Genomic DNA, 143,139 nt, shown 5'->3' with positions numbered 1-143,139 from the left:
AAGTCATGTGATTTCCCTGTGCCTCAGCTCCCCATCTGCGACAGCGAGATAATAATACTTCCTTTGTCTGTCTTTTGCAGTGTTGTAGCGGTGCTGGGCCCAGGATATGAGAAAGACAAGAGAGGTGAGTAATATCTTTTACTGGACCAACTTCTGTTGGTGTAAAGTACACACTTTTAGACTACACAGAGCTCTTCCGTGGGTCTGGGGAAGGAAATCACAGTGCCTGGACCAACTCGTATTTAGCTCTGATTTCCTCCCCCGGGCCCAAAGAAGAGCTCTGTGTAGTCTGAAAACTTGTACTTTACACCAACAGAAGTAGGTCCAACAAAAGATATCATCTCACCCACCTTATCTGTCTGTCTTGTCTTTTTAAATTATAAGCTCTCCAGGGCAGTGACTGTCTTATTATTGTGTCTATACAACATCTGGCACGAAGGGGCCCCAGGCTCAGTCGAAAATTCTGGACACTACTGTAACATAAATGACAACTTGAGCCTATCCTACTCAAAGGCTCTCTCTCAGTTTGAAAATAATATTTCCATACATTTCCTTACAATGTTACTTATTACACCTCATATCATTACAACTAAAAGAAGTATTCTTAAATCTAATGTACTTTTCACTATGTATGCTATTTGTTTACTTTGGATAAAACTCACTTCTATGCTGAGGGTCAGCACAAGGCCTATGCACTACACGAGTCCTACTTAAGATTAGGGTTTACTCATCTTTTACAAAGAGAAACTTCACCCCTTCGGCATTACATTCAGCTTGGACAGTAAAACAAGCCCAGCCAGTTTCATTTTTGTTTATAATCAATTTCACTGTAAAGCACAATGTGGCAAGATTTTTATTTCTATACTGAAAATGTTTAACCCAACAGTTCCAATCTGAATCACCTGTGCCACCTATTGCCTTAATACAGTCAGCACATAACAAGTAGCTGAACAGCATGGGCCAACTTCTGACCCCCTTTACATCAGTGCAACCCCACTGACTTCAAAAAAGTTGTGCAGGCACAACTACAAGTAGGATGTGTACCCATCTGAAGAACAACAAGCTACAGTTTTGAAAGGAAAACAGCAAAGGCTCACAAATCCTTAAAATACATGGCAGCTTGCAGGGGTCAAATATAATCCCCAGATGCACAGCACAGTCCTTCCAATAGGAGGGTCCTCCTTACACAAATCCTGCTACTTGGCTTTTCCATCCATCCTTAGTAACCAGCTTCCTCTGCTGCCGTTCAGAAAAAGCTGCCCTAAATACAGCACCACCTCACTCTCTGCTGATTAAACAATCCATCCACATTTCCAATTAACTTCATCAAAGGTAAGGGAATGGCAAGTGAATTCCACAGTAAATAGTCACTACAGATCAAATCCTGCCCTCCTTGACACCCATGCAGCCTTACCAGCTCCAAAGGAGATGGGTATAACTGAGATCAGTATCTGGCCCTACACGTCTTCCCAGTGAGAATTCAAAATCTCCCTGCCGTTGCTGCTTCCTCCCTTTTCACTCTGTTCCCATGTCTACTGAGATCTAGTTTGTTTCCAAACCAGGTTGTCACCAGTCCGTCCTTAAAGCTCAAATCAAGCTCATGTATAAACATGGGAATCTCTCAGTCCAATACAGCACTGACATAAGTAGTCACATAAGGGAAGAATACTCCTGCTGCACCACCCCTTCCAAAGGGGATAGAAGAAGGTGAATAGCAGATAAAACAACTAACAGCAGAATGTTCAGTAAAGCAGGCTTCATGGGCCAAATCCATCCTTGATGTAGCTCCATTGACGTCCAAGGAGCTAAACCAACAGCAAATTTGTCCCACAGATTTCAGTGGAGTTGCACCCATTACGTCAGGGATGAATGTGACTGGAGAAAGAGCCTTGATTATATTACACCCTTCGGTTAGTTTCTTTCCTGGTGTACATTTCCTATGCCGCCCCTCCCACCTTCCCCCACTCCTGTTATCTAATGCAGTTTCTCAATGACTGGTCCATAGACAGACATTGGTCCCTGAGATCAACCTGACAGTTTAGGAAGGCAGCAAGCCTGTCTCTGGTCTCAAAAAGACTGAAGAAATACTGAAATTGTAATGGATCTCCACTTCACCACTTCACGTAGTTAAACCCATTTTCTCACCAATTTGCATCACTGTTTACAATGAGTAAGTTACACCAGCTTGCAACAGCCAGCACCATTTATGTCACTGGTAATTATGGCCCTACATTTCTTAAACTGGAAGAGGCTATTTTGATTTATTTTTATAACTAGGTGCTACAGACAGCGACCCGGCACCATCTGAAGGGAGGCCAGGTCCCAAGCACACTGCATTGGCTGCAGACCTATGTCTCTGTGTGCGTGCGCTGTTGTCACTGGGACTAGGCCAACACACAGCAGCTGAAGATCTGGCCCTATCCGTCCTCTGAAGGGTGCACTCAGCTGGCAATGTGGAAAACGTTAATTTTCTACTAAAGCAGCGGCCCAGTTCCCCATCGCCCTGCACCTTGGCCCGTCAGTCACGCCAGCAGACAGCAGGTGTAAAACGCCACCCAATCAGCGCAGAGTTCTGTGCAGCGAGAAACCGTCCCCGAGTCCCCGAGCAGTGGGCCCGGGTGCGGGACAGGCCCGAGCCTCTTCCCTGCAGTCTCAGGGACAGCGCGAGCCCAGGAGGGGGAGGCGGGGGCTGTCACACAGGAACGGAGCCAAGGCGAGGGGGGCTGGAGGAGGCGGGGGGGTGGGGCGGCAGGAGCCTGGCACGGCCTGAGTGGGCTCTGGGGCAGGGAGAGCTGGGTGGGGAGCCTGGCACAGCCTGAGGGGGGGGGCTGGGGGGCTGGAGGACCGGTGGCGTGGGGGCTGCTGGGGGGTTGGAGGGCAGGGGGCCTCCTGGGGGGCTGCTAGGTGACTGGGGGAGCAGGGGAGGCTGGAGGGCCTGGGGCAGCCTCCCCCCAATACTTCCCCAATCCCCACATCTCCCCTAAACTGTCCCTTCCCAGCCCCCATCCAAACCTCTCCCCTCCCTCTCCGGCCCACCCCTACCAGGGCTGCCGCCTCCTGTGCTGGGCCTCCAGGTTGCCATGACACCAGCAGGGGGCGCACAGAGAGAGAGAGAGGCCGATACTAAGAGGTCATTTGGCCTGAGGCCAGGCATCACAGTGGCCCCCTGTGGCCAGATAGAGGAACTTCATCTCTTGTGCACACCCAGCTGGGCGCTGGATGGTCCCGCTGGACTAAAGATATAGGTGAGAAGTGACATAAGAGCACATACCATGCTTGATTCAAACCCAGGCTGGCGATAGAAACCCTACCAAGTCTTTATCCTTAGGGCTTGTCTATACACAAAGGTTGCAGTGCTTTAAATATACCAGAATAGTTATACCCGTGCAACCACGCTAATGTGGACACAGTTATACCACCAGAGCGAAGGTTACATCTACACTACAAGCACAACAGCAGCACAGCTGCAACACTGCAGCTACGTCACGGTAGTATAGACATTTACAACAGTAATGAAAGGGGGCTTTCTGTCACTGCAGTAAATCCATCTCTTCAAGAGGTGGTAGCTAGATTGATGGAAAAAAATGTTATCAGTCCTGAGCAAAGTAACTAGCTTGACCTACATTTTAGGTGTAGGCCAGGCCTTAGTCCCATAAACGAAGAGGAATAATTTATACCCACATAAAATGGATTTTTACCTCTACAACACCAATGCAACTGTGTCCACATGAGGGGTCGTACCTGAATAACTAATAAAAATATCACTCTCCTAATCAAAATAGTTATACTGGTACTTTGTCCTGACCATGCCTTGGAAACTTACACTGCTGTAGCTATAAAATGGATACTTAGCTGCCTAAGACGTGAGGCTAGATCTGATTTGAGTTATACGCAGGGTAATTCCAATGAAGTCACTCCAGATTGGCACTGGTGTAACTGAGATAAGAATCTGGTCAAAAGGCATCACTTTTGTGAAAGCAGACTGCTCCAGGCCAAAGTGGGCTGAGTCCTCAGGGGACCGTGAAATTGAGATCTCTGGAGGTAGGTTACTGACTAGACCAAGGGCTGTGATGCAACTGAATCTGGTGTGGAGCTGCCCAGCTAACTGTATGAGCAGTGCAACGGCTACCCATTACCTCAAGACATTTTCCTGTCTGTTGCTCGGACACAATGCTACCCAGAATGCTCTTGTGCAAGGCAGGGGAACATACCATGGGAACAGAGTGTAGGGATAGATCAAGCTGGAAATGCTCCTGGGTAGATTATGTCAGTTGATCCTCTGACTTTTCTTAAGCCTCCTATTGGGCAATCCTGCCACTTACCAATTGGGGAGTGGCCGTGCAAACTCTGTTGCATCACCCTGCTGGCTCCAGTCCCAAAATCAGTTTCCCAGCTGCTAATGCAGTCGCTCAGCCCTCACCGATCAGAGGGATGATCACCCTGGATCACACCTTTGCCCAGCATTACTGATGCTGTTAAAATGAACTTAAACAACTGGGCATTTTTGTTTATTTTAGGCCCTACACGTGTTTGGGTAATTAATTTAATGCCAGGTTAATTACCACTACCCCAGGGAGGGAGGGATTAAACCCAGTTGTTTGCCCATTTACAGGACAAGGTAATAACTGCCTGCTGTCCATAATGATCTGATGAGAGAGGACTGCATAGCAGGAGTGCTGATGAGCAGCTGTAGGAGCAGCAACATGAGCCTGCACAATCCACGTGCCAGTCTGGAAGCTGGATGAGGACCTGACTGCTCATCTCTGGCCCATCATTTGCTATCTGCAGCAAAGAACATGGTAAGTCTCTTCAGCTGCCACATCCCACCTTGCTCTCTGGATCATACTGAGAGTAGGATATAGCCTTGTGCATTTCCTTGAAGTTGTCTGCCACTCTGTTCGCAAGGATAATGACACAATCCAAATGGGCCAGTACCACTAAGCACAGTGGGAATCCACCTATAGGCAAGGGTTGTTTAAGCAAAGATTTGTGTATCTCTTAACCTCTGTGCTTCTTGATCCTTGCCCTTAGACCTGCTTTAGAATAAAACAATCAGGCTCGGCACTTCTGAAGCAACTTTCACCCAAGGATCTCAGAGTGCTTTACAACTCCTGTAGGGAAGGACAGATAGGGGTTACTTTTGCCACTTGTGAAAGGCAGCCTCATCTGGGGAGGTACATGGCACCTGTTTAACATCTCAACAGCAATGCCATACAACAGTTTAGGACAGGAAGTGGAGAAAAATATTCCTCTCCTATCCAATGAAGCTGCAAGGGGAAATTTGGCTCAGATACTGGGCTTAACAGCCAAGCTCTCATCAAGGGTGCCATGAGATTGCTAATGAGCACAAGCGGTCAAGAGGACTGGTTTTATTAGTTCATCTGCCAGGTAGCACAGGCCTGCCTATAATCAGGGCTATGTAACAATGCAAAGAAAAGAGTGCCACCTACTGGTAATTATCAGCACTGCTTCCTGACACACCTTCAAGGTGCTCCTTTCAAGCAGTGCCTGGACCCAGCCCCACTTACTGATGTCTGATAGGAATCACAGCACAAGGAGTGATAGCTGTACAGTTAACATGGCACTGAACACATTTGGCAATTCTTTGTTGAAAGATCTTCTCTAGGTAGATCAACCTGTTCAGCATGCTCTTTGGAAAAGTGTTTATAATCCCTGCTGAATGGAACGGCTTGGGAAGCTGTACTCATATCAAGTCTGGTATCTCTATTACCCATGGTGTTTTTAACTGGATTTTTATAAATGTCAGGACAGCAGGATGCTTTTGCTCTTACGTGCGGTCCTTCCTTCCTTCTCTCACCTCATCCCTTCATATTGTCTCCACCTCATTCCTTACCACCTTTGCAGCCTTGGGGAGACCTCTCTTAACCCTGCTCCACCCTTCATTCCCATTGTCTTCTCCTCCCACACACCTTCCCCCTGCCCATCACAATCTGATCCTGCTGACTTTGTATTACCCTGTCACATCCGTTCTCCCTCCAGATTCCCTGCTCCATCCCCGAAAGCCTCCCACGGATCCATGACCTCTCTATCTTCTGCTATTCTCCTTCCTCGCACTTGACCCTGGTACTCTCCATCTGACTCAGCATCCGTCACTGCCCTTTCGTTTGGTGGCTCTTCATCATAAACTACCCTGGCCAATGCCACTGGGTCTCTCCTCTCTCTCTCACACACATACACACCCTATTATCTCAACCCTTATCTTCTTCCTCCCCCCTCCTTCATTGGACATCCCACCATGTGGCTCTCCCCCTGCCCCTTAGCATACATTATCTACCTCTCCACCTAATTCTTCTTCCTCTGTTTTTCTGCCATCTTTGCTGCCTGATTGATTCACTTTCTTCATCTCCCCTCAGTCCCCCATCCTCATCTGTGAAACTTCATTTTCCACATTGACAACCTTCCTGATCCGACTGCTTCTCCATTTCTTGTGCTAATGTCCTCATCTCTCTCTACAGTCTTGATCAGACTCCTCAACTCAGTCTCAAGCACTCCCATGACTCTATCCAGCCTCTCTCTGAACTCCCTGTTCAGATCCAGGGTTTGAATTCAGCCCATCTTTGCCAACCACAAACTTGGGATCCAGAGCTGAACCACCACAGGGTTTGAGGGTTATTCATGTCCTGGGGCTTATGGTTCAGGCCTATCTAGACTTAAAATGTCTCTTTCTTCTGATAATAAAACTGTATAACAACAACTGGAGTCCTTTGCTTGTGCTAGATCATTTATATCATGCAGTCGAAAGAAGTAGACGGATAAGTTAATAGGAGCATCAGTTACCTTACTCAGCGCGTTCCCCACTGACCTCCAAAAGTTCTTGAGAAGAAAGCAAGGCAACTCATCATACATTTCATCTGATACACACTGCCTGGGTGATTCTTCAGTATGAGAGGTGGCTATTTGCATAGGAGTATGATAGCTATGATGTAACAATTCATGATGCATAGCATGATGGTGCACACGTAAAGAAATATTTTCAGGGTGGTGAAATAAATCTTATCCTTAATTATCAGTAGAATTTGGGTCTACAAGATCAATGGCCCATGCTCTACCACGTTGGCCATCCTTCTTGCTTGGTGTATTGGCAGTGAGCTGACTATCACTGAAAGCATTTTTTCCACTCATGTACTGAGAGGATTTTTCTATTGGGATACTACGAGGCAACAATTCTCCAGGGTCAGCATCTAGTGTTTTATCTCCTGGGCCCTCAAAAATATTGATCAATATGTATATTGAAATTTGACATCTCAAAAGAGTTGGGTCCACTTTGTTTGGCATTGTACAGTGATTCTCAAAACTCATTCATCATGTAGAACACATCTTCCTAGACAGATCTTTTCACAGGCTACTTCTCATCTCATTTACAATCACATGGACCACCTTCCCTCCCATCTGAGATCCCCTAACATCCTTGTGGCAACTACAGTTATTAATGGAAAAGTATCACTAGAAAAGCATTTAATGAGCTTCTTCTAACGCAATACAGCAGCTGGACTCAAGGCCAGGCCAGTACCATGTGCCCAGCCAGCTGTCCAGACCAGAGTTTGGAAACCAATGCCCTAGGTTGTACACCGATGCACAGCTGGCATTTAAGACAGCGTGGACACAGAGACGCACATACTCATCGTCATCAGGAATCAAATCTGGGACCTTGATCACCAAAGTCACATGCCTGGAACTAAAAAACTCCTTTGGCTGTGAGAAAGCAGTAGACTATTATGGCCCATAAAACCAGCCACTAGAGGGAGACACAGTCACAGGCACTATGACAGTTTATTACACTAGTCTACCATTATTTCTAAAAGCTTTGGGAGATTTGAAGGCACTGGGAGGTTTAAAGCAAAACTTTCAGGGTTCTGGTTTTAGGGGCAAACAGTAAAGGGATACAGGGCATTCTTGACTCATGCCATGTGTTAAAGGAAAAGGATCAACAGTATCTGGTTTTCACTGAGATCATTCTGTTAGGTAAGGGCAGCAGAGGATAAATCTGTCCCCAAAGCCAAGCTCTCAGGGTGGGGATGCTTATTCTACAGAGCCAGGCATGCTCTCTCCGGCTAAAGTGAGACAGTTCGATAGAACTGGGAAGATTCGCCATAATAGAATGCTAGTGATTTCTATGCACTTGAGATAGTAACATGCAAGGAATATTTCACTGATTCCCCAGAAGCTGCAGCAGGAGAGCATCACTGGGGAGCACTCATAGCATCAACAAAGAGCTCCCCAAAAGCAGCAGCACAAAAATATATAAGACAAGAGATAGGCAGCAGATGGAATAGCATGCAGTAAACTAGACATGACAGATTGGATGACTGCCCCCTGCTGTGCAGGGATATTCCTGGAGACCACTCCCCATTGTGCAATGTCTTGCATAGGAAGCATATTACACGTGGACTCCAGACACTGCACTGGCTTCCAGTTTGTATCAAGGTGCTGGTTCTGATTTATAAAGTCCAGACGGGTTTGTTTGTACAAACAGACTTTCTACTCCTCCGTAACCCCTGCAGTTGCAATCAGATAGGAGCCAGGAATCTGAGGGAAGAATTTGCCCTTCTAAAAAGCAGTTTCACATTCTTCCACTCCAAAGCAAGGAGCAAAAAGCCCCCCCTAGAAACCCTAGACACATTTGACTGGAGGCAGGGGGTTGCTGTGAAGGGTCCTTGACTCTGGAACTTACTCCCCTTGGATACGATGGAACCCAACCCAGGCTGCTGACAGGGCATGTTCTAGTCCTGTCTATTTCCTGGGGGTGGAAAGCTGGGTCTTCCAAAGGATGGGTTGCATGGGGATGAGTAGGTTGAAGGGGCAAGGGGTGGATTTGGAAGGATGATGAATGTGCCCATTGGATCAAGTGACACCTGGAATGTGTTTGCATTCATGAGGCCAGCATAGGCTATTAAGGGGCTATTGAAGGTGGTGGCAAACCTCCCATTGGTGCTGGGTGTCACAGCACAAAACCAGGTGGTGTCTGGCTGACAATCCTTAAATCTGTTTTTCTAAGGAGGTGTGGCAGAGACTCGTGGGTGTTGAAAGTCAAAATGACCTTGCCCCATAGCTTGTGCCCTTGCTTGGATATTACACACCCCACACTCTTCCAAATCCCACTGACCCAGCGAGTTAATTTAAGGAGCCAGCTGAGTCAGTAGGTTTTGCTTCCATGTACCTGACCTACTGGAACAAAAATGGGTTGGACCTGAGTTAAGCCCACGACATGTGCAACTCCCACCTTCACATCTTGGAAGGGAAGAGTGTTCAGTGGTCCAAAAACTCCCTCACTTATATCAATCAGACTCTGTTGAAATCAATGGGATTGCACCAGAGGAGGATTTGTCCCAATGGATAGAATTTGTATTTAGTCCCACTGGCAACTCCCACCATCAATGGCAGAACACAATGCTGGCAGCGTACTGCTGAGATTGTAAGCTCTCTGGGGCAGGGACCACCTACCGCAATGGGGCTCAGACCTCTGGCCACTACTGTGGCACAATAAGTTCTCAGTTTGCATGCCTTACCTCTGTGCCATGTTTGCTGTCTATTCCAACATAGGACTGGACCTGACCACCCGAGTTCAGTTTATTACAGCGGCAGAGAAAGAAGGGGATGATGGAGGAGATTGGTATCAGGGCTGAGCACAGGAACAGTTTAGACAAGTTTAGGCAGATCAGAAAGCAAAGCAAAGGTCAGGACAAGCAGCTCTACAATACACTGACTAGTCCCATCACTGAATATAAGGGTCTCATTTTGGTGTGCTCCATTTTTCATGCAGATGAGCCAATTCTGAGTTTGATTTGCCTAATCATGGGCCCTGTCCTTAGTCATAGGCAATAGCTGGTGAACTCGATTCGCCCCAGTAGTGGAGGAAGGTGCCATACGTACTTTCCTGTGTCAGTGGGGGTCTATGCCCCAGAGGGCAGTCTCCCCAGTGTAGGGCAGAGGCACTTGTGCTGCAGGAGGTTCCACCAGGGAAGGGCTGTTTGAAAACGAGGATCATTATACCCATCCGCCTTTGGGAAGTGCTGGGAGGTCTCCAGATTAAGAGAGCTACCTAAGGACTCAGTATTATTGCTACACTCTGTATTGCGACCTAAACTTCATAGGAGCTCAGCAGGTGGAGACTGCTGAGGAGATGCATTGAATCCACTTATCCTTGAATCCTGCCATAAACACGTCCCCTCCCCAATCCAGGCCTTTACTAGCTCCCAGCAGAGGATCTTTCTGTAGAACACAACAGTAATAAAGATTGTGTTGCTCGACCTGTAGCTGGGGTTTCTTTTATGTGAGAGTCTATTTCAGTCCAGGCTTAACAGTCCAGCCCCCTGGAGCCTGGCCCTATAATATTTGACTCCCCTGGCTTGAAATGCCACCGCAGGTTGGAGCCAGTGCAGAGGAGCTTGACAGGAAAACCTGTATTATTGCCACAAGCCTTCTTCATTTTCCTGTTGATGAAGGATTTTTGTCTGTATCTCTCTCTGAAGATCTGATGTGAACAAAAATAAATGAAGCAAGAAACTCTCACCTAAGTGTGGAATTTGCACCAAGTTCCTGATCTCAATTTTTTAGAATCAGACTGTGACCGTGTTGTAGAGGGCAGACAATTTATAAGCTTTATACAAGGTAAAACAGATTTATTTAGGGGTTCAACCCCACTGGGAGTTGGGCATCTGAGTGTTAAAGACAGGAACACTTCTTAAGTTGCTTTCAGCTAAGGCTGCAGCTTTGGGGCATGTAGTTCAGACCCTAGGTCTGTGTTGAAGCAGACTGGTGTGTCTGGCTCAACAAGACAGGGTGCTAGAGTCCCAAGATGGCAGGGAAAGCAGGGGCAGAAGTAGTCTTGGCACATCAGTTGGTAGCCCCAAGGGGGTTTCTGTGATCCAACCTGTCACACAGGCTCTAGGCAACTATGATGTGGCAACCTCCCACGTGGCCAGGAGAAACTTTCGGGGCACTAGCCAACACCCCGGTCTTTCAACAATACAGATTCAAATATAACCAGTGAAGTGTTTGATCTATAATGATCATTAGCATTTCTGGGACAGCTTCTGGTCTCACTCCTGCGAGTGTTAAGCCACTCACTGGCATAGCATTGCTCCAGATTTACAGGTGTCACGGAGATCAGAACATGCCCCCAGTGGGTTTGTGCCGTGCTGCATTTTTTAAGCTCTTCAGGGCAGTGGTTTTGGTCTTCCCTTGCCACCGCCTTCTCTGTTGTAAAGCGCCAGGCATATGTATAGCACTATACAGATACTGGGCCAAATCCTGAGGCTTGACTATTTTTCCTTGGGCAAACTCCCACTGCATTGAAATCAATGGGAGTTGCAACTGCTTGTAGCAGGGCTGGCTGTAGCCTCAGGAATGCTGGGGATGCTGTGATGTAAGTTTTAGTTCACATCCTTCTCTTAGTGGCTTTTCCTGCTAGACTCCTCCCCCTTTACCATGGAAGTGACACTCACGGAATGACAACGCGCTGAAAATTACACTACTCTGCAGTTTACACCCAACGTGGAATTTATATCACTGTTTACATCACATCTGAATTTGTCCCTGGGACACTGGGGCAGATTCTAATCTAGTTTCATTGGTGCAAATTTGGAGCAACTCCACTGACTTCCATGAAATGGACACCAGTGTAACTAGAGCTGGGTGAACTGTTCACAGCAAGCAACCTATTAGAGAGACATCGTCCTTGTTCGGGATGTGAATGTCACCTTGGGACCCTCAAACTATTTGATCAAGGTGATTAGGCTTTTCCTATGTCCTCTGCTCTGGCACTGACTGCACCTTAGAGCAGTGGTTCTCAACCAGGGGTCCAGGGCCCCCTGTGGGGACACGAGCAGGTTTCAGGGAAGCCGCCAAGCAGGGCCAGCATTAGACTTCCTGGTGCCCAGGGTAGAAAGCCAAAGCCCAACCACATGAGGCTGAAGCCCAGGGCCCTGAACCTTGCCACCCAGGGCTGAAGCCGAAGCCTGAGCAGTGTAGCTTTGTGGGGGGCCCCTGGCCCCAGGCAATTGCCCTGCTTGCTACCCCCAATGCCGACTCTGGCTTTTATATGCAGAAAACCAGTTGTTGTGGCACAGATGGGCCATGGAGCTTTTATAGCCTGTTGTGGGGGCCTCAGAAAGAAAAAGATTGAGAACCTCTGCCTTGTAGGACAGATTTCCTCCCACATGCCTTTGACCGTGAACCCTACATATGGTTAGACTCCAGTTTCCCTTTTATTACCAGCCATTGATTTACCTCTTCCAAGACACCTCTACAAGAATATTCCCTAACACCACAAGGATCTTAAATAAACAGAGCCAAATGCTCTGTGTGAATCATCACTGGTCCACTGATCTCCATTCCAGTCACACCAGTGGAACTAACACCAGTTTCCATGAGCTGAGGGTCTGGCCCATGAGGTTTATTAGGAAAAAGCAGCAAGTTTCACCTTAACAGAAAAGTAACACAATAGACCAAACCCAGTGAGGTCTGAGACTCCCTAGCCTTGCCCAGGAAATGTCGACCCCCAACCCTTGAATTTACAGAAAAGAGTCACATGTCTAACGCTCACATTGCTAGAGCTCTGAGTCTGTCCCATCAGCTGTGCAAGTCTTCAGAGTCCCAACCCTCAGTGCCAAAATAGTCTCCTTGCTCAAGGTATGTCTATACTTCAAGCTGGGGGTGTGGTTCCTAGCTCAGGAGACGTGCTGGTGGTAGACCCTAGGCACATACATGGGGTGGCTAGCCTGTCCCACCACTCACACTGCTGTGGCTACACACTATCTTTAGTGCACTGATTTAAGAAGCAGTAGCATGAGTAGGTCTCTAGCTGGGAATCACAAACCTCCTGCTTAAAGCATGGACAAAGTTAGTCCTGCTCATCAGCCATGGCCATTGAACCCTTCCAAGTCAGTAGGTGTGAGAGTGTATTAGCATATTCTCCACTGAGACCTGCTTGCCTCAGCCTAGGGAACATCCTGACACAATAGCTATTGCGTGTTCTTCTATCAACTTGTTTCCATGAATAAACCCAGTGTTATCCACCCCTTGTCCCATCCCAGCTTAATTTCCAAAGTCTCTCTTGAGGTGTTGACTAATAATGGACTTCCTCTCTCTGCTTAGAAGCTCCAAGTAAATGTAATTACCAATTTGTGTGCACTTGTTCTTGGCCCAGCCAAAACTAATAGCCTCTCCCCCTCACCCATCTCCGCCTGTGTTCACTGAAATCCTGTCGGATGTTAATTAGGCTTCAACTGCCTTGGTGGAGAGGTTACCTGGTGTTCAGTGTTCAAGGAGAAGAAGAGAGAAAGCCAAGACGATGCAACATTCAGATTTTATTCCTTCCTCCACATACACTGTACACTCCTAACAAGCACTTCTGGAAGTAGAGGTCTCTACGTTCCCAGATAGTTCCCTATAGATAAGCATACTACCATGCTACAAAGCTTCCCTTTCATCACATCTGAGATAGAAAATTAAACATGACAAAAATTAAACAATATCATAGCCTGCTGCTGTATTTACCATGCTATTACAGTCCCTTAAAATCTCTCATATCACATATAATGCCCCCTGTTGGGAAACTATCTGTTCAAACACTGGAGACAGCTTAGCTCTCTGTGGGTTAAAGAAACTATCCTTGAATCTCTTTTGTCTACTCACAAATAATCAGCTAGTCATTTCAGGTGACAGGATAGAGGCATCTGGGTAGACAATATCTAGGCCACTACAGAAGATAATCCTCAATCATACTTCAGCTTTTAGGAATGTCTTTGTTTATTTAAAAAGAGTTGCCAAACGCTTTGTGCAAACAGGCTTCAGCCCGCGGCTCCAGTCTCCAAGGGGGCTGCTGTGGTTATATGGCACTAGGCCGAGGACTTGGGAGACCTGGGCTACATTTTTCCAGCACGGGCTTCCTGGGTGAACTTGACCAAGTCACGCTTCCTGTTCCTCAGCTCCCCCATCTGTAAAATGGAGTTAATAGCCCAGCCTATCATCACAGGGTGCTGTGAGGACAAATACTATTCTGCTGAGAGGTGCTAGTAACTGCTTGGGTCACAAAACTCTTTGAGATTGGGTGTGAACGCACCCTGCAATTAACATAACTGTCAGGATGAGTTAATCAGAAGTTCCCCCACCACCAGCTAAGACAAATGGGGGTTGTGTGAAGCCACTCAGGAGCCTGGACTGCATTGGGTAGGCTTGTGGTTTTGCAGGGAATTTTGTGTGTGTGTATGAGACCACAGGGAAACTGAGGACAGACAGCACTGAGAGCAAGAGGCAGAGGCAAAAAGCAAGAAAGCCAAGCAGCAGCTTGTGAGCACAGTGCAACCCTGCAAAAAGCAACAGAGAGACCTCATGGGGCTGTTGGCTAAACCTTTCTTCTTTGTTCCTCCTGCATTCAGGGCAGCAGGACTTGTATATTCCTTGTAAATAAACAAGACTGCACCAAAGAAAATACCAGACTCCATCCATTTCAACTCCCAACTAGAACATCTCCAGAGCCCTGAACTTGGGCTAGCCGCTCAGGTCAAAAACGGGCAACAGTGTGTTAAAGATTGTGAGCTGCTCAGGAATGGGGACCCTCAAAGTGCCATGGACTGAATCTGGACTATTAGCTCAGGCGAAACTCTCTCTTTCAGCAAACACTCTTGCAAACACAGACTTGCGTGTTTGAAAGTTCAGAGACAGCAAATAAGAGGGGCGGTGAGGACCAAAGCAAATTGGTGGTTTTCCTTTTGCGGGTAAATATTTGTGCATACCTTTCGTCACTGTTTTCCCAGTTCTAAAAGTCACAGATAAGCCTGGCCCACCCGGTAGCTGCTTTTTTTATTTGTTGCTTCTCTTTATAGCTGCGTCATATGTGTAAGGTTACATTGAAAGAAATGCCCACAGACAAAAGAGAGAGCAGGTGGGTTAGGTCATATCTTTTATTGGACCAACTTCTGTTGGTGGGACAGAGAAGCTTTCGAGCTTACACAGAGCTTGTCTGCAGGTCTCTCTCACTGACACAAGTTGGTACCTCACCCATCTTGTCTCCAATATCCTGGGACCAATAGGGCTACAACATCACCGTGTATAGCCTGCAAAATGGATTCTTTGTACTTTGCATCCTACCTCCTTTTGTCAACAACAGAGGGGCCATTGTTCAGATGAAATGCCCACGGGGTTCCCATAGAGAAGTAGGTGGAAGCAGCCAGCTCTCCCCTTTGTCTCCATACCATGTTCTCATTTTCCCAACACTGGCCCTATTCTTCCATTTGCTCCCTTCATGGCTGGGGTAGTGCAGCCTTCCAGCTCCCTGGACAACAAGCAGCCTGGCCCAAGCTCACAGCAGAGAAAGCAGCTCCTCACTGTCATGCCAGCTGCACAGCAGAAACTCCAGTGATCTGAACCGTGCATATCCCCAATCCCAGGGCCGTGGCGCTGGAGGGGTTTAGATAAGCGAGGCTTGGACACGCAGAGCCTTCTGGCTCAGCTAGACATCAGCAATTTAGCTCTGGGCCTATGCTATGCAGCGAGGCCAGATATGGGAGTGTGGTAGCAGCACCCTAGCCAGGAGCAAACAGGAGAGTGGGGGTGGAAAACCAATGCACTGAGCCATTCCTTTGATTGTATGCCAAAGAGCCCCTCTCTGCACCTGGAATCCAGGCCTCTGTCCCCATATTTGTACATATCATGTGGCCAGTACTTCCCTTTCTGTTGCAGTATGGAAGGCCCTCAGGCTGCCCATGCACTCTGCCATTCCCTACAGCCCCTTCAGAACAGAAAACGGCTGCCTCTCTTCTCTCATCTTCCAGGCTCCCTCCTCCCAAACCTGCCAGCTTCTCTGCTTCCCTTCGCCAACATTTTCCTTCCCTGGGCTTCCCAAGAACTCCCGGTGTCTCTCTTCAGTGACAATAGAGCCCGGCCACCTCGGCTGGGATCCCAAAGGCTCTCGTGCCAAAGGCTCAATTCAGCCGTACACAGTGTCAGGGCCAGTGCAACACATTAGGCGACCTAGCAGTCGCCTAGGGCGCTAGCATTTGGGGGCGGCATTTCGGATTCTTCAGCGGGAACCGCGGCGGCCGGATCTTCAGCCACCCCTGTCGTTGTCCACATTTAGGCGGAGGGAGCTGGGGCAGGGGGGTGCGGGGAGGGCCACCGACAGCAAGTAACGGGGTGGGGCGCGGCATGCAGGGGAACCACTCCCCGCCCCAGCTCACCTCTGCTCCGCCTTCTCCCCCGAGCATGCTGCTCCGCTCTACTTCTCTCCCTCCCCGGCTTGCTGCGCCAAACAGCTGATTGGCATGGCAAGCCCGGGAGGCGGGAGAAGTGGAGTAGGGGAGGAGGCGGAGCAGAGGTGAGCTGGGGCGGGGAGCTGCCACATGACTTCCCTGATGGGGGGAGCTGCCGCAAGGCGGGGCGGAGAGCTGCCACAGGGCTAGGGGGGGCACAAGATGGAAGTTTTGCCTAGGGCATGAAACATCCTTGCACCTGCCCTGCACACTGCACAGCAGCACGTTTTGTGGCCCGTAGAATGTTTTGGAAGTTCCCTTTCTTGTCAAAGGATAAAGGACAATAACCTGCCATTTTTGCATCCACCTCTTGTCTCTCATCACACACCTAGACACTACAAGCTCCGTGGGGCAGGGACTGTCTTTTTATTATATGTGTACAGTAGTTAGCCTGACGGGGCCCTGAGCTGTGACAGGGGTTACTCCAGGTGCTACCACAATCCAAAAAACCAAAACAAAACGCACTTTTTACATGAAAGCTTAGATGAGCACTGGTAATTAAAGGGTTAGCGAACAAGCCGTCAACCAGCCATTTTGCCAGCACAGCCAGGCTCAGGGAACCAGTTAGTCTATAACACCAGAAACCCCTCAGACAATCTGTTGAGGCCAGTTCTGTTCAGAATTCCCCTCTGCCCAGGAAAGAGCAGGAGAGCTTGAAAAGGCCTAACACCAAGCAGCAGCGCTTAATTTGGGCCAGGGCTTGCCAGGACTGAGCCCCGGCACCTCTAGGCAGGGCAGTTCCTCACCCCGGCACTTCTGGGCTTGGCACATCAGTTATGAAAGTAAAAAAAATTATTTGAGCCCCGGCACCTCTTTCATTACAAATTAAGCACTGCCAAGCAGGATGTCACCACTGCCACCTTCCAGCATTTGCGTCTTAAGAGAGCCTCATGGACCCACTGCTCCACCTGACCATTCTAGTCCCACTGCCAACATACATTCTGAAGACCAGAGGAAGGCCTCCATAGGTCCCCACTGGGCCACGGACAACACTGGGACAGCCACTAGTTTTGCAAATATGTTAACCTTTGACAAAGTGCACACACAAAAGCAGCTTAGTTTGTTTGCTTCAAACTCCCTTCTCCCCCCCTCCAAGAATATCCTCCAGCCAGAGTCTCAGGCCTTATCGATACTGAGAATTAGCCCCAAACTCAGGAACTGACTACCCGTCTGGGCCTCAGCCAATGCCCATTGAAATCAGTGGGAGACTTTCCACTGCTTTGGAATAATGGATCAGGACCCAGGGACTGAGATCAGGGTGATCATCATGTGAAGATCCGCTTACTTGAGTTTACATGGGGGGAGAGCAAAGTTAGACAAAGCTAAATAGGGAAGGATGGAAGATATGCTGTAAAAAAAAGAAATAGAAATTAATAATGGAAATCAGGGTGTAACCTAAACTGTGGGAAGAGCATGGTCTGGAAAGTTTATAGCAGGTGAATGAGGTGCCAGTAGAACTGCTGTGATGGGGGCATTAGACAGGTACATGATAAGGCAGATGCACGACCTTAGAGAAGTCACTTAACCTCTCTAAGCCTCAGTTTCCCATCCATAAAACAGGGATTCTAATACTCACCTCCTCCCTGTAGAGAAGCTTAATTAATGTTTACAGAGCCCTGTGAGATGGTTATAGGAGAACTGCTGTGGCCCTGCAGAGGACTATTATTAAAATAATAGAAACCACGGGGCCAGTCTCTGATCTCCTCTAAGGATGGGCAAGAGCCACGTATGGGAGGTGCCAATCTGCCAACCAAGTGGCCAGGACATAACATTTATCACACAAGCAATGGGGAGCCTTGTGCTAGCTCACATGTTGCACGGGCCTAGCACTGGCTATGATGTAATACGGCCATATGTCCAGCTAGCTTTATAGGCCTAGAGAAATGTGGCCACCCAGCTCAGCAGATTCCTGAGGGAGTTTCTTCAGAGCCTGCTCTTGAGCACTCATTGATTTTTTACCATTGGCCAGTTCCTTTCTCTCTCTCAATGTGAAGAATTAACACAATTACTAGTGAGCAAAGCAGTGCTGCAGCCTGCAATAAGGGTGTATGTAGCCCTGGGCTGCACAGATGAGGGCATCCATCCAGTCCCATTTTCATGGCCAGACCAGTTGCTTACAACGTATGCTTGGATGGGTCTCACAATATCCTGGGGACTGATTCTCCATACCTGGCAGTAGCCTCAGACTCTTTAGAGGAGAAAGGAATGAAGCAGCCACAGGACTTCAAGGGATTGCTCACTCTATTCTCTGTGCATGGTGCTGCATTTCATTGCATGTCTGTGTATCACTGCACCTTCCCCTTAGTGCCTGACGTGGCCTTTTATTGGAGGGTGGAATGTTACCCCAGAAGGCCCATTACAGATGATCTATGAACTCTATGCCAAGTGTTGATTGAGATAATTGAGTCCTAATTAAAATACCCTGCCGCTCTGTACGAGCCTGCACAATGAAGATCAGACAAGGATGGGGCGTCTCTTTTTTACAGTGTCGTTGATCAAGCACAAGTGCCCTGTGAAATCATGTTGGAACAGGGAGTGAAATTCTAACCCTGCTGATGTCAATGACAAGATTCCCTTTGACTTCTGTGAGCTCCAAATGTCATCAAGGGTCTTCAGAGCCACAGGAGTGTGACCTACCCAGATCCCTTCAAATAATTCTATGGGAACTCAAGGGCTCCTCCTTGGCCCAGAGGTTCATGTGGCCCCCTAAAATCTGGGCAGGCAATGCTGGGAACAATGAAGGGGAGAAAACCCAATGCATAAAATAAGGATGTTTACTTCCTGCCTTGCCCCAGTAGCATAAAGAACAAATCCCATTCAAATAGCAATGAATTCTTCTTTCCCTTGCTGCCCAGGTCTTAAAGGCCTGATTGCCAGAGGCCCCTTAACTTCAGTGCAAATCAGCAGGATTAGCGGGTGCTCGGCTGTGCAGAAAATCCAGCCCAGCATGCTCTTATAGCACATTTTCCATTGTCATCAACACTCTGGACAGCTGGGGGGGCTCCCAAATCCATTTCTTCTTGCTAAGGTGACATTAGGGGCAAAATTCCAACTGCAGGGAGGGGGGCACCTGTTGGCCTCTGTGAAGAGCACATGCTTCCAACACAGGGGTCAGTGACCAGTGGCCTGGCGTGACTGGGGACTCAACCGGCAGGAGAACAGGACTTGAGGGCAAGGCTGAGAGGACGTCTTGGGGAGAGTTCTGGCTGCAAAATGAAGTTTTGCTTCTTTTCAGACAATTTCTTTGCCACCGGGTGCCTTTCTTTGGGTTAGTCCCCAGACAAGCATTGGTACAGACCTGCTTAATACAAAAGTAAATTCAGCACAGACATGACGAGGCCTTCAGATGGGAGGCTGTCCTGTATTCCCTGTGCCCTCCGCCAATCCTTCTCTTGGTAGCAGGAGAATTGGCAATCCAGGGAGCACTGAGTGGTGGGAACCAGACTAAAATGGACAAGGTACTCCTGCCATGCAGAATTCTTGTCACCCACAGGCCCAGGATACGTAATGTGTTTGGATGGCCGAGTCAAATCCCAACTGTTTATTCATTCTCTCACCTTGGTGAAGGCAGGTGGGTCGATTTTGCTCCTTGACTGCTTTAATTCTGCACGACTGCTTTAACCTACCAGCACCCCGGCTCATGCCGCTGCCATTGGCACAGAGCTCAGGTTGAATCGTTTGCCTTGTGGCATACCTGAGGAGCACGCCAACATGCGAGCGGCCCACGCCCTCTGTCGGGGTTTATCGCTCACACAGGCAATGCCCAGCACAGGAGGATATCACTCAGCTTGTTACCCAAGGAGTCATCCTGCAGTGGCATCAGAGCACTCACCACAAACACTCGGGCCATGCTGCTGCTAATCACCCAGGATGGCTCGACATTGCTCAAGCCAAATTATATAACCCTCTTACATAAGCCAGGCGTTGTGCTGCTGCAGTGGGAGGAGAACCCACAGCTCCTCTGCTCAGGTTTGGTTTCATCCCCTGGGTATTCAGTGGAAATACACTGCACTGGTCTGTCCAGTCTATGTGGCACAACAGCTCTTCCCACTAACCTCGGGAGCAGCAGGAATTCAAAAGCTAAAAGTCCCTCAGGTCCCCTGGGGCTCGGATTAGCAGCCCTCTGCTCAACACAAGCTCTTGGGATCACTGGTTGATCCCTTTGGCAAACCCGGGTCCCCTTGTCTTTTTGGGCCTGGAGGGAGAGAACAGAGGGAGGGTGCAGACAGAACAATCTTCCCCACAGGTAGCACCTTGCCTAGCTAAGGGGCATAAGGGAGCGAGAGCTGGCAGCCTTCATCCCCAGGCTTGAGGACAGATTTGCAGGATGCTGAAGCGGGATCCTACAGGATTGGATGGAGTTTTAGATTTTGACCTTCACACCCAAGCCCCGTCCATCTCTCCCTTTCTTTACCTCCTGATGCATGACCAGCCTGTCCACTCCCCACGCAAGCTGCCATCCTAAACACTGTGACCATGCCGACCAGAGCAGGGCTCCCATCCAGGGACATCACATCTCTCCAGCTCTGGCTGTCCACAGGCTGGTAGTCCAATCTATTTCCCGACAGCGGCATGTGTCTTTATTTTTAATCGCTTCCCCTGGAGCACTGATGGGGAGGTGGCCCGCACAACTGTGGACCCTTAGGGGGGCACTCGGCTGGGACACAGCCTCTTGTCACCTCCGACCAGTTGTTTGTCCTGCTATCACTGAAAAGAATTAAATAAAAAGGCTTTTCTTTTAAACTGAAGTAGGGACAAGCTGGAACCAGAAACCCACATCGAAATCTCCCCCGTTTCTGAGCTTCGTTGCTTAGGCAAAGCTCTTTTGGGGAAAAGCCCCTGGGACCCAGCCCTCTGTTTGTTTTCACTGTTCCGCAAAAAGGCTTCCAAAATGGGGTCCAGCGTACTCCACACTCCTACACCTTCCCAGGGACCAAAACCTCCAGCGTCCCTTCCTGGACCACTTCTGTGACTCAGTTATGTGCCGCCGCTACAGAACTAGGTGGCACATTGAAAACAGAAAGGCTGCAAACAGCGTGAACTAACTTGTCTGTCAAACTCAACAGCACAAGGGGCACAGTGCTGTGGGTATCAGTCACTCCCATATTTAGGTCAGCAATAGACTCAGTAAGTAACCTAAGTCAGTAGTTTAATACATAAAAATTCAGCTGCCATAGAATTTCCCATCTGAAGCAGAAGCCAGGGGGCCTGGCTGCAGCATTAGGCCCATCGTAAATTCCAGTTGGGTGCCACCCTACCAGGGACAGTGGCGTCCTGGGAGAGGCAGGGCGGCAGCAGCATGGGGAGAGCCCCAGGATCAGTCAAGCAGAAGGCAGAAGCCACTTCCTGGGTGGAGAGAGCTGGAACCTGGGCTGAGATTATCCTTAGGGTCCACATCTCCTCATTTCCCATTAGAAGCCAGCCCTGCTTTCCTCTGTTGATCCTTTCCGTGCCATTTGGATTGCTCACTCGCTGCCAGAATAAGGACAGAGCAAAGGATCTTGCTGAGATAAAAACCTCCCCCTCAACCCACCCCCGCTTACATTGTACATGGCAAATCAAACACCATGGTATCAAGCCAGACACCTTCTGAGTCTTATCCACTGCCCCCTCATGCAACCATGGGAATCTACATCCTATTATGCTGCTAATTGTGGCCACATGACATAAGGAATGAGTAGTATCAGGAAGAGGTATGTGCAGCAAGACAAAATTACATCAGAGGCCAGATTCCGTCTGGGCCAGTCATCATCCATCTCTCTGTCCTTCTTCCCATCCTTATCTCCAGTTCTCCACTGGCATTGATTGGAGGGAAAGTCCCTAGAGGAACAATATCCCTTGGGCTTGCCTAATTTTCTCTTCCTCCTTCCTCCATTCCCTTGCAATCCCTCACTGGCACCCTTCCGCCATCCTGCACTTCTAGCAAATCCTTCCACACCCCCAGCTTTGCTCTCCCACTCATTCCCCCCCCCCATCACTGCCCCACCTGGCAGTCCCCCTAGCTCTCACTTGCCCCATGCCCCTGATTGGGGTGACACATGTAGGTGGAGGAGACAACATGCTCCCCATGCCCCTGGAAGGCCAGGAGTTCTTTCTTTCTTCCCCCAGCTTTGTGGCTCCATTCGGCTGCCTGCAACAAAGCAGGAGGTGATGGAAGTTGGTGGAAGAAGAAAAAGAACCCAGATGAGAGAGGTTTTAGGCTGCTCCTAGTGGCCGGAGGTGGAGAGGGAGCACTGGGACCAGCCAAGACAAACCTCCATCTGCTTCTAAAAACCCACAACACGTCTTCCAGATCTCAGTGCACAAAGTGCACCTCTGGGGCTTAGGGCAGCCAGGTCTTTGGGCTCTAGCTTCCCTACAAGCAGAGGCAGCATGATGGAAGGAATTCACTGCAGTACATGGGGAAAGAAGAAGGCCAATGCCAAGCGCATCATGACTGGAGAGCACTTTCCCCCTTTATGATTATGGCACATACATGCAAAACATGTTAGCAGAGGGGACGCCTTTCTGCTCATCCACCCTGCAGGCAAAACAAGTTGGTTTTGTCAATGTGTTGCTAGTCGGTGGCTAACTGCCAGGTGATGCAAACCAGACAGAAACCTCTGATTTCATGAACAAGATCCTGAGATTGACATAGGATCACTGAATCCCTGCAGTCCAGGCCCCCAAATCTGTTACGCTGAGCATGCAAGCTCCTTAGCAGGTGTACACACAGTGAACAAACATGAATGAACACTGGGCAAAATTCTAGTCTCAGCAGCCTCAGAGCAGTCGTGTTTTTATAGCACTTTCAAAGCGCCAAATTCTTCCCTCAGTTACACCATGCAAGTCCACCAGGGCTGCCTGACCATACACGAGAGCAGAAGCCAATTCCCAGCACTTTGGAGAATGCTGTAAAACACATTAGAAAATTACACAATATCCCGTAATGTAAGACTTGCTCTCCAGTTTGCAGATAGGGAAATCAAGGTACAGGGAGGTCAGGGGACTTGCCCAAGGTCACAGAATGAGTCAGTGGCAGAGCCAGGGATTCACGCTTCAGCAACAGGCATTATTCACACACTAGGAGGCGGAGCAATGCTTCAGAGGGAGGCAGGGACCTTAGTAAAGAGCAAGGGTGATATACCAGCATCTGTCAAAGCTAGTTCTCTTCTGGGTCCCTTTACTCTACCTGCCTGGTGCCTCGCTGCTACTCCTCAAGCAGGTTTCTGGATCTTCTGGTTGGTTGGGATTGAAGATCTGACACCCGTTCCTCCTCTTATTCCCAGGCTGTGTCCGAACCACTGGCCACAGCAGGTTCCTCACAATCATAGCAACTGAGCCACAACACACTTGGGAAGCCAGTGATGGAGCAAGGTCAGTGAAACAGGAGGTTTCTCCTCCTTTTTACCTTTATCGTTGCTGTTGGAGTTGTCCTTCCTTAATTCAGGCTGGGAGGCTGCAGACTCACTGACAGGTGCATTCTCTAGCTCTGTTATGGAACAAGACATGCTTAAACCTCAGTGCTGGGGTAACTGCATGGACTGCAGTGGCATTCCTCCTGACTTACACCTGAATGAGGTGAGAATCAGGATCTCAGGGCCTGATTCTCCATTGCCCTGCACCACATGTAGCTATTTCCATGTGCAAAGTGAGTTTAAAACCCTGCCTGGGATGGGTGTGAGAGGGTTCTGATTTGCTAGTGTTTCCCAGCCATTTTGCTCGGGTGTAAATGACCCCAAGGGGTCGCTGATTCTGCGATAGAGCTTTCCAGGAGTTTGCAAGGATTGTCCGTTTCATTCAGAGACTCCCCACACGGGGGTGCTCTGCTCAAGAACATCATCGCCACCTGGCCTGCCGTTATCTATTTGACGCGGGTATGGAGAAACAGCCAATAGCCAGGAGAGGTAAAGCATTAACTAGCCACATTTCATTGAGATAAATGAAAGCTCACGGGGCCAGCATCTGATCTCAGTCATGCAAGTGGAAATCCAGGGTAACGCACTCAAGGCAAAGGGGGGATTGATCCTGTTTCTATGGGCTGCCAATCCTGCTCCTCCGGTGAAGGCAGAGTCACTCTGGATTTACCCTAGTGACTGAAATCACCATTTGGCTCAGTGCCAGGCTTTTGGTTCATTTATGTCAGTGTAGAGGGAGCTCCAGACTGTCAGGCTGAGGGTTTTACCAAGGACGTTTTTCCCCAGTACCTGGAGCAGATTGCTATCCCCTCTAGGTTCTTCCACCACCTCTCTAAGCACCTGTATCTTGATCTCTTACTTCACTCCCCTCTCTCTTGTAAAAGCAGTGACTAAGGAGAGACACAGCCACCTGCCAGTCCTTAAAGGGTGTAAACATCAGAGACAGAGAGGAATTACTGAGGGTGATACCAGGGAACATCACTGAGTGGAAGGATATTAATAAAGGGGGAATTTAGGCTGAATATCAGGAAGTGAGATGGATCAGGCTGGGCAATATTCTCCCAGGAGAAGAGGTGGAAGCTCCATGGCTCCAGGCATTAAAACTTAGATCGGACCCAGCACTAGAAAAGTGTTGTACTTAAAAGCAACAAGAAGCCATGTCTGCAGAGTTTTTGTCACATGCAGATCACAGCTTTGCTAAATGCCACTCGATAAAGTCAGGCTCCGCTACTTAAACGCAGTAAGGTCAATGGAATGGAACCAAAGCAATGTTGTACATGCCCGAATTAGCAGTGCGCGGCTCTCTCTGAAGGCTTGGTGGCTGTGTGCTCTGGTTGGATGAGCACTCTTGTTATTCGAGTGCCAGCAACGCGCTCTGGGGACAGATCTTCACCTGGTGTAACATTGGCATTGATCTATTGCAGCCAGTGGAGCTGTGACAGTTTGCATCAGCTGAGGATCTGCCCAAAGGAGCCTACAGTCTAAGGCCTCCATCCTGCAACATGCTTCTTGCACCCCTCATGCTTTAATGGGGTCTGCCAAATTTGGGGCTCGGCTACCTGGAACTCAGGATCAGGGCTTAAGGAACAAACCTAGAGAAGACAGGATACGCTGGGAAGCCCAGCGTATCCTGTCCCCGTTATTAGGTGCTATTGAGCACCCTGCAAAACCCTCCTTTCTGCATCCTCAGCGCTTCCACTCCCCCGTCCCCTCCAGCACATTCTGGCTCCCCCTATCTGGTGGAAGGTGTGCTTTGCATTAGGCTGCTAGACCTTCTCCTCCACACAAGGATCTTCTTTAGTGGGCAAATCCCCAGATCCCTCCAGGGACTTCTGGCTGGCAGGGCTGTTCGTCTCTTATCCCCCTGCCAAAGGTGAGCTGCTTCCACTCACAGCCAGAAACGCAGGGAGAGGCTGGCCTGGCTCGCAGCATTTCTGGTTTCAGGCTTGGAATGGAGAACAATATTACTGGGACATGTAGGAACCTCAGGGAAGGTTCCGTCAGGCATCTGGGCAAAGATCTGGATGCTGGTCCAAGGATGGCCCCCAGCCTCAGTTGACATAGGAAGGTTCCGAATGAACTGGGGGGGGGGGTTGTTCTTTCCTAATTCCAGTCAATCTGTTTTGTCAAAGCGGCTCCCACATTGCAGCCAACGTGAAGCAAATCCTTTTGGATGCCATGGCATGTAATTAACCTGTGGCACTCACTGCTGCGGGGCAATTAGCCAGGGTTTCGTAGGAAGGAGGAAGCAGGGAAATGAATAAGAATAGCCTGTGCAACGGTATTAAATGACAAGGGCTATTAACCCCTCATGCTGCAGGGCAGGAGCCAGTTTTTCGTGATGCCCCCATGCGATAATTTGATATCTGTCCCCGGGGCAATTTTGCATGCTTAGCTATTTGCTTTTCCCTCCTTCCTTCTCCGTGCTGTATCCTGCACACCCAGGGTCATTGTCTTCACATATGTCACCATTCCAAACACAAACAATAACAGCTTGAAGACAATGCAGGCCAGGGTGATTAGGTCAGGCATCAAGGCTCACCCTGGGAAGGGTAATAGTAGAGGCCTGTTCTCACCATACATGCCTCTGTTTGTGATAAAGGCTGGAGTGAGACTCAAGTCCTTCCTGAGCAGGGGCAGACTGGGGCTCATGCAGGGTCCCCTAGGACTTGTCCTCTCTGCAAGATGCCTGTGAGGGCAGCATCCCGTGTGATGCGGCCACTCATCCACAATGAACTTATTCCACGCAGGCTTCCAGAACTGTCCAGGTACTTATGTGAGCCCACCACTGTAGTATCCAAACACATCACGTGCATCAGGGGATTTCTCCCCACAACACCCCTGGCATGCAGGGAAGTATTATGAGATGGGAAACTGAGGCACTGTGCGATTAAATGACTTGTGCAAGGTCACACTGGGAGTCTGTGGCAGAGTTAAGAACTGATCCCAGTTCTTCTGCATCCCACTCTGGTGCTTTCACTACATGACTATCTAACAGCTGTTAGAGTCAGACTGTACCAATTACAGTTCCACGGGGGGACAGAGAAGCAGACAGTATTTGTGCATGTGGATTCCAATGCCTCAGCATTATCAGCCGCTGCAACCTGCGCCACCTTTCCTGACTCGTACATGGTCCTCACGTTCCATGTGCCTATGGTAATCCTCCTGGTTGCAAGAAGGGTAATCGGCTTAGTGGCTTCCTCATGGCTTTCACCACCCAGCGTCATGCATCTGGGCCCTGTTATTGCTGCCACAATGGGTGTTTGCTAATTTGCCCGATTTAGTGAAAGATAGGATGTGTTTCTTACAGACCCACCGTAGCAAGATGCGCTCCCAGCACCATAAATTACCCCCAGTTCTTTGTGCCTCTCAATGGATTTATTAGCCACTGTAAAACACATCCAGCATTAATCACCCACATCATCTAACCCAACAGCTCCTCCTCACTCCCTCCACCACACTGTCCCGCTCCCGGCTTCGCCCACTCTGTTTTGGGGTCCTTGCTCAAAGCCAGCCACGCCTGCTAACTAGATTGATGACTCAAGCTAATGCCCAGGCTGTTGCATTGCTAGGAAGCTCTGCACACACCTGCTGAAGTTGCGCCACAGCAGAAGATCCACACACTGGCATCTCTTTATTTTTATTCCATTTTCAGTTGATATCAGCAATAATGATCTTGGAGATGAACGTTGCCTGGGGATTAGCAGCCTCAGCACCTTGGGCGATCAGCGCCACCCACCAGGTCTTGAACCCTCAAAATTAGTGCTTAGCTAGTGTATTAGAGGCACATACTGCACCTGACTGCCTAGGTGCATAAGCCTCACAAAGCAGCATCGTTCTGGTTCTGCTATAGCAACAGGGAGTGGAGGGACATGTCAGAGAGATGGAGTGCAAGGGAGTCCCAGCCCCTGATCCGCACGGCAGCTCATTCCTCAGCAGCATGTGGAGCAGCGGTATTGAGGACCGGTCAGGGAGGCAGAAGAGGCATGGCCAGTAGATCAGCATCTATGTGAATTCAGTGACCAAATTCTCATGAGCAGGGTGGGCTCAGCAGGCCTAGGGTGTCTACACCAATGCTCCACCCTTTGTCACAGAGCTGGGGATCAGGGCCCTGCTCCAGCAAAGCACTGAACTTGAAGTCCACATGCCTCATTGAAGTCAATGGGACTATTCACATGTCTACATGCTTTGCAGAACTGGAACACAGGTGCACGGGACCAGGATTTGGCTCAAATGTCATTAAGTCAAATATCTGATCTAGTGTCAACAATTTGTTCTAATAAACTGGGGTGGGGGGAGGAGGAAGTTTTCAATCAGTGGGAACCTGCACTGGCTGGCTCCTGAGCATTTTGAAATCAGAATACTGATTTCAATGAACTAGCTGAGCAAACCGCATCATATAATCAAACCCAACTCTCTGCCTACCCACTGGCCAGCTCCATGCTGCAGCAGGGCTCCCTAGCCTAGCATATTGAAAGCATGTTATTTTAACACAGTTATCACTTTAACGTGCAAGGCATTTTCTGTTCCTGTTTGTCAGTTAGGGTGCATCAGAGCCAGCCTAGAGTAAGGTGCAGGGAGTTATACTTCTCTGTTATAGGGAGCAGCCTGCTTTGTCTCTCTCTGTTTTTTGGATTCTTTGGTGTTATTCTGAGTTCTAAGAAATAGAGTCCTGTTATGTTCCAACTTCTAGTAAGAGTATTTTATGCTTTTATCTAACTTCTCTGTGAATATGCCAGGAAAACAACACATGGGACTATGATGCCACAGCATGGTGCATGCTGGGATGTTATAGACCCAGAAGAGCCTGTAATGTGAATCATTGGGCGGGGTGGAGGTGTAACCTGAACTATTAAAAAGAGAAAAGTGTAAAAGTCATTGTACCATGATGGGGTGATGTCTCCAGCACCTGGCCCTGATGGTGAGGGGAGTAAAATCCCTGGTGTATGGGACCAGGCAGAGTCCCTGACACAACACAACCCACCTCCAGTATTTGGGAGGTTTGCGCACACTGCTGCAGGGGCAAAGGTCTGTGCTCAGGGTACCTGAAGCCTTCTTACAGATCCACCATAGCAAGATGTGCTCCCAGCACCATAAGTTACCCTCAGTTCTTTGAGCCTCTCAATGGATTTATTAGCCACTACCCCTGCTCAGCCAGCTCTAGTATGTTTACATGATACAGCTGCCTCTTCCCAAAGGAACATATTTCATAATCCACCCTCCCTACTCAACTTCAAAGCCCTCTGCCACCTGACAAAGCCTCTTGGGAACAACAGCAGGGCCCAGTCTCCCAGACAATACGCCCCGAGCCTCGTGTTTCATTCCAGCACTGCCGTTGGGAACATTGTGATGCCTGCAAGTTTTCATGGGCCAAAGCCCTGACCGACTCCTCAGCTGGCAAGTCACAGGTCTGGGAGTTATTTATCCCTAATGCATGCTTCAGCAGGCTGGAATGTGCCCAGCATCCCCTGTGCCTGCCATTAAAATGCTTGACTAAACTCTATGTTTGGGAATGCCAGAAGCATTGTTACAGGCTCTTCTTTGTAGGGGAGACCATCCCCCATCCAGCAGTCAATACATAGAGCAAGTCCCTTTATCTGCTAACGTCACTGCAGGAAAGCCCCTGCAGGAGTTTTAAGAAACTCATTGACCATGGGCTGTGGTGATATAGAGCCCAAGGGCAAAAGAACAAGCCCCTAGCACTTCACTAAAGGAGAATCTCCGTTATTAGCAGTCTATGCCCTATGCCACAGCACTGATCTGATTCTCTCCAGCAGAGGGCAGTGATAGGCATCCACCTTAGCTAATTTGTTACAAGAGATTTTCAGGCAGGATCTAAAATGTATTTACTCACCCTGGAGGCCTCAGCCAGGTCAGATCCCTCTTGTACCGGGCACTGTATAGACACAGAGCAAAGGACAGCCCCTTCCCTAAACAGCTTCTGATCTCAAAGAGGCAATGATGCACATTCACATAGTAACTGTTTTAAAGCAGGCAGTGATTCAGTGCAGAGACTATTACACAGAAGCCTCTGGAGCACCTGGTTCTCCCAGAGGTAGACAAAGCTGCTTTGTTAATTGCAGGCAACAACTTGAACAGAGAAAATGAAACACATCCTGCCCTCCACTGGCCTAAACTAGCACACAACAGATCCCCAGGAGACTTCTCTTGTCACTTACAAATCAGTGGCTCTCTGGCTACAGACAGCAGGGCATGTGCTTCCATTCTAGCTCCTCTCCACGCTGGGGGTGGTTGCTAAGCCCTTCTGTTTATGGCCAATTGGCCACAGCTGCTTCCACTTTGCAGCTTTCTGGCTGTAAGTGGGTGTTGGGAACACCTGGAAGCAAGCAGGAAAAACACACTTACAGAGGCGCATTTGGAACTTCTTTTGTTTAACTGTGATCTCGACTCATCCCAGGGTAACATCATTGATTTCACAGGCATTGGTCCAGATCTACATCAATGCGAGATCAGACTCAAGCCCTGAGCATGCAAAGCTCATTGTTAACTGGGTCAATCTCAGCCTGGAGTGAGTGGGTGAAACTCCTGCCACCTCAGGTTTAAGCCAGGGCTGGATTTGGCCCCTGGAGGTCAGTCACCCATGTATCTCTGTGGAATTTCTTTCACGGTAACAGAGAAGATAAAGTTGGCTGGTGAATTGTGCTTTTTCCCCCCTCGGTGCCTGCTCTCCTAAAGCAGGGACTTGAAACATTGTATGTAAACCATAGATTATTTGAGTTGGAAGGGACCTCAGAAGATCATCTAGTCCAACCCCCTGCTCAAAGCAGGACCAATCCCCAACTAAATCCCCAGATGGCCCCCTCAAGGATTGAACTCACAACCTGGGTTTAGGAGGCTAATGCTCAAACCACTGAGCTATTCTCATCATTGTCCATCATGTACTCATGATCTTCCAGAAAGAGATCTGCACTCTGAGCAAAGCTAGGGACCCAACAAATGGGGGAAGTCTTCAAAAATCCTCATAATGCTATGTGTTCATAGAGCGCTTCCTCCCAAAGCATTTAATCCACTACAGACACTTCCCCCACTGCTGAAATGCAGCCACCTCTGGGGGTGGAATGCATCAGCCCTTGGCAACACACCAGCACTCAGCAACACACAACAGTTTAAGGCAGGATGTGAAGCCCCAACTGGACCTGCAGCGGATAGTTAAGTAGACAGCCTGGACCTACCTAAACTGGGATTTGGCCAGGACATCTGCAATGAGCACATGTTGTCAGGACTTCAGTTTTACATCTCATTTCAAAGATAGCACTTCCAGCAGTAGAGCAGCTACTGGCTCAGAGCTGCAGTATCAGAGGGTAGCCGTGTTAGTCTGTATCCACAAAAACAACAAGGAGTCTGGTGGCACCTTAAAGATTAACAGAGGTGCAGTGTTCTCCTGAGGTACATGCCTGGAGAGATCAGCCGCAGGAGATCCTGAGATTCTCTATCATTCTCCAAGGTGGACAAATCACCTCACCCCAGAGACAAAAGCACACCACCCTCCATGAGCCCAACAGGCTTTCTGCAGTAAGTTTCCCCTTTCAGCAACGGGATACTGTGATCTGGCCCCTGATTTCCCTTGGGAAGGCTCCCTTGTCCCTTCCAAGTACTGGCCAGCCCCTATCCTGTTTAACTTGTGCAGCTGATGAGCTGACAACTCAAGGCTGCACAAATGTAGAGTTTCCAAACTGGCTCAGTGGCAGGTATTCCAACAAAGTCCGCACTGGGGTTTTCCAACATGACTTTGTAACTGGGTAGCTTGGTGAAGAGAGAACCAAGGAGCCAACTTTCCCACAGGCTGTCATGTCAGGCCCAATTCAGCGCCGCTCATGATGCCTCTGGCACATTGCATGCTGGGATGGCTCTGCACAAGTGGGAAGTCAGTAACCGAGCAGTAGGAAGTAAAGGAAACTGTAGATAAAACCCTGATCATTTGTTGTAAGAATGGGTCAAAATAACGCCTAGGGATGGGTGGGGCAGGAGAGGGGGTGTTTGGAGTGTGGAGAAGCAGATCAGGGAGTGCAGCACTGAGGGCAAAGCTTGGTTCATTTTTTAACCCTGAAGTTTCCATTTCATCTTTCACATTTCCCATGTAGTAACAGCTCTGCGTGTTGGCCCTTGCAATACAGGCCCCGGGAGGGGACTTCTTGCAAGGAAATTTCAGTGAAGAGGGCGTCACAGCATTTTACTTCTGTCTTCCTGGAGCCCCTTTGCACTCCCGATGGCTCTGGCCCCTGGCAGAGCTCTCCCAGAAGTTTGAGTCCAACGCAGCCGTCCAGTTAGGGACCCGCACAGGCTAGGGCACAGCCTGGGCATTGGTGAGGAAGTTAAACATGGTTTATAAAGCTGGCTGTATGGAGCGCGGTTCTCCTTCACTTCCACTGGATTGTGCCCATTGACTTCAGTGGAATTTTACTCGATTTGCAAGCGTGAGCTCAGTATAAGAACTCAGGTTCCCAATCCCTGGCACAGGGAAAGCATTTGAGCCCTGCACTGACCTTTGATTCCCACAGCAGGGCACCACTGGAAGAAGGTGCAGGTGTTTTTTAGTACTGGGCTCAAGGACACAGCCTGAATCAGTTTCTGTGTGGCAGGGCATTGTATTTACAGAGGGGTGTGCCCAGACTGGCCTACACTCTGCTTTCACAAGCCGCCTCTCCAAAAGGAGTTTGTTGTTCCCAATAGCCTCTGACATGCAATTAGCACATGTGAACTCTCCAGCTGACTCATGAGTCATGCATACAAACCAGAGAAGGCAGTGTGTCCTAATGGGTAGAGTACTGCGCAGGGACCTAGGTTCTGTCCCCAGCTCTGCTACTGATTGTTGGCAAGTCATTTCACTGCCCTCTGCCTCAGTTTTCCCACCTGTAAAATGGGGATAAAGTTGCTTTCCAAATGAAAAGCACTAGGTAGGAGCTAGGAATTGTTAGGAGTCACTGGTGCTTCCTCGCAGTCAGGGAGTCTGTCTAACTTGTATAACTAGTTAGCAATTAGAAACGCTGAGTTCCTCCTGTGAGCTAAGCCAGGGAACTGCTTTAAATTGCATTGGGAGCAGAATTTTTTTTATTAGGGGGAAGAGGGGCAATGCGCCAAAAGCAAACCATACTAAGAAGGGGAGGAGACAGACAGCTGTTCAGTTTATGGCGACTTCAGAGACAAAATTCCACTGGTCTTACTGAGTATGTCTATACTACACACTAAGCCCAGGCTCTGACTCAGGTTTGAGCCCATGCCCCCCTTCTGTCCACACACAAATCAGTCTGAGTTGATCCACAAGCACTCAGGGTCCAGATCCTAGGACCGTGCTGGGGGTGGGTAAGAACCTGAGGCCTTGGCTACACTGGCGCTTTACAGCGCTGCAACTTTCTCGCTCAGGGGTCTGAAAAAAACACCCCCCTGAGCACTGCAAGATACAGCGCTGTAAAGCCCCAGTGTAAACAGCGCTGCAAGCTAATCCCCATGAGGAGGTGGAGTATGTGCAGCACTGGGAAAGCTCTCTCTCAGCGCTGGCGCTGCGACCACGCTCACACTTCAAAGCGCTCCCGCGGCAGCGCTTTGAAGTTTCGAGTGTAGCCAAGCCCTGAATCCTGCTGTGACTTGGGTCCAAGCCCTGTCATTCTGCAGTCTGGATGCAGCTCAAGCCCCAGACCCGAGTCAGAAGGGCTGTTCAGTGTCGTATATGGATGCATTAGCACGGCTGTGATACCCAGGTCCAGCACTTGAAAGGCCAGGTTTACAATGCAGTGTGGACACTCAAGTGCAGGCTTGGAAACACAGTGTCCACAAGCCCGAATCCCATAGACCTGGGGATTACAATGCAGTGTAGACTCTGCTGGCTCTTTCCTGAGCTTCTACATAAGCAGATAAGGGGAGCAGGATCTGTCTGTAGCCACTCCAGTTTGCTGCTCAGCATGTGCAGCATGAGGCTCGATGGGTGGCCACTGTAAAAGTCCAGATTCTAGAGTAAAGCAAAGGCTGATGGTGCTTGTGGCAGTCTGGAGTGACACTGACACCACTCAGAGGCCTGTACTGCCCTGAGGTGCTTGAAGGGGTAGATTGGCACCGTTTTAATGCCTGGCCAGGGCCACCCAGCCACACTGACCCAGTTGTCAGACCTCGCTGCCTGTGTTCCACAGCCAGGCTGTTTGTTACCCGAGTGCTGAGACTCCAGGGAAGATGCCAACACTACCTGGTTTGGAATTAGAGCGTGCCAGGCCCATAACAGTGCGTGGGAACACGTGGGTCTTACATAGCCTGGCAGGAGTTGTGCCATGTATCTGCTGCCCTCTGACCCATGACCCAAGGACGGTAGGTATTTGCTGGGATCCTGCAACAGGATCACACTTAGCTCCTGATGAGCATTCAGAATTCTGTGCTACTGTCAGACAGGCACAACCTCCTCCCAGCCACACCATGTCATTGCTCTACATATTGCAGCCTGTCTGGGGAGCTCAGAAATGCCTTCCCACGGGAGGGCACTCCCACTGGGTGGAAACCCTGAGACCATGGAGTTCCTATTCTGCTGTAAGACCCAGAGATGGGGCAGGGGGCTCCTTAGCTGCTGTGGTTTGGGTTTGTTGATGGGCTCAGCCTAAAGGCTTCCTCACCTGAAGGTTTTCACACACACCTGGCTCTTCTGCCAGGCCTGGGAAAGTAGTTGCTGAACCAGCTGTTTTGGTGAAAGAGAGGAAAGCGAGTGTCTGTCTAACACTCTAAAGTACCGGCTTTTCAATCTGGGGTCTGCAGACCCCTGGGAGTCCGCTGAGTATGTCTAAGATTTGCAAAGGGGTCCGCATCTCCAGTCGAAAAAGGTTAGCGGTCTGCAAATGAAAAAAGGTTGAAATGCATCGCTGTAAAGGATCAGACATCCCTTTTTTATGTATTGGGAAGTAGGAGCTGCGAAGCTCTTGAACAGGATTCTGGAATCACAAAGCTCCGTGATCCCAGAGGTCCCGAAAAAGAGGCTGATCACTGATACTGACTAGCTGTCTGAAGAGCAGAATAGCCTAGAAATCTCCACCTTGGTGCGGGAACGGAGTTTCTTGGCCTGAGCGAAGCGTATTTGGCCTAGTGGAGGCTGCCCCTCTTGTTTCCTTTTGTCCTGTCCCAGGAATCTGGTGCCTTGTTTCTTGAAAGATCCCAGTGTTCATTGGCACCGTTGTGTTCCTGGCAGGCCACTGGCCTTTCTGGCAGCTCCCAGTCAGGGCTTTCTACCTCCCTGTCCCACGCTGTCCTTCCCAGGACCCTGCCTCTGCCCTGCCCTCTGGTGCAGCTGAGAGATCCCATTAGCTCTGTAAAGCCTCCCAACTGACACCCTCTGGCGCTGTGCCCTCTAAGCTGTACTAGCTAAAACAGAACAGTGGATGATTTTGCAACCACAAAAAAATGCTTTTCTCTCGTGCCCTCCGTAAAATCCACAGGGTCCTTCACAACAACTCTCCGTTTATATGATCAGCAGCTAAGAATTTAAATCAACAGCTCTTGGGTATTTCCTTTGTTTACTTATAAACCCCAGAGCAGACAAAAGGTCCGGTGCAAAGTCATCTTTTTACCCAGATGTTTGGAAGTGGGAGGAGTGATTGGCTGGCGGAATGGTCATTATTTAGATTATCACAGCTCACAGGAGCTCTGGGTGATGGTCCTTACTGGAAGAGGGCGGGGGAGGGGTGGCATTTGAGTTTTTGAGTTACCTGGGTCATTGGGGATGGCCTATCTTGACTATTGCTAAGTACCGCTGTCCTTAGGGTATTCTTTGTGGCGTACTTTTGATGTTATTGAGGGCACCGAGAGTGTAGGGATAGTGGCTGCATTTAATATTTGTGCAAATCTAAATTAAAAGACACAGGCCCAAAGCAAACTCCAGGTATGAACAACCCTGAATTTCAGAGCATTCCAAACCCCTCCCTTCAGTTCCAAACAGGTCCTATCTTATAAGGAGCTGAACCCAACCCCCTCGAACTTCAGAGCATTCCAAATCCAGATCCGGACTGGAATTTGACATCCTGAGCCAAGCTCCATTCCAGCTTTCGAGTGTGACTCAATGGGAGTACTCACAGCGCGCTAAGCGCTCCACCCCACGGAGCTCACAGACCAAGAGACAAACAGGCGGAGGTTAGGGGGGAGGGTTAGAATCCATCAGCAGTTGTCAAGGGGCGTCTTGTCCACATCCTGGCAAAATAAAGTTAAATTCAGCTAAATTAAGGAGGCTCTTAGCTTTGGCTAGGCTGTAGGTCAGTACTCCAGAGGGACCCTGCTGCAGAACAGGTAAGGTCCTTGTAGATGCACCTAGCAAGAGCATTCCCTGCACAAGGGCAATGTGGAAGAAGCCACAGGGACATGGGGAGGTGAGCTCTACCATTGAGGGGCATGAATACAGCATAGTCCGGCTCCCACTGTCAAGATTACAACTGGGATTTACCAGTTCATCAGCCATTTTCCATCTCAATGGGCTGGAACTGGCATGGTGACAAAAGGAGCAAATACATTGTTTTAATTACTCCTATCCTTTGCCCATGGACAACTCATGGACAAGCAGGCTGGGTTACCCAACCAGGGAGAGGAACCTTGGTCATCCATAGGTCTGTGTTCACGTCTTCCAGTCACACACAAACCCTAGGCCCTATGGCTTTAATTCTGCAGAGGTTAAGATGGTTTTAAATTCCACTGTGGCTGCCAATTTATTCCAGCAGCGGGAGCTGTTGCCTTATTTGTAAATCTAGCATGCTCTTTGCCGTAGAAAGAAGCTGACACAATCTTGTAGTTGCATGAAAAGACCAGTTGGTGGGACTCAGTATTCATTGTCTGTCAGCTGGGAACTTGAAAACTCAGTGCATCTAATTTCAGTGCATTTGTCCTGGACTTTAGTCCAGAGGTTCTACAAAGGGCCAGGTTTAACTGCTGTGTATATTCAGAGAACTAATAATGCTTTCAGTAATAAAGGAATAAATCCTTAGAGTTCCCTTCACCCTCAAGCACATTACAACTATTCAGTGATTAAAGGATTTCAACACCCTGTGGCCACAGGGGATTTTTAGTATCATCCCCATTTTACGGCTGGACAACAAAGGCTGAGAGTACGTTTACACTGCCAAAACAACGAGTTAAAACTTGTCTTAGCAGCTCACGTTCAACTGCAGGCTCTAGTATATGCTTGTACTTGAGCTGCTAACCCAAGTCTCTCGATCTTTGCTGCTGTTTTAACCCGAGCTAGATAACCCGAGGTAGGAACGCGGCATTTTTTGCATTGTAGACAAACCCTAAAAGAGATTCAGTGACTTGTCCAAGGTGACAAAGTGAGTCATTGGCACAACAAGGACCTAACCCCTGCAGTCCTGATTCCATTGCCTCTCCCCTAAGCACTCAATCAAGCTCCCTCTTTATAGGCTCCTAATTTGGAGCTCTCTGGGAGTCACAGCTGTGTTTGTAGCTGATAGGCAGGCTCAGGCTGTTGCTCTGGGGTAAAATGAACAAGCTGATCTCATCAGGGCCATAGACATGTGTAGACAGAAATATGCACAGGCATCTGTGGAGACACTCAGCAACCAGGAATGAGAGAGAGACACTAGACCCAAGACCAGGAGCAGGAAGTGTTCCCAGAGCCATGGAGAGGGGACAAGGGGTATCAAAGAGCCCCAAAAGGTTCTATAATGGGATCTGCTGGAGCTCAAAGCTGGGACAGAGAAGCAACGTTACAGCTGGGTTTTTTACTAGTCTCTGGAATAAAATTCAAGCCCTGGCACTGATGGTGTTAGCTTGAGATTCTGCCCTCTTGTGTGAACCTTTTCAGCCTCACTTCTTGGGAAGCAAAAGAAGCCCAAATTCCCATACAAGCGTGACCTATTGATACAGCCAAGCATTCGAATCAGTGTCAAGGACATCACTGTACAGAGGGTGTGTTCCTTAAAAAATGTGTAATTATCAGGCAGTTTAAGGGGAAGGAAGTTCATGGTCTCAAATAAACAGTAAACAACGTGGTCCTTGAACAGGTAGGAATCCCATACAATGAAGAGAGAATGGATACCTGCAGAGGTCGGAGGTTTTACATATATACATTTAATAAACAGAAAGGTACCTGGTGCAGGAATGTCCTGGTGCGAGGGAATGTGTAGAATGGAAGTGATGTGGCGGGGGGGCATTTTTCACATCTTCACATACTGGGCCCACCTCACTCTAGGTTGGAGATGGACTCCAGCCTCACCATTCGCAGCTCAAGCAGCTCAGAGTTTGGATCCAGGGCTTTTCCTCTAGTCCTTTATAAAGGGAGGGGCTGGTTGAACCTATCCCATCTGTGGAGTCATTTATAACAGGCCCACTGCTCCCTGGTTTGAATGAATTCTGGAGCAGGGTTTCAAACACTGCCCTGAGCTTGTGGGCTGTTTGCATCTGGGGCTCGGATTGGGGCCCAGGCTATTTTAGTTCATATACTTTCAAGTTTTGCCCAGGATGGACCTGAATCATCTACCCAGCCACCTTCAAACAGGGGTCAGGGCCTGGGTTGAGACTATTCTTCCGACTCAGCCTTGTTTGTCTTCTCTGGATCCTCTCACTTCGGGGCAGGGGCCATAGTCAAGGTGGATTGCTCGGGGTGGCCGTTACCAAGGGCCTGTTGTGCTCTCCCTCTTGCCATGCTCCAAAGCCCACCCGAGTCAATGCAAGTCTTTCCACTGATTTCAACGGGCCTTATCTCAGGGCCCATGTGAGCCGGGCTGGTCAGGGTGAGTAGCACACGTACTACTGCTTCCTCACTAGAGCCCCAGCTCAGCAGGGGCCATGCCCATTCAGCAAAGCTCTTATGCACAGGCTTAACTTTACGCGCACGCGTTTAAATCCTGTTGAAATCATCCAGACTTCAATACATCCCTGAAGTTAAGCTTGTGCTTCAGTGCTTTGCTGAACAAGGCTGGATGGCCAAATGGCAGCCTACCAGGTACATTCTGCTACAGGTTGTTCTCCACCAGCTCCCCGTGGCTTCAGTGGAAAGTGTGGATGCAGGGCCCAACCCCATTGTCACATCTTTCCCCACGTACATGGAGGACTTGAGTCCAACCCCCGCCCCCCAAAAAACCCTCCCTCTAGTACAACGCTCTGTGATTGACATGCTATGTCCCAGGAGACAAAACATTAACCAACACAGTCAGGGCTGGCTCCAGCTTTTTTGCTGCCCCAAGCAGGGAAGAAAGAAGAAAAAAAAGATAAAGCCGTGATCGGCGGCACTTCGGCAGCAGCTCTACCACGCCACTTCATTCTTCGGCAGCTGGTCCTTCGCTCCGATAGGGACTGAGGGACCCACCACCGAACTGCCACCGAAGACCCGGACGTGCCGCCCCTTTCCACTGGCCGCCCCAAGCACTTGCTTCCTGTGCTGGGGGCTGGAGTCGGCCCTGAACACAACACTCACTGGACACTATACTTTGCAGATAGCATGGCTGGGTTTCTACCCTCATCTTTGTCCCAGAGTGACACACGCAGCACCAGGAGCGGGCAGTGACAGCAGGTGCAGCTGGGAGGTTAGGAACAGCTATGGGAGAGCAGGAGTGACCCAATCCCAGCTGCTCCAAACAGCTCCCTCCAGGCAGTCACCTAATGTCACATGTCAAACAGGTAATCCAGGTTGCTCCAGGAAAACCATGAATCAGGAGCACTACCAAATGGCAGGGATTGCATTTCTTATGTGAACTATACAGGGGTTACACGTGCTTTCCAGCAGGAGCCAGAGGGCCATGGGCTTTCAAGCAACTAAAAAGGACCTGGCTGATAGAGTGGGGCATGGAGTGAGTTTACTGCCCCAGGAATGTTTTTGAGATATTGAAAATATTTCCTGTCCCTAATCGGGATGAAAAGGAAAAATCTGGAAAATTTTCATGAACCAAAGAAAAGCTGGTTCAGGTCAATCAATATGTTTCATTTCAATTCTGACTGTTTAAAAAAAATATTTTTTATTTAGATTAGTTTGTTTCTAAACGAGACAGTTTTTCAATTAAAAAAAACAGAATTGCTCATTTTGAAAAGGTCAAAATGTTTGGAAACTATTTTTTTCCAAAAATTTTCTCTAGTTGAAAAACAAAACTTGAAATGGACCCTTTCCCACCAGCGGTTTCGGGTTTGGATGAATCAGCATTTTCAGATAAAACCATTTCATTGGAAAATGCCTGACTAGCTCCACTTGCTAACACTTGCATGAGGGGTATTACTGCAAACACTGGCTGTATGGATCAGAACCAAAACCTCACAGCAGAGCATCCCTGAACTTGGGGGAAATGTGGATCTGAACCTGGAGGCTTAGGTCCATGACAAAATGGATATTAAAATGTTTTAGTTACTAAGCCCAACCCATGAGGGAGTCATCTGATAGCTACTGCCTCAAACTCTTCTTCAGTTGATCATGGTGTTCCCACACACCAGCCATTCTTGGGTCATTTCCCATCATCCTCTTGTATGAGAATGGACTCCACAAACCCAACCCAAACCTGGGTTATGGGAAACTAGAAAGCAAACCCTCTCTGAATGGTCTTGATCTGTGCAGGTTTATGTTTCGCCTCACTTAAGCATCCAGCATTTCTTTGCAAATGCTCCAGGAAGAGCTAAATGGAGCTTCATCCCTCTCTCCTACTGCCAGAATGGTTCTTGGCTGTTATGCCTTAGTGAGTCACAATATCCAAAAGACTCAAGGTGCCAGAGCACACTGCTGAGTCTCAGATCAGCCTGAGGGGAGTTAGGGGAGAATCTGAGTTCTGTTTGCAGGTGATGGGCTTACTGTGCAGCTAGTCACTAAAGCCCTGTATAATTCATAGAAGATGAGGGAGGTCATGGTACGAATATGGCTAATAAATTGCCACTGGAAGACCCCTTTTTACTGGTGGTCCCACCCCTGCATATACCTCCTTTTCTGGAAGTTCCCAAGGATGGAGCTCCCTGAATCCATTAAGAATACCAGAGCCACAAACCCAAAGAAACAGGCAGATCACACAGGCCTTGCAGCACAAGCATGACAAAAGAATTGGGAGGGGTTTTCCCTTTGGAATATGTGGGACATTTTGGCCACTCATTTCAATCCTGCTGTAATCAATTCCTGGAAATATCACATGCACGGAAGTGACACTTGCAGGCACATCCACAGACAGCAGAGCAACAGGTAAGTCAGAATAGGGTAGTATCCCTTTAAATAATTTGTGAGCCTTCACCGCATTCTGTGTTTTAGAGCCCACTAGAAACTAACCAGAGCTGCGGTGTCTCTAGGCGACATTTCTGTAGGAAATCCACCATAAGGCACAAGGCACTTGCTTAAATGTCTGGATAAATCTTTCCACTGATCTGTTAGTGGCAGGATGGTAAGGAGCTGTGGTGACATGTTTGACACCAGTTCTTTGGTATCAATTGACATTCTATGGTGCTCACAAATTATTTAAAGGGATACTACCCTATTCCTACACACCCATGTTTCATCACCCTCTGGGTTATTAAGGGTGAAGAATTCTCGTGTCTCCCTCAGGAGCATAGTGTTTGGAAGCAAGTTCATTTGTCCAAAAGAAACTGGATGCACCAGCTGTAGCACAGTTCAGGAGTATTCAGGTGATGGGATTTGGTTAAGCCCAATACAAAGACAGTGATGGGAATTCAGAGCTGGACTGGGATTTTGAGCTCCCAAATTTCAGGGGTGCCCGGAATCAGGTTTGTGGTTTGGATCCATCTCTATTAAAAATAATAATTTGCTTTGCACTTCTGGATTGTTTTCCATACAAGGATCTCAGTGCACTTTACAGACATTAATTACTTAAGCATCACAGCACCCCTCCAAGTTAGGACAGGATTATTGTCTCCAGAGAGCATTCTCTCCATTTTACAGAATGGGAAACTGAGACACAGAGCGGTAAAGACCAATGTGTTCAAAAGTGCCATTGATTTGGGGTGCCTTCGTTTCTGGATGTCCCATTTGAGACATCTAGGGCCTGATTTTCACAGGAGCTGAACCTCCCAAGTTTATGTGAAATCAGAGCTGTGGGGTTGTGAGACTCAGACCCATGAGGTCTCAAGTTGGGAACCCAAAACCTGAGGCACCAAAAACCAGCAATCGCTTTTGAAATGGTGGCTCAAATGACTTCTCCAAAGCCACACACTGAGTGAATCCAGCAGAGCCAGGAACAGAAGCAAAGTGTCCTGATTATTTATTTGTTGGTCCATTCCAAGGTATCACATGGTTCTCTTTGCCCATGGCTTCCTGTGCTTTGTCAAACTGTGATCACATGGAGTTTCAGCTATCAGCTTCATAGCGTAGGACGATCTTGTCACCCCTCTAGCAAGCAGGCTAAAGGAGCTCCATTCAGCAAAGATGGAATGTCAGGCAGGTCATAGCTCAACGATTCCTCTCAGCAGCAGGTTCCTGTTGGGCAGAGTCCCTCAGGCTGAAAGCAGAATGGGGAAGGAGGCAGTCAGTCAGGAAGGACTGGACTACACTGTGGCTTTCAGTTGTCTTAATGGAGGAGTCACTTGTTTGGGTTTTCTGGCAACTTAGAACTGGTTTTGTTTGTTGTTCATAAAAACTGCTATCTGTGGAGGAAAAGAGAAAACCTGTTAGCAAGCTCACTCTGGGGCCAAACACTGAGCAGATGGCCCAAACCAACACTGAATAATGGTGAAAAGAAGAGGGAATGCATGAGAGAAGCTAGAGTCCAGCATGTGGTCCCACAATGAAGCACGAGGTATCGGATTTTCAATGGATATGACGCTTGGTGATGAAGATTTTCAAAGCACTCGGAGATTTAGACTCATGCCCTCCATTAATCTTAATGAAAGACATATTTAAATCCCCCAGACAGCTCTGAAAATCTCAACCAGCATTAGCCAAACAGCTAAAAGTGGCAGTCTTAACTGGATCGTGGACACAGTTTAACAGACATGTTACAGAAGCAAAAGATTAAAAAGTGGCCCCCAATTCTGAATTTGTAATTATTGAGGCCACAGATGCTACCACTTAGACACCTATTGATTGCAACCCATGTCATTAGGTGGGAGCATCTCTGCTGGGAATTAACTGCAGGCACAAAACTGTACCCACCGTTACGAAGGTCAAACTGATGATACCTTTTTAGAAAACAGGGTCTAGGGTCCCAACACGTGAACTTAGCTTCCATTTAGGTATCTTCCAGTACGGATGTGCAAATAGACTTGACCCAAACTTTCAGTCAGAACTGGAACCAAACCTTTCTTAATGTATAGAGGCAAACCCAGAGACTCTCCCCTCATCACGTGCACACAATTTCCTTTGTCCTTCCCAGTCCCAGGCAGCACTACAGGTGGAAATGCCAAAATGCCACCAAAAAGGGCTGGTTTTGTAAGACTCTCAACCCAAGTTTGCAAACCCAAGAGCTCTGGATAAAAGCCCAGGCATCTGGGGTGGGACTTGCAGACTGGCTTAATGCTGTGCTCATTGAGATCAATGGTAAATCTCCTGTTGATTTCAATAGAAGCAGAGCTAGGTCAAGGTTGGGGGCTTCTGAAGCTCCCACCCAGGGGTACTCGCTAGGAATTTGACCTCAGAACGGTCTGAGTTTGTTCAGGTTACGGAGCAGCAAGAACTTCAACTCCCACCCACCCAGCATAAGAAACACCGAGAAATTACCTAACTCAAGCAACTCTGTAACCACCCAAGATCTCCGTGGACTGGCAAGTTCCTGTCTTGCGTATAAATGAAGAAATACTGATCTTAGCTGGGCTCCTATTCTTCAGATGGACAATACGTTGAGCACATATTTAAGCGTTTAGTTCCCCCTGTCTCCCCATGCTGAGGGATATATGGCTCTAGGGCTAGACAGCAAGGGACATCTACTTACAGCTCGGTGTCTGCAATAACATCAGGCCTCTCCAAGGTCTGCTTCCTCCTCTGGATGGCATCCAATATCTTTTTCCTAGGCCCCAGTGGGATATTGATGCTCTTCAGGTCATTGTCCGAACACAGCATGAGGGCCTCCAGGTCGATCTTCTCTTTCTTCAGGATGGAGATGAACTCAAACATGTGCAGGGAAGCCAGAAAGGCCTCCAGGGGACTGGTGTCAGGTTCGTTGTCGTCGTCCAGACCCAGCTCCACCTCCTCCCATGGCAGCTCCTCCGCGTTCCTCTCCTGCAGGCTGTTGGCACTGCCAATGCTGTCGTCGAGATTTGGCGAGCGCTGCAGGTGGCTCCGCAGTTTGACACCTATCCCATCCAGGTTGCCCTCACCCAGCACGCTGGCATCCTCCTGGCCGATCCCAAAGAGCCCATTGCTGATGTAGTTCCTCCGGAACACCATGGTGCCGAGCCCAGGCCGGTTAAACAATGAGTCGTGGCCAGAATCCGTGCTGACCTCCGAGTGGGCTGAGTCTATGTGCAAACCTGGGTCACTTATGGCACGGGAGACGGTATCTTCGTCAGTTAGAAACATGTCTCTGATGTTGCGCCGGGTCCACTCCTTTGGGCTGGTGTAGGTGCCCTGCTTCACAAACATGACATCATTCCCCAGCTGCAGGCCTGACAAGGACCTCACGCTTTTCCGCCCATCCTCGTAGATCTTAAACGTTCCATCCACCTGCTTCTTCTTCTCCAACTTCTTCTGCATTTTGGTCTTGCCCTTGGCTGTGCCGTGAAGGGTGGCTTGGGAATATGGCAGGGACGTCACCATGGACATGTGCTGAAACTTCCTGCTCAGAGTGCTGCTGGAGTAGCTGGAGAAATTCATGGTGTCAGAGTTGTCAGACATCTCCTTCTTGTACCTCTTCTCCATCCGCTCATGGTGCTTTTTCTGCATCTTCACGCAGTCCTTGATCCTCCTCTCTGCGTCTCTGAAAGCCTTGTCCTTCAGCTTGCTCACCAGCTTGGGGTTGAGGCTGCTCTGCTTGGCAGCAATGGAGTCTAGGTACCGCACACACTCCATGTGTCCCTTCACGGCAGCCATGTCCAGTGGTGTATGGTAGTCATTGTCCAGACACCAGATGTTGGCCCCAAATGACACCAGGAAGGAGAGGCAGTTCAGATGGCCATTGGCTGCTGCTAGGTGAAGAGGTGTGTTCCCCCATATGTCACATTTGTCTGGATCACCCCTAAAACAATGTTTGGAACAACTAATTAATGCGCGGTTCCATGGGGCTGACCTTACTGTGCAGATATGAAGTGGGGTTTAAAGAGATATTTACTAGACAATACGCTCATCCATTGTGTACCACAACCCCCATTACCATACAAGCTCTTTCTTCCCGCAGCTCCCCCGCAATATAAGCAATACGTCCCTTAGCACAGCCACTTCACCCCACCCCATGAGTCCTCTGAAGAAGTGTTGTGAGTGTCAGGCAATCATATGGTTTACAGACAACCTTTCTGTTACTCATATTTAGCCCCACAGGTTACATTCATGCACCTGTGTCCAATTCACTGTCTTCTCTCCATGCTTGAGTGGGACCTGAGCTGTGAAACTGGGATCCAGATTCCAAACATCCTAGAGTTGGTGGGACTAGTTCTGGGATATTGTTTGGTCCGTTATGCAGGTAGAGGCCATTTGCAAAATTTAGATGCAGGTTCAAATCTCTACCATCTCCAAAATCTGTTGGTGTTCCCAAAAATAAGCCCTGTACTCCATGTGCACTTCTACAGATCCTCCCTAGGGTCCCCCCTGCTGGAGAGGCCAGGATAAATGTCCATCCAAAGCACTGGACCTAAATCACATCAGCTGTTTCACGTTTTCACCTTCATGTGCACGACATGAACTGCATCCCTGTCTCACAGTTGTGCCTGGGGCACCATTCAAGAAGACCAAGTGGGTTTTTTTGCCTTACCAAGTTTGGTTTTCGATTTGCACAGCTGAGAGCAAGTTGGTATCAGTACATCCTGAGAATCCGGTTTCAAAGGAAGTGGAGATTAGGTTTCCATCCTTCTCAAGAGCCACAGACTCAACTAATGTGATTAGCAAACTCTGTAGTGATGTCAGCACCTATCCCCGCCGGCCACTGCTGGTCACCAGGGAGTTGCCCAGTTTTGCAGCCTCCCCTAATGAGAAAAATCCAATAGTGTCTGTGAAACAGGATTTGGCCATAGAGAAAGTGCTCTTGAGAATACTTGGGGAGATGTCTGAGCTCCTAACAGTCCCCTCTAGCTACGATCTGCTGAAATGAGACACAGCTACTCCCCTTCCAGCGTTAACTACGCACTTGTGTCTACGAGTCAATTAAATGCCCCCATCTGTCAACAAGCCTGCCTCACTCACGCCCAGTCAAAATCACAGAACTACCAAACTACATTGCTACGCCGTTCCCTAGAGCGACTCCCCTTGGGAGAGCATGGGACTGCACAGCTCTGAGTTCTACTGTCACCAGCATTCCTACACCTTCCCTTACAATCCTGCCTAATGAACTACAGCTGCCTTTAGAGGAACTGGGTGCTCCCTCACGGCCACTGATGCACCATTCCAAAACTTGGCCTTGCTGGGAGGGACTGAACTGGGAGCTGAGCCACCACACAGCCAGTGCTCTGCCAGCTCCTGTGGATGGATATAATATCCTCCAGACCTATAAAGAAAGAGAACAGGTTGGTGGGAAGAGAAAGGAGAGACTGGCACTGGAGAGGCTGAGAGCTTTCTTCCATCCTGCACCAGTGACCTCCTTCCTACAGTCACAGGGCCTCTCACTCAGAGGAGCTGATATGGAGGCACCAGACATTCCCTCACCAGCCATGGGGTAAGGGCTTGGCTCCAGCCAGTCGTGCTGCAAGAGGCGAAGATGACACCTGCAAGAAGAGGGTCACTTGGCAATAGGTGTGAGCTTCCCCACTGGCTGTGCCATTTTACCGCAGGGGCTGGGACTGGAGGGAGGGGAGCTTTCCCACAGACAGCCTGGCCTGCACCATTCCCAACAGTGTCTTCTTTAGCCCCAGTGTCGCAAATTTCCCTTTCCCGTTCCCACCCTTCCCTCCAAACGTTGGGAGCAGAGCCTAGACCAGAGCTGCTCCTGCGTTCAATTTTGCCAAACTAAATCCCAAGCAATGCGGCACCTGGATCCATCTAACCCCAAATGGAAAAAAGACATCAAGCCCAGTCCTGCATCCAGATCTGTCATTGGCTTCAGAGGGAGCGTTGTGCTTGAAAGGCTTCGAGGATCAGGCCCAGAAAGATCGTAGCGAGAAAAGAACGGCAAAGGATCAATGAACATTAGGGATCCATTCACCCAGCAACAGGACAGGGCAGGTTTATCTTGGCTGCAGGTATCCTACCTACTCTAGAGGATCTGAGCTCTGGTGACAGGTGTAGTTACTTCCTAGTTCCTCTGCTAGCTTCGCCTGGCTCCCTCCACCCTAGTAATGACATGTCAAGGCTGGGAAATTCATGGGGAGGATAAATATTTGATGAATTGCAAGAGAGGAGTAAATTATTTATCCAGCTGGATTAAAGAGACAGCAAAACTGTAACAGCCGGTGCCGGCAGTGGGCTTATAAGGGTGTGAACTGTTGTTTGTTTATGTTTGTTCTGAGTGGCCACCCATGTATCAGGGTTGGGCATGTTCCTCTGTGCATGGGTAGGAGTGTATGGGAGAGAGAGGGGCATGATGGATCAGCATGTTCACATGTTATGTGTGGACCCGGAGCAAAACTCTGGTTCCAAACCTAATGACCGAACTTTGATCCAAGTAGCACGACTAAGGCCCATTTCTCATGTGCTTTGGACTGCAGAGAGGTATTTCTTGTGCATGCTACTGGCCTCTTTTGTAAAGTGCTCTTTGATCTACTGATGAAAAGTGCCATATAAAGAACTAGGGATTATTATAATTATTATGCTTTCCATATGCTTTTTGTTGCCACAGGGAGCCATTAGCTGGGGAGAAATAACACGCGGTCCAGCTGCGTCAGACTATGTCCCACATCCAAGAACCAAAACATTACAACTAGGGTGACCAGATGTCCCGTTTTTATAGGGACAGTCCCGTTTTTTGGGGCCTTTTTCTTATATAGGTGCCTATTACTCCCCACCCAGTCCTGTTTTTTCACAGTTGCTGTCTGGTCACCCTAATTATAACAAGACTAGATTTCTGCTTACTGTGGCCCCATACCTGGCTCCTTGAGGCACTAGAAATGTCCATGATAAACAACTCCTTGTAAAGTGGGCACGTCCGATCTGGAGTCAGGGATAGATGATGAACAGGAGTTTACCGTCACTTACTGTTTTTAGAATCACTTCTCAGAGCAGAACCACATTTCCAGGGCATTGCACATTGTTAATTGCAAAGGCCAGGAAGTGGGAACGTATTCTAATCACAGGTAATACATCGTGTGTATTCGGCGTGACACTTTTCAGCGTCAAAGCATTTTCAAGTGCTGAGTCAACAATCACAGCAATTATCATTACTTTTTTTTTAACTACTTTGAACTGGCCCCCGAGGTGTACATAAGCCTACACTGAGTCACCATGCTATCTTATCACTGCACTGCTCACCCTTCCTCATTCCAGCCCATTCCTTGGGTTTGTGTCGCTCCACTGGTGCCATTGCAGCTAAAATTAGGCCCCAATCTTGAAAACATTTATTCATGTCCTAAGCTTAAAGCATGTGTGTACTCCCTTTGAAATCAATGGGACTGTTTGCACATGGAAAGTCAATTGCATGTCGATGTCTTTGCAGGATTTGTTGGGGGAGCCTGGCTGGGATTGTAAACAGTTTGGGGCAGAGAAAGTATCTTTCTATCTGTCCTGTCAGCATAATAATTCTTATTCTTTGCCTGAAAAAGCAAAACTGTCGCCAAGATATGGTAGATCCCCCTTATTAGCAACCCTTTGGTTATCTGCAAAAGGTTGTCATTAGGCACCCATTGCCAATAAGCAGACGGCAAGTTCGTGAGGGTGCAGCCAGAGAAGGAAGCACTAGGATGGACTGAGCCCAGCCACAGGCACGTCTGTGGGGCTGCAGGCAGGGAAAGCATGTCCCAGCACTTCCTTCACCGGCTGCAGCCTCACAAACCTGCCTACAGCTGGGGATTTTCTTCCAAAAAATGTTCTTAATAAGCGGCATGCCATTGCCAATATCCAATCGACTGTTGTTGGAATCGCCCTCAGGGGATTTCGCTCCCTCAGAAAAGACTAGATCAAATTGGTATCCAGAGCAGGCAGGTGAACACTCCCAAACTGAATCCAGGGTTTTGGTTCTGTCCATGAGGAACGTAGGTTTGGATCTGGATCAAGCTGTGGATGTTGATCACTTGGGAGTTCTGGCGCATTTGAAATCCAGAACTGGATTCTGCAGCTTGAGCCCGTGTCAAGGCTTTGCAGAGGGAATGGATCTTTCTTGTACTGGTTTGTGCTGTATTTAACAGGCGGCTGGGATGTTGTCATTGATTATTATGTATGCTTTGTATTGCGGTAACGGCTAGGAGCCCTAGTCATGGACAAGGAGCCCCGTGTAATAGGTGCTGTACGGACACAGAACAAAAACACAGTCTGTGCCCATGTCTATTCCTATATAGCAACAGTGTTGTCGAGTTGTCTGGAGAGCTGGGAGCTAGTAATTCCTGAGATCAAATCCTGACTCTGCCACTGGTGCCAACTGCTGGTGCCATCTGTAAACTGGGCTGGACATAAATTCCATGAATTAAAACTTTACAGGGAGCAAATATCTAAGGGGATGATACAGACTCTTTCACCTCTATGTTACCAGTTCAACTCTGGCCCCGGGTGGTGGTAACAAAAGGTTATTCCAAGAGCTGCATAGGAATTTTTTTTCTCATCAGAAATGTTGATTAAAAACTTTTTTTTTTTAATTTCATTGGAAATCTTTGTGGTTTCTTTGTTTTTTTAAACTCATTTTTTGAAAATTCCACTGAAAAGCCCTTTTCTAGCCAAAATTTTCAAAAGCACCAAAGTGGCTTAGGAACCTTGGTCCTCTTTTCTGAAGTGACTTAGGCACTTTGGAGACCACATTTCATTGAACATCAATGGCACTTACTCTCCTGAGTACCTAAGGGTGCATCTCTGCTGCAATAAGAAAACCCAGCAGTCTCAGAGCCAAGGTCAATTGACTTGGGCTGACGGGCCAGGGGCTGTGGGGCTAAACACTGCAGTGTAGACATTCTGGCTCAGACTGAAGCCCGGGCTCTGAGACCCTCCTGCCCTCACGGGTCTCAGAACCTGAGCTCCAGCCCAAGTCTGAACGTCTACACTCCTGTTTTATAGCCCCATAACCCATGTCCCAGTCACCTGAGCCAGGCCAGCCACATGCCTTTAATTGCAGTGTAGACGTACCCTCAGTCGCTTCTGAAAATGGGACGTAGCAACTTTGAAAATATGACCTCAGCTCTAGTTATTATTAACTCCAATGGCTGGTTATGGCTTAGGTGAAATGAGTCAACAGAGCTCATTCCCCTTGCTAATGGTCAGCTGCAACAGCAAGTAATGGGCTCCCTTCTTGGGAGGCCTAACCAAGGCTAGGGATTGAATGGGCCATAGAGTGCAAATTACCCAGTCAGCACAGGGCCCCCTCAGCAAAAGGCCAATGGCCGTCAATGCAGGTTTCCCATTGATAACAATATTTTGTCCTTACTTTGTACCTGATTCTGCAACCTCCCGTAGGCTGGGCAGCTCTTACTCACACAAGCAGTCCCACTGAAGTCAGTGGCACCTGTCCCCAGCCAGCCCCAGCGTCCTCTGGGGTCAAATTCAGCTTTGGGCTATGAGGGTGCGACTTGCTTGATCTGCCTGCACCAGAGCTGAATGTGTCCCTTTGCCCAGACATCTCACAACGCCTTACGCAAATGTATTATCATCTCCATGTTACAGCTAGGGAAACTAAGGCACAGACCGCTGACATGATGGCCAAACACAGCAACAGAGCTGGGAATAGATTCCAGGTCTCCAGGTGCCCTGTGCTCAGTCCACTAGACCACAGCTGACTGGCGTCCCTGATGCATAAGATATATTCCCCTCAGCTTACAACAGAATGAGGGACAATTGGGAAGGACAGAAAACAGAACAGAATGCCTGCTGTCCAGACCATTCTCCCCTGGTCCATAGGACAGAAGGACAAATCCTCTCCAGCCCATCCCATTTCCAGAGAATCCCCACGCCCCTCATTGTCGAGCATGTCTCCTCCCGGCATATCAGAAGCTGGTCTGACTCCCATCCCAGTCATACCCACACTGAAGGGTTATTGTCTCCTCGAAGCTGTGACACTAAATGCCACTTTGCCTCCCCTTTCCCAGCCACCCAGTTAATTCGGTTCCTTTCTCTCGCTGGAGCCCAGCCAGGGACATGAAAGAGGCTTTTTGTGTAACTAATGAGTCGGACGAGCCACCTCCGAACCCTTCTCTTCCCCCCTCGCCTCATCCCACTGCTACGCTGAGGGGCAGAGATAAGGCAGTGTTTGTTAAGAAATCTCCCCCTCCAACCAGCACCCATCTCACCATCAACCTGCTTTGTTAGCTCCTCTCGATGGGCTGAGACTGTGAACTTTACCCAGGGCAGCCAGCAAGAGTGATTACTAGCATGGCCTCATTCAGCAATAGGCTATTCTTGGCTCCAAACTCACGTCCCCCTGGCCTATCACCTATTCCATACTTTGGTGTGTTCCTCCCCCCAGTTCCCATCCCTGTGGTCAGGGCCAGCTCCAGTGATTTTGCTGCCCCAAGTGGTGAAAAAAAAATAAAAAAGCCACAATTGGTGGCACTTCGGCAGCAGCTCTGCCGTCACCGCTTCATTCTTCAGCGGCAATTTGGTGGCAGGTCCTTCCATCTGAATTGCAGCCAAAGAGCCAGACGTGCCACCCCTTTCCGTTGGCCGCCCCAAGCACCTGCTTGCTGCGCTGATGCCTGGGAGCCGGTCCTGCCTGTGGTGTCCAAACCCCTCATGGACATTAATGAATGTAGCATAACTGCCCTGCAAGGTGGGTAAGGATTATTATTCCCATGTTTCAGAAGAGGAAACTGAGACACAGAGGTTAAATTAATAAGCTGAGGTCTCACACCCAGGTCTGTGGCAGAGCCAGGAATGTAACCCAGATCTCCTGAGTCGCTATGCAATGCCTGAACACCCTGCGGAGCTTCTGTAGGATACTGCGGGGGATACTGGGCCCCTATGAGCTGCAGAGATCCAGTAACTGGAGGCAGATAAGATAAGGACATGAACATGGCCAGGGGTTTCTACGCCATCAAAGCTACTGTGTTGTGGCAGCAGACAGTTAGGTCTTGCCTGCAGAGACTGTTTTATAACCCTGTAAGAAAACCAGACCACAAACCTGAGATGATCCAGCCTCAAGGACATTTCCCAGAAGGTCCTTATAACATGGCCTGTTCCCACCCACCCAGGCAAAGAGCAAACCATGTTACAACACTATCAGGACACACACGAACATAACTGGGTGTCCCAGCACAGGAGCTATTGTAATATAGACAGGGGCTGGAGGATTCATTCTGGGGCATTGGCAGAGCTTAGCTAGCACTGACAGATCTATCAGCCAGGTCAGAAACTTGTTTTAAAAGAAGCCACAGCACTGCATTCCCAATAACCTTTCTCTCTTTTCCGTCTCCCACACACACTTGCAGTTCCCCAAGGGTAACTGTTGGCCTCCCTCCTTATCTATGCTCACTGACTAGAACGTTGCATAATGGCCTGTCCCCAGCATCCACTTCACTGGGCACAGACAGAGAGAGGGCAATTTACTGGGTTTGTCTGTCTGCCAGTACCATAGCTCTGGGTTGCTTATCCAGCACTGACAAAGCGTAGCTAGTGGATCGTTTGTGATCCCAGATACCCCCTGAGACCACAGTCTCTGGCTAGTCCCCTAGATCACCCCATCTCTCATCACCCCACAAAGTACTGCAGGTGAGCACCCTATGGGCCGGAAGTTCAGACTTCTTCTTGTTCAAGCAGAGTCTGCTAGGCACCAGAAAGAGACTAGTTTAAAAGTAAAGCCCTTGAAACATTTGGATATAACTCAGTTTTTATCACTCTTTCTAATAATTGTGACTAAGTTACAAATTTTAAAAGTGATTTAGGAGCCTACTGACTTACATGGGTTTGGAAATTTCACCCTAGAGCAGGGTCGAAAACTGAAATAAAAAAATTCACACACAAAAATTTTGACATTTCAAAGTTGTTTCCGTGTCATGGGTTCCAAATGGACCCATTTTTCATTTTTTTTTTCCAAATTTTTTTGGCAAACATTTTTGTCGACATTTTTCCCTAAAGCTGTTATTGAAACCTTCTGTTCTCTGAAAACTGGGTTGATTAAAAAAAAATCTATACAAAACATCACCAAAACATCTGCCAAAAATCATGATTTTTTAAAAAAAGTCAATTTTTTGGTTTCCATAAAACGCTATTTTTTAACAGAAAAAACGTTGAGTTAAAAAAATTCCGACCAGCTCTGGCTGTGATATTTCAACACACCCTCGAGATGAACTTCAGTGATCAAGAACTGAAGCTTCCATCCATGCCCGCATAAGAACTACTCTAGCCACAGCTTACTGCGTTCCAGGATGGCTTCCCTGACCAGTGCAGACAGGGAAATATTTTGTCCTGAGAATTGTGCCAGCCAAGCTGCGCTGCAGACCCTATCTGTGCTATGAAAACAACCCAGTCTAGCCATGACTGGCATTGTGGTTCAGCAGAGTAGGAGTGGAAGAAGCTGAAACTTGTTATGACAGGACTGAATAGACACACACCTTCGTTTACAGCTCCCATCTACACTACCATTAAAACTAAGTCAGGGAACCTGATGACAATACAGCTCCCGTTTGAAGACAGGCTCATACTTGTATTCAAGGTGTTAGCCTGGTTCAGGGACATGCCAAAAGGCTGGAGATGGGATGGGAAGTGACCGCACACTGCAGCCCCTCTAAGAAACCTAGGCTATATGGGATAGGTTGCCAACAACGTCAGAGATGAGACTGTGTCTTGAACTAAAGAGTAAATTCATGGGTGAAATCCACTTGGACTGATTGCATTCTGTGAGCCCTTAGTCTGAATATCAGGGTCCATTCTCTTTGCTGCGACAGGGGTGAGGGAGAGAATTAATGGGAATTACTCAAGAGGGCTGTTTTAAATAGACCAAGCCCAGCTGAACTACTACAAAGACCTACCACCAGAGACTGATGTTGATTGAGGAGATATTACAATAGAAGTTAGAAAAGCCATCAGAAAACTTAAAAATAGGAAAGCGGATGGAAAGGGTAACATTATCGGAGAGATGCTAAAAGCAAGTGAGGAAACAGCCCTTGGACTTCCCTTGAGAATATGGAGTGAAGGAAAGAACCCAACCCAGCAGAAGAGAGGCCTTATATTAAAATTGCCAGAGAAAGGTGACCCCTGAAATAAGTAGAGAGGAATCACATTATCTCAGTGCCTAGGGAAATAATGTGCAACATCATCCTGGAACATATCAAGAAACAATTAAATCTCCAACTTAGAGAGGAACAAGCAGGTTTTAGACCACTAAGTTCATGTACAGACCATATTGTTATTCTCAAACATATTACAGAACTAAGTGTGGCATGGCAAGAACCTCTTGTGATATATTTTATAGATTTTTCCAGAAGGCTTTTGACAGCATACACAGAAAAGTCTTTGGAAAATTACAGCACACCATAGAATACCAGCAAAAATTATTTGAATCATTAAGGATCTATATCAGAATTTCACATGTGCAGTTAAAGATGGCACCAGCATCAGCCAATGGTTTGCAGTGACAAATGGAGGAAGGCACGGGAGTATTATGTCCCCACTTTGCACTGGTCACTGACTATGTCAGGAGGAAAGTAACCATGGAGAGCAATCGAAGAATTTTATGGACAAACGATAAAAGCACAATAGGATGATCTTGCTTTTGCTGATGACATTGTCTTGCTTAGTTCAAAACATTGCTTAATGAAAGAAAAGATCCAGCTTTTGGCAGATACAGCAGAACAAGCTGGTTTGGGAAAACAAAATACATGGCTATCAGTATCCCAGAAGCAACCATCAGAGTAGACAGAGAAACACTAACAGAAGTTAGTCATTTTACCTGGCTAGCAAGTGAGAGGTGCAGTGATTATGGCATCACGCTAGATGTCAAGCAATAATTATCGAAAGCAGCTAATGACTTTCACAAGCTTGAAAAAAAATTGCAAAAACAGCAGGATTGGCGCTGACACAAAAATACACATTTTTAAATGCTGGCATCATGTGGAGCAGAGTCATGACAATCTATAACAGAAATTGACAAGAGGATCAACTCATTCCAAAGTAAATGCCTGCGGAAGATCTTCTGAGTTCATTGCAAAGAGTTTCTTGCAACATCAGAAACTTTAAGCAGAGCACACCAATCTAAGGCGTCAGACTTGGGAAGACGACAACAATGGACATATGTAGGACATGCTCTAAAGATGCCACCAATACATTTTCCACATCAGGTGATAATATGGACACTACCTGGGAAAAGAAAAAAAAAGGAGCAATCTAGAGACAATAGAGAAAGAAGCCAAATCCATCAACCTGATGCCCAAATGCCTGAACAGACCAGCACAAGACTGAAAAACATGGATGCTCTCTGCACCTGAGGGTGAGGGAGGGTACAGAAGCAAAGAAGACTCAATAGAATATTCCCCAATTCTCATATAAAAAAGGGCATAGCCCAGATCCTGCTGTCAGCTCCACGTGAGGAATCCCATTGGAGACAATGGCCTTCCACTGACGTAACTGACAGCTGCATTTGGCCCCCATGTTTGGAATTCTCCTCTTTCCAACAGCCAAGTTGCTAATGAGTGAATCCCTCTCTCTGGCAACTACTGTCTCTCTGGGTGTGGCTACACTGCCCTCACCCTGGCAGAATCTCAGAGCCTGAGCCCGAACGTCCACACTGCAGGTTTATAGCCCCACATGTCCAAGTCAGCTGACCCTGGCCAGTCGTGGCCATGCTGTGGGGCTTTCATTGCAGTGTAGATGTACCCTCTGTCCAGGGACGGCAGATATAATAGGTCGGGGAGGCTAAGCCTCCCTTAAGTCAAGCCCTGGCCCTGCCCCCACTCCACCAAGCTGATGGGAGGCGAGAGCTCAGCTCCAGCCAGAGGCCAGCAGGCAACCCAGCGCTGAGGCCGCCACTGAGGGTGGCCTGTGGCCTGGCATGGGGCCCAGCGCTGGCGTTGGCTGATGGCCTGGTTCTGGGGCTCGTCTGGCTGTGGGGGAAGGGAGTCGGGGCTCGGGGCTCTGGTGGATGAGGGGGCGGTAGGGGCAGGGCCGCATGGCTAGCCTCCCCGGAGTGGGGGCTTACGCACTACCCATGCCTCTGTCTCTCCCTAGCTCTGCACTTGATTGGCTATTCTGCATGTCCTCCACTCTCTCCCATCCCAGCCTCTGAGCAGCAGCCCGCACTGCTACCATAGGAGCAGCAGCAGGCCACAGACCTCAGGAGAAAGAGCAGCATTTGGGAGCAGGGAGAGAAGAAAGGGCTTTATTAATCTCGCCCCTCAGATTATATCCGGGAGGCAATGAGGCCACCTCTGTAGCTTCTGTGAACTCTGCACTGGTTTAGTTAAGCATCTGGGTATATTTCATCCCTCCCTGACAAAGTGTGACCCATGCAGTGATGAAAACGCATTCTAAGCACCACTGACAAAGGCGCTGCATGTACCATTAATCACCAAAAGGGCATTGGCCCTTCCCCGTGCGATTTTCCCTGTCAACAGCCAATGTATTTTATGCTGTTAATTAAACACCAGCCAAGCTACACAAAAGGGTTTCAGTTCGGACCTTCGATTCCAATTAGAATTTATAAAAGGGCCCTTCTCCGCCAGAAACCTGCCTTCAGTCTCCTGGGCAAGGCAGGCTCCAGGTCAGACTGGAGTGGCTTGGCAGAACTTTGTGGGGATCTGAAGCTGACATGGCAAAAGGAGCTGAAAATGAGCTTTCGGGTGAGCTGTGAGCTGCACTGTCAGACGGGGGGTGGGGGAGCGCCACAACTGAACAGCAGGGGATGCTGCAGGGAACAAGCCCAATAATGAAGCAATAATGGATGCAGCTTGGAAATGAAATAAAATGAAATACATGCTTTGCCCTTCTCTCCGCACTGCGTTCATTTTAATGACAATCTCAGTCCTTCGGTAAAGGCCCTCTTTAATCACTCAGTGTTAAACAAGTTAAAGCCAAAGCTCAAAGCCCCCCCAGTAGCCCATTCCTGAAATTTCTGCCCTGGCCCCTAGCCGGATGCCTCTCTGACTTGTGACACACACAGAAGCTTTGCTGAGATTTTTAAGCCTGGGTAAGACTATGGCACAGGCGGCACTGGTCACACAACCTTATTGGAGCCTAAATCTCTCCCAAGTCTGGTACCATTTTTACCAGCCAGTCCTTCAGCTTCTGCAAGCCAGTTTACCAGGGTCCCAATCAGATGGCTATTGAAGATAATATGCAGTGGAGTTGTAGCTGTGTCAGTCCCAGGATATCAGGGAATTGAGGTGGGCGAGGTCATATTTTCTATTGGATTAACTTTTGTGGGCGAGAGAGACAAGCTTCGGAGCCACAGAGAGCTCTGCCTTCCCCAGACCTGAAGGAGAGCTCCGTGTAACTCAGAAGCTTGTCTCTCTCACCAACAGAAGTCGGTCCAATAAAAGCTATTACCTCACCCACGTTGTCTCTCTATTGAAGACAATGACATTTATCCAATTGACTTTAATGGAGCACAATGTTGAACAGGGTAAATGATCAGTGATTTTAAGTGTCTCCATTTCTGGGTGCCCAAGAGGCATCTTAAAGGTGCTGTGCCCTCTGAAAATCAGTCTCTTTAAGGTGTCTCTTGTTGAACACCCAAGGTACCCAAAAATCACTAGTCACTTTTGAAAATCCAGGCTGGGATCACTACTAACCGTTGCCCGTATCACAGAGTGGCTGGAATCCACCGAAAGGTTACAATGGCTAAGAACTCATATTCCTCAGAGATGGAAACACCAACCCTCACTGACCCTGAAAACCCCATGAAAAGCCCCAAGGAACAGGAAAACCATTATAACATCCCCCCCCTCCCCCCAGCTTCAACATCAAACCAGTACTATGAAGGCCACGGTAAAACATGGTTCAGCCTTTGAGCTCTGGAGAGCTGAGGCCCCGCCCGGATCATATCACAGGAGAAATGCAGCTATAATTACTTTTCACTAACACACGGCACCTTTCATCTGAGGAACTCAGTGCACTTCACAGAGATGGGTTGGCAACACTGCTCAGGTCGGACATAGTACTAGACTAGCGAGGGTGTTTGCAAAGCAGGTTCAAGATGCATTGGGAGAGATGGGAAAGTAGCAGAACAGAAGTGGGGTTCTAGGTTTGGAAGCATGTTAGCAGAGCTGTATGGGGGCTGGTCACTGGGCTAACGGGAATGTTCCAAGCCTGGAACGACAGGCACCAACAGAGCTGAATGAGTGATGGTTGCTCAATCCCTGCTCACACTACTTTTGAGGTTAGCCAGGGGTATCAATCTCTCACTTCCCAGCTGCCTGGATACTACGGTGATGGGCATATTAGACGCACCATGGATTGACTCAGCCAGACTCACATTCTCGCAGGAAAGAAAATAGCTCAGGGGAGCAGGAGGAAAGAAGTAGCAGCCTCTGTGCAGGGGAAAGGATGGAGGCCGTGTTGATCTCCTGATCTGTGAGGGGGAGGAAGATGGGTTTTCACTGAGCTGCTCCATCAAGGTTAGGAAGGGATCAGGGCAAAAATCAGCACTTACCCTCTGCTAACTATCAGCCTCAGTGCTTCCAAGTTGCCATGATAAGCAGCCCAGAGGGTCGGGGTCATGCCATCCTCGTCGGGCGAGTTTAGGTCCTTCCTGGTGGCTTCCTTTAGCAGGTCCAGGTAGCCGTCCCGGGCTGCTCGGTGATACTGGTCGTTCATGATGCTAAGCAGTCCCCTGGCCAGCTCATCAGGGGAGGGAGGCAGGCAGGGATATCTCAAGGGATGGGCATTGGTGCGGGTAGGAGTTCCAGGCAAGCAGCTGCCTGAGAGCCGAGGAGGGAGCTGAAAGCAGTGGTTACCAGGACACCTGAGAAGTCCTGATCAATGAAAGGAGGAACTCCTTGAAATGAATGCAGGAGATGCCTCTTCCAAAGCTCCCCCTGGGTCCTAAGAATCCTCCTTTCCCACCAGTGCAGGTCTCATGGCAAGGAGGAGAAGGTGCAGTTCAGTCCTGACTCCAGCTTTAAGCACCTTTTAACTTTACCGTCTCTATCCTGGGGCCACCCACGTCTCCCCAGAGCCCTCCTAAGGGGAATTCATGCTGGAGGCACAGAACAGGTCAGGGGCAGTTCAGCAGAGCAGCTCCCTTCACACTCTTTCAGCCCCAGGGATCTTTCTAAAAGAGGAGGAAGCCAAATGAAACACCAGGCAGCAGCATCGGCCCTATCCTGCAAGCACAGCCAGTCCCCCAGTGCCCCTGCACTAGGGTTTATTTTTCAAAAAAGTATGGCTCAGTTTTTCACGGTAAAAGATGTGAGACAGCTTGGGCATGTGTGTGGGCACACTAGCTACACAGCAGGAGCAGCAGCAGCATCAGTCCTCCACCTGCCTACTCCCCAACTTTCCAGGGCAGCATACAGGGCACCTACAGAACTGGAACCAACAGCAAGCTCAGGGTGTGGGTTCCCCGAAAGGGCTCCAAGCCCCCCCTTCAGCAGAGAACCCCACTGGTTTATCTGAGGCCCTCCCTCAGGAGGGGGCAGGACTTGGCCTGTAGGTAAAATGGCAGCACCTCCCTTAGATCTATGGACCGAATTCTCTGGCTGGACTGGCTGGTGCTGACCCCACTCCATCCCCTTCAGGATGCTGGGAAACTTCAGCCGGGACATGGTGCTCCACCCTCCTTCTTCCAGACCTGGCAGGATGCATGATCCTGTGGCGCCCTCTGCTGCCCAGTGAAGCCAAACCACAACCAGCCGCATGGTTCTCCCAGCATGTGGCCCTGACCTTTGACTTTCCTTCTTTGGGTTCACTGGGGTGCCTTGCAGTGTAATGTGCAGGGAATTTCCTGTTGCTCCCTTGAATTGAATGGAAGCCAGGTCACTAACATCCCTGGGCACCTGGCCTACAGCTCATCCCTGTGGCATGGGAAAGGCTGAGCCTGCAGGCAGAAGTGACCACAGCGCTAGGGAAGGCGCTAGGGCTGAGCCTAGGAGAGGGGAAAGAAGACAGAGAGGACTGGGAGGGGAGAAGGGTGAAGGAGGGAAATAGAAAGAGAACAGAAAAGGGGCTGAGAGCGAGAGAGAGAAAGCATCACTGACTGGAGGGAATGGGAGGGATAGTGAAAGGAAGAAAGGGGCAAAAAGGAGCCGGGCAACAGAAAGGGGGAAGAGAAAGACAGTGACTTGTGGAGCTCCAGGCTGCATTGGTGAGTGGGCTAATGCGATAATCAAATGGCACTTAGCCCAAAGCATTCTGCAAACACTAACTGATCAACCGTCTCAACCCCCTAAGGATACAGGTAAGTATCTTACAGCCAGGGCCAAATTCAGTTGTGGGGGTCCATTGTCGGCAGTGGATTTGCAGCCCTTCATATTACATCATGACTGAACTCATCCCAGAGAGGTTAAGTGGTAGCTAAAGAGATAGGTGCCAGTTTTAAGGCCCTTTGTATCCTTCCGGAGGAAAGACAATATAGTAACGCAAACTATTTGTTACTTAGATATTAGTTATTCTCATCTTATTATTAATGGGCCTGTTCTTGTAACTCCTGGGGTTCTCAGAGAACTGCTCCGTGAAGGAAATACTCTCTCCTTGGCTCTGTCTAGTAAGGAGAAAGAGTAACATGTGGGTTGAGGCAAACAAATGAGGTAGAACAAGTAACAGGAGAGCGACGGGAGCAGAAAAGGGTGTCACAAAACCCATGCCAGCCAGCAGAGGGCAGGGTAAGGAAAAGATATGAAGATGGTCAGGGACAATGTTGCAGAAGGAAGAGACATTATCACCCAATCTATCCCAACCCCAGGAGAGGGAATTACTGGAAAGAAAAACAGAAAATAGACCCATTGCTGCCATAGACAGACAAGTCCGATAGAGGGGAAACATATGGAAGAGGTGAAGCTAGAGTGAAGGCCGTAAAATGGCCCATTCTGAAAGCTTTCTGTCTTAAGTCACTATTGTCAAAACACGGAGTACAACTTGACCCTACCCTACTGAGACCATCTCCGTTAAGCAACCGGCTTTGGCCTACTGCTGAGCAGCCATGGGAGAACAGTGCATATGCTATTTGTATACGCTCCGTCAGTGACAAATCAGCTTGTCATTTGAAGGAAGAGAACTCAGGTTAATTAACCAGCAACAAAGGGGATGGGCAGCCCCAGCAGAGAAAGTCGGGGGCTGCCTTTAGATGGAGCAGCGCATGTAATCCAATGACTGAGGACAACAAGTCCTACTCGGTCCCAGTAACACACCTCCCCATCCCCAGTCACTGACCAAGCAGAGAAAGGCTGAGGAGCACCCAGGACTGAATGGATATGGGAGTGGATTCCTTTCTGTCCCTCAAGCATGTGTCCAGATAGGGCCTGAAGTATGTTGGTAGAGCAATTTGGAGTGGTCTAACGTGCCTGGAGTACTTTATAGTGGGACTGAGTAGCCCATAAACGTTAACTAAGATCAAATGGAGAGTCAGTGTAGCATGTAATACATCATCTGTCAGGGCAATCTAGCTTGCCCTGGCAGGGGCCTGGACTTGATCTAATGGATCTTTGATCACAGATCTTTATCTATGATTCTGTGACCTAGAGGGGAAGCTCATGCCATGCTCGGTAGCGTTCATACCTCATGCCCTTCAAAGGCAAATAACTCTTATCTCCCCATCTCTCTCTTCCCTAAAACCAGCCCATTGCACACAATGGATCATGGGAGTTTCACTGAGAAGTTTATGAAATGGCACTGTCAGCTCCAGAGATGGTGTAAATCAAGACGATGTCCAAACAGGTATAAATTCCTCGGCTGTCCAGATTTGAGAGAAGAGGAACCGCCTGTAGCAGCCCAGGTAAGATCAGAGAATCAGCTGGCGGGCGTACAAACAGGTTGGTGGAATGGCTTTCGGCTTTAATAATAGCTTTGCTCTCAGAGATACTTCACCCCAGGTTTCCCTAGTAATAAATTCAAAGTTTTATAAAATATTAATAAAGCATGGAGCTTATCCTATTTCTAACAGGCTTTGGAGAAGTTGGAAAGCTAGACAAGCTCGCTAAGGAACCTGTTTTAGTGACTAAGCTTGCTGTAAACTACACTGTGTTCTTCTAATGGATTCCTATTCTGTTAGGTTTATCATTGTAATAAGTCTGTTTCTTTGCAGAGAGCATGACATTTTGTCTACATGTTTTGTGGCCAGCATTTAAATCCAGCCGTGTTGGCCATTTGCTCTGAGACCTTTGGTCTTGCCTGTATTCTCATGCCTTCCAATAGCTCGTGTCAATAAACATTTAAATGGGAGTTAATATTTGTGTTAAACTGACATTGAATTCACTCTCACAAGCATTGATTTGGGATTTCAAAAGTGACAAAACAGTGAGTGCAGCCCATAGGGTCTCAGGGACCAAATGCTACTGAGGAAATGTCTTGCTACCCTTTTAAACAGGCTTCTTCAGATCTAATGATTCCCCTTAGCAGGGACAGATACTGAATCTCATTCCACTAACAGCGGAAGCAAGGCATGCACACACTGCACAAAAGGTGCTACCCTGTGAGAAAATAGTAGCAATCAGACGTCTAACAGTGAAAATGAGGTAGGATCAGAGGCTAAAATAATGAAAGAACAAGTTAGGAATTACTTAGACAAGTTAGATGTCTTCAAGTTACCAGGGCTTGATGAAATACATCCTAGAATATTCAAGGAGCTGACCGAGGAGATATCTGAGCCATTAGTGATTACATTCAAAAAGTCATGGAAGATGGGAGAGATTCCAGAGGCTTGGAAAAGGGCAAATATAGTGCCCATCTATAAAAAGGGAAATAAAGACAATCCACGGAATTACAGACCAGTCAGCTTAACTTCTATACCCAGAAAGATAATGGAGCAAATAATAAAGCAATCAATTTGCAAACGCCTAGAAGATAATAAGGTGATAAGTAACAGTCAGCATGGATTTGTCAAGAACAAATCATGTCAAACCAACCTAATAGCTTTCTTTGACAGAGTAGCAAGCCTTGTGGATGGGGGGGCAGGAAGCAGTAGATGTGGTACATCTTGACTTTAGTATGACATTTGATACCATCTCCCATGAGCTTCTCATAAACAAAACTAGTGAAATACAACCTAGATGGAGCTACTATAAGGTGGGTGCAGAACTGGTTGGAAAACCATTCCCAGAGCATGTTTGTCAGTGGTTCACTGTCAAGCTGGAAGGGCATAGCAAGTGGGGTCCCACAAGGATCAGTTCTGCGTCATGATCTGTTCACAGTCTTCATCAATGGATTTAGATAATGGCATAGAGAGTACACTTATAAAGTTTGCAGATGATACCAAGCTGGGAGGGTTTGCAAATGCTTTGGAGGCTAGGATTAAAATTCAAAATGATCTGGACAAACTAGAGAATTCAATAAGGACAAATGCAAAGTACTCCCCATAGGAACATTCAGTTGCACACATGCAAAATGGGGAAAGACTGCTTAGGAAGCAGTACTACAGAAAAGGATCTGGGGGTCATAGTGGACCACACGCAAAATGAGAGTCAATTGTGTAATGCTGTTGCAAAAAAAGCAAACATTCTGGGATGTACAACTAGCAGGAGTGTTGTAAGAAAGACACAAGACGTAATTATTCCGCTCTATTCTGTGCTCATTAGGCCTCAACTGGAGTATTGTGTCTAATTCTGGGTGCCACATTTCAGGAAAGATGTGGACAAATTGAAGAAAGTCCAGAGAAGAGCAACAAAAATGATTTAAGGGCTAGAAAACATGATCTATGAGGGAAGACTGAAAAAATTGGAGTTGTTTAGTCTGGAGAAGAGAAGACCGAGAGGGGACATGATAACAGCTTTCAAGTATATAAAAGGTTGTTACAAGGAGAAGGGAAGTAAATTGTTCTTCTTAACCTCTGAGGATAGGACAAGAAGGAATGCGCTTAAACTGCAACAAGGGTGGTTGAGGTTGGGCATTAGGAAAAACTTCCTAACTATCAAGATGGTTAAGCATTGGAATAAATTGCCTAGGGAGGTGATGGAATCTCCGTCATTGGAGATTTTTAGAGCAGGTTAGACAAACCCCTGTCAGGGATGGTCTAGATAATACTTAGTCCTGCCATGAGTGCAGGGGACTGCACTAGATGACCTCTCAAGGTCCCTTCCAGTCCTACGATTCTATGATTCTTGATTCAGATGGAGTGATCCTTTTATTTCTGGGGTTCTGTTCCTGACAGCAGTAACACTTGGCTTCGGCATTAGTGGAACCATGACAGAGGAGCCTGTGCGGACAGACAGTGAGATCTGTCTCGAAGACTCCATCATGGGTTCCGGTCAGAGAGAAGACAAGGACAGCACTGCCTCCAGCCCAACAGGCTCCTTGCACCACCATCCACACTCGCCCCCCTTGACACACAACCCCAAGGAGATCTGGAAGAAAGGAGGCCGCATGTTCTCGGTCCTGCTGGCCATCAATTTGGTGCTACTGGCCTGCACCCTGGTGAGCAGTGCGGCCTTCAACAAGGTAGCTGTGCATGACTACGACGTGTTTTTCATGCTGACTATCATAATGCTGATCTGCATTGCCTGGATCCTCTTCTACCTCATCGTCACCGCCAAGCGCCGGGACGCCATCCTCTACAAGGACTCCCATGCAGGACCTGTCTGGCTGAGAGGTAGGAAGCCACCATGGGTGATGCCTTGGGGTGGAGGGGGATAGGGGGTGAAGATGGGATCCCACACAAGGTAAGCACTCTGTGAGGAAAGCATTGCCCAGATGACCTCCTAGAGGCCTCTTCTCAAAACATCACTCACAGAGAACTTCAGAAGTTTCCTCTCCTTAGTGCTCTGGGTCTGAGGGTTGGACTCCAATAATCAGTCTCATTAACCTGTGTCATGCTGGATCCGGTCCTTGCATGGGAGGGTTCTCCAAAGTACTTGGTTATTTTTTCAGCCTCATCAGTCACCATTCCAAGGGCTGTTGGTGCAAAGGATTTGTAGGCTTTAGGGTAAAAAGAAAACTGGGATCACTATAAAAGGAGAAGCCCGAAATGCCATCTGCCTCTACATGGCGACGCCATTTCTCTCCCTCCGCTGTCCATCTAGACAGTGTGGGCTCACCTACATCTACCTGTCCACCCCCAACATGCGCACGTCATCTCTAATTGCCTTTGCTTCCTCAACAGGAGGCCTGGTTTTGTTTGCCATTTTCACCCTTGTGATGGACGTGTTTAAAACTGGGTATTACTCCAGCTTCCTCAACTGCCTCTCCGCCATCAAAATCATCTACCCTCTCGTGCAGGCTGTGTTTGTGATTATCCAGGTGAGTGTGGGCTCTTTCAGTGCCCAGGGGACAGGTGGGTGAGCTCAGGGATGATGCTTGACCTTCCCAGGGTGCTGATCGCTCTTGGACCACTCTCTGCCCAGTGAGCTTAGCTCACTCTGTGATCCGTTCTAACCTAGCAGAGCAAACTCACCTGACTAAACTCCTCTCCTCTAGGGAAAACACTTCCCCATCTGCCGTACCATATTTGATCTGTGGTGACTTGCTGTAGGTCAGGGTTCATAACTCTTTTCCATACTATGACCTGCTATCATTTGCATAGCAGGACTGCTCACATGAACCCCTAGCCAGGTTCTAGGCAGGACTTCTCTCCCATTTAGCAACATGGAAAGGGCAGGATGGCCGTAACCCCTGATATCTGTTCATGATTGCCTGTGGGGTCTCAACCCCCAGGTTGGGAACCCCTGATGGATGTCAATACTGTGGAGCAGAGAGGGCTGGTTGGGAGCAAGGGATAAGCAGGAGTAGCATGTTGTGCAGCAATGGTGGGCAGAAGAAGGAGCTGTGGAGGCAGAGTGGAGAGCATGGGAGGGCTACAGCACAAGGCAAAGTAAATGGGGCAGGAATGGATGGCAGAGGTGCAGCATGGATGGGATAACGGGCCTGGTGCAGCAGAGAATAGGGCAGGGCCTGACTTTCATCTGCAGAGCATGGAAGTGGACAGGTCTGTTTCTAGTCTGACACTGCCGCTTTGAGGTTCAGTCTTAATCAACACTTATATTTCTTCCAGACGTACTTTCTGTGGATTTCTGCCAAAGACTGTGTTCACGTGCACCTGGACGTTACCAGGCGAGTATTTCTCCCAGCTGGTCGTGTTCCCTTCTGCACTCATTCCCATTCCTCTGCCAAGCCCTCCCTGCAATTAGCTGCAGCTACTGGGGGAACATTCCTACATTCTTTCCTTTTAGTGGGTCTGTTACAGGATTATCCTACCAGGCACACACAAGAGATGGCCCTATAGTGAAAAGCGGAGAGCTGCCACTTGGTTCCCAGCTACCCTGATGTGCTAAAAGGGGAGGGTCCTTTCATAGATTAGGTTCAGAAAACAGTAGAAATGGGGGCCAGCTGCAGAATTGAGAGGCTTAGCCAGGGTTTTGGTTTGAGCGCCTCTCCAGTGTGTGGCACTCTGTCCCCCTCCAGTGGCGGATGAGCCACAGAGAGATGTTAATGAGCCAGCTACAATGGGCGCTCCGGTACTAGCAGCTCACACTTTAAGATCCAGAAGCGGAAAGACTGATCCCCACCCAGGGGCACAGCCTTACACTAGCACATAATATTTGCATTTTAAAAAAAAATCCCTAGTCACTTCCCCGGTGTTGGGAAGGAAGACAAAGGAGCATAAGGAAGATCAAAAGGCTGATGGAATGAGAAACCAGACCTCGGATGATCATATTCACTTTCACAAGACTGGCTTCACCTTTCTGGACAGGCCAACTCTGACCAATTACTCTACATACTTCCATCCACGCCCTGTGAGAGGCTGAGCCAGAAACAGTGAGAGATGAAACTTAGTTGGTGCTTTCCAGGCAGGGTAATGGTATGAAGAGTGAAGGGAATGACAGAAAGAAGCTAGGGCAGCAGACGGGGAATCAGGACACCTGAGTTCTCTTCCTGACCCTGCCACAGGCTCCCTGTGTGACTGGAGGAAAGTGACTTCCCCTCCCCGTGCCTCAGTTTCTCCATATATAAAATGGGGATACTGATACTTGCCTGCCTCACAGAGATGAGACTTAATTCACTAACATTTGAAGAGTGCATTGAGGCCTAGAGCGGAAAGGGTGCCAGAGAAGCAGACTTTGCCTTGATTCTCTCTCTCTTCTCTCGTACAGGTGTGGCTTGATGCTGACGTTGACCACTAACCTAGCTGTGTGGATGTCAGCCGTAACGGATGAGTCCGTGCATAAAGCACACACAAAATTCCAGAACATAACAGAAGGAACACAAAGATGGATCATGAAAGGTAATTTGTCCATTAGTAAAGCCAGCTAATTCTGGAGCAAGGGGACTGCTCAGAGTAAGGTGCTATCTTGCGTGAGTTGGGGTATTCCAATCTGGACCTTAGCATTTGTGTCTTCCTTTGTGTCCAGCAGGAGTCATGGGGATGGAGGGAGAACCTAGAATGAACAGAGGAGAAGGAGGGGAGAGGAGGAAAAGAAAAGGAAAGAGAGAGAACAAAAGAAAGAACAAGGGTGGGAGAGAAGAAAGGGATTCTAGATAGGCCGAGATGAGAGCAGAATATTCACTAAACCAATTGTTTGACAAAGGGGAAAGCAATTCCAAAAGGCAGAAACCAAAGGAAAACTGAGGTTTCAATGGGTGGATTCTCAGTGTCCAGGCAACCCTGGGTCTCGGGGTCACGAGATCTACTTGTATCTTTGGTCCTGCATTTTAGTGACTGTGATTCTCCAGAATGAGGCTCTTCAGGACTGCTAACAAGTGCTTGTTTCCTGCAGTAACAATGTAACACATGTGTTTTTCCTGTTCCAGCTGGAACCGCAAGTGGCTCAATAGAAAGCTGTAGCTGTGACAGCGAAATTTGCCAGATCTTCCAGAGTGGCTATTTTTGGTTGTACCCCTTCAACATTGAGTACAGTCTTTTTGCCTCTGCCATGCTGTACGTGATGTGGAAGAACGTTGGACGCCTCATAGACCACCACACCCACCACATCCACCACCTGAAGTTCAGGCTCTTCAGGAGGACCTTCTTTGTGGGCATCATTTTGGGGCTGTTCATACTAGTGAGCGGCCTGGCTGTCCTTATTATTTATGAGGTGCAGGTGAATAGCAGCAGCCAGCCAGACAAGAAGGACGAAGCACTCATCATGTATTACACCTTCAACATAGTTTGTCTGAGCCTGATGTCTCTTGTCTGCATCGGAGGTTCCATTGTCTACAGGTTTGATAAGAGAGACATGGACCACCACAAGAATCCAACCAGGACTTTAGACATGGCGTTATTGCTGGGGGCTGCCTTGGGGCAATATGCTATCTCCTACTATTCCATTGTGGCTGTGGTGGCCAGCACTCCAAGGGATGCCATAAGTGCCCTCAACTTGACCTACTCGCTGCTGATGATCGCCCAGCACACCTTCCAGAACATCTTCATCATCGAAGGCCTTCATCGGCAGCCCCCGGAAGACGACCACAAAATTCATCCTCACTGGAAGGACCTATATGGACTCACCTTTGTCAACATCAATGCCGTATCCCTCCGCGTCCCCGAAAGCGGCAGTGCCCAGCCATCCCCCTTGCCCCACAGTCAAGGTGCGGTAGCGATCCAGCCTTCAGACGTGGTGCAGTCCATAATAGTCCCCAAGAAGGTGAAATGGAGAAGGAAGTTCCTAAAGGAGATCTCTGTGTTCCTGCTCCTGTGCAACATAATTGTAAGTGACAATCAGAAAGAGATTTTTGGGAGGGTGGTTGGGTGGGTGGAGGGCAGAGGGTCCTGTCCAAGAGGATATGGTCTAAGGAAAATGTTCCTTTTTCTTACCTTAAATCTCTCACTTAAATCAGAAGTAGCTGCATTGAAGTCAGTGGAGTTATTGGAAAACATTCTCTGCTGGTGTAACGAGGCACAACTCCCTTGATTTCAGTGGCGTTTTGCCCATTTACGCCAGCAGAGAACTGAGCCCATAACATTGTACAATTGGTGCGAAGGAGAGGAGAATCAGGCCCAATATTTTTTCATTAGGCTTAATCCTTGGATGCTACATTTTTAGGACAAAGGAAAAAGGAATCTAGAGCCCAATCTAAGCCATTTTCTTATACATTAGACAGCAAAAGACATGATGTCTGGTGATCAATAGTTAAGTAGCATGGGTGAAATCCTGGCTCCATTAAAGTCAATGGCAGAAGTTCCATTGATCTCAGTGGGGGCCAGGACTTTACCCAGGGCCAGCGCTATCATTTAGGCAGCCTAGGCAATCGCCTAGGGCACCAGGATTATTCAGGGGGCGGCATTTTGCTGGGGGGGGGAGGCAGCAGACGGCTCTGGTTGACCTGCTGCAGGCATGCCTGCGGAGGGTCCGTTGGTCCGCGGCTCCGGTGGAGCTGCCACAGTCATGCCTGCAGACGGTCGGCTGCTCGCGCGGCTCCAGTGGACCTCCCACAGGCATGCCTGCAGCAGCTCCACCAGAGCCAAGGACCAACAGACCCTCCGCAGGAATGACTTTGGCAGTTCCACCAGAGCCACGGGATCAGCGCGGGGGGCGGCGAAATGACCATGCGCCTAGGGCGCGAGAAACCCTAGCACCGGTCCTGATTTCACCCCATGAGTCAAATTGTACTCTCAGGATCTCTATTGGCAGGTGTATGTCAGAGAAGTATCTGGCCCCAGATAGCTTCACTTAGAAGCCTGCTTTTTATTAGCAATTACACTTGATTAGCAGCCACGCCTTTCATTACAAGCCCTAAGGGAAGCCAATTAAATGTAGTGTGACTCCCCTGTGTTTTGAAGGCACTTTTGATTTACAGGAAAACTATGGTGGAAATACACATATTTCATGGGAGCTACGGCTTCCGAACAAACCAGGCACAGATGATTTAGATAAAGAGCCTCCAACCCAGTAGGTCTTTTTCTGTCGCTCATATGGTCCTGAATTTAGAAAATTTATCCTCTCCTTTCACTCTGGGTCTTCTGACCTTTGAAGCCCTTAGCAGTAGCTGCAGTTACTCACCACATTCCATCCCTCTCACTGAGACTGTCACGTTTGTTTCCCACCTCCAAACAGCTCTGGATCATGCCAGCGTTCGGCGCCCGGCCTCAGTTCGACAATGACAAGGAACTCAACTTCTACGGCTACTCGATGTGGGCTGCCATTGTGGACATTTGCTTGCCCTTCGGGATCTTCTACCGCATGCATGCAGTGGCCAGCCTGCTGGAGGTCTACATCATGTCTTAACAGGAAGAACACCTGCTCTATCAACCCACCTTTCCCGCCCTGGGACTGAAAGCCTGAGCGGCTGTACTGAAGGGTTTGGGGGTTGCATGCATCCCACGCCCTAGCGATGACAGGGCATTACTGCACCTCTATGGAAATAATCCACTCATAGTCCCAGATGTTGTTTTCTGCTCATATGTGAGTGCGTGTGTTTGATTTCAATTATTGCTTTAAGTTCTAAGGCTTTTAGAAAAGTGGAACGTTTACAAAGTAGGGCAACGAAAACCACGTGAGGTTCATTCAAATTGACACCTCTTCCTACTAAGGGCCTGATCCTGCCAACTGATCCAAACACCATTGACTTCATTCTCCCAGGGGGCGCCCGGTACCTTGTCAGAGCCCATCTATGTGCAGGCTGAATCTCATTCACTTTAAGAGACCCATTGGCTTCAGTGACATAACTCAGGTGTGTAAGGCAAACAGGACACCAAGCTACATCCCACCACCAGGAGCTCCATGTCAGAGGAGAAGAATCAAGTGCACAGACGTGAAAACTGAACTGGTGAATGTTGAAGGCTTTTGGAATCACGTTAGAATTCTCTTCTCCCCGCTACCCGACCACGGTCCTGACGGCTTCACAATACTGTCCTTGGTCACATCCTCTTTCTCCTCCATTGAGATTGCATAGCTGCTGATCAGCCAAGGCCCAGAATGACTGAAAGCATCCTTATTCAGGACAGCACCTACACATGTGCTGAATTCCCACTGAAGTCAACGACCGCTTAGCACATGGTTAAGTGCTATCCTGAATAGGAGTAGACTTAAGCACATGCTTAAGTTCTTTCCTGAATCAGGGCCGCTAGTTAATTCTGTTACGAGAATTAAAAGGATTTTTTTTAAATAGTGTAATGATTTTTTTAAAAAACACATGAACTTATTTTATATAAAAAAAATTATTTATTGATTTTCAGTGTAACAATGAATGGCTAATGGTTCACAGTGCCACACAATGCACATCCAATTCATTCTACAGGCCAGCTTTCCTGGTCTTAGATGAACACACACAGCTGCCAGTGATTTCATTTGTACACCTGTGCATCAGAGAGTAGAACTGATCCATATGGTATCTGCCTAACCTGAAGCAAGCCTCATGAACTCTACACAGGCCATGCTTCATTTTGCTGGTGCATATAAGTATCAGCAAGTGAATCAACAAGGCACAGCTCAATGTCTTTCTCTTACAAAGTTATGTTTACAGAGAAAAGAAATGTCATTGTACTGAAGAGGAAAATTGCAGAGCTGATGAAAATTAACAATCATTTCCCGAGGCTGTTTGTATATTTCTCAAAGAAAAGAATAAATGAAAATCATGCTACTTTATCGAGCAGAGTTTCTTTTTCACCAGCCAGCTGGCGTCACATGGAGGTTCGGCCCATGTCACACCAGAGTGAGAGGGAAGAAAAAAGATTTTGTGGTGCTTCATAGATGATTGCATTTCATGACCTGATCACAGAATCGGAAGAGACCTTAGGAGGTATCTAGTCCAACCCCCTGCTTGAGGCAGGACCAATCCCCAGACAGACTTTTACCCCAGTTCCTTAAGTGGCCCCCTCAAGAACTGAACTCACAACCCTGGGTTTAGCAGGCTAATGCTCAAACCACTGAGCTGAAATATTTTGCTCCCAAGACAGAGTTCACATTTCAAAAATTCATAGATTTTAAGGCCAAAAGAGACTGTTAACACATCTAGTCTGACCTCCTGTATATTGCAGGCCATAGAATCTCACCATTTACCTCTCTGTGGAGTCCATTAACTTGTGTTTGACAAAAGCTTATCTTCCAGAAAGGTGTGCAGTTTTGATCCGAAGACATCAAGAGAGAGATAATTCACCACTCCCCTTGGTACTTTGTGCCAATGGTTAATCACCCTCACTCATTAGAAAAGGGGTTCTCAAAACAGGGGGTCATGAGGTTATTACATGGAGGGGTCAATGAGCTGTCAACCTCCACCTCAAGCCCCACTTTGCCTCCAGCACTTATAATGGTGTTAAATATATAAAAACGTGTTTTTAATTTATAAGGGGGGGAGGTCACACTCAGAAGTTTGCTGTGTGAAAGGGGTCCCCAGTACAAAAGTTTGAGAGCCACTAGGTTAGAAAATGTGCCTTATTTCTAATCTGAATTTGTTTGGCTTTAACTTCCAGCCATTGGTTGCTTTTGTCTTAGTCTTTTTATTAAGGCAAAGTCACACTAAAATGTCAGTCTTCTACATTGTATATTACCTATTCGGGATCAGGTTAATATTCAGAGAACCTGGCTAAAGATTCTGACTTGCTGGCTGGTGAGCCCTCTTCTAAATACCCTTCCTCTTTTTAGTTTTCTTCTTGTGTATGTACTTGGCATGAAAGCTTTTCCATTACAAGAATAGTCCGTATTTTACTATACCACAATTCCATGGGGTGGAAGTGTCACATTTTTCCAATAATTTGCAATACAGAGTCTAGATGCTAACAGTAAAAATAAAATTCATTTGCCGTTCGGTTTAAAATGCAGATCCTTTCCTAGATCATTAAGCAAACAGGTCAGGGAGGGATGTCCCAGCCATTGGTTCTTGTAATGCCATTCTCCACTACGCTCAAAGCCCATTAGAACTTTTTTTAAGACCAGCTCTTCAGAGGTTACAAATTAATATATAGAGAAACAAGTGAATGAACTGGAACTGGCTGGACAAAAGAAAAACTAGCCAGAATCTTAAGTTCTCCCTTTGAAGAATTTACTACTGCTGGTGAATTGTACTTTTCTTATTATTTGCCATCAGAACATGTTACCCTTTGTCAAGGTTACAGGGCTGGCTATAACTCGGATCCCTTTCTGGTCTCTTTAAGTCCAACCGCACAGGCATCAGGACCCCCGCTTTCCGCTCTCTTTGGGCTACAAAACCCTGTGCATCAACCGTACTTCCCCAACAGGTCCGAATGAGTTCAGGTACTTGTATTTCTTCCCTTCAGGAGTTGTCACCAATGGTGAATAGACTTAATTGATTTTAACCACAGGAACACAAAGCATAACATAAGAGAAAAAAAGATTTTAAAACAACAAAAGATCTACACTCATCTCTATCTTAACTAGAATCCTAGGCACTGGCAGACCCTAACTTCTGGGGGCCTGGGTCTCAAATCATCCATTTTTTCAAATCAAAATATTTGCAACATTAAGATATTTATACGTTCCCCATTAGTAACAGAGCACCTCAAAGTCTTTAATGTATTTATCCTCACACCATCCCTGTGAGCTGGAGCAGAGCTATGGACACTATTTTACAGAGGGGAAACTAAGGCACCCGGTGGCTAAGTGACTTGTTAAGATCACGCAGGAAATCTGTGGCAGGGCAGAGACTCGTACCTAGGTCTCCTGACCAGCATCTTAACCTCTGGACCAGCCTTTCTTTCATGGTATCTCGAAGTAAAGCCATTTTGGAAGGAAAAGAAATCAGCTCTCCATTAGGGGCTGCAGCTCCTGGCAGCATAGATGGGAGATAACCAAACGTCTGCATGGGACACAAACAAACAACTATCACATCAAACAAAGAGTCCGGTGCCACCTTAAAGCCTAACATTTATTTGGGCATAAGCTTTCTTGGGTAAAAAAAACCTACTTCTTCAGATGCGTGGAGTGAAAATTACAGATGCAGGCATTATTATACCCTAACCCTAAGCCCAAACTGATGGGGTTAAATTTGCAAATGTTATAGACTAGGACATTCTATAACAGATTTAAAAGTAGCCACACTTGAACAAAAAAACTTCAGAAACAGACGTCAAAGAGAAACTGCAGAACTAACCTTCATTTGCAAATTTAACACCATCAGTTTGGGCTTGAACAGGGACTGGAAGTGGCTGGCTCACTACAAAAGCAACTTTCCCTCTCCTGGAATTAACACCTCCCCATCAACTACTGGTATTGACCTACGTCCACCCTGATTGTATTTCCCCCCACCCGCTTCAACGCTGGTTCTCCACTTGTGAGGTAACTCCCTTCTCTTCATGGGTCAGTATATTTATGCCTGCATCTGTAATTTTCACTCCATGCGTCTGAAGAAGTGGGTTTTTTACCCAGGAAAGCTTATGCCCAAATAAATCTGTTAGCCTTTAAAGGTGCCACCGGACTCCTTGTTGTTTTTGCGGATACAGACTAACACGGCTAACCCCCTGATATTTGACATCAATCAAAGCAACTCGAGAGCTGCAGGCGAACAGGGACAAAGCTGGAGCTTCACCCTTACGATTTGGTTACTAAATGCAGAGTTAGGAACCTAAATAAAAGGAGCCTGGTTTTCAGTGGTACTGGGCACCAACGCACTCCCATTGGTGTCAGTGGGGTTTGCGGGAGCTCAGCACTTCTGAGAAGAAGGCCACTATTTAGCCTGAATTTGGGTTGAGAAGCCCAGGTTCACTCCTGTTTCAGTTTGGATCTGGATTTCACAGCTGGGCCGTTCCCCATTCACCAGCTCCAGTTCCATACACCCCTGAATTCTGAGGAAGGCCCCATCCAGACGTAGAGCTGGGTTTGATGGCTTCAGCCCAGCTCTACCCAAACCTGAAAATCCCACCCAGATCTAATTCAAATCCGGGTGCCAGGAGAGGACACAAGTCTCTTGGGCCTGAACCATCAAATGCACAAAAGCCAGGACCTTTCACCATGTCCATACACAGCGAGGGAACCAATCTAACAAACAGATAAGAAATTGCTTTATGGCAGGTGAACAATAGGGAGAGGAAAAGGATGTGATTAGGGCCCGACCTCAGTCATGGTGTCACGGATACAGAGAATCTGTCCCTCTTCCCTGAGTTCTGAACCATTCCTTGTTCCCAAGGTCAGTTTTTGATTTAGTCAAAAGTAAGACAGTGGGAGGGGGAGATAATCACCTGTTGACCCAACAGTTCAGCAGCCAGGTGGGAGATGTGTCCAGTCCACCGGCCGTGGAAGAGGTCGGCTGCTCAGTGCGTGCAGGGACGGGGGAGTTGTTGTCAGGTTTGAAGGTTGGGAAAGTGGGGTTGGGGCAGGGTGCTTGTTGAGGGCTGAGGGGTTGGATATTTGCTGGGGAGAGGGTGGCAGCTGGGAGGGGAGTTCACCAAGGGGCTGAAGGTGGGAGGATTCAGCTGCTTGTGGTAGGGGAGAGGCCAGGTTGGGTCTTTGCTGAGGGGTGGGGAAATCAGGTTGGTTTCTTGCCTGGGGACAGGTGGGAGCCAGAGGTGAGGCTTGGTTCTTGTTGAGGACTGGCTGGGAGAGAACCGGGGCAACTCCAACACAGGGCACCGCCCAGTTCTTTTTGCCTACTACGTTGGTTGGCTCCCCTGCCTTCCGCTGCAGCGAAGGGAAGGGTGCACGGAGAGTTCTCTGGGGGAAATGGCACAGACTGGGAGAGGCGGGCATCATCAGAGAGCCTCAATCACCTTATCACACCAGAATCTCAACTGCCAATTAGTTCCACGCTAAGACATCATCCTGGGGCATTTATCTGTGGAGGGGAAGTGTGTGGAACTGTTCTGTGGAGTGTCTTAGGCAACAGGCATTCCACAGAACCCTCTTGGACAAACACCAGAGCTTGGCCTACTACTGTCTTGGCTCTGACTTACAGTTTGACTATGCAGATACTCTCAGAGACACCCCGTAGCTTTATTAATGCTGAGTGCACAAAGAAAGCTGTTAACCAGAATGCTGCAGATAATGGAGGGGGAGAGGTTATTTCTGGTATTAATGACTTTGTTTCAGCCCGTGAGCAAAGAAAGCCGTTGGTAAGCTAGAAAACTGCACCTGTTTAATGAAATGGACTTAAAAATTGAACTCTTTAATCCGGTGCAACCCCCAATGTAGACACACTTAAGTTAGTTTGACCCTGGTTTGTATCGATTCAACTTGCATCAATCCATTTCAAAGCTAGGGGAGATACAGTTAAAGAGATGCGCTTTTCAACGTATACAAGGCCAGAATCTCAGGGTTAAGCAAAACTGAACCAGTTGGATTTCAGGGTCTGTAAACTCCCAGCACTTTTCAAGCATTGAGTTTCATGAAGCACTTAAAAAAAAAAAGTTTCACAGGATTCAAAACCTTAAACTATTATTCCTCAAGGGAACTTTATTTACTTCTTTTCCTTCCCTTGGGAATGTTCAAGATTGGGGTGGGGGCTGTTGATCTGGTCTATTTGAGTGGCTGATCACCCAGTTCCAATCCCCATCCAGCCTTCCCCGAAGCTGCAGGGAGGGTGGGATTTGGAGCTCTGGTTTTAAAGGTAGAATCTAAGATTTCAGCAAAGCCAGTTCCCATCTTCCTACCCAGGAGATACCCAGACCCAGCTGCAGAAAACCTAAGCCTGCAGTTTTAAAATCCACAGGAGGGCTCCCAATATTGCACCAAGTGCTCTGGGAAGAAGATTCCAGGTTTATCATCATCCTACCTGGAAATCTGTTTTTTCTGTTAAACATATAGGCTACCAAATGGCATCTCTGGGTAGCCCAGTGACCTGCTAAGCTCCAAAATGGGAATTAGGAAAGGAACTTGATTACCTATCTAAAATGTTGATTTCTCATACATAAGACATGCCATACTAGAGCAGACAGTGGTCCATCTAGCCCTGTATTCTGCTCTGGCAGTGGCCAGTACCATATGCTTCAGAGGTAGGTGCAGGAAACAGTGCAGTGGATAGTGATGAAATAACTTGTTGATAGGGGAAATTTCTTCCTACTCCCATCTCCCCATCAGTTACTGGCTGGCTTAAACCATGAAGCATGGTGGTTTATAACATGCAATAATATCTTAAAATGCCATTCCTAGGACAGAACTTTGGGGCACTTCCACTCTTGACTTTTTGACAAATAAATAATTCCTGTCCTTGTTTTCTGCGCCTTAACCAGTTTCTGATCCAGGGCAGTACTTTGCATCTCACCCCATGGCTCCTTCCTTTCCTTATCAGTCTCTTGCAGGGGACTTTGTGACTCTTAACTCAAAGTATGTTGTAAAAGTGACAACCCCAGAGCTGCAATGCTAGACATTTCTGTTCTTAATAACCTCTCTCCCGGTGTCATTTCACCTGTATCTGCACCCCATTGCACTTGGGCTTTCAGGGAACACAAACTCAGCTAAGAACAGCACAGTATTGTCCCTGGCTTCCAGTCAAAAACAGAGGTCAGTTCACGTTTACCAAAAATATTCCAGTGGCCTAAAGAAACTCACCTTCAGTAGGGCTGGGAGCATACAGCAGACTGAAAACAAGCATTGTACAGCTCAGATCAAAATGAGCCCTAAGCGCACTTGAGGATCTGAACACCCCAAAACTTTGTGCTATTGGAAATTCAGGTCTGGTTAGGAATTCCTCCTTTGGAGCCCATCTCTCATGTCAGGCAGTGATACAGGTAACTAATCTTCACATACTCCTGTGGTTCGGTTTGGGGATGCACCTAAGAGTTTGGGTGTTTATCTGATCATATGTCTAGCCACACTGTGCTACACACCTCTCCTGACCACCATCTCCCAAGATTCACCACCACTCTTGCTTCTGGCAAGTTTGGAAATGCCTTGAGACCAGTTTTTTCCATTCTGAGCCAGAACCTCAGCTGGTACAAACTGATGTAGCTCCATTGACTTGACGCTGAGGATCTGGCTGTGTATCGCAGCCTTTCTGCTTCCAGAACCCAAGAGAACAGCTCAGAGACGTGCAAACAGCATAACCAGATCTCTAAAAACCCTCACACTTTGCAGACTCAGGTAAAACGAGTCATGGATCCAAACTCACCTGGTTTTGGTATCACCTAAGAAAAAAACACCTCCCTTTTGGCCTGTTTCTCCAGAGAGGCTCAGAGAAAATGAGAAATGGTGGGGGATGATGGGTGCAAAGAGATCCAAAAATAATTATTTTTTTTTAAACTTGAAAACCAGTTCAGTTGAGGTTCATGATGAGGCTGGGGAGAAAGTTCTGGTTGTTTTAGTCAGCCCAGTTTGCCCATCATCCCCCACCTGGATCTCCCTCGAGGGCATCAGTGAGGAAGAAGTGGCTTGCAGACACTGCGGAGCTTCATAAGACATTAGTCACTATGGCTTGCGGTTTTCACCAGTCAGCACATCCTGTGCAGAGAACTAACAGGCAGTTGACATGGGCTGGCCAGGCAGGTGTTTAAGAGGGTTGATTCCTATTGGCTGCCCTCAGCTGAACTAATGAGTCTCTCAGCGAGGTCATTAATGTAATGACAATAATATTCCAAAAGTAAACAGGCAAAAATCAATGTGCTGTGAGAGCCCAGGTTACACTTTCCACTTGGCAGACTTGCCTGCCTGCCGCAGCTCTTCAGAGAAGCCTGGAGAGGGCCGGGGCCAAACAGCAGTCATTGAGGGGGGTGATTTTAGTTTGCCTGCCTGGAGAACGTAAAACAGGCCCCACCAGTCACTGCTTCCACCCTGCGGATCTCACCAGCCCGTGTGGAGGTAAGAACGTATCTGAGAGCTCTGGCCAGTATGGACGCCTCTTCTCGGCTTCTCCTTTCTCTGGGTCATTCCTGGGGATCGGCGGAAAGGTTGGACATGGTTCTGTGCTTCCCACCGGGTCCCTTTTCTGCTGGCTTGGGGAATCTTCTCCAGCTAGGAAGTGTCTCCGCCCAGTCGCTCCCTAACCCCTGCTCAGCCCAGTCCCCTTGCTCTATGGATCACCCCCTGAGGGAGTGAGGGTGGGATTAGCACCAGCTGCTGAAATTGGGCTCTGAGACGATCCCCTTTCTAAGAGGGCTTGGGTCTGGGACCACGTCCCCTCAAAGCCAGGGGGGATATCACCACCCTGATAAAGTGGAGAGAGGGAGGTTCTGGGATTTCCATCCCTCTGACAAAGTGAGGAGTTGGGTTTTTCTTCTAACGCTGTGGATCCCTTTTGATAAGAATGAGATTGGCCCAGTGAGCAAGCCCCTGCCTGCCCAGGGATCTACTTTCTCCTGGTGCATTTAAGCTGGGTCCATTGCTTGGAAGACATGTGTATAAATTATCCCACTAACAGAGCAAATCATGCTGGGTCTTTTAGGATCTAGCAGGGTCTTTTCACCTGCTTTGAACAGAACATTTTCTTAGCCCTCAAGAGCTGCATCGTAAGATCTCATTTAAGCACCATTTTAAACATCATTTGATGCATTGTCTCTGCCTCGGAGGCTGTTCTTCTCCCACGGTTCTTGCTGTAAATTATAGCTAGGTCCAAACTGAAAAGTGCCCCGGAAGTTTGGACCTGCTCAGACCTGCCAGGGTTGATTTGCACCCTTCTCTGTTCAAAATCTACCATCTCCTAGAGACAAGCTCCGGGTGTTTATTCTACCATCTTCCACTGCATTTTGGGGGGGAAGGGAGGGAAGAGTCTTCCAGCTCTGTCCCCTTCCTGAGATATGACTTGGGGGTGGGATGGGGGGAAAGGGCAGCCAAGATCTTTGGCTGACAAACTGGTGCAGGCCCAGGCAAGTCTCACACATCTTTGAAAGTCCTAGTTCTGCTTTGTGCTCCTCGGACACATGCAGGTTGGTTGTCTCATGCATTCAATAAGAATAGCATGGGGTAATTGTCGGCAGAGAGGGGCCTCAGTCGAAATCTCATGACCAGATAGCCCTGAACTTTGGAGAAGTTCTGATCCAGATCCAAACTTTGCAGCCAATCTAGATACTTATCATGAACCAAGCTGAAAACCTGGATGCAGAGTTGGACTTGGAAGAAGTCTGGGGAGCAGGGTGTGAATAGTGCTCCCTGTCTTTGGTATCCTGCCCCAATGCCTCAAGATACCTTAACCAACAACAAAAACTTCAGCTGGCCTCACAGTGCTTCCAAGCACGTGATGGTCACATGGGAGTATCCAGACTTGACAAAGGGCCAGGATCACACACACAAAATGTAAAAGATAATGCATGGAACATGCCAAACTGCCTTTAACCCGACATTTATGTTTTCATCTTTCCTTCATTCTGGGGGGATCTTTGCTGGTAAGGGTGAGGCCACTTTTAACATCTGACCCTACAGCTGAAAGGGTCTGGCCACGAGCAGTTTCCTCCTTCTCTGATCCCGCTGCCGGAGAGGAAAGATGAACTCCTCCTGCGAGCTGCAAAGGGGGTGGAGGCCCCAAATGAGGAAGGTCCCCTGGAGCACTTACTTTTCTTGCACTCAAGGCATGCCCTGGGAGGATTTATGTAGATAAATTGTGCCAGGGACTAAGCTGAGACCACCAAACTCATCACATGTGTGACTTTATCTCCATGTGAAGTCAAGTGGCTCAGTTTGTAAACAGCAGCAGCCCCTAACATCCTTTCCATCGATGCTCTTATTAATCCCCATTTGTTTAATCATGCAGGGGATCTCAGCGTGACCAGACAGCAGAAAATCGTGAGACATGGCTGGTAAGGAAGCTACACGGCAGAGGCACCTTACCCAGGATACTGATGGCGAAGAGTCAACGTCAGTGCAGGCTGAAGCCTGGAAGATCCGCTACGAGACGAGCTGGCTGCACCGGCGCTGCTCCTCGCTGCTCCACAAGGACACGCAGGCTCGGAAGGCCGGGCAGCTGTTCTCGGGGCTGCTGGCCATGAACGTGGTGTTCCTGGGCTGCGCCTTCATAAGCAGCGTGATTTTCAACAGGGTGGCAATTACCTTGCGCGACGTCGAGATCTTCCTTTCCATCCTCAAGCTCCTGTCTCTCTGCTGGATCATTTACTACTTGCTGTGTACCAGCAGGAAGCTTCATGCTGTGCTGTACAGGGACTCCCATGCCGGACCAGTCTGGGTGCAGGGTAAGTGCTGCACACAACCCTCTTACTTTTGTTTAGTGCCTCACACTCAGACCACTTCACGCACCATCAGACCACTTCACGCACACTCAGACCACTTCACCCACCTCACAAGAGACCACTTCACCCACCATCAGAATGCTGCCACCTGTGGCACAGCAACCCAGCATTTCCTTCTGGTTAGAGCACAGGGAATGAGGTGATCTGGGCTGTCTGCCACTGTCTCAATCTGTGACCCTGGGCAAGTCACTTCATCTCTCCTCCCCCCCCGCCCAACCCTTCGCCCCCATGTCTCAGTTTCTCCCTCTGAATGACTGGGGTCATACAACTTCACTGCCTCTCAAGGGTGCTGGGAGGCTTCAGGTCCTGGATGTTTGAAAACTGCTTTGAGACCCTCTGATGAAAAGTGCCAGGCTGTTGTTCTAAGACCAGTAGCCCAAGACTCCTGCATGCAGCTGGAGGTCCGGGAGGAATTCAGAACAGCAGAGTGTAACTGTCCACCTTGGAATGTATCCAGGAAACCAACCACATCATCCTTCCTCTTGCAAAGCGAGAGCCTGGGGACTTCGCAGGTGTCTACACTGCAATTCAGCACCTGCGGCTGGCCCGCATCAGCTGACTGGGCTAGCAGTGCTCAGGCTACAGGGCTAAAAGATTGAGGTGTTGATGTTCAGGCTCCGGCTGGAACCCAGTGTCTGGGACTTTCCCCATTCATAGGGTCTATGCTGCAATTGTATAGCCCCACAGCCTGAACTAGAATCAGTTGTCGGGGTTTAATTGCAGTATAGATCTACCTTTAGTGATCACAAATGGGATGGACACCCTTATAGCTAACAGCACTTTCTGCAGCAGAGTACTGTCCGCCCCTTCGGCCATGCTGGCGTACTGGCTCATACTGAGTCAAAAGGGGAGATTTCTGCTTAGCGAATCCCCTTCTTGCAGCACCGGGGTTTTCCTCATGGAACCAGGGCCAGCGCTACCATTTAGGCGACCTAGGCAATGGCTTAGGGCGCCAAAATTTTTGGGGGGCGCTATTTTGCTGGGGGGGCGGCACGCGGCTCCGGGAGACCTGCCGCAGTCATGCCGGCAGACGGTCTGCTGCTGTGGCGGCTCCGGTGGAGCGGCCGCAGTCGTGCCGGCGGACGGTCTGCTGGTCTAAAGGCTCCGGCAGACCTACCGCAATCATGCCTGCAGCAGATTCACCGGAGCCTTTAGACCAGCGGACCATCCGCCGGCACGACTGCGGCAGCTCCACCGGAGCCGCAGGGGGCGGCGAAACAGCCGTCCGCCTAGGGCGTCAGAAACCCTGGCGCTGTTCCTGCGTAGAGCTCCCAGCCAAGGCCTGACCAGGCCCAGCCCACTTTAGTAGATGAAATGACACCTCCAAATTGCTCTGTCCTTGGTTAATAGGGCCTTCTAATTACTGTACTGGCTCAAGAGTAAAATGAAGCACTAAGGGACAGATTTTCAACAGGTATTTAGGCACCTAAAGATGTAGTTAGGTGCCTATGGGGTCCTTAGAAGCCCCTAACTGAGTTAGACACCTACCTCCCCTTGATTTCAATGGGAGTTAAGCATGTTAGGCTGAAATCAGTGGGAGCAAGACACACATTTTTTGGCCAAAAAAATTTAGTTTGTTTGCCAAAAAATGCGGTTTCGGAGTTGGCTGAAGCTATACGTGAAGTTGAATCAAATTTGGCATGTAGCTCTGGAAGGAAAACAAAGTCCAGATGTTTTGTTGCAACATTTTCAGAACTAACCACTTCGATTTTTCTGGTCTCCAAATGATGTTTCATTCAGAAGCTGACCTAGGTTTTTTTAAAAACAAAAGAAAAAGGTTCAAACACTTGAAAGCCAAATGAACACGTGAAAGATAGTTTGTTCCAAGTGAACTTGAAACAAAAAAACATTTAAAAAAATTTTTTTGGTTCAACCACCAAACTGAAAACTCAGTTCTTCACTCAGCTCTCCACGTAAACTGCTGAGAAGCCCAATAGGTGGCTCTCTGCATCCTTAAACACCTAAACAGCTTTGAAAATTTGATCATCAAAGCTTTACTGAGCAATATCCAGTGCAGCTAGATTTCTACCCAGAATCCTCACTCCCAGTGACCTAGTCTCTACTGCAGCACTTTGTGCAAAACCTGGGATGAATTCCACCTCCCACACACATATAATCCAGGTGAATGGCTTGCATTGTTCAAGTAGCTTAATTAGAGCCTGAGCCAGTATTGCCAAACCCAAATGTTCAAAAATCGTGATTCAGGGATCCCCACCCCACCCCCCAAACAATAATGGGATTTTCAAATTTTCCCAAATTTCAGGGCACCTGGATCCAGGACTTGAATTCAGGCCCACTCCCAACGGTCCAAAACTAGAACTCTCCCAGCCCCACCGAGCGCAGGAAGCATGAAAGCAGGAGACGTGGTGATGGTTACTAAACCTGCACCACTTTCAGCTTACTCCATATATGGACCCTCGCTCATGGTTATACTGTTTGGACAGGGTCTCTAGTGCTGTTTGGAGCCTGCACCATCCTCCTGCATGTGTTCAGGATTGGCTATAACATCAGCCGCATACATTGCAAATCCCCACTGGAAATCCTGTTCCCGTGCACAGAAATCATCTTCGTTTGCATTCAGGTATGGAACATCATCTTTTCTGGAATCCAGTCACTCCGCCATACAGCTGGGAGGCAGGGAAGGGAGGGAGAGAGAGATTAGAGGCAGGGGTTTCTTGTTAAAAGAATTTTTAGTGTCAGTTATTGTTTTAAATACCAAACCACATACAGTGCCAATACATGTGGCACAAATAATACTCAAAGACATAAAAGTAAAATGAAATCATTACTGTGATAAAAGACAATAAATCTATCATAGAATTTAGTGGAAGTTCCCCTACTTCCTTCTGCAAAGTCAGTAATGAGACAGAGATAAGTGAAAATCTGGTACATTACCCCTCAACAGCCCAGACAGCTGTCTCTGCACTAATGTGCCCCAGGAAGCTTTTTCATTTGAAATCAGGATTTCTCTGTTTGCAATTGCCAAACCTCAATGGCAAAATCAATTGCCTATTTAAATTATTTAGATGTGCTTTGCAACCAGAAGTTCTGTAAATTGTGACATCTCTGTGACCTAAAACTATATACGCAAATTCTCCAGATTCTATTAGAAGCAAACTCCTGCGCCTAGCAGAGCGAATGGAAATGCATTTTCAAGTCTCTCTTTTTGGATTAGATTCGTACATACATGCGCCCTCACATTCACACACGTGTACAGTTACACGTTAGCCAGACCTATGGTACATCTGTGCTGCATGCTTCCTTTGGTGGCATGTTACATCCCTGCGTAGCCCCGCTTGCATGGGTATAAGCAGCAGAGTAGACCGTGAGGCACGCCTTAGGCAAGTAAAGACACCCCTGAGAGTACAAACCTACACGTTCTCTACTCTGCCTCCCTGTTTACGCTGCTATTTTTAGCAGTGGAGCGTCTGCTGCCTCCCTACTGCTGGAGCCTTTCCCCACTGCAGGGAAAGACTATGGCAGCTCCGGCCAGGGGTTTCCAGGTTGCTTCCTCCCCACCAGGGCCTTTCCTCACCCAGTGAAAGGCTCTGGCAGCAGGGAGCTGCTGAAGCCTTCTGCCACTGCCAGAAGCTTCCTCCGATGCATGGTATTACACACTACTACTGTGTGGACGCATCCCTGCTTTTCACTGTGCGTGTAGCTGCACGTACACCACATGCCTCCAGCACTGGTGTGTAGTGTAGATGTAGCTAGATTTGTCCCCCACACACACACACATTAATAGGTATTATGCACATGGTATTAATACTGTGTATGTTATTCTCAATATTAACGTTGGGCAGTTCTGCTAACTGACTCATATTCGGCTCACTTCTGTCATGCGATCTAGCTATCTATCTCACAATGCTCTGCAAATCTAAACGTTACTTTTGGCATTAGCAAATAGGAAACCTGTCAAGGACAAGATACCCGAACGGTGTGTCCTAGTACAGGCTGTATTGTGACTCCACAGCCCCTCCTGGCCTTTGGAATGTGGGATCCAAAACAAAAGATAAGGCAGGAAGACGTTAATACAGAACAACAAAGTAAAAAGCTGATTGGTGGATTTTAGTCTTGGGTGCTGTATAAAATGCTTTTAGTTTGTAAACCACCCGACTGTAAATATGGCCAATTGAAATGCCTGTTTCGGAGCAGCCCTTCTGTGTAAGGTGAACTGCAGGCTGCCAGAGAGCTGCTTCCTGGAGAGAGCAGAGCCATAGGTATTAAATGGCTACTCTTGGTTATTTGGACTTTTGAACATTATTTTCAATATCAAACCACAAGTGTTAGTAAAGCAGCTGGCTGCACTTTAGACAATATATGTTTCCCCACATGTGGATGCTGCAAAATGGATGCGTATGCACATATAAGTTCAAGCACTCCTGCACCCATTCACACACACGGTCACAAGCATTCCCATTCAGACGCTTGCATTTGCAGAGGCTCCCGCTCACGCACATCTGCACACACACCTGTTGCCAGGTTTACAATAGGTCATTTGATTGTTTCTGTTGCTTTCAGACGTACCTTTTATGGCACCACTCTAAGGACTGCACTCAAGTCCAGCACAACCTCACCAGGTAGGACGAGAGAAGGAGGGGCCTTGTTTAATAGCCCTTCACGTTACTTTGAACACTCCCATACCCGGCCTTTCTGACTCCACTTTCCCCTCCTCAGCAGCCCTCCCAGGGGCACCTTATAATCTGCATTTCACCTTTAAAGATCTTTGTTTCTTAAAATTGAAGGATTTTCTATTTAAATGCAAGGCAGATCAACGTGTCAGTCTTTCAAATGGGCCTTGGATGGGCTTTGCCTTCTGAGCCATCTTCTTGTTTGGTCTGTGTGGCATTGATCGGTTTGATTTCCTAATCCCATCTCCAGTCCACTTGAATTTCCTCAGTGGAGGATAATGACCTAGTCAACATGAATCGGAGGTTGTGGATTACAGTGGAGAGACACAATCCTTGCAGGTAGACGTACAAAACTGCGGCACCCACATGAGAGCTGACAGCCATGCCAGTGCTGGGGGCAGCGGGATTACAGCCAATTCCACCAAGCAGGAAAATTCATCTTTAAAGGATGAGAGAGTTCACAAACCAACCCCCAACCTCAAGAATCTGTCTACTGCATGGGCTTGCTGAGGCATTAGGTTTTGACTTGACCTCACCCATTTTCATTACGTTTACATGGGTTAGTCAGCTTTTTTCTGGCCATCACATGTTCCCATGACAGCTGCAAGCCCCAATGGGCCCGTTGCACAGTTCGCAACTGGCTTAAGAGTTCAGGTGTAAGTCTAGTGGACATGAGAACCTGTGCAAATTACTGCAAGTGGGAATGGCTATGACTGTGCGGGAATGGGCGTGCTTATGTGTGCAAATACATGAATGTGCATGCCCGAGTGTATGAGCAAGCACAGGTGTGGGTGGGTGTGCCCATGTGAGTGCAGGTGGTACCATCCAGGTTGTAGAATGTGTGTGTGCCATAAAGCAAGGAGGAGCTAAAGGCAAAAGACCATAAGAGACGATCTCAGGGGACACGCTGTAAAAGTGCTCTTTCCCTTTTACAGATGTGGACTGATGCTGACCATGGCCACAGACCTCCTTCTCTGGCTGTTAGCGGTGACCAACGACTCTGTTCACAGGGAAATTGAATCTGCACTCAAAGGTCTTGTACAAAATGTTCGAGGCATGGCTCATTCTTCACTGCTTCTTAATAGCAACAGGTAGGCAGGTAGAATGGAGAATCCACAAGGTCAGCACTAGCCCTTGGCCCCAGCCATTCAGTTTTCTGGATCATCTCCACCAGGATGCATGGCTTCACTAAAGCACAAGGAGTTGGTGTCTATTTTTCCAGGGAAACAGGAAGTTTTGCTTAACTGCAGGTTGAGGTCACCTGTAGAGATCTAGATTTTTGAACGATCCATACTACAGTTTGTGGGTTGTTCGGAACATGCTGATTTGCCTGGAAAGCTACTTAGCCACTAAACTTTGGAGATAAAGAGCTCTCCTGGGAGAAGGTCTAGGTAGGGAAGGAAAGAGAATACATATTACACACAGGGCAAGGGCTACACGTAATCATGGTCTGGGACTGGGTGTGGTCTCTCCTTCCAGAGAGAGAGAGAGAGAGAGAGAGAGAGATGCCCATCAGTTCCCTACGTGACTAATTCATCATGACACAGCAGAAACCTCAAACCCTCCGGCCGATGGTGCAGACCTTTATCAGGAGGTCTTAACCTCCCAGATGAATGTGAAGAGAGTTTAGTGGATTGAGCAGGGACAGAGGAATCAGAAAAGCCTTAGCACTGATCCTGGCTTCGCCGTTGGTATGCTGTGTGGCCTTGGACAGGTGACATCACCTGTCTGTGTCTTGTGCAAATGGAGAAACCAATATTCCCCCCCTTCCAGGTTGGACTGGGAGGGCTGATTAGTTAGTGTTTGGACCGGGCTTAGAGCATGGGAGGGGCATCCAGGTCATAAGGCTTTCTGGGGCAGGCAGGTACGTAGGACCTCACTGCAAGTAGCCAGGAAACAGACAAAAAAACTTCCCAGGCTACTCGTGCCTCCCAAATGACCACCTTTCTCTTCCCTCACTCCAGGCAATGAGTCCAGCTCATGCACATGTCCAAACACAACAGCCTGCCTCATCTTCCAGAAGGGCTATGTCTTGCTGTACCCCTTCAACCCGGAATACTGCCTCATCGGCAGCTCCATGCTGTACGTCATGTGGAAGAATGTGGGCAGGCGCATCCCTCCCCACCACGCCATTCATGCCAAGCCCAAGTTCAAACTCCACGGTGTCATTTATGGGCTGGTGCTGGGCATATCTACATTGTTCATCGGGATCTGCATCTTCATGACCTATCAGATCCAGGCTACCAGCTCAGCGCCTAGCCAGGAGACCTTTGTGCTATATTATTCGTACTATATCGCGCTTCTGCCGATGATGACTGTGGGTGCCTTGGCTGGGACGGTCATCCATGGCTTGGAAGAGCGTGAGCTAGATACTCTGAAAAACCCAACCCGAAGCCTGGACGTGATCCTGCTCATGGGAGCAGCCCTAGGCCAGATTGGCATTTCTTACTTCTCCATTGTCGCCATTGTGGCCACCAACCCCAGAGATCTGCTGGACAGACTCAGCCTGACCTATGCAGTCAGCCTCATCATTCAGCACATCACGCAAAACATCTTCATTATCGAGGGGCTTCACCGGCAGCCTTTGGTGGAGGATCCTGATGCCAGTCCGGCTGGGCCCCACACACAGCAATCGGGTCCATCCAGTGAAGAGACGGCCATATCACACACCAGCCAGGAGCCCACGCAGCCCCCTGGCAACAAAGAGACTGAAGCAAAAGAAAGTGAGAAGCATGAAAACTGTGACTCGAGAAGAGTTTACCCACTAGAGATAAGACAGGAGCTCAGGAGGGTTTCGCATACCTACAGACATACCTACGGCCGCCTGAACTGGAAGAGGAAAGCCCTAAAGGAGATCTCAATCTTCTTGGTCTTGTGCAACATCATAGTGAGTATCTCTCTCGAGCTGCCTTCTCTACATCCCGGGCCTGGAATAAGAACAAGTAGACCAGAGAACACCTTGGTTCTACATTCTCCTTTTCTCACACACACACACACACACACACACACACACACCTCTCTACCTGCCCATCTCTACCCAGGAGCGGCTCCAGGCACCAGCGCACCAAGCACGTCCCTGGGGCGGCAAGCCGCAGGGGGCAGCCTGCCGGTCGCCGTGAGGGCAGCAGTCAGGCTGCCTTCTGCAGCATGTCTGTGGAGGTCTGCCGGTCCCGAGCTTTCAGCGGCAATTTGGCAGCAGGTACACTGAAGGCTCCAGACCGGTGGACCTCCCACAGGCAAGCTGCCGAATCCGCATTACTAGCGGACCTCCCGCAGGCAAGCCACCGAATCTGCATTACCAGCAGACCTCCCGCAGGCAAGCTGCCAAATCCGCATTACCAGCGGACCTCCCACAGGCAAGCCACCGAAAGCCGCCTGACTGCTGTGCCGGGGGCGGCACAATACATAGAGCCGCCCCTGCCCCTACCTTCTCTTCCCTTTGAGCCATCCATTTTGTTCATCCACATTCCCCAGGCCTGCTAATAATCTTTTACACACCAGCACTGAGGATCATGCTACAGTGCAGACAAGGTTTCCTATTAACTTCTCACTCCCTTGACCCTAAAATATCTTTTTTAAGTGAATGACTCCAGCGTGGCTGGATTTTCTGTACATGGGCCGGGGGGAGATTTTCACAGAACATAGGCAGCTAAAACCCCCTCAGATGCCCTGATTTTAAGTATATTAGAAGTTATTAGACACATTCGGTGTTGAATAAAAAGTGACTAACTAGAAAAGTGGGAAGCACAGTGGATAGTAGTGGATCCTTGTCATCAAGAGTCTCCAGTATTGGGACCTGGCTGCAATGACATCTGTGCCCACACAGCTAGTTACAACCCATTTCCATTGAACAGAATAGGCAGGACCTTAACCACATCCTTGAACCGTGATAAAAAACTTTGGACAGAGCTATAATATTGGCTTGAGGATGTGATTAAAACTTCGGTGGCTCCCATCCGTCACGGTTTCTGCTATCCCTTCTCCGAGTGTCTCTAACTGCACACCCACGGGTGTCAGGCCTTTATCACTCCCCAGATGGAATTCTGCAATCCACCCACTCGTAGATCAGGGCGTGTGATACACCCTCTGGTTACCAACTGTGGCTGATTCTGCAGATCCCATTGGGGCTGGCCCGTGCAAGAGCGTCTTGTTGGGAGCCGGTGACAGTGTGCATTTGCAGGGAAACAGAAGCAGCTTCCATAAAGCGTGATTTATTCTGCCCCCAAAAGGTACACAGTGCTAACAGAAGTAGATTTAAAGACCTACTTGCATTGTCCTTTACCCAACTTCCACCTCTCCAGCCAAAGCTCTGGCAGGTCCAGCTGATTCCCCATCTTGGAGCTGGGAGAAATAGCTCATTTGCTTCCAGCCTGCTTCCTTGGCCTCTGAGGGTCCTGTCACCTGTTTCAGTGACACATCCTGGCCAGCCTTTCTCAGCTCACCCCCTTGCAAAAATCCCTCCCTTTCGGCAATGGGCACCTTTTTAACAGGCCTTTGGATTCCAGGCTTAGCCTTGGGAAGAGTAAAACGTCCTAGCCTGGATGAAGTCAGCGAGGTAACTTCTGCTTCCAGCTGTTGGCTCAGCCTTTGTCATCTTAATTCCGTTGAAGCTGAGGACCCGAGAGGCTGTCGGTGTTTTACCTGGCCTGCTCAGTTCTATAACTCCCCCTTCACAGCCACCTGTGAGTTGGCACTGTGCAAGCAGTCAGGCCACAATACAACAGGGAAACCGAGTCACGCAAAATAGTAATAAAAATGCTACATTTTCCAAGTTCCTCATGACAGACACAGGAGAAAACCTGAACCAGGCTGTGGGGGCAAGTGTGTTGTTACTGAATCTCCAGACGGGGTTATATTAGAGACACGGTTTTACTTGGCAGAGACTGCAGTAGTGTAAGGGGAGGAAACATCCCTCTGAGATGTCTTCTGTTAGGGCGAGGACTTGCTCTGTTAATCAGAGATAGAGTGACCAGATGTCCCAACTTTATAGGGACATTCTCGATTTTGCGGTCTTTTTCTTACATAGGCTCCTATTACCCTCCACCCCCGCCCCGATTTTTCACATTTGCTGTCTGGTCATCCTAATCAAAGATACCCCAGTGACTGCCTCAGCCAGCCCTGCATCCATTCAGCAACATAGGCTTTCGAGCATAGCCAGTGCCATGGACTATGCTGAATATATATAGAACAATGGTTTTCAACCAGGGGTACACATACCCCTGGGGATACACAGAGATCTTCCAGGGGGTACATCAACTCCTCTAGATATTTGCCTAGTTCTACCACACGCTACGTAAAAAGCACTTGCGAAGTCAGCACAAACTAACATTTCATATAGACAATAAATTGTTTATACTTCTCTGTATACTATACACTGAACTGCAAGTACAACATTTATATTCCAATTGATTTATTTTAGAATTATATGGTAGCCATGAGAAAGTCAGCAATTTGTCATTTGCCGTGTGCTGTGACACTTTTTGTATTTTCACGTCTGATTTTGTAAGCAAACCGTATTTAAGTGAGGTGAGACATGGGGGTACACAAGATAAATTAGACTCCTGAAAGGGGAGCAGTAGCCCGGGAAGGTTGAGAGCCACCGATACAGGACACCCTAACCTCCTCTGACCTCTGCTCTTTGTAACCCCCCTTCTAGCTGTGGATCATGCCCATGTTCGGGATGCACCCTGCCTTCGAGAACGGGCTGGAGAAGTCGTTTTACGGTTACTCCACCTGGTTTGCCATCGTGAACTTCGGCCTGCCCCTGGGTGTGTTCTACAGAATGCACTCCATCGGGGGGCTCCTGGAGGTGTATGTGTCATCTTGAACCAGGTCCAACCCTCCCTCACCCAGGGGTGGAGGGAGAAATGGCACTGAAGTCACTCGGCAGTAGCCAGCTGGGGGAGACCTGGAAACAAAGACAGACATGCTGCCCGCTCACTTTCATTCTGGCTTTCACTCTGGCTCCTCTGAGCCCTATTTCTCGAGGCATTTCAGATGAAAGGGAAGTTGTTTTGTGTTTTGAACATCCTGGTGTCAGCTTTCTCCGTAGAAAAACAAAACAATCTAGACCAATCTGTAAAATACCATACTGCTCAATGGAAACAAACTAGTGCCAGAATAATAGGTATAATATAGTTACTGCACTCAGGACACTGTATGGTAATTAATGGGACTTTAACCAGCTCCACCTTCAACCCTCTGAACATAAGACCCGCATCATGATGCACAGACTGAAATGCACTCCACAGAACCTCTGAAATCAAGGGCAGGAACCCTATCAGCAATCTGAGGAAGAGGCCACAGAAATACCCTCATAGTCAAGCAAAAATGAACAAAAATGCCCACTTTTCACATGGCTGTATGGAAGTATAAGGTTCATATGAGCACTACGGAGCGTGGTGTAGTGGTTAGAGCAGATCTGGGTTCTGCTCCTGATTCTGACATTAACTGTATGTATCCTTAGGCCAGATGCTCAAAGATATTTAGTTCTTTAAGGACTTGTCTACACTCGAAATGCTACAGCAATGCGGCTGCATCTGTGCTGTTTTAGTGCATCAGCATAGATGCTACCTATGCTGGCAGGAAGCGTTTCCCCATCGGCATAGGAAATCCACTTCCCTGAGAGGCGGTAGCGAAGTTGACCGAATTCTTCTGCCAGCCTATCGCTGTCTACACCAAGGGCTAGGGCCACTCGGGGGGGGTGGATTTCTCACACCCTTGAATGATGTAGCTGGGTCGACCTAACTTTTTAGTGTAGACCTGGCCATACTCTCATTGAATTCAATGAGACTTAGGGCTGGTCTACACAGGAAACGTACAGTGGCACAGCTACATCTCTCGGGGATGGGGATTTTTCGTTGCCGACCTAATCCCGGTGTAGACCACGTTAGGCGGATGGAAGAATTCTTCCGTTGACCTAGCGACCGCCTCTCAGGGAGGCAGATTAATTACAGATGTCCCCCTAATGGACATCTCAGGGAGGCAGATTAATTACAGCTACTGGAGAACCCCTCCCTTCACTGTATGAGTGTCTACGCAGAAGTGCTACAGTGGCACAGCTGGAGCACAAAGGCTGTGCTGCACCTGAATACCCTGGGGATCTGGACCTCTGGGATCAATTTTCAGAAGTGCTGAGCACCCATAACTCTAATTGAAGGCAAAGGAGCTATGGGCACTCAGCATCTCTGGACATCAGGCCATGAACAGCTCTGTGCCTCTATGTCCCCATCTGTAGAATGGGAATGAAACCACTTAGCCCATTTAACTGGGCTCGGTGAAGGTTCTGACAGGCATTCGGAGCATCGCCGGTGGAACACGCTAGAGAAGCGTTATAGTTACCACTTAGCTTATACTTGACATTCCTCATTCCTGCTTTTTATCGAGTGCGTTTCTTGTTCTCTCATGAAATGGAATCAGCTCTTCCTTTTGCGCTAGTGAAGGTCACACCATTGCCTGCCATTTTGAAAGCCTGGCTAGGGGCAGTGCCCTGGCCTGTGGTACACAGGAGGTCAGACTAGATGATCACAACGCTCCCTTCTAGCCTTGGAATTTAAGAAAACCCTAAAATAAGCTGCTAATAATTCTACTGTGACCCCTCGCCCCCTTGTGCTTTCCACAGTCTGTACAGGACGTAGCAATGTACATTAACCTGTGTGCAAATCCAGGAGTAAAAATGCACCACACTATGTTTGCAGCAAAGAGTCCTGTGGCACCTTATAGACTAACACACTGTGTTTGATGAGAAACACATCAGGTGTTTGATTTACCAAAGGTGCTTAGGTGGGGAACTGGAATGCAGAGGCTAGGGTTGGGCCTCATGACCGAGGGCCCACTGAGCTCAGTGAATAGAAATAAAGACAATTTGAACAGTCACGTTTTGCTGTTGCAGTCTTTGTTTCACCCTTTGCTCACAGAGCCTGAGCAAAAGCCCACTCAAGTCAATGGAAAGCCCCCCATTTGCTCAACAGGCTTCGGATCCAGTCCTTCCCAAGTACAAAGATTATATAAAGATTTAAGGGCAGGTCCCAATTTTACAATCAATCCATCTTTTCTTGCTATCAAAATCCTTCGTGTCACTTAACCAAGGTGATGGATTAAAGTGCAAATACCACTACCTTTACTGCTCCCATCCAACATAAATCAGTCTAAAGAAGGGTTTGGCTAGGTTCAGAGCTTGGATTCTCAGAATAGCAGCCTTGTATAAAAACAAAAGTCCCTACAAGCCACAGTCAGGGGAAGAGAGAGCTAATGTCACTAAGAAAAGCCTCTCCGAAGAGCCCCTGACACTGGCATCCCAGGGGGTACAGATCACAATTACTGCAACTAGTCTGGAAGTTACAAGTGAGATAGGTCAAGTGAGCATGGACTTTGCCTCAAATACTTTTACTAAGCCTTATGTCAACAAGAAATGTCAGGAGAAATTATAGCTGAATAAATTAGGCACCAATAAAGTTAATTATTACTTCCATTTCAGTTTGCACCAGGAATCTCACCCAAGGAACACACCAAAGGTCCTTTCCTTTCAAATGAAAACAAGTTTTCATCCTTCTCCCTTGTTTGCAAAAGACACTGGAGCAATGAATGATGTATGTGCGTAGGGAAGAGGAAAATTGCTTGAGAAGGTCACGCTTGAGTTGATAGGGCCTAGCTGATCAGGGAGTTCTGGAGGCCTAACACTGAGGTACAAATACTACCACTTTGCAGGCATGTCTACGCAGCAAAAACACACCCGTGGCAGCGAGTCTCAGAGCCCACGTCTACAGACTCAGGCTCGCGGGGCTCACACTATGTTGTGTAGATGTTCCTGCTCAGGTTGGAGCTTGGGCTCTGAGATGCATCCTCCTCAAAGCATAAGTGGGAACTTGTAAGTGGCTGTTTTTAGTGTCGTAGCACAAGCCCTGTAAACTGAGTCTGTAGACCCAGTTCTGAGGATCGCTGCCACAGGGGAGTTAGCAGCGTAGATGCACCCTATATGTACAATGAACATCTACACACAGCATGAGAGGGAGACTGGGATGTGGTCTCTTGTGGCAACATCATGAACTTACCCAGAAGTCTCACTGTCCAGGGATAAAGAGGCCAATAACTGATCAGCTCTGGAACATAGGAACTGCCAGACCAGATTGGACTAATGGTCCAGCTACATTAGTAACCTGCATCTGACAGAGGCCAGCATCAACTGCTTCAGAAGGTACAAGAAACCCCCTAATGGACATTGCTGGAATACCCTGCCCAGAGGGGAGGTTTCTCTCTAACCATAGTTTGTTAAGCCCCGAGGCACAGAATTTATATCCCCCAAATTAGAGAGGACAACAAAAATCAAAACTCTAGCTAGAAAGGATCCGGGGCTTTACAGTGGATCACAAATTGAATACGAGTCAACACTGTGATGCAGCTGTGAAAAAGGCTAATATCATTCTGGGATGTATTAAATGGAGTGTTGTATGTAAGACACAGGAAGTAACGGTCCTGATCTACTCAGCACTGGTGAGGCTTCTGCTGGAGTACTGTGTCCAGTTCTAGGTGCCACAATTTAAGAAATATATGGACAAATTGGAGAGAATTTAGTGGAGAGCTACAATGATAGAAGGTTTAGAAAACCTGACCTACGAAGAACAATTAAAAAAAAAACTGGGCATTTTTAGTCCTGAGAAAAGAAAACTGAAAGGGGACCTGGTAAGTCTTCAGATACGTTAAGGGCTGTTACAGAGAGAACAGTGATCAATTGTTCTCCATGTCCACTGAAAGTAGGTCAAGAAGAATTAATCTGCAGCAAAGGAGATTTAGGTTAAACATTAGGGAAAAAATTCTAACTATAAGAGTAGTTAAGCTCTGGAACAGGCTTCCAAGGGAGGCTGTGGAATCCCCATCATTGGAGGTTTTTAAGAGCAAGTTAGATAAACACTTGTCAGGATTGGTCTAGGTCAGGGGTCGGCAACCTTTCAGAAGTGCTGTGCTGAGTCTTCATTTATTCACTCTGATTTAAGGTTCCGCGTGCCAGTGATACATTTTAACGTTTTCAGAAGGTCTCTTTCTATAAGTCTATAATATATAACTAAACTAGTGTTGTATGTAAAGTAAATAAGGTTTTTAAAAATATTTAAGAAGCTTCATTTAAAATTAAATTGAAATGCAGAGCCCCCCCGGACCGGTGGCCAAGACCTGGGCAGTGTGAGTGCCATTGAAAATCGGCACGTGTGCCAAAGGTTGCCTACCCTGGTCTAGGTTTACTGGATCCTGGCTCAGTACAGGAGACTGGACTTGATGATATCTCAAGGTCCTTTCTAGCCCTATATTTCATTAATTCTATGTACTCATTATTCATATAAGTATCCAATCCTTTGTTGGAATCCTGTGACGCCCTTGGCCTCAGTCATTTTAACAGGCTCTACTCGCAGCATATCAAAAGCCACGAATGCACAGGTCAGGTAAGTTTACCAGAGATAACGAGGTGGTAAGCCACCCATTGCAAAGGAAACCAGGACACCATATCCTCCAGTCACATAAATCATGCAATAGGCCCCCAGAAGTAACTCAAACAAGATGATAAACCCCCTCTGGGACAGACAGAGTCAAAGCAGGTGCCATGTTTAAGATACTTTTTATATCTCTATAGGTGAGCAAATAGTTTACAGTGCAATTTGATTTTCATGGAACAAAGACTGAACTTGAAACATCAAGGAACATGAACTTGAAACATCAAGGAACGTAAAACTGCAGAGGAATTCACAAAGGAATAGAAGATACACAAAGCAAACTGAAAGGACGGAAGATACCACAAAACCAGTGTGCGTGACAGGGGCAGGGGAAAAGCAAGCGTCTGGGACACAAGAAATCCCTTGTCCAGCTGTGAGGTGCAGGTGCAGTACAATCAGATGTCAGCCCATCACTAGGGCTCCATCAGTCACATTCTTCCAATGAGACATATTCCAAGCAAAATATAGACTTCAATCTGTAAATGTCTGTATACAGATGGGGGAGGTGGAGGATGGAAATGATGACAAAATGCATTGGGAGTGGAGAGAAAAAAAGATTCCCTTCATCTATCCCTTGTCCTTCAAGGATATTCCAGACTATACTCCAGTACCAGACTGGGCTGGGGGGTTTAGTCCCGTTCCAGCACCACAGGAGGGGGACTGCTTTGATACTAAATCAGTGAGCTGCCCAAATTAAACCAAACAGAGGGCTACTGCCCAGTGGCTGCCCATACCACAGCATGGACCTCCTCATAAGGGGAAGAACTACAGGGTGGCTGCCCCCATAACACAGCTGCCCCCTGCATAGGGGTAAGGAGAATGGTTTACATGGAGTCATCTACAGCAGTGGTTCTAAAGCTAGGGATCAAGAATGGCTGTCCTTGGCGGTCTGCAGAATGAAACATTAAGGACTAAGCAGTAGGAGTTAGAACTTGGTCGATGAGAGGATCCTCCTTTTCCTGTGGTCCATGTCTGCAACATGAAGACCTTCCAGGGGAACAGGAACACCTCTGGCTCATGTCTTAATCTACAGAACTGCAACCCTACACTGCTGCATCAAGCATGGCACCACAATATCTTGTGACTGAGGCAGATGATCTCCCAATATCCCTGCAAACCATAGGTTCCCACACATACCATGCCTGGGATCCAATACAGTCTAGCTTTTTTAAACCAGAAGCCATTAAGGCCTTCTGAAGGATCCAACTTCAGCCCAGCAGTCACTCCCACCAGTGTCTAGCTGCTTTTCTCCTGCTGCCTTCAATATGCTGCTTAAGACTTCCCTGAGACCTTCCTTCAACCCCCTGCCCTGAAAAAGCAATGTACAACTGATCCCTTCCACCATTCCCCACATGCCGTGAGAACGTGCCCAGCAAGGAAGGTGGGATATCGCTTTTTCCAAGGCTGGACAATGCTGCCTTCAATTAATCTCCTTCAGTCAATGGAAAACGGCTGCTGGAGGGCAACACAAACTGTTCCTTTCTCCTTGCAAGGAAAAGCCTGCTGATGCCTCTGGGTCCAGGCCTTTCCTCCCAGCCTTTGCACTGACCCCCTTAGTCTGAGGAAGGTATTCAAAGTGGCTTTAGACACATACACTCTGGTCATTTAAAGAGCCCATCTCTAAGGGCACAGCATCATTCCAGGACTGCAAACCTCCAGGGCAGTGAGTGACAGAGTGGGGAAGAAGGGGAAACGGCCGAGCTTTGGACTTTGCATTGAAGCATTGGCTTACAGCAACCAAAGGGGAAGGAAAGAGGGACCCAAAACACAGACATGAAGTGGATGAACAAATAGATTCCCTTTAGCATTCCCTTTTCATTCAGCTGGTAAATAAAGATCCTCCAGCCCGGCTATGGACAGTGAGGAGAGGCAGCAGCAAGATGACCTGCAACCTGACGGAGTCTTGGAATAAATTCTTTGGAAAGAACCACAAAAACGATGTATTTCTACAATTAAAAAAAAACAACACACACCACCCGCAGCAGCAGCAGCTTCCCTCATTGACCCAGTTTAACTCTTTACATTCAGAGTCTTTTAATCAAATGCTGACTCTGACCAGGGGGTGAGGGAGCGGAAGTCATAGCCTCCAGCTGGTCAGGTTCAGGTTTGTCTCCAGACTGAAGCCAGGAGTGAGAGAATGACAGAAGAGCTAAGAATGGTCTGGTTTCCAGTGCAACAACCACAATGGACACTTCTTAGGCATCTTTCACTCAGGGTTCCTGGGGAGGGATAGGAAGGGAGGCAGGCTTAGGGGCCAGTATCTCTGCGCAGATCCTGATTAAAGCTTAAAATGACAGGTAGGTAAATGGAAGTGATTGTCCCTTTGGTCTCTCAGCTGGCTGTGAAATGCAGGAATAGCTGTAATGGAGCAATGCACAGCGAGGTCCTTGTTTCCAGTGTTTCTCTCTTATCAGAGGTAAGTGCCTTCTTTCATCTTAGACTCGCTGAATTTCAAATAGCTTCACATCCGTGTCATACCAGATGGGGGGATCCACATTCCTGGAAGAGAAAAAGACGGTCACACCACTTACTATGAAACAAGCTAATGTTAATGGCACTCAAATCTTGCCAGCTGGGATAACAAGAACTGAGACATTTATCGCTTGGCAATGAGGAGAATGCAACAGCTGTGAGCTCCCGCAAAGTCGGGGCTCCTGGCCTAATGCCCTGCAGCATCTCCTCTGAGCGGAGGCAGGGACAGGAGGAGCTGCAAGACCCCAGGCAGGCAGCACTCCTCCATCATTTCCCTGCAATACCTCCTGCTTGGAGATGCAGGCACTGGAGCAGTTGTGCTCTTCCACTGCCAGCGTGTCTACGCTATTCCCTACAGCACACGCTGCTGGAAAAGGGGAAGTCACAGAGTAGCTGCAAGTTCTCCCAACACTGTACATCGGATAAGGGAGGGAGTGTCTAGGGCTGGCTGCTCTACAGACTAGGGATTTGCACCAAAACCTTGCTAGTGCTAGGAAAACATGGGCTAAGAACTCATCTAGCTGGTTTACCTTAAATAAATAACTCCCCACATGTAGGTTCGGAACCACATGGCAGTGCCCGAGTTAGCCTGGTATTTGCGGATCAGGATGGGGTGAGGGACAGGTAACAGTCCCACTAGAGTGCCATGCTGCAAGAACTTGAGGATTTCAGATTCATCTGTGAGGCCCCTGCAGAGAGAGGGAGAATGTGAGTGTCCAGGACATCGTCAATTGCCATTTGTGAAATTTGCTGCAGCAGAAAGTACTGACCCAGGCAAACACATACACGTCATGCATGACCAGATACACACACGCACATACACACCGTGGACTTGACTCCTGAGCTGCTCCCACTGAAAAGAGGAGATCGTGTAAATGACGAGATAAACAGTAAGCTTTGGGAGAGCTCTAGCACCTGGTATCTGCTGGAGTTGAAATCTAGCTGAATGTACCACCAGAGTAAAGAAATACATGAACTTGAATTAGTGGCCTGATTTCCTGGGCTTTAAGCATACACTCAAGTCCATCCCTGGTTAAATCCTAGATTGTCTCCCAGACGACATCATAGCCTTTAGCCTCTCACAATCAACCTCCAGTCAAACCCCTGCAGCCTCCCAATTATTACATAAGACAACACACTTACTTATCAATGCAGATCTTCTCCACCTGGGGAACCAGCACCTGTAAGAGCCGCATGATTGTCTGCAGAGGCAGCTTCGATTTCCAAGACAGCACCTGTGGGTGAAAACCCCCCAACGAGGAGATCAGTGCCCCATGGAGAAGGATCTGAACAGCTCACAGGTTATGTTAGTGCTTAGCATTTCAAGTATCTCTGCTTACAGTATGTTGAGTATTCAGATCTGGAAGTCCCTGAAGAGGGATGTGTAACTAGTGGGATAAACAGCAAGTCAGTGGGAATCTCTGAAGAGGGATCTGTCCACACTTAGAGTCTCTCTCTAAGGCCTATCACATTAGTACAGAAGCCTGGATATGCACCAATAGCCTGACCTAAAGCTCACTCTATGGGAGTCATTCCCCTGGCTTTGGATCAGGCCCCAAATCAGTGGAAATCTCTGCAGAGAGATTCATCTGCAGCAGTATCCTCAGCGCAGCTGGGACATCCTAGCTTTAGAAACAGGAGTTCTATCCCAATCCCAATTCCCTTCCTCGGGCATTTCCCCATCCCAGCTCCTCTCACCCAGTCAGATGTTGGCATCCACTGCCCGCTCAAGGATGCACTGGACAGACGCCTTCGATCCCGTTTGGGCTGCGATGCCTCCTATTAATATATAATCAGAGTCAGTATGAGCACGGAATAGTTAGCAGTATCGGTTTTCTGCTGAACACCATCTCTTCCTCCTGGCCACCCTGGAGAATCACTATGCAAAGCAGTCTGGCCAGGTCCTCTAGGAAAAGGTACCACCACCAGCATTTCATTACCCACTGTTCGGTCTAATGCACTAGCCTTTAACTGTGAAATGGCCTGGGTTCAAAGAGAGATTAGCCAGCGGTGAAATTGAGGAAGTGGCAAGGTTACAACTCTGGACACAAACCTTGATGCTGCTGCTGCTAAGCCCATGAGCACTGAAATAGTTACGGGGACCTATATGAGGGGGAAAGTGAGTTTGGGCCTGTGTTTTGCTTCTTTCTGATATGGAAAGAAGGTCTGAGTCATACAGGGATTAAACAAACAAAAGAGAAGCCAAAGCTTTCCAAAGCAACTAGCGATTTGGGGGTGTTGCCATTTGTTGTTGCCCAACTTGAAACACCTTAACAGGGCCCAATTTTCTGAGACTGAGTTAGCAGCCCTTTGTGAAAAACAAGCCAGGCCTCTTTAGGGTGTCCTCAGAGAGAAACCAAAACACAGGCCCTAAAAATCACTAGTCACTTTTGAGAGCCTTGGCCAAAGCGTTTTAAATAGTCTGATTACAAATCTCTTCCCCTCTCATCTACTCTAGTTTTATACCCTCAAAACTAGTGCTGTCATAATCCTCCGAGTTCTGTGGTCACTCAAGAGTCTGCCATGTTTTCCTAGAAGACTAGACCAGAATATCTCTCATTCAAAAAGCTGGAAAAACACTCCCTTTATAAAATCATTTCAGACCTTCTTTGTACAGGGTAAAAAGGAGCCAAAGCGTCAACACTCCCTATTGAGTTTAATGAAACCAGTTCTCACTTCCTAAGGTCATTGTCTCATCTATAGTTGCAGAGGCAGTAAGCCAGCTCTGCGTGGGTTCCTGCAGGTCATCTTCACAACCAGAATCCCAGAAGTGCTGGTACTTATGAAAGGCTTGCTTCCGCTGCAGAGAGAATGTCACTGATCCTCCACAGAGGTGTGATCATGCATACAGCTTATTCCACAAAACCCTGGCAGATGAAGGCCTAGATTTGTCCTGCTGACTCTGACGGAACTACTTGTGTGCTTAAAGACAGGTACTTACTCAAGTAACCTGGTGACTCGGGGCCAAAACCAGCACCGCACCTTATAGGCTGAGGGCATCAGGAGGGTCAGGAAAACAAGTCGGGGAAATCTCAATTCTCTGGAATTCTATTTATCCTGGTCTATTCAACATCTGAATGATAAGGCAGTTCTGCAATGTTTGCAGTTATAACATCCTTATGGTTCAGCTTCAGTATCCTGTTTCAATCAAGCTTCTAAAAATAAATTCATAAAAATACCTTTTTTAGCAGACCTGCCCAGGGGCCCCCTTCCTCTTTCTCTCTCTCTCATAGTCCTTCCCCACTTCCCGCCACCGCCTAGCAGCTGACTTGCTGCTGACATGTTTAGGGGACGTTGGATGGAATTATGCTGCAATATGTTAAACAAAGATGCTTTCGAGATGGTTCCCACTGATAAGAGGAGATCATTGCAGTAAGCTCAATGGAGTGGTTTAACTCAGTCAGTGTGGGCAGGAGATTGAACTTCACACTACTGGGCTAAGGATCTTGGGAGTGGGGGTGGAAGGAGGAAGAGCGTGGAAATAGCCAGTTTTGAAAAGGGACATGATTTATGCAAGTGTTCCCTGCTCACGTTGTTTAGATGGTCTGAACCAACTAGATCAATGTGGATCCATGGAGACAGGCATGTGCCTAAACTGAAGTACCATGTGACTGTACTGTTATAACCCCGACCCTTCCTCACCCCACCACTCCCTAGGTTTTGCTGCTCATCTCATCGAGTCTACTGTTTGGTCTCAGTCCTGCCAACACTTAGGTATGCACATAGTTACTCGCATGTGTAGGTGTCTGCAAGATTGGGCTCCATGGCCCCAGTCCTGCCTTTTGAGACACTTGATCAGACCCCCTAAGCCGGTATATAACTAAAGCCACAGAGTCATTAGAGGAGAAGGGGTCCCTTGCTCAGTGCATTAGACCGCAATGGTGCCTTTGAGTTGCTAAATCTTGTGATGCAGGAGTTGTTCAGCAGTAGGCAGCCAGCTGGCAAGGGAAAGGGAATTTGCGGCAGCTCAAGTGCAAATAAGCAGCAGCCTAGCCAGAGTTCCCCACGGTGGTCATTGGACTGGGTCCTATGCAACCGTCAAGGTGCCCATGTTGGAAGGTTTCACACATCTCCAAGTCCCGTCTCAAGCAGCCACGGGGATGAGGGGACAAGGGCCATGAATAACCTGTGATCTTTAAGGGAAATCTGTGACAAAGTTTCAGACTGAGAAAGCAGTTTACATTTCTGAAGGGAAAAGGGAAGAAACTGGATTTGTTTTAAAGGAGAGCTGAGATTAGCCTTGACAACTTCACTCCAAGCAGAGATTGCCTGTGTTTGAAAGAGCAGCCTGCACATTGCAATGCTGAGACAATCCAGGGCTACTGATCCATGACTAATTTCACTGCAACACATACATACCAAACCAAACCAGTGCCCGCTGCCCACTTCTGTTCTACACTGGGTGAATTTATATCTGTGCGATTGACCAGCCATTCCAAACAAGGCTCAGGGAACCAAGAGGAGAAGCTGGGGAAAGGTCACATATTGCACAAGGGATAGTGTTGCCCTCCAGTTGCCAGAGGTGCAATGTCCATAGGGATGCAAAACACCATGGTGGATCATGAATAGGAGAACCATGTTTTTCTCAAATGCAAAACAACACAAAATAAAATGAAAAACTATTAAAATGACATAAAACGAAAGTTCCACTGTGGCAGCTCCTGTACGCGGGGCTGGGCCCGGCTCTCTGCTCCAGACACTGCGATGTGGCACTGCCAGGTCACACCACCGAGAGTGGGGAGCCAGCCCCAGCCCTGCAGGACAGGAACTGCCACTACAGCATGAGTGTGGGGCGGTTTGCTCTACACCTCACCCCCCATAGTGCCTCACACCCCCAGGGGGCAGGACGCCAGGATAAAATGAAATGGCAAGAAATTCCTGAAAACTAAAATGAAAGATTATAACAAAACTTAGAAGAATTTCCTGTTCTAGGAACGAGTGCTTACGCAGAGCCATGTCTATAAACATGCATTCCCTATCAGGGAGAGGGCCCATATGACAGCACATGAGGTGTGCCCTGAGAAAGAGCCTCAGGGTTTGCAGTATTGCACGGAAAGGGCTGGCTGAAGAATTAATGGCATGCAATAAAAGGGCAGACTAGCTCTGCTGGAACTGGAATAGTGCAGCTTGGTGGTTCTTGATGGGAAAGTAGCAGGACAACTCTGTGACAAAGGCCTGGGAGTCCAGCACTACGGAGATTCACAGAGTGTGAAGTGTCTCCTTAGCACAAACAGTGGAACTGCTGCTGCGTTAGATGAAAGTCTCAGTCAAGCCCTGTAGGGAGAGAAGGCAAGGCTGACAGCTTCTGTGCCACAATATCCTTGGGCTACGAGTGTTTTTAAATTCTACAGCTTGCAATCTGCTTTAGGACCATAGACTTTATCCCTTGGACGAAGGCCATCCTGTCAAGGCCTCTCCTTTGGGGTTCATAGACTTTCACCCATTCGGTGCTGTTTTACAGACCTTTCCATGCAGAAGAGGAGCACAGGGCCTTACCCCGCTCCAGGACTCTGTGTCACTAATGACCGCAGTTGGGCTACCCTCCGAAGGAGACTGTGAAGACTCTGGCTCTAGGGAGCGCATGGTCCCGTCTTCTGATACCTGCGATTTTTCTGTGAGCTTGTCAATGCCTGAATTCAGAGAGAGAGTTAGAAAGTCTAAGCAAGAGCTCTGAAGTCGCCTAACCTTCAGGTCCTACAAAAACAAATTCCCTGCACTTCTGTTTCCATCTGAAATGCTCTCCTTTTACCTATATGGGGTGAGGGTTATGGCAAAGGAGTGACTGTGTCTACAGGAGCGAGAGTCACTGGTATAACATCAGGCGTGAATCCAAACCGATAAACTGGTGAATGGAGGCTCCACACAGCCTAAGAGTGGCTTATTTCAGTTTAGTTAAACCCATTCCTAAGTGAATTAGACTAAACTGCATCGAGCCACTCTTACCCTGAGAAAAGTGTGCCCACAGCTTTCTGCCCCATTAGAACATAAGAACGGCCATACTGAGTCAGACCAAAGGTCCACCTAGCCCAGTATCCTGTCTACCGACAGTGGCCAATGCCAGGTGCCCCAGAAGAAATGAATAGAACAGGTAATCATCAAGTGATCCATCCCCTGTTGCCCATTCCCAGCTTTTGACAAGCAGAGGCTAGGGACACCATCCCTACCCATCCTGGCTAATAGCCATTGATGGAGCTATCCTCCATGAACTTATCTAGTGCTTTATTAAACCCTGTTATACTCTTGGCCTTCACAACATCCTCTGGCAAGGAGTTCCACTGGTTGTTTGTCCATTGTGTGAAGAAATACTTCCTTTTGTTTGTTTTAAATCTGCTGCCTATTAATTTCAATACCACTTCCTTATTTACTTCCTCCACACCAGTCATGATTATATAGACCTCTATCATATCCCCTTTAGTCCTCTCTTTTCCTAGCTGAAAAGTCCCAGTCTTATTAATCTCTCCTCATATGGAAGCTGTTCCATACCCCTAATCATTTTTGTTTCCCCTTTCTGAACGTTTTCAGATTCCAATATCTCTTGTCTGAGATGGGGAGACCACATTTGATTGCAGTATTTAAGACGGGGGCGTACCATTAATTTATATAAAGGCAACACAATATTTTCTGTCTTATCTGTCCCTTTCATGATGATCCCCAACATTCTCTTAGCTTTTTTGACTGTCGCTGCACATTGAGCAGATGTTAATCATTTTTAAACCAATATAGTTACACTGGTGCAACTTGCTCCCATAGACAAGCCCTTAGACTTTTCCAAAACCCAGGCGAAGGCTGAGTCCTGGCCACATCTTGCAGAGAAGGCCTCTAGACCCTCCTCACCAAACCCCCACTGTAAAAGTGAGCCAAGGCTGACCTGGAGTTGCCACCAGACTAGTCTTCAGTGTCCCTGGCTCAGCAGGAGCAGCAGGGCGGGACCCTTCCATGGAGAGCCCATCTTGGGAGTTGGTGCGAGAAATAGGCTCTGGAGTCTTCTTCTTGCGCTGCAGAGCTTTCTGGATGGACTGAGCATCCGTGGGCAAGTTGGCCAGCTGGTGAAACACATTCCGCTTGCGGATGATGGCGTAGACCAAGTTGGAGTTCCCTGGGAATCACAGCAACAAAATGAGCAGAGAAAAGGTTCCAAGATCTCTAACTTGATCTACCACCAGGAACTTGGGCATCCCAAAGGGAACACAGTAACCTAACGTGCATTAGCAGGGCACCTGACAGTTCAGAAAGCCTCACCTCCACCAATAAAGGCAACCTGCAAAAGAGGAAAACTGCACATAAAGATCTGAGAAATTCAGATCCTGTCTAGGCTGGAAGACACCATGATTAATTATAAGGTTATGTTATGGAAATCATGGATTCGGTGACTTCCAGAGACCTCCATGACATTTTTAGCTTCAGCCCCAGAGTGGTGGGGGCAGAGCTGTCAGCTGGTGATGGGCACCTGGAGCCCCCAGCCACCATGGGCAGAGGCAGGGGCATTCCGAGCTCTGAGCCACCATGGGTGGTAGGGACTCTGGAGCCATCAACTACTAGGGCTGCAGTGGGGACCCTGGAGCTGACAGTTGCTGGGGCTTCAGCAGGGACCTCAGAGCCATCAGCCGCTGTGACAGTGGGTGCTGGACTCACACCACTGCAACAGGGCTCAGGTTCTCTTCCTCCCACAGGGCTCAGGCTTCAGTCATCCCCCCTCAGACTCCCCTCTATTATTTTTAGTAAAAGTCACAGACAGGTCATGGGTTTCAGTGAATTTTTGTTTATTGCCCGCAACCTGTCCGTGACTTTTAATAAAAATAACTGGGACACAATCTTTATCTTCACTGTGACGATTAGAGAACTAGTGAAATGAGGACATCACAAGAGTCAAGAAAGTGACATTTCAATAACTGAGAGCAGAAGGGATTTTTGATCAGACTGTTTAAAACTGTTTTCTGTTAACACAAATTTAATTCAAGTGCCTAGTTAACATTTTCGAGAAAGGATGTCTTTGTTAATGACCCCACATTCTCCCTCTTCGATTAGGAGCTCACAACATGTGACCTACAAAAAAAAACAAAAAACACCAAAAAAATCCAAAAACCACAGGGAGGACCAGAGTCAAGATGCCTGATATTCCCAAGGGGAAAATAAAACAATTAAAAAGAAGAAACACACATACACCCACATCCCCATCATGGACTGTTTTTACCCACCACAAAGCACTATAAAAGGGCACATCTCCATCAGTTAAAACAGTCACTTGTAGAAAAATGGCACTCCCTTTTCTAGTTCTTTTTTATTTTTGAAATCACTGCACTAACTCCGAACAGGAGAGTCCAGGAGCCCCAGGAGGCTGTCAGACCCCATTCCATTTCTGCATAAGTCAGAATGGGGGACCGGGCTGGAACTCGTTCAGTAAATATTCAACCTCCTCCAAGCAATGAGGAGTTTCTCCTCTAACTGAGGAACATTTCAAACACCTGGAGCTGCAGAGCTAGGAGGCACATTTAAAAACTCAACAAAAAAGTGAGAGGCTGTTTTCCTTCCTCCCCTACAAAGCTGAATAATTTAAGCAGTTTGATTCCATCACTAAGCCATGTTTCTGGGTATTCCCACCCCCCTGACACACACTCACTGTACCCATCATTTGTGTCTCACACTTCAAGAGAGGTATCCTGCTCACCCTATCATCCATCTCAGGCCCTGTCTGTACAGGGGGGTTTCTTTGTACTGTTAAATAGCAAAGCCCCATTTTGCACCAATGTGGTGTGTCAACATTAGGGCTTGGCACCAGAGTAGCTACATCAGTGCAAACTTCTCTAATCTAGACAAGCCCGCTGCTAGCTGGTTTCTGCACCATCTTTCTTGGGCAAAGGAGAGTGAACAGTTTATATCTCAGACCAACATTTTCTCTGAAATTCCTCCCCAGGCATCTTGGGCTGAGACAGCAGAACAAAGTCAGGGCTGGCTCACCTTTAGCCACTTACCATCAAACTGGTACTGGATGATGTTATTGAAAACCTCCAGCAGGAAGAAGATGAGATGGTGGTTCTGGACCATGGAGAAGAGGAACCAGGTGGTGGAAAAGGCCTCCAGGAGGTGCAGCAGCTTGTTGGCAGCAACCATGGAAAGAGATTTCAGGTAGGGAGACACTACGGGAAGGGAAAAGGGAGGAATGGGCAGAATGGAGAGAGAAGGCTGATCAGCAGGAGCAGGTTAATTGGTAAGAAAGTCCCGTTGTAAGCCCTCACTGATCTGCCCACATACTCCTTATTGACAAGTCTCATGGGATATAAGAGGGATGAACCCAACAGGGTCCTACAGAAATCACTCTAAAAACCTACAGAATTGAAGAGAGAGAGAGAGAGATTCTCTCTATAGGTTTTTTTTAAAAAAATCATCCTATAGAAGAGACATCATTGGCTATAATTCAGATCCAGATACAGTACCTTCATCGGAAAACCATTGGCGCCACCTGCTGAAGAAGAGTTAGTATTATACCTCTTCAGTCCTATCCCAAACACTTCATTTAGCTCTTTTTGCCCTTGTTCAAGTCACCCCTTTGGCTCCTTCTTCCCACCCTCCTCTACAGGGAAAGCTCCCAGGGGGAGGGGTCTAATTCAACAGCCATCCAACTCCAGCCAGCTCTCCTTCCACCCAGGCCCATTTCCACAGGTCCCTCTCCAGTGAAGTGGTGAATTTCCAGATCGGCTTTACCTCAAAAGCTGCACAGGCTAATCCTCCTGCAGCACCTTCCTGCCCTGACCACTGCTGCCACCTTCTATGCTGGCTACAGGTTAAACTGGAATAGCAAATGCTACCAAACATAGGCAAGTTAGGTTCCTACACTCAAATTACCAGGAAAACCCAGATCCCTCCCTCCAGAGGCTGCTTCACTCTGAGTCGGGGCTGCTTACCATTCACGATGATGGTGAGCAGGCAGTCGAAGAGGGGCTGCAGTCGCTGGTGCCCACTGGTTATGATCTTGTGAAAGACCTACAGCAAGGAAGGACTTGAGCAATGGGAGAGCCAGCACTGCTGCACTGTTGAAACAACTATCCCCACAAATACCAGTCCCACTCCCATGCTAATAGCTTCCTGACAACATTCATTCCTAGGCTGGGCCCGTGTACTCTGCAATTACACAGGCATGGAATGCAGCCCTTGCCGTAGACTTGTGCTCCAGGAGTCTAAGCTTTCATTTATACAGACTCCTTTCCAGCCCTTACGGTTAAGGGCATATTAAAAACAGAAACTGAGTGCAAGCTGATGCAGTGCCATCTTCCTGAAGTCTACAGACAACCCGAAATAAGAGAGGTGTGACCTGCCCTATTAATCTCAATAAGGTGTTAACCCTGAAACCTAGCGATGGCATTTAAACACCAATATGAGCTAACAATTTCACTGCCAATTTTAGCAGAAACATCCAGTTAATGTGCTTATCCCACAATCTCAAACTGATTCCCATGCCTCCCCAGGTGTCAAAAGCCTCAACTGCCCCCTAACCAGCTGAGAGAAACTTCAACTTGCCCCCCACCTGACTCCATTACAGTAATGCATTGTCAACACAAGAGTCTGCAGCCCACTGAAAATTTAGATGCAGTATAAAATAAATTGAATTTAATATAAATAAATAGCAAGGGGGACACTTTACTGGCTGGGTTATTCATTTTCATATTTCATTCAGTACAGGCCTCCATTTTTTAAGTCTACCTGAAGCTGCTGCAGAAACTCCTCTGTACTAGAGCACAACAGAAATCATGGGGCTTTGCAGCAGATTTCAGCCCCAGCTGCCAGAGTACACAGGCTTTGTTCACAGGCATTTCTATGATGCTCAGCACCTTATACACATCAATGAGTGAATTTAACCTCACAATAGCCCTATGAGGTGGAGGTAAGTGTTATTGTCTCTATTTTTACAGCTGGGGAAACTGAGGCACAGGGAAGTGAAATGACTTGTTCCAGGTCATTTGTTTTAAAACACAAGACCACCCTTCCCTTTCCTAAGGACCAGTTCTGCCCCAGTGGTACTAATCCCACCCCACCCCACCCCATCACTTCTTTGGGACGCCTGTCCACCTTTACATCAGTACCCTGCCCTTTGGAATAACCATCCTCTAGCAAAACCTCTCCTCTCATGCTCCGTGCAAGACTTATCCTCTCACTTAGTGGGATGCAAGGATCCCACTAATGCTCAGACACTTCAGTGACAGGCACCCAGGTCTTTCTGGCTCCTCACTGGCTAGCAGCCTATGGTGTACCAGCGTTCAGAGGGTAAAAACAGGAAGAGGATTGGTGAAGTGTGGCTGGATGAAGCAGGAGCTAGCAGAGGCAGGCGGTGCCAGCCAAAGCCATACTCACTATGATGAGAAGATCCGCGTGTGTCCCTGTGAAGACGGGGATGTCCATGGGCACTCGCACAGAGTACGGCTTGTTCAGACGGACACCAAAGTTACGTTCCCCACTGAGCAGCAGTAGGATGAAGACGCCAATGTGCATCAGTCCCACTCGAGCTGTAGAAAGAAGCACAATGCTGAAGCCAGCTGGCCGATGGAGAAGGAAGAGCAGGGAGAAGAGAAAAGAAAAAGAGCGAGACCAAAGGAGAAACCACAACGTAACCCAACTGCTCATACAGGGGCTCTGCATGGGAGGACCCTATCTCCATCTCCTGCAGCAGCACAGGAGGGCAAGGAAACCACCTACTGCCAGAAACTCCTGCTGCCTCCAGGAATGGAGCTGGAAGAGGAAGGTAACAAATCTCTCCTGCTTCCACCAGCCTGGGGTCCAGAACATTTCTGAGGTCGGCCCCAGAATACTGAAGGATTCGCATGGACCCATTTTTTCTCCATGGAATTCTTGTGTGAGGCTTAAAGTCTCTGAATTGCAGACACCTGCCCTCATTCTCCTCTCACTTACACCAGTTTAATCATAGTAATTTTAGTGGAGAAACCCCCGATTTACTGGGGGGGTGGGGATGAGAGCAGAAGTGGGACCCACTGTCTGTCTGTCTCTCCAGAGGGATCAGGGACACCCTTCCAGACTTGAATCTGCAGACCAAGGCTTTGGAACAACGGATATAGAACTTACATTGATCTGCTCTGGCATCGTTGAGAAAGTAGAGGATCGGAACCAGGATGTCAAGCACATCGCTGCTCTTCAGCACGAAGAAGAGGAATTTCTGAAAGAGAGGGAAGGAGGTAAGATGATCTCAGACGGGTTCTGTTTTCTGCAGAAACTGTGCTGTAGGAGATCCTGGTATCAGCCCTGACAAGTCAGTCAAAGGTGCTTTCACATCCTAGCTAGAAAAAGGAGACCGACACCCAGACCTGCATTTCCAGAAGTGGCTGTTAATTTCAGTTACCTAGGGCCTGATTTTCAGAGGGACTGAGGATCTGTAGGTCCCACTGGGAGGCTCTATGTGTCTCAAGATGCGCACCTAAAATCTGAGGCATCTAAATCAGCGGCTGCTTTTTAAAATGTGACTCTTTAGTCGCTGATCCCAGCCACCAGTTAATGAGAAAGGAAAGGAACAGGGAAGCCTCTCTGCTGGGTCTAGCCATCCAGGCCTGCATGTGTCCTGCTTCTGGGGAAGCAATCCAGACCTCTGTCTCGTGGGGATTTAATCCTTTTATTTTTAAAATCTTTTTAGAATTTTTTCAAGCACTGCTCTGGGTTTCACCCTAGTCCTTGGTCAGAGGAGTCAGAGCCCAGCTGTCATAAGATCACCCTTAACCCCTCAAAGGGCCCAGCACAACAAGTCACATGTTCACATCTTCTTTCTCATCAGAGACCAATGCATCCAGAGCTCCATGGTTTATATAGCCACCACTAAGTGCTGGGCAGGGGCCAATGCAACCGGAGGTCATGCTTCATGTAATCACCCCTAGCAACTTTCCAGGTTTTAGCACAACCAGAGCTCCTTGTGTCACGTGATCACCCCTAACCTCTCAGCAGGGGCCAGCTCAACCAACCATGTACATCACATGCTCACCCCAAACGCTTGAAATTTCATTAGTCTAAAAAAGACCCATCTTTGGGCACAAGCTCGGGGCTCTCCAAAAACTGTCTGTTTTCTCAGGTCACCAAGCCCTTCTCCTATTTCTGTCCCCACCTCCTGGTTCCAACACTGGCTCATGTTTGTCTCCCTCCCCACACAATGCTAATTTATCTGTACCTTATTAAAGTCACAGAGTTTCCAGAAGAGAACAAGGAGTTCCTGATGGAATTGGATCTTCTTGGCTGAGTTTGGCAGGTAGGTCTGGACCAGTGGGTTCGAAAGCAGACGTGCCACTCCTTTGAGGATAAACTGGAAGTCCTGGGACACACAACCGAGAGGGTAAAGAAACATCAACGTGTGGTGGCCTGAGTTAGCCTAATATACAGGAAATCAATCAGGAAGAATCTTAATGAAGGAGCTCCTTACCTCCTCTCTGTGTATCCTAGACAAATAATTCACAAACAGGTTGTCTGGCCCTGGAGGCTGCATTAGAAGAAAATTTAAGAACCCCATATTAGTCACAGCATTCCCTTGGGAAGCCAAGCGTAAGCACACAGCAAGGGGATGCTCACCATCACCACCAGCCAAACCACCAACAACAACAGGGGCTGTGGGCTAGTGACACTCGCATCAGCTCTCGAATTGTCAGCTTCTCAGTGAGTGACCCGAATACTTCCATTTCTAAATGCCAGGAGACCAGATGGCTCAAGAGATTGGGAATGGGGTAAGGGACTTTCACCTACAAGCCACTGTGACCAACGTCATTCCCATTTGCTGGCTGTTCAGTGGCCTATGGGAAATAGGTTGGACTGTGTCAGACTGGGCCCCAGTAGATAAGTGTCCACAGCATAAACCCCACCTCACTTGGCCCCAGAGAGGAGCAGAGGCGCCAAACAGGTGGTGGAGAGGGACTGGACTTCTCTGTAGCCTTAAAGCGGGCCTCTTCAGGTCAGTATGGGGAGACCTGTACTGCCTGTGCTGTATATAAAGAGAGGACTGCAGCCTTCAGGGACTTGAGGCTGCCGGCATCACTCACCAGCATTACCCATCCACACACCTGCACTGTAGGATATGAGAAAGAGTGTCCTAGCTGGGACGAGACACAAGTGTGGGTCTAGAGAAGCCCTTGGTAGAGAGGAGGCAGCATCAGAAAGACCTAGAAAAAAGATCTGCTGCAAAGACACTAGAGACGGGGGGACAAGGGCGAGAGAGGAACCTGGTATAACTTACATCCACGTCATCCATGGCGGTGCTGGTAGTGGTGCCATCCACTGTGGGGTTTGAGCTGGTGGAGGTGTCATAGTCCAAAGTGACTATCAGCACCTGGGCCGCCTCCTCCACAAGGGGCTCCCGGTAGTCAGAGAAGAGCAGGTGGTTGTAGGGGATCCCGTAACCCACTGGGTCATAGGCACAGACGATATTCAAGAGCGAGGTGAAAAGCGGCAGTGCATGCCTGCAAGAGAACTCCAGAGACTCAGGCTACCTCTACACTACAAACTACTCCAGTATAACTTATCATGCACACCCCTGAGCAGCGTAAGTTACACTGACCTAAGGGCAGGTGTAGACAGCACTATGTCAGTGGGAGAGCTTCTCCCACCAACACAGCTACTGCCTCTCGCAGAGGCCGGAGTTATTAAACCAGTGGGAGAGTGTCTTCACCAGAAGTGCTACAGCAGTGCCACTGCAGCTGCTGTAGTGTAGACATAGCCTGAGAGAGAGGCCACAGAAGGTACTTACCCTGCACACTCAATACCCTGATCAATGTCCTTCCAAAAGGAAGCAGGCTTCCTATGCAAAGCACAACCACCAGCTTAGCTTGAGAATCTACAAAGTCATATTCAGGTGTGTGGGGTCGGGGAGGAGTCACTTATAACAGTATATACACAGCAGTCAGAATATGGGCCTCACAGACAGAGCATGGGTAAGACAGACAGGGCAGGCTCTCAATTTAAGTCCTTACTATGCAGGACATGGGGGCCATCCAGCTCAAAGATCTGGCAATGACTTACTGAGCCTTTCACCTCTACAGCAGATTATTGGTTCAAATCCACAGCAAATAAAAAGGTATTACTGACAGCTGTTTGGAAGCCTGTGTGCAATGGGTTTGGAGGTCTCAGTCTAGTTCCCAGAGATAAGTGTGTATAATCAATAAAAAACACCCCCCACCTCCACCCTCCGTTTGACAACTGGGTTGTCAATTTCAGCAGAGGCTGAAGATTTAATGGCCCACAGAAACTGATCTCCAGTCTGATTTCTAAATGGCCTCCCAGGTCAATGCTGTGGTGTTGGATGGTGGACTTTCACGGTGGTCCTGTCTGTGGGGGTTGCCTGTTCTGTGACCCAGTAAAGGACTTTAGCCTCCAAGGCTGTCAATTCAGCACCCTTCTCCAATTAAAGCAATAGACACACAAAACATAAGAAAGATGGCAGGACTCTCGAAGCACTCCAGACAGAGGGATGAAGCTGGACTCCTTCGACCTGTGAAATGCAGCATCAAACTAACAGCCAACTGTCATTTTGCTGATTGATAGTCACACAGGAGATTCATTGCTCAGCCAGTAGGGGACAGCATTCCCCTACAACCAAATGCAGCAAACCAGGCACTATACTCATTACAACTAACAAGGTGCCCATATTAACAAAGAGGGGAAGTGGGGAACCAAGGCAGGGAAAAAGACAAGCTAGTCATTGGAGACAGGCTTGAGAACCAAAGATGTTTGAGTCCTACCCACTCAGCTCTGCAACAGACTCCCACCAGGGTCTGGGGCAAGGCACATCACTGCTCTGTGCCTCAGTTTCTCCACTTGTAACACAGGGATAATACTGACCTATCTCACACTGGTGATTATGTGTAAGGTAGACGAAGTGAGCCAAGTATGGAGAAGGAGGTAGGGGAGAGAGTCACATGATGAGAATGTGACATGAAAACAGCCACAACCTGCCCAGCCTAGGGAAGAAAATTTAAGCCTGCTATGCCTCATAAACTATCCTGTGTACTGGGGAGATGAGCTGGGAGCAGAACTCATCCCGTTCCCCCACCCCAAAGCAGTGCCCTTTGTCCCTCTCACCTGTTCTCTGTGGAGCAAAAAAACTGTACCCAGGGATTGGCACTGCTGTTGTCCGAGGAGGGGGGGAGGTACATGGCCTCCGAGAAACATGTCAGCAAGAGTTTCAGCAGCTCTGTCCTGAAAAAGAAAAAGAAGGAGGACAAGTCCTGGAGTCCTTTGGGTAGCGAGTCCTCAGTTGCATCCTTGGACAGCTATTTCCAAGCCAGCTGGAAACACCCTTTTAAGACCTCAGACACACAACCACCATTCTCACCAGCAACAGACACTTAAGGGAGGCTCATCCTCAACAACAAAGAACCCTTGTTGGTGGGTCTGCGGTGAGTTGGGCCATTCAGCAGCTAACACACTGGAATCCAGGTAACTGCCCCCACCACACAGACCAGAACCTGCCCCTGCCCTCCATGCATCCCCACCAACTCCCCTCAGCAGCCCTACTCTGCAAAGGCCCCATGTTCCAGTCAACAGAGGCTGATTGTGGCTCCTTTCAGGACCTACCAAAGCCATGCTGTGCTACCCAGGGTGTGGGAGGTAGGGAGTTGAATGGGAAACCAGAGTGATGCAAGATGCTCCTCCTCCTCCTCCCCCAGCATGAGGAAACAGGTGCGTTACCTCTATCACACTCCCAGCGCCTACTGCAATGGGGAGCCCAGGGTCTGAGCTTGCAATCCCAACATGACAGTGTATTTTGCAGCCACTAGGTACTTCCCTGCTCTGTACTACAAGTTCTGTTGGTATAATAGGTAGTAATAAAGAGAAGCATTCCCAAAACAAGGAGCAAACCCATGTGGGAATCACAGATACTGGCAGGAGCATCATTCAAATAAACTGTGGGTGGAGGGGAGTTGTGTCACTACATAGAACATCATAGGTGATTATATCATATCCTGCACAGTCATAGAGGGTTGGGGGTAGAGGGGAGTGGAAGACAAACTTATGAAAAGTCTAGGGCATGGGCAAACCGAGCTCTGGTGGGACAACTGCACCCCCTTGCCCATAGCAAATGACAACCCTGGACTCCTGGGGAAGTGAATGAACAGATCCCAGCTCCACACGAATCTCCATCAGGGCCCCACCACACACAGCCTGAGCACATTGCCCTGCACCTCTGGACTGTCTTACCGGTTTAAATCATGGTTGTAGTTGGGCTGGGGGGAGTGAGCAAAGCCCACGCCAGCCTCCCAGATGTACTCACAGCTGTCAATAGAGTGGATATCTTCAGCTGTGTCCTGTGGAGAGGAGAGAGGTCAGAGCTCCGGCATGCAGAGGCTTGAGTCAACTGCCCACTGGGGAATACGGTAAGGTGCCTGCACTGGGGAAGCCATGGTGCTAATGAGTCAAAATATGTGTTACTCTTAATTGTTTGAAGTATTATCCCCTCCCCTATACACTCTCCCACCCTCTCGCCCCCCCTCCCAAAAAGGCCCAACAGCACACAGTCCAGCTTCCAGCACTGTTAGCTCCTTGGGGCAGGTACTGTCTTTTCACTATGTGCATGTACAGCACCTAGCACCCTGGGGCCCCAATCCCTGCTTGGGCCCCATAGGCCCTACCACAATACAAATAACATCACTATTACCCAAGCAACTTCTCCCCCTCTGGCAGCTCCTGGTATTGTTCCCAGCATGGCTCTACAGCCTCCGTCTTCCCCCACAGGCACTCTTGTAACACTAGGGGATGAACTCTGAGCCCCCTGGTAGCAGCCCTGGCTCATCGTTCTTTGCTGTAGCCAGGTATTTGTTCAGAACTGAATCCTCCACACAGGCACTTTGTGGAGACAAATAGACATTGAAAGCAGCATGTTTACTCTTCAGGAGCAGCCAGGGTAAAAGTGCCCAGATGAATACATTTACGTCAAAGGCTTTTGGCACATTTAAACTGTTCCTTTCAGTGTTTTAATTGATCAAATTCTCTGTGCTGCCTTATTCCTGGTCCACTCAGGAGCAGGAGTTCAGTTCACAGGACAACTCTTGCCTAATTACTGTGGATTCCCATAAGAACGGCCATACTGGCTCAGACCAAAGATCCATCTGTCCCAGCATCCCGTCTTCTGACAGTGGCCAATGCCAGGTGCTTCAGAGGAAATGAACAGAACAGGTAATCATCAAGTGATCCATTATGCAACATTCTCTCCCATACACCCAGGATTGCTCTCAGTATGGAGAAGTTCAAGTGCAATCACACCACCATCCCTTCATTCCCAACCACAAGCTCCCACAAAGCTAGCACACAGACACCTGCTCCTTCTGGGACTAGAGCAACTGCAAGCTCCCCGTGCCGTCACAGCTCCTGTACCACCCCTTCAGCATCTCCTGCTGACAGAGACTGGAACTCCCTTGCTGCCACAATTCCTGCATGACCCCTCACAACAACTCCTGCTGGGACTGGAACAGTCATGAGATCCCCTGCACATACACTCTCACGTGTGTGTGAATGTGAGAGAGAGAGAATTTCATCCCTGCCCTCTGATGATTAAACTGCAGTCATTTGGGGAGCTGAGCACAGGAGCCATATGCAGTGAGAGAGGCCACACCAACAACCAGCCAGCCATAAACAATTCTCCCCCCACTTAGGCCCAGTGGGGATCTAAACCCTGGGGGTTATTTCAGGCCTCTGCCTATTCATCTGAGTCCATGCTACACTGCATGCTGTTTAACATTTTGGGATGTTTTTAAATGATATTATTGCCCTATTACTGTCATCACTGTAACAAGAGAGAGCACAAAGTGCAAGTCATGGGTTCTTTGGAAACCCCCATCTCTCAGTGAATTTTGCAGTCATCACACACATCCTAGTTTGATGTGATGTTGATGCTCCTTCGCAGGTATATTTTTAAAGGAGGATTCCACTTTGCTGTCCTTACAGGCAGGGCCTGGAATAAATACTGCAGTTTTTAGAAAAAAATGTTCAACATGGGAGAGGCTAAAACCAAACATAATAGCCCAAGTCTGATTTCCAACGATGAAGAGCACCTATACATGCCTTTGAACTTCAGAGCACCTAGAGCTTCCATGAAGGTCAGGCCATCAGGCTTGCAGCTCAATTGCTGCGGACAATACAACTTTATGAAGAGGAAGCTGAGACTTGACAGGCTCCTTTTACTCACTTGAGTTACAATCCCAATGAAAGAGCCCTGCAGTTGTGCTAACACTGGGTTAATGCTGTCCCTGGTGTGTAACACATGCTGGTGAAAGGAACAAGATTCTAACGTTCTCCACTCTTGAGGGAACAATGGAAGAGTGTGTGTTTGCCAGGATGACTGCATTTTCTGCAGGGGTTGATCTGTAATGATGGAATAGCGCCAGCCATTCTAGCTGGTACTTACCCGGCCGTATCAGACCACCCGGCTATTGCTGCGCTTCACCCAGTCAGTACCAGGAAACTCAGCTCTGATCTCAGTAATGGTATCACAGGCCAATCATATAGGAGAGAAACTTCGTGTCATTATACATACTTGGCCTGCAGCTTGAAGTTAATCTCCTCCTTCATGCCACAGACTTTCTTTGCTATCCAGTGAGAAGAGGGGAGGGTTAGTAATTTTAGAGTTTTCTTACTCTGAAAACTTCCAAGATTGACCTGCAGAGAATTTAGGGGTTAACCCTTAAACATGCTGCCAGCCAGAGTTCAGAAGATCATTGCTGTTATTCCTCTGCATCCACAGCGTCAAGCAGAAGCAGACAATATTTCACAGAATTTCTATAGCACCTTCCACGTGAGGACCTCAGCACATTTTATAGACATCTAGTAATTTATAGTTCTTCTGTGGCATAGCCATTATCCCTACTTTACAGACAAGGCCTGGCTCTTCAGCTGCTGTAAATGAGTGCAGGTCCACTGATTTCAATGGAGTTTTGCTGATGTACACCAGTTGTGTGTCTGGAAGAGTGACTTGTCCAAGGGTCTGTGGCAGAGCCAAGACTAGAACCAAGGTCCCTGTCTCCCAGACCTACATCATCTTAGGCACATGATCATCATTCCTCCATTCAGGCAGTACTGAATCCAGAGACCATAAGCATGAGAATTTCTTCTATACCTTACTAGACTGCATTGATATTTCCTCAAAAAGCCAATATTAGATACCCCCAGCTGCATCTCAGAGTCAACAAGCTGCTCAGGTGCACCTTCAAGCCAAAATGAAGAGATATGCAAGTCAATTCCTCCCTTTTCAGAGTAGGGCTTCTTAGAAAAATCAAGGCTCATGGATCTCACCACTCTACTGACACTGACCCAGAAAATGAATTGACTGTCGTATCTAGTCTGATGGGGGAAGGAATAGGATCTTAGCAAGATCTATTACGTGAGCACAAACCAAGCAAGGCAGATATGATGCAATAACACCTTTTGTGATCTAGGAAGCGTGGAAAAGGTAGGGATTAAATTAATGAATTTAAGACCAACTAATTACAACAGTGTCTAACATTGGCCTCTAAGTCAAGGGCCTAATTCTAAGAGATGCTGAGTGCACCTAACTCCAGTGAAAGTCAGTGGTACCTCCTGGTATCTAGCATCTTTGAAAAATTAGGCTCCAAATGTGGAAGTGTATCGCACCAAGGTTCCAGCTGCTTCTACTACTCCAGTACCTCACATTCCACTCAGGAGTCCCTTATTTCAGCCTCATATTTACCTCCAATTCCAGAGGGGCCTGGCGGGATCACTTGGAATTTCATAGATTAATCTGATTTTAAAAGTTGAACCATGAGAATGAGGTTAAAAAAAATGTTATTGATACCAAAGAACTGAACCTCCCAGCACTGCATGTTGTCTAATGGTTAGGTATACAATTCCATTATTTCTGGATCCCATCTCTGGGAACCTTAGCAGTGGCTTCTAGCTGACTACTAGCCTGGGACAACACCAGGTTGATCTTTTAAGATATCACGATGGGTTGCTTTAATCAATGTCCCTTTACAACAAATGGATACCATGGAGCAAGTGCTGAGCACTGCAGAATGACAGAGAGGGCAGCTCCATTATTAGCCACAGCAAGTTCATATCACAGTGGCACACCATTCTGCTGCCTACAGCTGTGTAGAACAGCCCTGAGACCCTTTAGGATGACTTAGCAAGTGATACAGGAGCCTTTTCATCCCAGCCCATCTCATACAGATTTAGTCTCGGTTTTCCTGGATATCCTACTTCAGAGGTAGCTCTGAATTCCCAGCCACAACTGCATCTCTCTTTAACATGGCAACAGGGTCCATGGATACTATAGGTCCAGGTTGTAAGACTCCATCTTAATGGTAGATATGGTTGAGTTAGGATGGAGCATTACATGTGATTTATGAAGGCTGCTTGGATCATGCCTGCACACTGCAAGGCCAGATTTGTAATGCTCAGTGCTTATTTAGTGCTTCATGTTTTCAAAGTGCTGTACAAACATTAGCAAATGAAACCGTAATCTCCACAGGCTCTCTCATCTGCATCAAAGATAACAGCATCTGCAATTTGCTCCATTCGTCTGGCTTCTGACAAGATGACAATGCAGACATCAGTGGGGCAAAGTCTGAATGTCATAGTTGGGTAACATAATAATAATAATCCTTATATAAAGCTTTTCATCTTTAGATGTCAAAGTGCTTTACAATGAAGGTCAGTAGCATTATTGCCACACAGAACACATTGTGGAGGCGGAATGAAGGTTGCAGGCACAGATCAGTGGCCTTTCAAGAATGTTACAGTTCAAATAAAACTTCAAATGTTAGAAACCCAGGAAATACTATGTTTAGAAAGGAGTTCCTTTTGAAATCAGATCTCAACTTCAGAAACGTGGGGCTACTCACTAGATCTCAGCTAGGGAAGCCCAGGAAATGGCCTTTTACTTTTCAGAGGAATTTCTGTTACAAAGTGGCAAAGGTATGAGAAGACACTTGGCCGCTTGGGTGAGTGGCTCTATTTTTAGGTTGGTAGAATCAGGAACTCCTTATCCAATTCCATTTAATTTTTGTAGCATAATCCCACCTTAGCTCTAGATGTTGCTCACCAATTTGGACACCACTACAACTTTTTGTGGATTTCAGTGGAAGAGGCCTCAACCTCAAGCCTAGCTCAATTGTGTCATTGCTGGTGCTCCATGATCTAAGTTCTTATATTGCTCCCACCAACGTCATGTGTGAGCTCCTCTTGTTAAACAGGACAATGCTGCCCCGAGTAGGCTTATTTCAGACCACAGGGAAATACGTCACTGGCCACAGGGCAATAAACCAGTTAGGTTTTTCCTCAGAGCTCTTTACTAAGCAGCATGTTTCACAATTCATCCCTGTTATGTACCAGCACACTGGCGTTCTGTCCCGCCTCCCTCACAGAGTAACCAGGTTGATATGCCTTGTTAAGAACCATCTCCTCCTTTCTCAGAATTCATTCCATTTCAATTTTAACTGGGTGATCTTCAGCTTGGCACCTTTCCTCTGCAACTCATCAGCCCATACCCACCACGTGCAAGGGAAATGCTATCCAGCTTTACCCAGATGGACAGGAGGGAAACATAACCTGGACTGGTATAGAGAAAAGATGGCTGCCTTATTAGAAACTGAACCAAAGCCAGGCCCGCTGCTCAGCTACCTGGACCTAAATAGCATATCCCCCCCTGCTTACCACAGTGCTTTTCCGGTGGCTCTGGACAGTGAAATCTGGACAGAAGAGCAGATCTGCAATTGCCAGGAGCAATGACTCAGCCAGGGGCCGGGCATTTTCATCCTCTTCATCACCCTGAAAATGATAAATACGGTAGAATATTCTCAGCCCAAGCTTGAGAGTCAGTGCACAGTAATATTAATAGAACATGGCAGCAGGGGAAGGAGCACCTTCCCCAAGCGCAGGCAAGAAAGAGAGATGGGGCAGGGGAAAGGAAACAGGGAGAGGTAGGCAACCCACCCATAGGGAGCAGTGAGAAGCCACCCCTGAGAGCAGGCAGGTGGCAGATGTAGTCAGAGAGGGAGCAGTTTCAGTGAAGATGGGGCAATCAAACAGCTGTGGGAAGGAAAAGGACTCCAGGTCTAAAGATGAGGGGGGACATGGAGTTGCCTCTTTGGGCTTTGTTGGGGGTTACAAGAAGTCATCAGAGAGCTATTCGTCTGCTTGGGATCCTCCAGTTAATACAGAGGAAAGGAAATCATTTACCTAGAAGAGGGACCACAGCTGTCAAGGGAGCAAAGAGTCACCCCACTATGACCAGGCAGGTGATCAGATCATGTACAATGGGGAGCAGGGATTGGATTTATCTAGCAGGCAACAACAGCCTTTCAGAGCAGAGTAGCCTGTCCAGAACTGAGGGGCTGCTGTGGAGACAGGGCCCTAACACTCAGCTAGGAGGGTGTCTCAGTCAGCCATGGCAGAGCGAGCAGCTGCCTGCAGAGTGGATTTCTCTCTCTCTGGCATTCAAAGCAAACCCCAGCCTACCCAGAGACAGCTGCTAGCATCACACGTGGTTACTCCTCTGCAGCCGTTGCCAGGGGAACATCTCCAGTAAGCCACCAGCTCTGCCATTCAAAGAGCATCCCGGATGTCATGTCTTCCCTGGTACGGCTAAATCCAGGCTTCTGCCAGGAGGGGGCGAGGCAAAAAGGCAGCTTATCGGTGACAGCCAGGCCACCGTCAGTGCGCAGATACACAAAGTCCTTAAATAACAGCAGGCAAGCTGAAGGGAGATAATAGCCTGCACTGCATTGACGTCTTTTAATGCGACATTGGGGAGGCCAATAACAGGATCCCAGACGCAGGAACAAGGCCGGGGGTGGGGAGCCAGCAATCAGCAGAGACGCTTCTATTCCAGCTTTGAAATCAGAGATGAAACAGAGGAGCCTTGAGGTCAAAATGGATATAAAAAGGACAATCTGCACCACCTCAGCCTGGGATTCCAGACAAATCACCTCCCCACTGGGGGTATCTGCCCTGCAGGCAGCCGTGACTCAGACAAAACAGAACAAATCAGTAGGTCCCACCCATCCTGGAAACTGGAGAAGGCCCCTGGTTCCCATAGAGATCTCCAGAAGTCTCTTATCACCTCCACTAACTGTGGTCTGCCTCCTTCACCATCTCCTCCCCTTCCCCTAACCCCCAGAACTTATATCTTTCATCCACAACCCCCCGGGATCTTCCCTACTTCCAATCACAACCCCAACAAACTAGGGTCTAGCGTCCACTCCCTCCTCTCAAAACTGATATCTGCCACTTGTTCTGTCTCAGCCACGCAGAGACCACAGCCCCTTCCAGGTGGCATGCCTGGCCAGGAGGACAGTACTCGGGGTCCAGGTAAAGGGGCTTTCTCCACCACACGCTGATGACCTTCACCTCAGTGAAAAGTGGGGGACATGTTCACTTCTGTCCTCTCTGGTAGTGAGCCCAGCATCCCAGCAACTCCTCCCCACTCACCCTTCAGTTGAGAGGGTGGAGCCGCCCTTTAACATGCATTGGGGCTTCTCCCAAATTGGTGGGTGAGGTGGAGATGAGGTATGACTACTGGAACGAACTGCTGGCTTCCCCACAGTGTCCCGGCCTTGAACAAGGATCTGCTGCCTCACGCTCTGGCCAGCCTTATTCAGCCTTATTCATAAAGATTACATCAGTTTGAACTACTAAAACTACAGTGTTAGTTCATTCACCATTGAGGGGCTTTGACTCATTGGAGGGGCCCTAACGCAGTATGCATGAGGCACAAGCTGATGACAAATGGGCCAGGAGACGGCCAACTGCACAGTCAGTCTTTGTCATACTCACCCCCAACACTCCCAAGAAGCCAGAATGCCTAGGGTCAATCACTGATGGCCCAGGCAGCTTCTGAGTAAGGTGCAAATTCAGTTCCTAACAATGGCCTGGCTGTAACCCCACATGGAGCACATTGTGTTATCCTTCCCAAAGCAAGTCTAATCACCCAGCACATGCAGACTCACGCCCCCATAGGGGAGACTGGATCCCCAGACACCTGCCCAAACCCATAGCAGAGAAAAGGGGCATCAAACCTGCTTCCTCCTGCTGCCCAGAACTTCCCACTGAAGTGGCCATAGGCAAAAAAGATTAGACAGGACAGGCTGAGACAGCCCAAGATTCCGGCTGCACCAATACTGCGCCCCGCCTCTTTGCAAATCTCTGTTAAACTGCTATGAAAAGCACTGCAGAACACTCAGCTTATGGTGGGAGCAGCTGAACACAAAAGGACCAGTCTGCAGATGCAGAGTCCGCAAGGACGGTGCTGCTGGTACATTAAGAACAAGCTGCTGTACCAGCAAGTGGGCAAGGCACAGTAACTGCTCCTCTCCTGACATGTGAATTTTCACAGCAGTAATGGTACTTTGCACTTCAGCCAAGAATCCCAAAGTGCTTCAAAAAAATTCCACCTAAACTCTCCCTGTGATGAAGGGAAACATTATTATTCCTATTTTACAGATAGGGACAAACAAAGGCTCACCAAGAGTTTCAGTGACTTGCCTAAAGTTCCACAACAAGTCAGCAGCAGAGCCAGAAATAGAAGCTAGGATCCAATTCTCAGTCCTTGGTTCCAACCACTAGATCAGGGGTCAGCAACCTCTGGCACGCGGCTCACCAGGGTAAGCACCCTGGAGGACCGGGCCAGTTTGTTTACCTGCCGCATCGGCAGGTTCGGCCAACCACGGCTCCCACTGGCCGCAGTTTGCTGTCCCAGGCCAATGGGGGTGGTGGAAAGCTGCGGCCAGCACATCCCTCACCCGCGCCACTTCCCGCCACCCCCATTGGCCTGGGATGGCAAACCACAGCCAGTAGGAGCCGCGGTCGGCCGAACCTGCCGACGCAGCAGGTAAACAAACTGGCCCGGCCCGCCAGGGTGCTTACCCTGGTGAGCCGCGTGCCAGAGGTTGCCGACTCCTGCACTAGACCATACTCCCAGCTTAAAACTGTAAAGCTCAGTTAATGAATGGGTCACTGACCATGACTCTTATGGCTTCTCTACACAATTAAGTTGCGCTGGTAAAGCTGGAATCTGCTTTTAAAGCCATACAGTTAACACGCTGCAAAAGGCTGCCTGGGACACTCTTATTTTGATTTAAGAGTAGTGTATGTCCATTTTAATTGAATCTGTTTCCAAACAGTTTAAGCTAAAGCAAAGAAGCCTCTCTTAGGTGAAATAAGAATATCCACACAGCCTTTTGCACATGTGTAGCTATCTCAGTTTAAATTGACAACTTAGGTTACATCAGAGCAACTTTCTTGCATGAACAAGCCCTTACGCACAGCTACACCCAACTGATTGAAATGCTTCAATAAACCCATCAGCCTGCACTAAACAAACAGGGCTGAGAAGGGGAGGAAGGCAACAGAGCTGGTGCTGTCTTGTTAATTTCAGTCCATCCCCGCATCAGGGCTGTTTCCAGGGGTTTTGCCACCCCAAACAGCAAAAAAAAGCTACGATCGCGACCTGCAGCTCTACCGCCACCGCTTCAGTCCTTGATGGCAATTCAAGGGCTGGTCCTTCACTCCGAGAGGGAGTGAGGGACCTGCCACCGAATTGCCACCGAAGACCCAGATGTGCCTCCCCTCAGCCTTGGCCGCCCCAAGCAGCTGCTTGCTGGGCTGGTGCCTGGAGCTGGCCCTGTCCAGCATGCTCAGTATGGAGGCAGCTACCGCAAAACTGCCACTTGCTGGGGGCAGGGGAGAAGCGAGGTTTTGCTATCAGCACATTTATGTTTCAAGGCTACATCCTATCCCTTACTCCATCACAAGCCTTCCCACAAAGTTTGAACCCACTAAAACAAGGTTGTTCCCAGCTAATCAATGTTGGGCCTACATGGTCTCTGCCTCCTACAGCTTTTCCCTCCCTCCCAAAGAGGAACAGTCTAACCCAGTAGATACAAACCCCTCCACGGCCGGCCCCAGGGACAGTGGACCAGAAGAAGCCTCTCCAGTCAGGATCCTCGAAGATATAGGGCAGGATGCGGGTGAGGAGCCGGCTGCAGTTCAGGATGATTTGCTTCTCCTTCTCCGAGTGGCAGCCACTCTCCGCTCCCTGAACCAGCTTCTCTACGGCCTGATGGCAACGAAACAAAGGCATTAATCTGGAGTCATATGCTTTGCAGACACACAGGCCCCACTGCCACAGAATTAGAAACAGCATTTGGTCCCACTTCCCAAGGGCTCGCTATGGTTCCCTTGGGGAAAATCTCTCTCTAGGTTGCAGTTAGAAACAAGCAGCAGAAATGTACGATTATTCTAAAAGCTCCTGTGATCTCAGCAGGCATCTTACCTTGTGCAGGATGTGGAAGCCAAGAGAATGTTTGCTGTTATCATTTATTATGTGTATTGGCATAGCACCTGGGAGCCCCAGCCATAGCCCAGAGCTACATTGTGCTAGCCCCAAAAAGCTTGTATGCTAAGAAATCACTTTCTTAGAATTATGCCAATTGGAAATTGTAGATCTTCCGAACGGAGCCTCCTGCCTCCTCTGCCCTCTCCCAGAAGAAGTGAATTTAGCACTGGTAGATGGTGCTGGATTGAAAGCCCTGGAGACTGAAAGTCCTCCGGTATCTGCAAGACAAGCAGCCCAAGCTCCTACCACCCTCTCCGTGTATTTTAGCACTGACCCAAGGAGCCCACCTCTAGGCCCAGAGGGGGGTTCAATCCCCAGGGCCATCCAGCGCTTGGCTTCTCTGTTGAGGCCACCGACGATGGGAGCATTGAGGTCAGTCACACTGCACTGCTGGTTTTTTTGGGATGGGGACGCTAGTCTTGCCAAACAGCCACTGCAGCTTACTGGGGTCAAAGGCAAACCACTTTACTTACATGACAGAAGGTGAAGCCCTTTCTCTCTCCTACCTGGGTCTCCTGTCCTGGTCCTTCCCCTCCCCTCTCAGATGAATGATGGAGACATTTACCAAGGATTTTACTTGTAGGTTTTAATTCTCAGACTGTGCCTCTCTGTTGAGGTTCCCAGCCGTGTCTCTGGTTCACTGACTTTGTCAGTTTGCATCACTGCCTCAGTGGACATATTTGTGCTACCTGGGGCCTGACTGTGCTCCGCCTTGGGACTGCATTTGAATCTCTTGTCAGGAACAGTTACCGCTCAGTATGTTGTACACAACCCTAGTCTGCACCAAACTCAGTTGCAAAGGACATTATAATTGTGCCTAGCCCTATCTAAACCAAAGAAACAACAGCATTGCAAAATCCATTAACACCGCGCGTAAGACAGGCTCTACCTTGCAGCACTAAACCATAGTCCCAAATTGTGATACAGCCCTACCCACATCCACGTTGTTGCGTAGATCAGAAACATGGTTAAAATAATGCACTTAGCTCCCACTTGCATCACAAGAGCTAACCATCCTTTACCATCTGGAGGGACAACCATGCTGGAACCAGGCCTCTCAACTCATTAGCCTCTATTGGGTAGAAGAGAACATAGAGTTGCTTTGTGAGGAATGAAGTGTGGCATCAAAAGCACAGCATGGTTCTCTCAGAAGTCTATAGTCCGTCTACACTGGAAAAGGAAACCATGCTAACAGCAGCTATGGTGGGAAATGGTTGCCGAGTGCTGCTCTGCTAGATCTGCATTCAATTATTTCTGAAGATGGTTGTTGTTTGCATGGTGCAAACCATAGTGCAACAAGAGCTGGAAGCATTATTAGTGCCAAGGCCTTGCTAAGCAGGCTAAGTCTTGCTGACCAGACTGTTTCCCAAGCAGCACCAGCAAGCCATGTTCTATTGGTTTGACAACTGACGAGCTCTGGCACTGAAAGAAATATGAATAGATGTCCCTTGTGTTGCACATGCCAAGAGGGCAAGGCCAACAGAAAAGCATCAAGGGAAGTGCTAACAGAGCTGCATGGGAAACAGTTTTCCCATCCAGCAAGAATTTGATATTTCAAAATTTGTCGTCCCGTTTTGGGATGGGAAAAGTCAAAATCTTAGGGGGGCGGGGGGGGACACGAAGGAAAATAAACATTCACTCTGGGTCATTCAAAATGTTTCATATCAATTTTGATCTTCTTATTGTTTTTGAACTTTTAGTGTAAATTAACTGAAATTTCAAAACAAATAGTCCTTTGGAATCAAAGCAGACAATTTTCAAATCCAGATTGGATGTTTTGTAAAAGATCTGCTCTAATTCAAACAGGAATTGATTCAGGGAAGGCCTCTATGGTCTCTGTTATGCAGAAGGTCAAACTACAGGATTCCAGTGGTCCCTTCTGGCTTTAGAATCTATGCAAAACTAAACTTTGCTTTGACAGTGTCAAAAATGGGACACCTTGACAATCTCAGAACTTCTTTTTCCAAAAATGTTTTGAATCGGGAGATTCACTGAAATTGACGCTTTCTCACGAATTGTTTCAATTTCGACAAATCAGTGTTTTTCAATGAAAAAACATTCCACCTCTAGTGCTAATGGCCAAAGGAGACAGGGCAGTGAAATGGGGAAATAGGCTTACGACTCTTTGCGGACACAGAGGCTTAAAATTCTTTCCCATATTTATCCATCTTTGGCATTTTTAGGATGACCAACACCATAGTTAACTCAGACCCTTGGGGACTTCCTATGTTCCAGAAGCTGAGATTGCTGTTGAACCTTGAGCAGCAATCAGATGTTCTGACGAGAAAGCAGGAGCACTGGCTCCACCAAGCATACACAATGCTTGCATGCCAGGATCCTTAAGTATATGGCAGCCTATGTTTAAACCAAGAGTTGGGGAGGTAATGGGTGATGACTGAACTGATCAAATGCCAGCTGTGGTTTGTGGTAAACCAAAAGAGGAAATGTGAGCAAACCGCCCATGCCCTGCAGGGCAGAGAGGGGAGCTGCAGTTAAACCTCAGGAGGATAAAGGGGCAAGCAGCCCTGAAAAGGATCACAGCGAGAAGGGTAAGGAATGGAATTTGCAAAGACTTGGATCACTTTTGTATCTACTCCAAAACCAACAAGCATTTCTGCAACAACCATTCACTTGTTCATATGGCTGATACTCATAAATGCCAAGTCTGGACTTGGCAAACATATGGGGAGCTGCTAATCACAGAAAGCAGCACCATGGACTGTCTTGTTGCCCTGTGTTTGTAGAGCGCCCAGTACAATGGGATTCTTGTCCATGATTCCTAGGCACGACGGTAATACAAGCAAGAGGCGCCTATTCGTGAAACTAACCCTTGTGCAGATCAGCTCAACACCTATGATCCACTTCAGCGTTAGGACTCTGCATAGGAATGACTCCCACTAATTCCAGGTGAGAAGGAGAAGGCACCTTACCTTATAACACAGAGTGGCCAAGTTAGAAGGAGATTCTTCCCTCACTGCTCGGATTTCTGCAGCTGGCACAAGGGCAAAGACATCCTGCACCGAAGTTGCAGTGTCTGCCCAGAACTGGTCCCAGAAGGCATCATCCGTTGCCTCCACAGGCTGTGAAGAGACAAATCCAGAGTTACAGATGTGGATAGCAAGGAAACAGAGGACGAGATCACTCTACAGGGGCCACACAAGCCATTCTGACTTGCTCAGCAATGGAGCCAAGCTAGACCCAGTCAGTGCTCAGGAGCTGGAAGGAGAGAATATGCTGTATACAGAGTATTGTACTGTATATTGGCATCTCTTGGTACCAAAGCCTCAACTGTTATAACACACAGCTGTAGTGGGATCCAGAACTACTAAACGGTATATACATTATACCTGTGTTTATGTTGGAGAGGCCCAATGGGCACAGGCAGGCTCTTTACATGGCACATTTGTATCATTTGTACCAATGTAGGACTCTCTGAGTCTTTTAAGGGGCCAGTGCAAATGACAACCAAGAGAGACAGTACACAAGCATGAGCCCACGTACAGAATGGTACATCTGCACACGGCAGGCTCCATGACTTTCAAAGCATGAGGGATCAGCTGCTTTTTGCACTTTGCCAGTTCCTGGACATATAGAGGAAGCTCTGAGTACTCACCTGCTATTGTCTGTATTGCAGTAATGCCTCAGGGGAGGGATCAGGGCTCTTTGGGCTAGAGACACAGGGGAAAATGAGAGCCCCCACCCCAAAGAGCTTACAATCTATGTCATGCCAAGGTGCAACAAGGGGATGAGACACTGAGGCTGAGAAGGGGAGGATAAGGCAACAGTAAAGCGGGCAAAAGTACTGTACAAAACAATCAAGTTATCACAGTCTGATAGCTCCCTGCCCTAAGAGAACATGTCTGCTCCACATCTGGAAACACACTTCTCCTTATCCAGTCTACAGGGTCTATGAGGAGGAGACATTCCTCTCTTCCCAGCACTGCTGTCTCCCTTTCAGAAGATGGGAGCACATATTTTTCTCCAAGTCCTTTTACAGAGGTTAGAACAGGAGTTCTCGACCTTGGAAACAAGAGCAGTTTGTCAGTTTTCCCCGTAATGTCCATCTATACTCAGAAAAGTGACTCTGTGCAACTGATAGTGTTGGGTTCCAGTCTTATTCCCTCCCAATCACTTACAGACCAAGTGTCCTCAGTTTATAAGTCAGAACAATGATTCTTCAAGCCATGTTCGCTCTGCCGCTTGCATCATTACCACTAATAGAGATACTAAAATTTGCAGGTCAGGTTAAGTGATGATGAACAAAGCAGATTAGACTCCACTTCTCTCTCTTGTAGCTGTACTGGATCTACAGGGCTAACGGGGATTGTCAACAGTGAAACAACTGCCATGTTTTTCACTAGTGAACCAGAAAGACACAGGGCCCAGATGTGCAGCCCTTCCCACTGCAATCAGTGCAAGGACTTGCCTGTGTAGGAACTCACCAAGCTGTGGAAGGGTTGGGGCTGCAGGGAGCAGACACTCTGTGTAGAGCAAGAAGGTGCCACTGTTCCACAGGACTCTTCTGAGCATCGGAAGTAAGTGAGCACAGAGCTCTGAAGAGCTCCGAAAGGGCTCAACATTTCATCCACCTCAAACCCAAACATCACTCACCACTCAGAAGCCCTGCCACTCACTGCAGAAAAGCCTCGCCACAAGTGAAGGCATCCTTAACTAACCCATGGCCTGGGAGTGATCATCCAATTCAACAACGCTTCCAAGGTTTAAATACAGATGCGATATTCACCGACTTGTGTATTTACACTGTGCAGTGTGAAAGAGGTTGATCAAGGTTTACTTGGTTAAAAATATTCTTTAAAAACATCCACCTCTCCACAGAAACATTCAAATAAATGAGCCAAAAATAAGTCAGTTCTACTTGTTGCCTGACATGGCACCATCACTGTTGTTTTGAGGCTCCATGTATGGCTCCCACCCAGACCTGCTCCCCATTCAGGGTTAGTCTTTGATAAAAATGTGACGATCATTACCGATGCACACAAAGGCCCTGGATCCCACAAATGGAACTACATGGACCCATGGACTCCTGTGGAAACACACCAAAGTCTATGGGGTTCCAGGAAGGTGGCCAGATATGTCCATGTGGATCCAATTGCACGATCAGAACCTAGGTTTTTATTCTGACACAGAATCCTCATTGCTGAACCTCCATCTGGGGAAGCATGTTTCTATTTGGTGCAAAGCAGCAGTTTTCAAACTGCTCCATGGACCACTGCGGAGCACTAGCTGGGGTCCATAGAGAGGTGGCTGTCCATGGTAGTCGCTCCTGTTCTCACTTCTAAGTCACATTAGAGAAGCTGAAATTACACTGACCACTTTGCTAATGTTATTCTTCCACGTAAGCGGCTGCCATTGTAGCCGCAAAGATGTTATGTGATGACAACTGAGATTGGAGATGCTTCATGGGACTGGAGATTGGAACAGTGATATCATGAGACACCATTCCTATGAAGACATGATCCACACTATGAAAAAGAAATGGGAACATCTCATTTAGAAGTGCCCAAAAGGCAGCCATAAGAGGCATGTGAGTGGCTGCAGCCAATGGACATAAGAACTCAGTACCAGCATTAGAGGTCTGGAAGTCAGGACTCCTGGGGTCTATGCCCTGCTCTAGGTATACCTAATCCTGCCTCAGTGTGGGAGGATGCACTAGATGACCTCTTGTGGCCCCTTCCACCCCTACATTTCTAAGATTCTATGCCTGGCTTTGCTACCAACTTACTGTGTGACTTGAAGCAACAAACTTAACCAATGGGCTTCAGTTGCCCCATCTGTCAAATTAAGATAATACATGTTTTTCTGCCCCTTGCTGGACAAGTGAGTGTTGTACAGCTGTAAAGCAATGGGAGCTCCTTGAACAGGAGATGCTATGCAAGTGTACATTACTACTGGATCACCAGAAGCCAAGGGGAATTTCCAGCATCACACTGAGTGCTTAGTCAGTCAGTCAGAACGCCAGGTTGGCTAAACATTCCTGATCCTTAGGTTAGGAATAGAGGGTGCCTGGTGCCTCATGTAATTGACGTAATAAAAACTCAAAAGACAAACAACAGCTCTTGCCTAACCATGCTTGTTACGTGCAGTGAGGGTTCCATTGTGCTGGAGTGCAGGGGGGAGAGATTAACGTTAGTTTAATTTAAAATATTTTCCCAACATCTGCTACAATTCATTGTTAATTTGTCCGCCTTTGCAACAAGCTTCTAAGTGCATGTAAGGATCCTCAATTAGATGCTGCTTTCTTCACAGCTCTGACACTGAGACAGAGGAAAGCACTCAGATTCACACTCTTCTAGCCGGATATGAGGAGGGAGCACCTTTTGAACTAGCAGCCCTAACCTCAGAGGCACTTCAGAGTTCTGTACAGGTGATGTGTCATTAAATCCCAAAGGCCAGAAAGCAAGAGGAGCAGGCGAGCAGAGCCAAAACTGGTAGAGCAGGTTCATTTCATTGTGGTTTTGTTCTGTAACACACAGATGCCAAGAACCTTCCTATTATCACTGCCCTTGTCTTGCTCCTGCTAGCCATGAAATGAATCCCCCAGGCTCTCTCCAACCTAGGAAAGAAGGTCCTTAGACACAGGTGACTGACTGCTCTAGTACGGAAACCCTTTTCATTTTACCAAATGAGCAGCCCAGCAAGTCCCCATCAGACCCCTTTCAAGGGATTTTTCCAAAGAATCCAGCATGCTGCGTCCCATAGGAGATCACTGTAAATGCTCATGAGTTTAGGGCCAGCTGTGCAATAGAGCTCAGCTTATTAGTCGCACATGGGTGCTGCGCTGTTTTGAAAATTTGCCCACAAGTGTCTCAGTGGGAGCTTCTGGGTGCAGAAATCCGAGCCTTATTTACATGCGTAAAAGGGAGCTGAGCACTTGAAATTCTGGCCCTGAACTCTTGAATATCTCTAGCCCTAAGCGTGTAACATACATAATATCTTACACTTCTATAGCGCCTGCCATGCGGAAGGATTCCAAACCTTTTCCAAACTATATAATCACTTCATCTAGCACTGAAATGCAGCCATCTCTGGGGTGGCATATAGTTGCTGTTTTACAGTGCACAACAATAGTGCAGATCAGTTTAAGACAGGAAGTGAAATATAACATATTCAACCGAAACTACAAGGGAAACTTAGGGAGGTGGAATAGCAGCTGTAATTTTGATCAAAGCACTAATGCTAACATGACGATTGCCCAATGGATTACATTAACACACCATTTCCTGGTTCCTTCATAATCGCAAGAGGTCAATTTTACATCGCCTCAAAGCAGGTGGCACCAGCACCATAGCACTCACTAGTACCATCCTGGGACACTGGAGAAAGAGTTTACTTTACTGAGTCATTAACACCATTTCCTGCAGCGCCTGGCTTTTTCTTAGGGGCCTCCCCTCCAAGTATTGCTCAGTATATGTATGCTTATCCCCCTGACAGAGCACTACTGGATCTTTACAGAGACTTTGGTTTTGATCGTTGGCCTGCTAAACCCAGAGTTGTGAGTTCAATCCTAGAGGGGGTCATTTAGGGAACTGGGGCAAAAATCAGTACTTGGTCCTGCTAGTGAAGGCAGGGGGCTGGACTTGATGACCTTTCGGGGTTCCTTCCAGAGACAGAGAGATTCTCATTGGGAATTAAATAGCAATTTTGGCCCAAACTGTGATTGAGTTCACCAGGTGTGCTGCTATCTGGTTTCTAAAGTTGGGAGGTGAGGAGGATCAGAAGGCTGCTTCACTCACCCGTCATAAACATTTTAAATCTGAAACCCTGATAGAAACATTTAGGCACATTGCAGCTCGGCTCACAAAGCTGGCCTGTGTGTGCACACGGGGCCTTCGTAAAAGGATGTTTGGGCAGTCCTGCTTCACAAGGCTCAGCACCCCCACTGGCGCTGCTATAAACTTCAGCAGCCTTAACTCTTCAGAACAAGCACACAGTTCAAAACAATCAAGGCATTCTTGGTCCTGAACAGTAACACAGCATGGTAGCGTGCACCAAACAACACAGCGCCAGACTTGCCTTCAACACATTGCAAATGAGCTGTGTTGCTCCTGGGAGACAAAGAACAGCAGGTGATTATCAGTGGGGTCACACTGCAGCAAAAACCTAGTATTACAGGACTAACAGCCAGGTCTATCCTCTGAGAGCACAACCTTAGGTCATCTGGACAGAAAAGGCCTGAAGTCAATACACAGGCTGCCCCTGCTGCAATTCCCTAAAAGGAGACAGCCAACAGAACAAATATGCAGCTGTCTAAGCTGAGCTTTCCAGGGTAAAATGCTAAAGAGAGGGTTGTTGGAGCCTGAAGTAGTTGTTGAGAGTACAGTGGGCAGAGTTAAGGCTGATGTGGCACATAGGGGTGGGGTGGAGAGGATTGCTATCTCCAGCACAGATACAGAGCGTGAACATGGTTGCGAAGGGTGTGGCAAGAGGGCAAGGGGAGATGAATGCACAGGATTAGAGCAGCAATTATACTAGGCACCTTAATTAAAAGTTTCCTGCATGTTTTCTGTCTTATTTCTCAGTCTTAGTTTTGCATTAAAAGTTTGGGTTTGGTTTTTTTTATTGTGGGAATTCAAAGAGGAAGCAGCTTGGATGTCAGTGATCCTGCCAGTTATCAAACACTGAATCACAGCCCTGGAAAGGATCCCTGTGCATACAGGACACGTCACAGGAAACAGAAGAATAGAGCTGCGCGAATAATGGCTTGTAAACAGGAAAGCCCTGGGGTACTGCCCCACTCACCTGTTATTGTCATCATTGTGTTGATCTGGCTAACATCCTAATTTGCTGTCACTCAGACACCATCATGCATGACCTCAGTCAGAGTCAACATTTACCACCTTATCTCAAATGCCAGTACTCAGCACTGCTGTGGAGTTATTCCTTTAAATAAAATGTTTGTCCCCAAGAATCCATTCAGCTTAGCTCAGGACCGGCTTTACAATTTGCAAGCATTCAAGTGGCCTTAATCTGGTTTAGTTTAATCCACAAATTTAATTCTGAATGTGAGAGTCTACACAGGGGTTTAATGCAGTTTAACTAATCTACTTTAAATTCAGTTCAGATGAATTTCCCTGAGCATCCCTGTGTAGACAAGCCCTTACAGAGGGTACTCTGAAAGCTCAGTCAGCCATTTGCCTGACTTCTGTATCCACCTGTTGTCTCTTGTCCACTGTCTCCCCTCTCACTGCTGCAAATATCCAGTCTATTCGGATATAAACTTTTTTGGGATAGGGACCATGTTTTGTTCTGTGTTTATCCAGCACCCAGCACAGTGGGGTCCTCTCCCATGACTGGGGCTCCTTAGTGCAACAGCAATACAAATAATAAAATAAATCATAATAACTGATCACCGCCCTCAAGTCCAGGGATGGGTTGAAGGGAATTAGTCCATGAGCAGTCTCCCCCATCAATCCCACTATCAAAAAGACAGATAAGGCCATGACATGATGGGGATACAGGGGACATCAAAAATCCAGGGCCCCAAGAAGTAACTTGCCTTGTTTATGCTAAGGGTAGACACCACCCTCTCCTCTTGTACCCACAAAAACACCGAACAGATGACAGTCTACGCACCCCACAGAGATGAAATGAAGGAGAACTGCAATGTGAAGACTATTGAAGTCACCCTGGAACACCTAACTGAGCTCCATGAAAAAGGGCTCCAGAGATCCCATCCACCCTGTAGCCTGGACAGCCTGATGGTTAATTTGTGGCAACGAATAGGCATGTACAGGTCCCTGCTTTTGACCCAGGGTGCACACCCAAGATTAAAACATGTCTATGGATGGACCTAGTGCTAATGTTCCCAAGTGAGAGAGCCAGGGGCACCGGCAGCCTTTTTGGCGCCCTAGGCAGCGGAAGGTCCCACCCCCGAAATGGCACCCCCGACGGAGGTGGCAGAAGGTCCAGGACCCGAAATGGTCACTGCCCCCCAAATGTTAGTGCGCCTAATGGGTTGCGCCGGCCCTGGAGAGAGCCCACTTTGATTTTAGTTCCCCGGGCCAGAGGCTGCACATTCATTTTGCAGGGTAGGTGTGGGAGAAGAGCATCTTGAGCTTCACAACAGTATCCCCTTCAGTCAACAATTGAACAGCATGGAGAGGTTCCATAGCAAGCCCGTTACTAGTAGTTCTCCACTACCAGAAGAATGGTGGCCATAATATAGGCTCTTGAGGAGGAGGAAAGGAGTGTCATGGAACTTTGGGGGGGACCTGGATAAACACCAGCTGTATAAAAAAATATAGTCCGAAAAGCACAGGTGCACTTGACATATGAAAGGCTAACCCATGCATTCAAGATTTTCTTTTGATGAAGCCAAGACTGAGTTGCCTGGAAATTTTCAGAACCAAGTTAATAGATTACTAAACTGATCTCTCTTTAGACACAAGGCATTATCTTTTCAGGCTCAGATTAACACCTTATCAAGATATGGCAGATGCACATCAGTGTGAGAAAGACTCAAATGTTTTTTTTTCCCATTTGTTCCTTCTCATCTCTTTAAAAACAGTTACATGGCTGGCAATAAAACATGGCAAGAAAAATGTCAGAAGATCATGAATTTATATTATCGACTGGTCACTTCTTGCAACTTTAAAGACAATTTTATCACTAATCTATTTAGGAAGAGGGAGAGTTAATTTGTCTAATGATTAAAGCACTCCTAGGTTTGATTCCCAGCTCTGCAACTGACTTGTGATACCCTGGCAAGATGCAACTTCTCTGTGCTTCACAGTATCCATTTGCAAAATACCATCTAAGTAACATGAGTGTTGCAGGGGTAGGGAGGATAGTTCATTCATGATGGTAAAGCATCCCCAGATCCTCAGACGAAAGGCACAAGTAGTATTATTAAATGGGCATTAACAACTTAAAAATCATATCTAGATAAATTCCAATTATCCAAATGGTTCAGGGAACAGATCTGATTATAATGCAGGTATATCAGCATTATAAACAAATATCTTTCCTATGTGACTACCACCAATTTATATAATTAGAACTGAAAGCACTTTGAAAATTCAATGTACTTTTTACCCGTTATGCTATTTATTGGCTTTTAGCATTTTTCTTGCCATTAAAATTGATTAAGTCAATTTCATTTTTGTTTACAGTCAATTTCACTTTTGTTTGGGTTGAAAGGATATGTGTCTTTGTTGATTTTTTAGAAAAACTGACTCCATGGGAAGTTAATTATAATTAATGGAAATGTTTCCAGTTTAGAAGAGCTTGTTTTCACAAAAATCTAAACTTGGGCCAAATCGGGACTCTTTTTAACCAGTGACTGAACATTGTTCTTAGCTGGACCATTTCCTGCTATCAAAGCCTTAGAAAACCACAATTGTGCTTTCCTGCTTGCTCAGCTAAAGGTTTTAAGTTACCAGTGATTTAATGAAATGTAAACTTCCATTTGTCCTGCTGCCTGCCCAGTGTTAGAAGAGAAAGTAGAAAGAGTACATATGCTGCTGAGAGAGCAATGCTTAGTTTGGGTAAATACCTGTGGGGAAACTATCCAAACCAGTCCAACATTTTGTTTTTAATTCCAACAACTCAGTGGACTTGGAGGTTACACAGAGATTGTTGCCTCTATAAGGTCAGAAGATTGCAAGAAAGCCCAGTGTTGCATATTGCGCATGCAAACACCAGTGCCCTTCTCAGGTATGTAAATATGGGCGTTTCACTACCCCACCCTCTTTTCCGCATGGCATACGTCTCACCTACATTTCTACAGACGCCTCTAACAAATCCAGCCAAGAACATAGATTGTCTTTGTTTTATTCAGCATCACCGTGAACTTTATCTCACGACATATGTCAACAAACCAGAGGAGCCACGCAGCCTTCTGGGCCTACAGTACAGGTGACTGCCATGCTTAGAGCTTTCTCTGTATGCTCCAGATATGACAAGATTAGGTGATGGAGGGGCAAGGGTTTCATTCATTTTGCATTCTCTCCATCTACAAACACACTTTCAAATGGTGGAAAGAGAATCCAGAATTGTACGGATTTGGAATCTATGACTGTATTAGCACCAAAATGAAGCTATTCTCTTTGTTATTCATTCCCCAAACCAAATCTTTGTCTCTAGACCCCTATGTTCATAAATGTTTCTCTTTACTCTGCAGCCCTTTATTAATAAGTCTCTCTTCACCCACCCTTCCCTTGTTTCTCTTCTCCTCCAGTCACCTTTCCTTCCACTACCACCTCCAATTAGTTGTAGAGGATCCATAATCCCCCTGCCATCAGAAATCCTTCAGGGTGGCAGCTCTCCTTTGTAGCTCAGAAATGCTTAGACATGCTAGAGTCCAAAGAGTAACGTGGGCTGCCTCCATTAGACTCCCATTATCTGCTGTCCTAAGAAAAGAAGACTTCAGTTTGGTCCCAAACTAAGATCCACAGCGGCTACTTCACCAGGGCAGCCACCTTCCCTATAATATACACTTCTGATATTTGTTTTACTTCCTTCTCCCCCTTAAACCTATGGAGATACAGCACCTACTGAAGCACCACAGGTGTGATCCTCCACTGATACAAGTGGCTCTTAGCTCTTCCCCAGCAGTGTGTCAGGATTAGAATGAAACTAACAACAATCACACCAGCTACACAATTTCATTCAGCTACCTCCTGTCCAACAGACAGGATTCTCCTGAAGGGGCTGTATGAAAATGCATAGACATGAGAAAAAGTGAAGGAATCCTCTGCTGATTTAAACCTTTGAGCAACTGAATGCCTTAAGACGACAGAACCTGCCTTATTAGATCAGAAAATTGGTCCACCAAGCTTAGTAACCTGCCTCTCGCAGTAGCCAAAGTCTGATGCATCAGAGGACAATAAAGAAAAACATAATGCACCTACGTAATTGTGCGATGTTGCATAGGGTGAAAATCCTTACTGACCCCTATGGTGGTGAGCTGGTGCCCTGAAACATAAGATTTGATTAGCATCTATTTCCCTTATTTTAATAAATGCATCTAACTTCTAAAGATATGAGTTCATATACAGATTTCATCACAGCAAAAATTGAGTCCTAACTGAATGTTAATCCATGCCACAAAGTCATCACACAATTTAGCACGTAATTGCCAATCTCAACACAGGGAAGGCTCAGCAGTGGAATAGTATGGGCTGCTGGTGGTCAGGATTGAAACGAATTGACAGAGCAATATATGGAAACTTGAACAGCCTGGTTCTAACTATAGTTACTAGGTCCTCAGAACTAGAATCCCCCAGCTGTTACAAGTCGGCAGATATGAAACAGCAGGGCTGTAGATTAGCACCAATACATTAAAACCACAGGTCTCAAATTCCAATCCTAATCTTCAGAAAATGGAGACACTTTAACTAGACAGCATAGCAAGGAGCAGTGTACTGGTGAATGTGCCTTTCTCCCACAGAAAATTTCCCTTTACTCAGGTTTTCATGCTTGCCCAGGTTCAAGTTAAAGATCCCATGGCACTACTACTCTCCACCTCTGTCCATGAGCAGTACTGCAAGCTAACTGGCTCTGTGTGTGGGATGGTGCTAACATCCAACAGCTGTTACACCTACCAGTCACTCTCACCTGTGCCTGGAAGGCAGTTATTATGGGGAGAAGCTCTAGGGGAGTTATAAAATTCATATTATTTATGCAGGCTGCCAGGCAGGGTTGCACAGATGTAGGGATATTGTGAAAGACGTGTGATGAGAATGGCTCAGGCACATGGGCAGTGGCTTCCTTGGCACTGCCCCCTGCTACCTTCTACTCCAGCCAGGCCCCCTCTACCTGCAAGTCTCAGTCCCCAAGGATCCTGGCTTACCCCCACCCTTGCCAGTCTAAGCCCCAAAGGGGGACAGCTTTAGAATCTGGGAACACCCAACTGGCATTCCTTCTGGTGGGTGCTATTTAAAAGCATAGGGAGGAGGGGTGCCACCATGCAGGGCTTTGAGGAAACCCAGCAGCTGTTATTAAAGGGCAGGGTTACCTCCTTCCAGGGGACCCGGGAAATGCACAGAGGAACCTCCTAGGAGTCTCCCCGGAAATCAACACCCCCACTATCCACCCCAACACCCACCTGCCCAGGAGCCACCCCCACTATCCACCCCAACACCCATCTGCCCAGGAGCCTCGGGGGTCCCACAACCAGCCCCCCAAGAGCCTCCTCCAGTCTTCCCTTACCCCCCCCCAGCCACCTCACAGGGGCCTCCCTTAATGACCCCCCTCCCGCCCGGCCTTCAGCTGCCCCCCCGGCCAGGCGGCTCCGACATGGATCATGGCGGACCCGGCCCCCCTATTTTCCCATCTGACACGGAGATCGCTGCGGCCGCTTCTCCCGGTGCCTCCCCCCGCCCAGGCGCTAGGTGCGAGGGGCCCGACGAGCGCCCCCCCGGCCTGGATCTCCAGGCACATCCCGGCCCCGGCCCGGTTTCCCCGGGACACCTGGCCCCGCTCCGTTCGGCCCGGCCCGGCCCCTCACCTGGGTCTTGGTGGTGAGCTGGATCACCGCCTTCCTGAAGTTGAGCTTGGAGTCGGCGTTGCCCATCCTCCCGGCCGGACCTGCCCGAGGCCGAACCCGGATCCGGCTCCGCTCCCCTCCTCCCGGCGAGTCCCTGCGGCCGGCAGGGCCGTTTCCTCCCCTCCGTCAGCGCGAACAGCGCCGTTCGCCGCCTTCCTCCTCCTCCCTACACTGCCTCCATCCCCGACCGTCACCTGCTGCCGCGGCGCTGCCCGCCTGTCAAACCCAGCCTCGCAGATGCTCCTGCCGACCCTCCCCCTCCTCCCGTCATCCCTCCCTCCCGCCTGCCACAGCACACAGCCCCTCCTCCTCCTCCTCTTCATCCCTCCTTCCCTCCCGCCTGCCACACCCCCTCCTCCTCCTCTTCATCCCTCCTTCCCTCCCGCCTGCCACAGCCCCTCCTCCTCTTCCCCTTCATCCCTCCTTCCCTCCCGCCTGCCACAGCACACAGCCCCTCCTCCTCCTCTTCATCCCTCCTTCCCTCCCGCCTGCCACAGCACACAGCCCCTCCTCCTCTTCCCCTTCATCCCTCCCAACCACACACAGCCCCTCTTCCTCTCCCATCCCTGCCCTCATCCCTCCTTCCCTTCATCCTCCTTCCCCCCTCCCCACACAGCCCCTTTTTCTCTCCCCTTCCCTTCATCCCTCCTAGCCCCTCCTCCCTCTTTCCCTTCATCCCTCCTTCCCGCCCAGACAGCCCCATACAGCCCCTCCTCCTCCCCATCCCTCCTTCCCTGCTGCCACACACAGCCCCTCTTCCTCTCCCATCCCTGCCTGCCCCCTCCCATCCTTTCATCCCTGCGGGTTTTTCCCCCATCCTTTCTGCCCCCACACACCGCCTTCACTCCCATAGCTGGTGCTACCCAATCTTCCCCTCCATTCTAGTTCTTTTTCCATCTCCTCTCTCCCACAGCCCAGTCCTCTCTCAACCCTTCTCCTCTCCTATATGTACCCTCAAAGTCCCTATCTTACCCAGGGCTGGCTCCAGGGGTTTTGCCGCCCCAAGCAGCCAAAAAAAAAAGCCGCGATTGCGATCTGCAGCAATTCAGCGGGAGATCCTTCGCTCCAAGCGGGAGTGAGGGACCCTCCACCGAATTGCCGCCGAATACCTGAAAGTGCCACCCAGCTCCGGAGTTGCCGTCCCAAGCATCTGCTTGATAAGCTGGTGCCTGGAGCTGGCCCTGATCTTACCCATTGTCCCCTTTCCTCCTTTTACTGCTAACTGATCCTCCACTCTGTAATCATCCTTCCTCCTGTCTTTTACATCCCTGCCAGTTCCACCTTCACACTTTCTTCTTCTCTCCTTCAGTCTTTCCTCCTCCTCATCTCCTCCCTCCCTTTCATCCCCTCCTCTCAATCTTTCCCCTTCTTCTGCTCCCTCCCTTTTCATTTCTCCTCCTCTCGATTTCCCAGCACCCTTTTCCTTCTTTCCCAATTATACCATTCCTTTTCCATCTCCCTGTGTCACCTTCCTCTTCTCTGTTACACCCCTTCCCTCTTCCTCACCTGGCCTTTTCCCTGCTTCATTTGATCTCCTGCTTCTTTTCATCTCTCTTTCCCCTTCCTCTTTTTTCCATCATTCCTTCTTTGCCTTCACCTGCTTTATCTGTCATTCTTCCCTCTCCCTTGGTTGTGTCCTGCACTGCTTTATCTGTCACTCTTCCCTCTCCCTTGGTTGTGTCCTATATCTTATCTTCCCTTCTCTTTGCTTTCATCTCCAAGGACATTACTCCATGCTAACAGGACACAGCCTGAATCTCTCATCTCCTTGCTCTTCCTCACGCCTCTGGTAGGCCAGCAGCGCAGCATTTCTTCACCTTCATTGTAGCCTCTTCTCCCTCCATTTCCTTTGCCTCTCACCTCATCATCCTATCCCTCTCAATTCCATATGTCTTTGTGTTTCTCCTTTCATGCCCCATTCTTAGCTGGTCTCAGGCCCAAACTTTATCAACAGTACCATCTTGCCACCATTTGTCATGAAATCCTTCACGCCCAAGAGGCAGTAACATTTGTGTGGAACAGGATTGTGAATTGTACAGAAGATCCATCAGGAAGATGGAAGGGGAGGCAGGGTTAGCAGAAAGAAAAAGAGAACCTGCTTTTCTCCTACCTTAACTGAGGCCCAAATCCTAAGGGCCTCACTCAGTTTTCATTCCATTGATTTCAAAGAAAGTTTTGATTAAGTAAAAGACAGTTTTGCAATAAGCTCCATGCATGCGGAGCGCCGTTGAAGTCACTGGATCTGCACACAAGTCCATGGATTGACATGATCCGAGATCAGGGAAGGATTTGGCCAATACTGAGCAGTTAAAAATGTGCTCTGAACTGAGGTACTAAGCACCTGGTAGAGGACAGTATGTTTTTAAGATGGCAAAGGGGAATATATTTTTACATTTACAATTGTCTTTAAATCTATTCTCAATATGTTGTGTATTTTCTAGTGCTCCTTAGACTAGAAGTACGTCTCTCTGGTGGAAGTAAATTGCATTTTAAAGACTTGGATCAATTAAACGAGTTCATTCTTGTAAAATAATAAAAAGTTTATCAAACTTACAAAACAATAGTGGACAGGTCCTCAGCTGGCATAATTCAGTGGTGATTCTACCTGCATATTACCTAGCTAGAAATCCTTACTATCTTGTCACATCAAGGAAATAGATCAGATCTGAGACCTCAGTGTAAATCTAGAGGAAATTACCTTCTCAGAGTCACGTGGCATGACCATCACCTTCTAATGATCTAGGAGTTTGCATCCAATCATTCATACATTCAGAATGGCTACACTGTATAGATCTGGGATCAGCAACCTTTCAGAAGTGCTCTGCCGAGTCTTCATTTATTCACTTTAATTTAAGGTTTCGTGTGCCAATAATACATTTT

General features: G+C 48.1%; 4 protein-coding genes across 7 annotated transcripts; 2 read left to right on the top strand and 2 right to left on the bottom strand.

The window, feature by feature from the left end:
* Positions 1–41,851: 41,851 nt before the first annotated feature.
* USH1G (USH1 protein network component sans) lies at positions 41,852–58,676 on the bottom strand. 2 transcript variants are annotated; one of them, XM_032785073.2, is made up of 3 exons: positions 58,363–58,676; positions 43,501–44,742; positions 41,852–42,217 (listed from the first exon to the last, which is right to left on the bottom strand). In XM_032785073.2, exons 1-3 carry the CDS (start codon positions 58,524–58,526, stop codon positions 42,214–42,216), a joined length of 1,410 nt encoding a protein of 469 aa, XP_032640964.1. In that variant the 5' UTR covers positions 58,527–58,676; the 3' UTR covers positions 41,852–42,213. The 2 variants fall into 2 exon arrangements, with proteins under 2 accessions (XP_032640964.1, XP_032640963.1); XM_032785072.2 differs by lacking the exon at positions 41,852–42,217 and having other exon boundaries at positions 43,497–44,742.
* Positions 58,677–64,043: 5,367 nt separating this feature from the next.
* OTOP2 (otopetrin 2) lies at positions 64,044–70,018 on the top strand. The gene is made up of 6 exons (XM_032785057.1): positions 64,044–64,449; positions 64,960–65,096; positions 65,848–65,906; positions 66,947–67,077; positions 67,605–68,500; positions 69,848–70,018. Exons 1-6 carry the CDS (start codon positions 64,044–64,046, stop codon positions 70,016–70,018), a joined length of 1,800 nt encoding a protein of 599 aa, XP_032640948.1.
* Positions 70,019–80,396: 10,378 nt separating this feature from the next.
* OTOP3 (otopetrin 3) lies at positions 80,397–91,308 on the top strand. Its single transcript, XM_075071716.1, has 6 exons — positions 80,397–80,793; positions 83,295–83,431; positions 85,372–85,430; positions 86,417–86,514; positions 87,446–88,368; positions 91,138–91,308. The coding sequence occupies exons 1-6, from the start codon at positions 80,397–80,399 to the stop codon at positions 91,306–91,308; spliced, it is 1,785 nt and encodes a 594-aa protein (XP_074927817.1).
* A 4,760-nt stretch (positions 91,309–96,068) lies between these two features.
* Positions 96,069–140,334, bottom strand: HID1 (HID1 domain containing). 3 transcript variants are annotated; one of them, XM_032785066.2, is made up of 19 exons: positions 140,221–140,334; positions 128,681–128,830; positions 125,301–125,471; positions 121,070–121,183; positions 115,601–115,707; positions 114,482–114,598; positions 112,641–112,863; positions 111,837–111,893; positions 111,588–111,728; positions 110,501–110,591; positions 109,775–109,926; positions 108,331–108,409; positions 107,401–107,565; positions 105,300–105,527; positions 103,895–104,061; positions 100,130–100,210; positions 99,575–99,666; positions 98,962–99,120; positions 96,069–98,458 (listed from the first exon to the last, which is right to left on the bottom strand). In XM_032785066.2, exons 1-19 carry the CDS (start codon positions 140,284–140,286, stop codon positions 98,395–98,397), a joined length of 2,424 nt encoding a protein of 807 aa, XP_032640957.1. In that variant the 5' UTR covers positions 140,287–140,334; the 3' UTR covers positions 96,069–98,394. The 3 variants fall into 3 exon arrangements, with proteins under 3 accessions (XP_032640957.1, XP_032640958.1, XP_032640959.1); XM_032785067.2 differs by having other exon boundaries at positions 103,928–104,061; XM_032785068.2 differs by lacking the exons at positions 125,301–125,471; positions 128,681–128,830; positions 140,221–140,334 and adding an exon at positions 121,874–121,981.
* Positions 140,335–143,139: the final 2,805 nt, after the last annotated feature.

This window comes from Chelonoidis abingdonii, chromosome 13, assembly GCF_003597395.2.
Source record: "Chelonoidis abingdonii isolate Lonesome George chromosome 13, CheloAbing_2.0, whole genome shotgun sequence".
In the NCBI taxonomy this organism is placed as follows: Eukaryota; Metazoa; Chordata; order Testudines; family Testudinidae; genus Chelonoidis; species Chelonoidis abingdonii.
Note: the sequence above shows the minus strand (reverse complement) of the source record. Positions and strands in the feature narration are given on the sequence as shown.

Coding starts and splice junctions, on each gene's coding strand:
- USH1G (XM_032785073.2), bottom strand. CDS start 58,526: ATGAACGACCAGTATCACCGAGCAGCCCGGGACGGCTACCTGGACCTG. Junction 44,743..58,362: donor AGGCTGATAGTTAGCAGAGG/GTAAGTGCTGAT, acceptor ACATTGTTTTAG/GGGTGATCCAGACAAATGTG.
- OTOP2 (XM_032785057.1), top strand. CDS start 64,044: ATGACAGAGGAGCCTGTGCGGACAGACAGTGAGATCTGTCTCGAAGAC. Junction 67,078..67,604: donor ACAAAGATGGATCATGAAAG/GTAATTTGTCCA, acceptor TTCCTGTTCCAG/CTGGAACCGCAAGTGGCTCA. Junction 68,501..69,847: donor TGCTCCTGTGCAACATAATT/GTAAGTGACAAT, acceptor ACCTCCAAACAG/CTCTGGATCATGCCAGCGTT.
- OTOP3 (XM_075071716.1), top strand. CDS start 80,397: ATGGCTGGTAAGGAAGCTACACGGCAGAGGCACCTTACCCAGGATACT. Junction 85,431..86,416: donor GTCCAGCACAACCTCACCAG/GTAGGACGAGAG, acceptor TCCCTTTTACAG/ATGTGGACTGATGCTGACCA. Junction 86,515..87,445: donor AATTGAATCTGCACTCAAAG/GTCTTGTACAAA, acceptor CCCTCACTCCAG/GCAATGAGTCCAGCTCATGC.
- HID1 (XM_032785066.2), bottom strand. CDS start 140,286: ATGGGCAACGCCGACTCCAAGCTCAACTTCAGGAAGGCGGTGATCCAG. Junction 128,831..140,220: donor AGCTCACCACCAAGACCCAG/GTGAGGGGCCGG, acceptor GTCTCTTCACAG/CCTGTGGAGGCAACGGATGA. Junction 111,894..112,640: donor CCGCCATGGATGACGTGGAT/GTAAGTTATACC, acceptor CTTCTAATGCAG/CCTCCAGGGCCAGACAACCT.